The following is a 127,449-nucleotide window of genomic DNA, read 5'->3' as shown; positions in this document are numbered from 1 at the left end:
GAAACTTTTGAATATTGGAGAATTTAAACCAAACGGCAGGCTTACTTTAGATGTGGATTACCTTTTCGATGAAATCGCAATAATTTATGAAAAGTATAGCATGATCCAAAGTTCTAAACCGCTTCCAGAATGCAGAAGTGACACACAATCCAAAAAAGTTGCAAGCTTATGAGCGAAGATAGTTCCAGAGATCTGTAGAACCCGTCTGAAGATCTATGATTACATAGACGCATATAAGTATTTGTAAGCAAAGCCAAAAATCTTCACTATAACAGGAAACAAACAACCACACGCAGTACATCCGTTAATATTATCTAGCAAGTTAAAAGTAGCACATTTCCAAACTACCATTTGTAGAGTTAAGAGGTTCTACAGGTCCTATTTCTGATTATTGGGCTGTCTTGTCAATCTACTTCCGTAGCTAACTCTCGACACAGTAGTAACGCACACATCCAACTTGTATGAAAGAACTTGTAATGAAAGTATATTTACAGTATATACAAGTCACAGTCCAGTAAAATTCCACAATCAGGTTAAAAGTTCCACAGTAGATAGATAAATTTCCACAGCAAGTATAACGGCAGTGTAACACAGTGAATGTAAAAACGTGATGTCTGTATGTAAATGTATGGTGTGTGTGTGTGTGGTTACAATATATTTGTGTCTCCAACCCAACAACAGTACTTAAATTTAGCTACAAGACACAAAAACAAGAAAATACGATTAGCCTCATATGCAACTCAATTAGAACCTAAATTACTTAATATTCCTAAACTGCAAACTTCCCTAAATATCTTAGCAATTCTAAATTAGCATAATTAAATCCCTACAATTTGCAAATCAATGCCGCAAAGTAACCGCAGCACCTAACAGAGAAATTCATGTGACCGGGCCTCATTGCGCTGTCTTCCACACTAATAAATAGGACATTTACAATAAGAAAAAACAAGGGCATGAATACAAATCAGCTGATATAAGAGAGTATTGCACCATCATTGCCAAGACTTCAAACTTTCTCTCGGTCAGTGACGCTTAATATAAATAAACAAATGAATAAACGAGAGCAGATCTAAACATGATTATCGGGACCAGAATAACTAAAACTAATAGGTTAATTCACGAAAGTTAAATTTCTGCCTGTAACACCATTAATGGTTTTGATCACCGTTTGAGAATTAGACATATGGCGGAGGTTAAGACAGTGAGACATGGGGCAGTGGGTCTAGAATAGGAGAGGCGAAGGGGAAAAGGGCATTCGACTTCCCTATCCATCTCCTGCCTATTCTCAGCCGACTGCCCTATCTCCTAAGCCGTCCTATCCTCGACCTCTCCTATCGTCACCCCAAAGCGCGATCATTCTAATCCGCTGCTCTTCCCCCTTGGCTCTCCTATCCACGACCGCCCGCCTTATCCCAATCCTGATCCACATTCCTCCAATCCATCCTACACCCACTGCCCAATCTCCCTAAGACCTCCTATATATACCCTCCAGCCTTTCTACCCATTCCTTTGACTCCGACTTCGCTACAAACCTACCTGCGTCTCACCCACGGCCCGATCGTCAAAGTCAACTATTTGTTCGCAATCAAGCAAACTTTCAGGCTTTTTACGACGCAAATATGCCAATCAGATTATCAAAACGGACGTCTAGGAAGCATGTCAATAATGTTGAATGCATTTGTGAGATATATTTCAATGTGGCGGTATTGTATGAAACTCAAACGGTGAACAAACACCATAATTAGTAGCTTGAAAATGTGCTACTTTTACTTTGCTAAATAAAAACAGCCGTGTCTAGCAGGCTCGGTTGCTTAGTTCCCGTTGTTGGGAAGCTTTTCTGCTCTCGATGTAAATATCTACGCGTGCGTACGTAGTTGTTAAACTTTAGTTGGGTTTTCAAGAACTCCGTAACCTTCCTCGCCTACAGGTTTAAAACTTTTTAGGTTTGTGTGCCACTTGCCTCTAGTTGTCTTTCGTTCTGAGAGCTGATTAGTACTTCGATTATGCTACACTTTTTTTAATTAGTGCGATTTTATCGAAAAGGTAATCCACACTCAAAGCAAGCCTGTCATTTAGTTTAAATTCTCTAATATTCAAAAAGTCCTGGATAATTTCCGTATGTTGAATTTTTATCAAAATCAAACTTTATTATTCCTGAATTCAAAACAATCTGACGTCGTCAGTTTTGCGTGTTATAACGCAATCAACATTTGTGAAAAATTGGTGTACATTATATCCAAAGATCGTGTGTTAGGAACGGTATTTCAACTTCTTTCAAATATTAGAACTTATAAGACTTAGTACTGTCGTCGTCCGTCCATCCTACCCCTCGTCCCAATGTTTTCTCCCCCTCAACCTCCCTATCCTCGACTTGCCGCTCCTTCTCCCGCTCAGCCTCGACCGGCTGCCCTATACTCTCAGCCTTCCTATCTTCAACCCACTGCCCTACCCCCCTAGCTGCTGGGCCAGGGACCTATTAAAAATGGCCAGAGTTGTTGATAAAGTTGGTTTAGTTAAATTTGTTGGTATTAGCAATGGATTATGCTGTTTTCTTGATACAAGGTGGTAACTTTCACCTAATTATCATTAAAGTGAAAGTGTCTATTATCGCAGAAAGAATACTATGTTATTCCCCGGCATGAAAACGTTAGAGGGCCACAGAATTTTTGTGCAACGAAAATGGGCCACGAAAGAAAAAAGGTTGAGAACCACTGCGCTGGCCTCTCGCTCCTTGACCATCGCCCTATACACAATATTTATCAACTCACAAATGTTTGTTTCTTACAACTTCAACAACAATAAATATTTCGAAACACGTTCGTACTTGGTAAACTATCGTTTTTACCTATAATAGCCCCAGCCATATTACAGTGACTGACCAGATTCAAAAATTTTATCGCATGCTTAAAAAACGGCGATTCATAGTCACAACTCACAACAACCACCAAAAACATTCGACCAGGCCAGCGGCATACAGCATCGATTCAAGAGACAAGCATAGCTCACTGCTATCAGAGAGACAAAAAAGCCCGTGTCAAGACGCTGGGAAGAGTCGAGCTAGAACAGACTTGGGGTGGTGCTGTCCACATAATCTTGACTTCGCTGAAAATCGAATCATAGTACGCTGCTTCATATTGATATAAACATACAAGAGAGCTATGCTCAAATATATTTTATCATCAATTCGCCGAAAATCATAAGCGGTAACTTACCAGTAGCCGCAATCGGAAGCCGAACAACTCGCCTACAATTGTTTTCCTAAATTTGGCAAATCAGAGTAAATTCAAGTCAATTATATCTACAATGTGTACCTATGACAATATGAAATGTAACATTTCTGCTAATTAATCACATATGTGTCCCATACAGCTCACAGAAATATTTGAAATAAATACAAGTAATAGCCTTCTAGAGAAAAATTTCATCTTTAACATCTGGAAATTTCAAAGCAATTAGTCCAGTAATCAAAGATAAAAGCGACTTTTTCATAACGATAATTTTTTTTGTAAAAGAACAACAACAACATTACAAAACGATCCATTGGTCCACTACGTGTCCAATAAAAAACTTGTATATAAAATATAAATACTCTTTCAGTAAAACAAGTATCAAGATTGCAATTCAATGAAAATAGCTAACCTGTTGCCGTAATTCTATTAGATGCATGAACTTTTGATCTGTAAATGCTATAGATTATAATGTTCACGTGATAGCAATATTGATTTCGCATACTAAGAAGCCCAAAATACTTATTTGTATTTGTTCATACTCACGTGATGTTACTAGTGACTCGTTAGCGAAGGTTTAAAAATAGCTCGGTGCTGTACCGAACGTTGCATCACCCGGAATATTTCTATACGGGTTCATTCAAGCTTGACGCAATTCAATCACATGATTACGCCTCGTCCAATAGCAGAAGGCCACATCTCGCAGAGTTGGCCACGTCGACATAATCAGGCAAACATTGTCAGCTGACAGCAAAGGGTTTGTTATGGAAGGTTGCTAAAAATCCGCACATAATGCGCGAAAGTGAGGTGGTATTGAGACGTCCAGACTAGCAAAAACCTACTATCTGTATAAATCGACACCAGAAGAATAAGTAGGACGTAATAAAACTTTAAATTTCGAATATCGGGACAACTTCATCCATCTCACAAAATGGCACCTGTTATTGTTACAACCCAGCCACGTACAATCGTTATTACACCTAATATGTTTGTCGGAGACGAAAATAGGAAAATTATAGACAATGGCGAACTGCCGAAATATGCGGTTGGCCTTTTTGAATCGAATGGACCGGGACCTAGAAAACGAAAGAGACTCACACATCTTACCCCAGAAGAAAAAGTCATGAGAAGGTATGGTTTTAATTAATATAATATGGGCTTTTAATTAATCTTGGCAACACTACTGAAATCTCAAAATTGTTATTTGTAATTAGACACACCTAGGCTAATTCCAGAATTCATAGACGATTGGCACAGAACTTGGGCCGGCCTATTGCTTTGTTGGTCAGCAATTAATATTTTTTTCTAGCTTTGTTTGTCTGTTTGTGGCATGTTCAAAATTATTTTCACCAGTCTTGTCAGTTGAACTTAATTGTCATTGTAATTTTACAGAAAATTGAAAAACAGAGTTGCTGCTCAAACAGCTAGAGACAGAAAGAAGGCCAGATTAGAAACTCTGGAAGAAACTGTTGCCAAAATACATGAACAGGTAATATTATAGAATTTAATGACTGAATTTGACTGAAAAAAATTTTCTAGCAAGTTAATAGGATGATTTGGTTTGCACCGAATTTGAAATTATTGATATTGCATAATCCCCATTTTCACAAAGTTAGTCATTTGTGATGAAACATTTGTCGCAGGTCTAGAATATATTAACAAGTTGAAACTTCATAATCTTGTGTGAAATCTTCCCATTAGACCACATTAAGCAAAAAGATAAATTTTGTTTAAACTCTTTTCAGACCAAAAAATTATTAGATGTCAATTCTCAATTGCTGGAAAGAACCGAAGCCCTTGAAAGAGAAAACGAAGTTCTTCGAGAAAGGCTTGGACTTGACGTCGGCAATTCGTTCACTCAAGAGAAAAGACGAGAACTGAATTCAATCAAACAAGAATTCAATGAAATTGTGTCTGCTCAAAATATTTCCAGTCAAAATACACTACAAGATTGTTCAGGTTGGTTGAAATTATAGTGTTATGCATACTTAAAAATAAAATAAACTGGAGGAGTAATTATGGCTGCATTGGGCTGCATGTTGAGATTTATACTACAGTATATTAAGTGATTGTTTGTCATCATCTTTAAAACCAGTTATATTTTTCTACAAAAAATCGCAATTTTTACATTGAAATCTATTTATTTACAGATGATGAAAGCTATTGCATTCTGACACCTTATGAGGGCAATGATAACTCTGTTGGTAATCGAAGTCTCATCGATGTTTCTCCATGTGAAGCGAGCAAGTGCAGATCCCCCGAACCCGCAGCGTCCGGGGAACGCATCAAGGAAGGACCTTTTCCTCAGCAGCAGGAAGCTGTCAACCCAGCGAAGCTGATCCGCTTGCAAGCCAAACAGGAGAATGCATCGACGAGATATCCGTTACCAACTCCGGTATCACAGAATCCTCTCAAGGTGATTCAGATCTCGCCAATTTGCTTAAAGAACTTGAAGCCATCCAACCTGAACAATGTAGCGTTTTCAACAACTCTGCAGAGGGTGAGTTGATTATTTATTTTCTCTAAAAAATATCAAATCTCTATTTGTCTACAACTTGAACCAATTTGTTGTGTGTTATGCCCTATTTTTAATGCTGTTGTTTCAATTTCAGAAGGAAATGCCATTGGATCTACGGAAGCAATAGTATCAAATCTTCTTAATGCAAACAACAAAATCACAGTTCCTTTAAATGTATTTCGTGACCACGGTTACTCAAAATCAAATTGCAATATTGTTTGGTCTCAAGGTGTAACCTCAGATGTTGCCGTTCCCGTCGCTGAATCTTCAATCATCAACGTTCAAGAACAGTCATCTATCGATTCAAATAAGTCAATCGCCCTTGTTGAGGAGCCACAAAACTGCATGCAGCAGCAGTCAGAATTAAAAGTTCCTTGTGAACTTCTGAACTCTATAATAGAGTCCCCATGCACCAATAATGCCAAAGAAGGAAATGAACCACAAACAATGGATTTAAGTAATATTGATTCAGTTTTTGATAACTGGTTTACAAACTTATCAGAGTCCGCTGAAAATTCTGAATCGGAGTCCGTAGACAGTGGAGTGTCTTCATGTGAATCGCCTATGTCTGCATCGTTTTTAGACACGCCATCTCCACTCTCAGTCTCCGGTGTTGACCCATTCGATGCAGCTATGGATTGTAATTTCTGGGATGATCAGTTAGCGACTGATCTTTTCCCTCAGTTGGTTTTGTAGATCAAATTTTCTTACCTTGTTGGCTTGACTTGGGTGCAATATTTATTGGGGAGACTATAATTCACTTGAAACCTTAAACTTTCTGCTGTAGTTTATCATCATTGTATATATTGCGTGCATTTTTTGGGCTTCTTAATAAAGAGATCTATTGTTAAGTTTGTTTCGAGTTGTATGTAGAGTGAGTCACTGAGGGGGCGGACACTTGCTACATTTTTTTGGGGGGAGGGGGAGTGTATCGTTATGTAACAACATTTCGATGTCATTATCTTAAGTAGAACGCCCCCAGGTGTCCGCCCCTTTGCGTCTGATTATTCGGTCACCATTGGGCCGGACCGGGGTCGCACGTGGCACATTTGCTAGTATAGGAATAAAGTGTGTTGGAAGCTTGTGAGCAATCGACATTTTCAAGGGTTGCAGGATTTTACTTTGAGAATGTAATCAATGTTTATTTCTGTGTTGTGAAATATCGTACGAGTAAGAGGCCAAACTTTGGATACCTTAACGATTAACATATATGTTAATATATAGAGCTTGGTCAATGATAGTTGAATGTTAACAATACAAAAATAATATGCCGGCAACCTTGGACCACCCTGGACTGAATGCTGCTCCTCGCATTGCACTCAGTTGGTGGTCGCCAACCCTTAGCTAGTCGTGGGCCAAGAGTTTAATCTACTACTCTTTAGCGGGTCGCAATTATTTTCACCTAAAAACTCATCTGTTTTATGTTGATAGAACGCTGCAACTTGTCATGTCGTATTAATTCTACATTAACATAATAATAAGTGATGGACAAAAATGAATATCTCAATCAAATATTTTTATCCAATACCGAATAGTTCTAATCTACAATCGAGTCGAGATTCGAGTCTACAAGCGAAACTCCATTTGCAAATCACTATAACACCATTTTGAGACTGGTTTTGCTATAATCGCTGGATGTTTTTGTCGACGATCGATACCATAACGTCGGTAAACTGTCTTTCTGTTAACTCTTTTACTTTCTAGTATTAATTCTTTTGTCACGGCAGACATCGGAGTTTTTTTTTCATTTCTTGAGAAACCGTGCGTTCAGTGAGACAAACGCAGCGGGTGAATTCGCTACCCAAATTAGTCTATTCGAATGCCTGTCTTTAGTGTTGGCTTTGATCTTCCTTTTGTCCTTATCGCTATTAGTAAATCAATCTTCCTATTTATTGGCAATACATACTTCGCCGTGACATATAAAGACTTAACTATGATCGATTTAATAGAATTGATTTTTGCTTCCTGTGGGTATGAACTATGTCCATCTTACCCCGACTTTTTTAGTTATTAATGACCTATTCTGTCTCACTATATATATATATATTCAATCCATGACGAGGGCGAGAATTTAAGAAGTCTCTCTATTTTAATTGTGTTCATGGTAAATTGCGGTTGCGTCGACTTACGGCAAGATGATAGCATTACTTCTTTAAAATGCCACAACAATCTGCTAACATATTGCCCGATTATATTTAGTTTTGATACATATTTTCAGAGATCTTGTAAATTTGTTATCACCGTTAGAAAAATCCTACTATCTGCTATAATTTTCCAAAAATTACAACTTGATTTAGTACTTTTTTAAAATATATTTGAAGTATATTAATAAATCAAAAATACATATTCACCGCCATGCTTTATTATTAATTTAATGGTGATCACTTCAATCTGCGATTGTGTTGACGAAATAAAAGCAATACTAATCAGAAAATATTATGATAATCCGTGGACACAAAAATGTGTGTAAAGTGCCCGATTATATTTTGTGATGATTCGTATTTTTGTGGATTCAACAAATCTGAACTGTTCGTACAACACTTACGGCGCTCCAGTACTGTACGCACCAATGTGAAGGCCTAAGGGAAAATGCCCTGGTACATATACTACAGTATCACCCAAAATTTTGCGATTCGCAATGTCTGAAGAAGCGTTTTTAATCGGCCGCGTACAATCATAAAACAAAATTTATGATGTTCTCCGTTTTATTTTTAGTATTTTGTATTGCCGCTTTTCAATTTAGAAAATTTGGGTTGCCACCAATGACACCTCCTAGAAAAAAAATTATTTCTCGTTGTTCGAACTCGCGAGAAACACCACGCGTGTGCTCGTGTTTTCGACGGAAATTCGCAAGTTGTGAAATCCAATTGTTTTGACCTGTCGCGTCACCTGTTACCAAATTTTCGAATAGTGAATTGCTATTCTAATAGTTGAATATTTGAATAATGCCATACTCAGTGACTAGTAATAGATTAAGATTAATAGTAATAGTATAATTAATAGATTAATAGAGAATACTAGATTAATGTTAAGTGAATAAACTTGCTTTTTATGTTTTATGTGAATTATAACGTAAATTGTAATTTGGCTGATAGTTAACTTTCGCAAAACGTTTGCGGCCCGCAGTGACTTTCTGGCTCGTTGCGGACTCATTCAAACGCTTCGCCGACTCATTTGAGACCTCGGACTCGGGTTGTGAAACACTGCCCTGTCTACACCAGGAGTGGGCAAGACTTTTGAACCAGGGGCCAAAACTTTTGCTCATCTAGACTGGCGGGCCATGTAAGTGTGACGTAAAAAGTTACATTTTATGAACAATATTTACAGTGTTATAAAAGCAACAGTGGAAAACAATAAGCCTCGTGCAAAAACTGAAAATAAATTTACCCGCAATCTCAACAAATTCCTTGAGATATTTTTAAGTAAAACATCAATATTTAGTTTCAGTTTGGTTGTGGCAGCATCAGGCGAGCCAGATTGAATTACCCAACGAGCCGTACTTTGTCCATGTTCGGTCTACACTCTACAACAGGGGTCGGCAACCTACGGCCCGCGGGCCGGATCCGACCCGCGAAACAATATAATCCGGCCCGCGACGCTTCGCTGAATTATAGTAAGAAAACAGCTGTTTTGACGATTATATTCTTTACGTAACAGAATTTATTGTGAGACACGTGTAGACTAAATTATATTATAATCTAACAAGTATATAATTCACGATTACTCGTTTAATGAGCCTATAGTTTTATTATAATTAGACAAATGGCAACAAAACGCAGAAAAGTTCAAGTAAATGGTTCAATGGAGCAGAAAATATTCAAATGGTCAGTCTTTGCGCTCTGCTTAAAATTTAACTTCTGACCTGTGTGAAAAAATGTGATTCATCGGCCATCCGTTCGTTTTTTAACTTTCTAAAATTATGTGCGGCCCGACGATGACTTGCAACCGTTAAATTTGGCCCGCGAGCGATAAAAGGTTGCCGACCCCTGCTCTACAATTCCATAGTCTGCACATGTTTACAAAGCTCCAAGCTGTACGTTTTAATGGGACGCGGTTGCTATTATTCCACCATATTTGCTATTATTTATTGGTATTCATTGGATTACTCACTGTCCACTATCACTAAAATATATCGATAAAATTGGACATTCAATTGTTATTTATAGGCAAGTGGAATATTGTATGACATTAATTATTATGCTTCTTGTCATAAAGATTGAAAATATTTTTATATAACTTAAATATGCTGAGCGATGTACCCTATGTTTGCTCCCATGTTTGCTCTATAAATCTCTGGTAGGCGAGGATTAATATATATTAGCCATCTCTCAAATGACATACGAATGTTGACAATATATCAGTAGACTGAAAGTACATAAGTATTTTTAAAATTTTATCATGCTTGTTCGAGCTTGATGATTGTGTGTACCATGTTCATTTTGTTATTGGTATATTGCAGCGAAATTGGTTTTGTACAGGAGAAATAATCAAATGAAAACCAAACATGAATGGAAGATCCTTATGAAAAAGTGAAACACGGCCAAGACTAGAACGTTGCTGTTATAAATGAATGAAAACGTACTATATATATAACTTGTTGTTGATGATCGCTCTAATATTCCAAAATAAGATTAATTTTGCCAATTCGTTTGCACAGTAATATATCTGAGTCATAACCACAATAAACTTAATATTATTTTATCATATTTGTGCGATGTTTACGCTCGACCACATCGTGTACATAATCACAATCCATTAAATATAGATTTACAAATAGTTCTTTTCTTCATAGCGTAACCAGGTAGCGGAAAATCTTTCGTCAGTCGCAGTCACATGATATGTAAACTGTTCAGGAAGAGATAGTAACCTCACTAACCTGGTAGTACAAGTATACAGTTCAAACAGTTTTTTGATAAGGCTATCTATATTTCACATTTATTTTCAGAGACTCGTCTCATTAGGTATATTACAGCTTGATAAACATGAAGAAAAAGGTGGCTACAGATAAGGTCAAAGTTTGTGTTCGAGTACGACCGATGATATCCTTTTTAAAAACAAATGTTTTTGTTGTATTTTTCAACTTAATTATTTCATATACAGTTAGCTTTGATAGTTCCTAGTTTAATAACGTTAATTTTTGTGTGCTATTATACGATATAGGATCCAGCTAATCAATAGCATGCCCGACAAGCGACCCAATATTTTGTGACGAGGAGTGAGAATGATTATTAGTCAAATGCGTCGTAAAGTTTTTGATTTTGTCCTCAATTGGTATTCACCCATTGTCCATGAGAGCACCATGCTGAGATTTGACGTCATGGTCGATGATTCCCATGTAATTAAGTGATTTCTACCGAGCAAGAAAAAGAAAGCAAGACTTCCCATGAAAGAATAGTAAGCCTACTTTTGGGGGATGGTTTCATTATTATTGCTACTCGCTATATTTACCTCGTAGGGTCGAAAGATATTACAGAAAAGCTTTGAGTATGCTTTGCGACAGTTTGCAGTTACCTTCAATACGAGAAGAAAACGAAAACATGAGAGGTCGTTCAGTTACACCTCGTCGCCAAGACATGATGCCGTCTCCATCCCGTGAAATATTTCGACAGACTCGTCCATTAACCAAAACACCGAAATCGTTGAAAACTACAAAAATTGCTTCGAAGGGTGAGGATTATTCCAATGTCTATTTTGTGCTTGTATAGCGCTCAAAAAGTCTTCATAAAAATATTTATAAAATTTTGTTGTTGGTTTGTTTCATTTTACTTCTGAAGCGAAATTTGATATTTTTCATAATCTGAGGTTTGCTGAAATTGAAGTGCAAACGCATCATCATCGTCGACTTCCAGTTTATTTCTTTGCTTCAAAATTGATGGTTTTGATTATGATCTACGGATATGCATAAATGGTAAACGTAAAATCTCTCGCCGTAGTAAAATTTTTTCAGGTTGAGAACCACTGACATAAATATTGAAAAATTTCCCGAACTCTTAGATATTTCTTTATTTTGGGAGATTCTTTCCTAATAGCGCTGTTTTGACAAGTTACCAAGGTTTTGTGTGGTATTGACTTGATTTATTGCCTGTGGACGTTTAAAACTATTGTGTTGGTGCTAGTGCGAGTCTCAATAACCGTCTCTGTCTACTGAATACTGACCTCTTTGTACCTAGGATAAATATGTATATGAAGCCCCTTGCGCACCAGTGGTTACTTGCAATTCTTCGGGCCTTGCTTTGAGTAAATAAACTAGTATAAAAATTCTTTTTTAGATTGGCGCATTATATTGCATTGTGTTATCATATCCATATTCGTTCATCCGTATTCATGCAGATTGCGCGTTGTCCTTTAGTAAAGTGGTTAATTTATGCTGGCAGATAATTATCACAGAACTATTCTTGGTTACTGTAGAATTGTTATTATTGACAGAAAAGTGAAAAAGGGCCAAGTTCTCTAATCAATGTCAAAAACCTATATTTTCCATTTTTCCAAATGGAGGCGACGTTGCGTAACCAGAGTTTATTCACGCACGTCACGTCGCTTAGCTGCGGGGGAAGCCACATTTGCGAGACGTTCACGGGTTTATACGTGTTTATGGTGCACACCTGCGTACGCTTAGCAGGCGAGTCGGGTGTACGTGTCGTTTTGTGAAATAAGGTTATTAATATCACCAATTTATAGAAAAACGAAGACTGAAGAAGATGGGAGATAACGTTAAAGTTGCGGTTCGTGTAAGACCATTCATATCCTTTAACAAAATAATGCGAAATGATGAATTTGTCTGTCAGTGCTGCAGTGTGACTCCACACTTTGCCTGTTTTTAGTGTTGGCTTTGATCTTTCTTTTGTGCTTCCTAGTGCTCTAGTATCATTCTCAGACTGATGAAAGTACAAACTGACCTTGTTATTTGCGATGCGTTACTGTTTTATCGCCTTTCTGTAGTTCTGGTATACAGATAGCCTATAGACTACCGGTACAATATCTGATTCTGAATGAAGTCCATTCTAGCCTATTTATCGATGACTTATGGACTTTCAGTTCTAAGCTTATTGATTTCCTTGCTATACTTGACCTAAGGCTGTACGGGATGCTTTCAAGGTAGTACTGCTGTACTGTGGTACCGGTATAGCTACTGTTAGTACAGAAATAATGGATCGAAGTTGTTTGTAAACAATTAGTCTATTTTGTTAAAGTGTGACTGAAAAATTGTGGGTTGTCTACTGGTCTATGTGAGATAAAAGAGCGATCTGCTGATCCAACAAATCCATCACAAACATAACTTAGAAAATTGAGCAGTTTTTGGTCTATTGTTACACTAAAATTATATTTGATGTATAACGACTTTATCTCTATTCTAATCATTTTTTAGGAAAATATTTAGTCATTACACTCAACTTGAGTTTGCACTCATATATATTCTCTACTACTCTTCAGTGTACCAGCTTTTCTCAAAAATTTTGTATGTGAAATTTATACTACTTTTTCTAAAGTAGTATAAATAATCATGTATGTATTCACTACCACTGTCTGTAGCATTATAGTCATTCACAGAAAAGTGACATCTCTTGGCTGGTGCTTGTGATGTTGATATTTGAAATTGATACATTTAGGGCCTTTGTGGAGCTTAATTTTTACAAAAGGAAATTATTCATAAAATATTAAAAATTTATATTTCTGAAAATCATTTGAAAATTTTATTGGAATCTATTTGGTTTTATTTCTTCAAACGTTTGGTATTCAGTTGATTTGTCTTGTGAAGTCATTTCATTTTTTATCAATTTTGACCTTAACTTTGTCACACAATGATCGAGAGAAGCAAAGAAAAGCAAAACTCATCATTGAGATGGAAGGAAGTACAACTATAATCAAAGATCCTGCCAACATGGAGGCAGAAGGAAGAAAATATACTTTTGATTATTCGTATTGGTCACACGATGGCTACAAAGAGAGAGATGATGGATATTTGGAACCGGTCGATGGAAGATATGCAGATCAGGTGATTTGGTTTGAATGTTAGATCAGTGGTTTAAACATAACCTTTTTCATGTAACTATAAATTGTCTTTGTTTACCAACAATGTTTCTGACTTCATAAGGTTTAAGCTTTTCCTTGGCCAATCTGGCATCTGGAAAAGAGGACTTTGTTGTGCCATATTATGACCAACTTTTTTAATGGTTATCCTCAGAATAAATTTATTTAGACTTAGAGTATCCGGGTCTCGTGTAGTTTCGTACCTAACATACTTCTAGTAGGCGCAGCATAACAATCTTTTGACATGCCAATCCTAACCCTCACCTGACTACGCCATCCAAAAATTACGTCACTACGACGTCACAATCACGTCATAGAGGTTGCCAAATACTCGTACAATCGCCCAAAATGGCATCGGCGCCGACGATAAAGAACTGACTAACGTCAGCGCTCTCTCTCCTATTGGGATCGTTGCGACTAGAAAACGAGAGAAATGGCTGTTCGATTTCGGGTTCTCGTCTGCGCGTCTTGGATGACAGTATTTTTCTATCACAATATGTATTTTGGCAATTAAACGAGTGCTGTATGCTAAATATTGAATTAAAATAAAGATAAGATTTCAAGTCATACAAGACCAAAATTATGAACCCTAAAACGTCTTTATTGTATCTAAGTGATACAATCTCTGATTGTTCAGCTCTTTTATTATCTATTCATTTAGTCAACTTTATATTTACTTATCTAATATCCAAGCAGCACTCACGCCCCGTGCAAATACTATCCCAATGACATCTTCCCCTTAAACAAATTTACAAAGTCAAAAATATCAAGAAGAGTAAACTTCACATCACTGTGGGATCATGATCATAAAATTGTCAAATAACACAGAGCAAATATATTTAATATTCCATTTGGAATTCAACCACATTTCTAATAAAAGTTTATATACAATATAGTTCTTACATTTTATTAGTGGCGGAAATTATTACCATCACCATATAAATTAAATATAGTAGAATAATAGCCTGTTTAAGTTGTTAATGTAAAGTATCATGTTCCAACTAAGTATATTTTTACCCATACAGTGGATACCAAAAATGTATGTAATTGAATGTTAAATTTCACAGAAAATATGAATTGTTATTACAGAAAACCATATTCTGTACGAAATACAATTTGACATATGTCACAGTTTGTGGACCCAATATAAATTTATATATACCAAAGATTTTTGCCTCATAAAAATTAAGAATATATAATTATTCAAATACTAACATCCCTATGTCTAACTAAATTTATTGGAACTGTTATTAATGATATTTGAAATGAATATTCGATTGCCATCTGACACTTTTTCTCTTTCTTCATGTATTAATACTCATTAACTCTTTTTTATAGGCACATGTCTTCAAGGATTTGGGAAGGGGTGTATTATCGAATGCATGGCAAGGGTTCAATTGTTCCTTGTTTGCTTACGGACAAACTGGATCAGGAAAATCATATTCGATGGTTGGGTATGGGGAAAATAAAGGTGCTTATAACGATTTGATCTCAAAGACTATTATTAAATACTATTTTTTGTGTGCCCCAAAGATGGCCCAAATATAAAATTTGCAAACTTGAATTTATTTTGATAACTACACTCGAATCTGTAATATTTCATATTCTATGTATTCCATTTTAATTTCAACATGTTTGTTAAAAGTATTTGATGGAGAAGTACCTTCACAGAGCAGTATAATGAAAGTTTCAATTCACCTCAAAATATTTCATAAATTTAGAAAAGTTAATTGTTCGACCCGAAATATCAGTATTTTTATTTACAGGAATCGTTCCTGTGACATGTGAAGAATTATTCAAAGGAATAGAAGAAAAGAAATTAACGGATGATCAAGAAAAAGAAGCTGAATATCAGGTATTTTAGGTACTTCCTATTGCTGCTATAGACAAGGCTTCGGACAAGGAAGTTATTTTGACATATGATCTTCTAGGTTTGGGGGGACTTATATATTTGAACGTACTCCATGTTTTTTGGTATGTTTCGTTTTTTACTACGGTAAATTTTCGTAGCACTGAAATTATGAGGTCACTCGCTTAACTTTTTTGATACTTTGATACATAAGCTATTTGTCATTACTCTGCAACTAATCCTTGCAATTTTGAATGATGCAACTGTGCGATGGTTTTGGTTAATGATATTGCCGATACACTATACACATTCAGTGGTATCCATTCTGCTATTTGTCATGCAAAAACTTGCACTAGTGTCTTGAGAAATTGCAATTCAGTATATTATATCTATGCATTATATTACCATGTATTTTTTAATAATGATTCAAATGATATTACCCAGTCAATTTAAATTTACGATCAATCATTTGTATTTGGTATGATCAAATGATGAATAGGATTTCCAATTCTAAATTCCAAGTGGACATTTCTTTTAAATTTGGTAGTTAGTCAATATATTTGTATACAAATTATATAGTCAGAAAACTTTGGCTTTGTTAGTGATCCTTACTCAAGTGATCTTTTAGTCAGTATGAAAAGACAGGTGTATGTGAGACAAGACAATGCTGTCTTTTGTCATTGCGGCCTTATATTATCTGCTTTACATTATTTGTATTTAACCACAAAACAATACAATATGGTTTGGGTTTCCATAGCAACATAGCAAATATTGTGAACCACTACGTCAGGATCATATGGCTTGAAGCAATTTATATAAATTATAAATACAACGCATTGTCTTTTGTTTACTGAAACTGGAGATTTTCTCTTTAGAGGTTGTGAAACTAACACAATTTTGCTTTGTTCTCTTCTGCTGGGATATGCCTGATGATTATATTCTAATGATTCAAATTTAACTACATTTAAAAATAAAATACTTCTACTCTGCTAGCAATTTGGGAGATTCTTGTGTGAATATTGCTTGATATTATCACTATGACTTTCAATTTTAGCCACAAATCTTTGGCTGTCGATGAATGCAATTCTTGTTCAAAAGGTGACCCATCATACATTTTTGAATCAATTTATGCATATGGTCATAAGGAAAAATTAGGCATCACTATATACAAAACAATAGCTATATACAAATGATAGCTAACAGTCAAAATCTATTGTACCCGTTATTCATTATTAAAAATCATATAATCATTTAAGCGATTAGGTCCACTCTAATAAGCTACATTCGTCCACATTTTGATTTTAGGTCTCAGTATCAATGTTGGAAATCTACAATGAAACGGTCAAGGATCTTCTTAATCCGTCATCTTTTAAAAAAGGTGGTCTCAAAGTACGTGAACATCCACAAAAAGGATTTTATGGTAAGAAAAAAGAATTCTTTTTTGTTTTAATTGAAAAGACTGTCTCAATTTTTAATTATGTATAGTTAAGTAGGAAGTGTCGGTGTACATTTGTCACCTGCTCCATTTATTATTCATAATTAATATACAGTGACTATGATTCAGTAATGGGAACTTTTATTTGAGTTTTAATTGCATAGCAGAATGGTGTTTGTTATCAGCGTATATTGCTTTTTATAGAAATGTGTTTAGTTGATTTAGTGCAAGGCTTTTTATAGGTAGCAGTGGAGTGACACATAAGCATATTTGTATAGAAACTTGCATGTTGTGGTTATTCACAACAATTTTTTTATATAAATTGCTTGGAGAACAATATAATTATATGGAAAGAGTTTAGACCGTGAATCAAACCAATGATGCTTCCTAAGTATTAATAAAAATATAGCTTTCTAAATCCAATTACGGAGTGGAATTATTATGCTTGAATGTAACAAAAAAGAAACCAATTCTTATACCGGGGATGTTCAAAATCAATAGAATATTCGAACGGAATCGAAAATAACTTTTAGTAGAAAAGATTGAGTATTTTGAGATTAAAAAACACGGAACCAATCAACTTAATAATCATTTTGATTTATCGCATTTACAAATACAAACCTATGGAATATATACCGGTAGATTTCCTTCTACATATTCTATGCTACATTAATTACGTGAACCACTTTATAATATTTTTAATATTTCATAAGAAAAAATATTATTGTAGAATGTATTCGGAATAATAGATTATTCAACTTTGGCCTTATCTAATTTTTCAGATCATATAGGACTTTTTATAAAAATTTTCACGCTTTGTTTGCGAACAAGGCTCTGAAAACCCGTAAGTAACATTTCATACATTCAAAAACATCTGTAAATTTTTTTTTGATAGTTGAACAATTGAGAATCAGTCCTGTGCGTAACTACAGTGACATTGAAGCCAGAATTTCAGAAGGCAATTTCAATAGAACTGTTGCCGCCACCAACATGAATGCAACCAGCTCCAGGGCTCATACTATCGTCGCAATTAATTTTGCGCAAAAAGCAAAAAATGACGCTGGAAAAAGTATGACGAAAACATCAATTATCAATCTCGTTGATTTGGCAGGAAGGTTTGTAATTATTTATGTGAATATTGTATAAGCTTTATAAATATGTGAATTTTTTCTGGTGAACATAAACCATTTTGAATATATTATATTTGATGTTTCATATCAGAAAATATTATTTCGGTTATGACCATTTAAAAATGATGTGATTGGCTTTATTTTATAAAATATAATATTCTTGTTTGAAGACATTTTTTAAGGATGTCATTTCAGACTGAACCATGTTTGAGGATGAAATCGGTGCTTAATCAAAAATTTATGCCATTTTATTTTGAAATAAAAATATTTTTTCAACTTCCCACTGGCTGTGTGCATAGAAAAATATTTTTTCACTGCAAGAATTTAAAAACTGTTAATTTTGCACAGCTTTATAATTTGAGTGTATAATCCTTAGATTCATTGAAACTTGCTAGAAGTTACAGGATATAAAATTTTCTCTGTGAAAATATATCTAAGGGAATTGAAAATAAATGGCTTGGTGTTTGTAAATAATTCTAAAATACCATGGTTTATGGTTGTGAGTAACCAATATGTTTACCAAGCAAATCCTTTGTATTAGTTAGGTGACCTATCAAGAAAGGTGTGGTTAGTTTGAATATGTCATCATAGTTTACTAATGGTATTAAAGACAAATAAATTGACGTCAAGTATGTCGTTGTGGTTATGGTTACAAAAATATTAAAAACTATTTTAGGGCTTATATGTGATAGCGTAACAAAGAGTATTTCTACCATATAAAAATTATGTTTCCAAATTGCATACTTGATCAGCTATTGATAATACTTACCTTCTTCAATATGTTTTCAAAAATGAATCGATATTTTCTTACAAATTTTTTTTAAATTTATATTGGAATTTTTTATTGTTCAGGCCTATGTTATGTTAGGTGTTCATCACTTTATGCAAAGTGGAGTTTTGGTCAATTTCTGAACTACACTATATGCTAGTAATATTGTCTGAATTGACTGTTTTTTAGAAAATTTGGCTTGTGGTTTCTGCTTAGACCAGTGGTTTTCGGGTCTTGAAGTGGAGCAGAACCCCACTCCCCTTCTGCAATAGTTTAGGTGGTTTTATTGTCTGATTTGTATAAACTATAATTATATATTACAGTATTTGATTGTTTTTAAATAATAAACATATAATAATATAGACCTTCATATTTGAGTGGGAACTTGAAGACTGTAGGGGCCGAAACCCCAAGGTTCTGCAGAACCCTGGTCGTAAACCACTGGCTTAGACTATTAAAAATTTTGGGAAGATTTATACTTATGTGTGATAAGATTGCAGGTGCTCATGATCCTTAATTCTATAAAGCAGGGCTACTCAACTGGCAGACCGCGGTCCGAATCTGGACCTTCCAACCATTAAATTTGGACTGCATGTTCTTGTTTATTTTGGCAGCATAAGCATCGTTTTATAGTTTTAGGTGATTTTGATACAATTTAAATAAACAGCTATACAGTTTGTCATACTGGTACCAATGTGCGACATTTGTGTCTATATTTGTGAGCCTTTCATTGTTTTTGTATTGAATTTAATATTGCATTTGAAGTTTCGAATATTTAATGAAAAAAAAATTCTGTAATGTGCGGACCCCCGGTAACTTTGAAGTTTTCCAAACGGATCTTCGGTGAAAATAGTTGAGTAGCCCTTTAGGATAGGTGTCCTAAATATAACTTGAGCTGCCGTACGGGATCTTTCGTAGCTCTTTATAGCCCTGCCATAAAGTCCATGCATCTTCCCATACCCAACTTGGACTAGTATCCGATTAAGTGACCATCTGTTTATGATTTTCCTCTTCCTGAGTGTAATATGAAAACCTTGTTCTAGTTCTATATGAACATACCGCTTTACAAAAATTTTGATTTAAAGATATATCCATTTTCAAGTTATAAAGTAGTCAACAATTCAATTTAAGCCTGTTTTGTTTTACAGTGAAAGAGCAGACAGCACAGGAGCCACAGGTGATCGTCTTAAGGAAGGTTCAATGATAAATAAAAGTTTACTTTGTCTTGGAAATTGCATCAAAGCTCTTGCTGATAAACAACTTGGGAAAACAACTGCTGTTCCATACCGAGACTCCACTTTAACTCGGCTTCTGAAAAATGCTTTGGGAGGAAATAGCAAAACTATTATGGTGAGCTGAATGGGTTGCTGATTATGTCCCAGTTTATCAGATGTTTTTGTTGGAAACTTATAGCTTGCTATTGCATCTACAACTTTTTGTGTATCGTTTCATTCTTGCATGTATGACAATTTGAGTCCATATCCAGTCAAACGGAAGATCCTATGCGTGGAATGAATTGTGCGAGTCTGAAACATTTATAGTATTGTACTTCCTAATAATTGAATCCTACATTCTTTCTTCGATATTTCGTTTATAGATTTGATAAATATATTCTACAATTTTAAATGAAACAATCTGCTTTATATAAACTAAAGTTAATTACAATACATTCCTGCTTTTCTTATCTTGACCTTTTTTATTTTCCCAGATTGCTGCACTCAGTCCAGCTGACATAAACTATGACGAGACTTTGTCAACATTAAGATTTGCCGATCGAGCCAAATCTATCAAGACCAAGGCTATTGTTAATGAAAGTCCAACTGATAAATTGATTCGGGAAATGAAAGAAGAAATTAAACGTTTGCAAGGTTTGTTTATGTTACTGATTTTTTAGTTTATGATAAGATAAACATATTTGTGACCGGGGAGAGGAACGGGTGCCGACCAGCGGTCGTGTGAACCATCCTATGTTGTAAGGAGTCCAGCAATCCTCTCGCACATATTTAACCATACATGGGTTTCGAACCTGTGAGTCTACGCAGGGTAATCAGAGATGCAGTGCCTTGCGTATTCCTTCCGCTCAGCACGATACGCCACACCGTCGAGCAAAGCAAAAGCATGAACAGAAAAAGCATTAAAGGAAGGCATGAGCATGTGAATGAATACTTGAATTACCCGATAAAGGATAATTAAACTCATTTAAGAGTGCAGAATAAATTTGAGTAAATAATGATGTGTTAAATATAGTTTATCAAATTATGTTGAAGCCTATATTACACATTGTTACAATGCACTTCAAGTCAATGTGATTGAATTATATCTAAAGAGTATTTGTTGTCGGTAAACTTATTTTATAACTAAGTACATTAAAGATTTTGGTTTGTATTTAATGCTAAGAATTTTCAATATTTCACAAAAAGAACTTAAACACCACATAATGCCGATAAAAAAGCCAACATCAAGAATATTTTATGTAATTGCTCAAGTAATAGGTTGAATATACTAGTTAACTAGCCTCAGGCATATTACTGATATGATTACTCAGTAAACAAAGGTATTTTTATACTGAAGCAATTTGTTTTGTGAATTTAATTTCCACATGATGATATGCTGTACTTCATTCATTATTTTGCCCAAAAAAACAATATTTTAAGGTACTAATGGCAGACAATGGAGCAGAGTTGCTGTGTCTAATATTGCTCCAAAGTGATTTCAAATATTTTTTATATAACATGCTGTTCACTCTTAACAAGGCTTTGTGCAAGCAGATATTTGTATGTTGGGAGTTATCTATTCAAGAAGTTTCTGAATCTGTCTTTTTGATATTACCTACCCTATTTATAACACTCTGGGTGAGGGAATGGACATGTGATTTTTTACTTGCGATGTTAGCATGAAGTCGAAATTTACCCCATCAGAATCAGAATTTCAAACATGTTGAGTTTTGTCAATGTGTATCAATATGGAGGTAACTGATTTTGTTCGCCTACTTTACATCAAGTTGTGTAAAGGGACTGATACCAATGGGCGGGGGGGGGTATATTCACTTGGCTAACACAAACCATACCCAAACTCGTAATAGAACTAAAATAAGGAAAATCGGAATAAAATTATGGCCTAACCCTAACCTGTTACACACACTACGGGAGTACCAAATTTTCTTACCTCAGGGAAAACCATATTACTGAAGTGAAACCATATAAATTTCCATATATTGTTACATTAGTTAACCGCGATTTCACTCACTATTATGACTTGTTCCGCATTGAGAAATTATTCAAACTATAATGTTTTTTTTTCAGATCAGTTGAAAGGTGGTGGAACAGGTGGGGTTGTTATCCAAGGTATACCTCAAGATGAAGTTGAGGAAATGAGAAGACAAATGGAAGAAGAGGTAAAATACAATTGAAATTTTTTATCATTCTAAATTCTACATTTATGGCCATGTTTGAAACTATTACCGGTAGTTAAAGGTTTTTTTCTTAAATAAAATTATTGACAATTTTCTGTAATTATTGATGTGTAGTTGAAAAAGAATCAACAAGAAATGGAAGACATGAAATTGACCTGGCAACAAAGGTTAAAAGAACAAGAAGAAGGAAGTTTGAAGATGTTGCTGGAAGAAAGGAATAAGCAGGTGACATGTTTGATTATTGAAAGCGAGCGATTGTTTATGCCTCTATCAGGCTTTTTTCTGCTTGTAAATATAATAAACTATGGCGATGACAAATGTGGAACTTATGAGCAACATAGATGGGTTTTGAGCAATGCATAACTCTTTGTTCATCTTGGCTTCTTTGCCTCTCTCTTATTCTTAATTCGCATTGCTGTATCCATGTGATTTTCATATACCATATATGAGGAAATTCAATAAGATGAAGTATTCATTGGCAAATCACAGCCTCTCATCCGATTACCAATACATGTTGAGTATAGAACTGAATTCTTCCAACATTGTCTTAATGGTATAGGAAACTGTAACCAACCAGTCCAGGAGATGTCCAGCAATTCTCTCTCACATGATAATCTCTCATTGGATACTAATTTGCAAACACACACAGCAGTGTGGCTTCATTGGAGCTACGTTATGTGGACTTATTGGATTCAGACCTCCTTTGAGATTTGATTCTGTTACCTGCCTGTTTTCCAATCCTACACAATTTACCAATGGTGAATTCGCCGAAATTCAAGATTTGGGAAATTTGCGATTTGTGACCAATTTCTATAACTTTATTTGGAATGGGATGTTTTCATCTATAGGCCTACTCCTAATCCTCCTAGACCAGTGGTTCTTAAACTGGGGGTCACAAAATGGAATCGGAAATTTCCATGCACCGGCTCCTAAAAACGATCTCGATTATATTTAGTTTTGATATATATTGCGCTCATGCGAATTCGTTATCTTTGTTAAAAAAAATCAGGTGTAACATCCCAGAAAGTATATTCAATTTAGTACAATGAAAATACATGTAAAGTTTATTAGTAAATCAAAAATATATATTTATCTCCCCGGAATTCCGCGATACAGCTCCTGGGTCAGTCGTTGAGATTACGCCACTCGTTAAGAGCGGACTTTTCAATGGATATGTAATGGTTTTTGTGATGGTTGAATAAAATATTAGATCCATGACCGATAGATATATATTTAAAATGCTTGCTTTATTTATTTAATTGTGAATAATTAACTTGCGATTGCTTCGATAAAATAAAAGCACCCCTATCCCAAAATACCACGACAATCCGCGGGCATAAAAAATGTGTTGTAAACTGCCAGATTGCATTTTGTTTTGATTCATATTCTTGCAAAGTAGACCAATATGAGCTTTCGCTGCCACTCGATTAATTTTCAGATAACATTGTTAGAGAATTCCCAAGTTTGTGATAAAATCCTACGGAGAAAAATTCATTTCAAGTCGGTAGTTTTAGGAACATTACAGGTGTGCCGCAGGCACAAAGAATTTATGAGGTTTGCAACGTCTAAGAAAGTGTTTTTAATCTGTCGCGGCTGACGAAAACAATCGGATATTTAAACAAAATGCAATCGCAAACGTCATGCTAATTTATTTTTCAGTGGTCAAGGTTGGGGAATCGCCCACATGCATAATAACTTTTAGAAAAAGGACTTCTTTTCTTTTTGCTAAAAATGTACACAAATTCATTTACACTTCTTCATTTTGTAAACTGTATTTTTGAACCTGGTGGTTGTCCAAGGGTATTGGTAGTGAATTTTGGAGACGTTAGGCCAACCAAGAAATCTGTTATTATTGTGTGTTTTTAACACACAGTAGATAGTTTCTGCATTGCTCAATACGAGTCAATAGTGATGAAGTAAACATTCGATTGAAATCTTACGTGTCTTAAGTGAACGTTCAAGCAGAAAATACATATGTACGTACGCATACGTTTGTTGCGTGCTTAGTTTCCCCTGAAACTTAGTTTAACTTTACCAGGTATTGCAAACTGAAAATGTATGATGACCACTATTTGAGTATGGCTTTATGCATTCGACAGTGAATGACGAAGTCGTACTCCGATGCGTTTTAGGCCTAAACAATCAGAGCAATGACCGTATGAGACCAACACTCTTACAGCGCCATCTTAATATAAAGCAATCAGCCCATTACAAAAGCAGATTTTCAAAGAAAAAAAGGGGGCGAGGCGCGAAATTTGTAAAATTTTTCAAAGGGGGGCGCGACTCAAAAAGTTTAAGAACCACTGTCCTAGATGGAAACATTATATTTCTTTCACCAACATATTCAATTTACGAGGTATATCTTGTAAAATTCATCCTAGCGTAACGTAAACACGTAAATGTTTTCATATTTAATAGGAAGCAAGAAAAACTACTCCTCATTTCTGGAATTTGAATGAAGATCCGATGCTGACAGGAATGATTGTACATTTTGTACCAGCCGGAAAACACATTCTTGGAAATTCTGACCCTGCTGATATTATATTGAAAGGACTGAGGTATTTGCAGTCTCAAATCTTCTTTGTTTATTAGCTTGAATATATAATTTACATTTTTACAATTATTGATTCCATTATTCTTATGAGTATGGTATTTGCAATTTCATCAGAAATTAATCTTAAGGCATCTTTAGGCAGTTTTTCACAAAATTGATTTTTTTTATTATTAGAAAATTCTATTCTTTCAATGCTATAATTAGCTATAATTATTGAGCATCAATCTTTTATTGCTTTGTTTAGGACAAATAGCATTAGCACGAACCATGCCTCAAGGGCTTGGAATTGTACTCAACTCGAGTACAAACCTGAACGAGGGCTTGATAAATGGATAATTTTTATTTATCTTTGCTTTGTAGTATGTTTTTACAATATTTTCTAATTTAATTATTTACTTTAAGTGTGCAGAGAGAACATGCAAACATCGTGAACAAATCGAATAGTGTAATAAAGATACAACCCAAAGGTACTGTGCTGGTGAATGGGAAAACTATTACAGAAGAAACAGAACTGAGACACAATGATAGGTTTGTTCATTTTAAACTGCTCTGAACGTGCTTGAAGATTGTGCATGGAGATTAGTTATTAGTGTGAATGCAAATGATTTCAAATTTTTATTCCCATTTCTTATAACTTACTGTATTATTAGGAAAATTCATTGGATGATAGGTTTAGCTATGTTATTCTTGTTTTTGTTTTTATTTTTCACTTTTTTACAAATTTCATATTTTCCAGTTATATCTCATATCTAAAGAAAATAGGGTTTAACAAAAATAAATTTTGAAGTAAAACTTAACTTTTTGCAGAACCATTATTGTTACATTATGTATTGCCCCCTATCCTTGTGCAACTAGAAATTAGACATCAAAGATTATAATACAACTATCATGAAAGAAAGAGGTTTGCTAGGGTTTTCAATATTTTTCAGCCTATCCATATGAGTAAACAAGCACAGATAACCTTTGGCCAGATGCAATCAGGGCTTTAAAATAAAATATACAAATCGCTTTAACAGAGTTATGTTTGGTTCGACACACTTGTACGTCTTCCATCATCCACAAGATGCTGCAAAACAAGAGAAAGAAGGAACGAATATCGAGAAAGTATCGTTTGATTCTGCTCAACAAGAAATTGCTGAAAATAAAGGATTTGATATGGGAACGAAAGGAAAGTCTACAGGTATCTATAGTGGAGTTATTATAGCATTCTTGTGTTATATCAGCATAAATGTATAACCAGTAAATGCCCATAACTGTAGCCAATGTTACTCCAAGAACTCTACACCCCACTACAGAGAGCCAATGACACATATCCACAGCTGGTTGGTCATCTGTAATTGATGACATCATAGGTCATGCTTAGTCATCTGAGAAAATACTGGCCAGAATAATAATGAAGATACAGTGAACATCTTGAATTTACAAATTCGTTCATGATTTTTGCACAACATCACAGCATGTGTTGTTGAAGAGAGGATAGCATTTTTATATTTATCCCGTCGAAGAAGAAGCTTCCTTCTCTCTGCATTTGTGTTAGTGTCTGTTTCTAGTACAGTGGGACAATCAGTTGAGAATCAGCTCTATTTCATTCTACTTATTTTGTTTTATTCAGAGGATCTTCTGCTACAAGAAGATTTACTTCGGATCATGCCTATGGTTAATGAAGCAAATGCAATGTCTGAGGAATTGGATAAAAAAATGAAATTTGAATTGGCGTTGCTCAGTCCACAGGCTCGTGGATTGAAAGACGGAAAAACAGAGGTATATATATGGATATTCCTATAAATTCTATTCCACGTAATTCGTTTGCTATCAGATTTTTTCAGAATTCAACTCGACTCGAAAAACAAGGTCACATGCATTTGCTAAGTAATAAAGAGCATTTACAGACAACTACTGGATTTCCAGGAGCTACTGAATTGATATGAGATTCCAAATTAGTGAAATCCACATATCTGAGGTTATTGAGAAACTGTTTGAATGTGGCCGTATATTAGTATATACAGCTCTTATCAGTTGATGAGATTATCTTTTGAATATATAAATGATGACTATATTTCATTTAGGTTTTGATCAAAGCAAAGAATTTGGAAAACGGGAATGAATTTCTATGGGATCAAAATAAATTCATCAACAGAAAGTATATCATGCAGGAAATGTATCAGAATTATTCTGAGGGAGACGACGACTGGGATTATGAAAAGGTTTGTATTTATTTCGGGATAATTATGTGTGAGAGGATTGCTGGTCTCCTTGCTGCCATAGTTCACATAACTGATGGTCGGTTACAGCTGCCTCCATCATCAAGTCTCTGCATCTGAAACAAAACAAGAGAGCTATGCTCAAATATTTATCTTTAACCACTGAAAATTTCAAAGCAATTGGTCCAGTATTCGAAGAGAAAAGCGATTTTTTAAAAACGTGTCAAAGAACAACAACAACAAGAACAACATAATATTGAAACGATCGTTATGTCCACTACGTGTCCAATAATGGCTAACTAGTCCCATACCTGACATGGCCTGGCAACCAGTCAACAAGCCGTGGTACACCTCCTCATTGGCCTCTTCCCCCACAATAAATAGGAAAATCCTATTCTTATGATGCCTTTTATAACTCCTGCCATACTGTTTGTACTTTCTCATTTCTAATTAGGCTATTCGGATCTAGTAATAGTTCGGTTCAGTGGTTCCCAGCCTTTTTTTTTATCTACTTTGGAACTCTTTATTCCGTTCTTATGAGGCATAAAACTATTTCATTTTTCAATCTCTAATGGATCCAAAATAGTGTTATGCACAAATAGCATTACAGCTTTTGTACAGTTTAAGTTTGTCTAATTAAATAGAGTCATCTATTCCAACAATTATTATCCTAGGAAAAAGATCCATTCTGGGAACCTGTTGATTCAAGTGTAATGATTGGAACTGCTTTCTTGTATCTGCAGAGTGTTGCTTATTGCGTAAGTGTAATTAATGTTCTCAATTTTATAAAGTAACGTTATAAATATATTGTAAATTTACAGTCAATTTTTATTGGTATGTTACAGTCAGGAATATTTATTGTAAATATTTAATTCAATATTATGTCAGTAGTTCCATGGCTTAAGTTAAGTGATTTGATAATGAATTAGGAAGATTGATATCTCTTTCAGATTTATCTTCTATTGACAAAGCTGTCTTGTTAGACTCTGATCACTCTGTCTTCTATGTTTTATATTGCTTTGAGTTTTATTCATTCACTAATTTCATTTGTTTGACAATGCAGGTTGAATTTGATGAAATGATTCCAGTAACAGATATGGCAGCTCAAGAGAAATGTAAATTAAAGGTAACTGTAATAAATTTCCTAATTTCATATTATGAAGATTTCAAATGTAATGAAAAAATATAATAACTTCTCAGTTTTCTATTCTATTGATATTTAATCAAAATTCTAGAATAACAAACTCTTTGTATTTTGACATCCATAGTAATGACTATTACAAGTTTGCAAACTTTCATTGCAAACATGTTTACTGATTCTATGCAATCTTAACAAAAAACAGGCTAACTAATCCCATACCCGACATAGACTGGTAATCGAATGATAGGCGAGAGCCCCTGTGTTTCGCCATATGATTAAGCCGCCTTACCGGTCTTCTCCCCTGGGATAAATATGTAAATCTTAACTTGAGATCTTTAAAGCGTGACTCAAATGTAGGAACGTCCACCGCCGCAATATCCTCTCCTACTAAGAGGTTTGCACTCCATGGCATTACTGACTACCATCATTTCCACCTCTCTTTTTCTTTAATGATTCGCAAGTTATGCATCTTTATTTTGACAATATGTTACTTATTGAACACAGGTGAAAGCAATTCCATGTGATCAGAAAGGCATTCCATTAAATGATGACACATTTGTTGAAGATCCGAAAGAATTATTGAACACAGCATTTCGATTTAAAATATCGATTGATCAATGTCTTGGATTACCAAGAAAATATGCAAAAGTTGGTCTTCTGATTTTTTTGATTTTATCAACCTATTTATTTGTGATATATGTGTATAGATAAGTAAATATACAGAATTTTTAAATTCATCAAGATAAAGGTCAAGTCTTTTTTACACTCAAGCTTCTTGCCTGCTCACTTTTCCATCTTTCGAAATAACGAAGACCTCAATTTTTTTATAAAAGGACTATTTTGCAATAGAGGTTCTACTTTCAAAAATATAATTTGGATTTTGTGAATTCTTTGTGAAAAAGTGATGATGTAACACTATCTTCAAATTTCCTGAACCAATATTTGTTTAAGAATAACATAATCTAATTCCACAAAATAGCAAGTATATTAGTAAGCTGTCGTTAGATCATGGTCTAACTTCTTCATACAAAACAAGATATAACTTACCAGTAATCAAACAGTTCAGACTTGCATTTCAGTACGTAATACAGTACGTAATTAGATGCGTTTATTTGAAATTCTATATGCCATTATGTTGATGATTGAGCATTTTTACTAATTAAACACTCTGATAATGAGCTCCGTAATTGTTTTGATTCAGGTTTGGTGCAGATATAAATTTTACTTTTCTGATGAATGGAATACGAGTGAGATGGCTGATAGCGACACTCTCAATCCGAATATTAGTTATGAGGAGATGTTTACAGCTGATCCTGTCACTCAAGTGGTGAGATACATTAACATTGAGTACCGGTATGAGTATTTCGTACCTCTCCTTAAAATACTAATTGTACATTCGTTAATATATTCATTTATCTCGGTTTAACAATATATGAATGAATTGTCTATTGCGACTGATGTTGATCTAGATCAGTTGTCTGCAAACTTCTTGTACTACTGGGGCAAATATACATATTTCTGGTAGAGTGCGGGCCGCAGTCGCTACATTAAGCTTCAAATAATGACGCTCTTGCGATTTCTATCTTTGTGTGGATTACAACTAACCGTAGGCCCGTTCGGATAATTACTACAAAACTAACGCATTACAACATCCATTGTGAAGTTATGACATATATGAGCAAAATGAGTTTCAATTTTTTTAATTGAAAAGTTCTAATTTTTGAGATATGTTGATGTTGAGACAACAAATAAATATTCATGTTTTTTTCAGTTCATCGATGATTTGCAAGAAACTCCTCTTCTTATTCAAGTTTGGGGTAGACAGAAACCTGGCGTGAGTTACTTTTTTATACAACGCTCATTTGTCTCTTTCATTCTGTACAAGCAGCCAGTCATATCTCATGATATGTATGGAGGTATTGTTATTTGGAAGAAGCAGAATTTTTTTACATCCTGGTTCAGTGGGGCTTGAATCCGAGATTTTTAAACTGTGATGCCAAAACAGTTAAATCTAACGCTTTACAGTTGATAGGGCCAAAGCGCCTCGCCCCACACATTTATTTTATATTTCTAAAATCCTAACCCTATTCCCACCCAGAAATATCTTCTGCTAGGTTACTTGGTTTGTACCGATCTCTTATCTAGTCCCAGCTGGGTAACTTTTTACAATAAATTGTTTATTTCAAGATATATTACTTTGCACATTAACTACTCATAAGCTGTGTCTCTGGTCCTTAATCAGCAGATAATTCTTCACAAAGACTTTTAGTGATACATTAAGTAAATTGTTAAGTAAGAAAAAATATAAAACTCGTATAAGTAACGTTTAACCAATGATGCGGAGTTTGGTTTATCTTTAATATTAATTTGGCCCTCTTCAATTTTAACCGAGATACTGCCATAGAGATAATAACACTTGAATTTGAATTTTTCAGGTCCTTGAACCATCCCTAGCAAAAGCAACAACGAAAGAATTATTTAAAATCGATCCTGAGAAACTAAGATATTTGTCGCAAGACAAACAACAAACTAAAACGAAAGCGGCTACTGCAGCTCAGAAAAAAGCAGACAAAAAAGATAAAAAAGCTGATAAAAATGCAGCAAAGTCTAAAGTAACAAGTAATGATAAGGATAAAGATGAGCAGATTGAACAATTGAAGGCTGAAATTGAGAGATTAAAGATTGCTATGAGTAATGTAAGTGATTTATATCATCCTAGAAAATCAGATAACCCTATATCATTGGTTCTCAAATTGGGGTTTGTGTTTACTTAGGGGTGCGCGAAGCAATTTCAGGGGGGGGGGGGCAATTTCGTGGGGTCGCTTAGCAACTTTGACTGTAACACAGAAGCACTGCTAAGATGGTTTTGATTTTCTGCAAGAAGTAAAACATGAATTTCTCGCTACTCGCTATCAAAGCAAAATTCCAAAATACAATGGTAATGACTCAATGAGACATAATAAGAGAGTTGCACCGTCCCAAACTAAACCCAAAATATATGAACTGCTGGAAGCTAAGCAAAAGCATTCATTCAGCTCTACAATGACATGCAATGAATGGATATTTGATATAAAGCGCTGCTATTTGATTTCAATTCTTTGGTGGATTCATCAGAAATATGGTAAGGGGACAGTTGTGCAAAATGCTTGAGAATTATACAATTTGCCCAAAGCATGGTCTCGATTTGTTGATTAAAAGTGAAAAAGTATAGAGTGCAAGTGACCCTCGGTACTTGCTTCTTACATATCAGTATCTACTTATCTAGATCATCATTTAGAGTGAAAGTATGAATATTTATAAAATGATGATGGGTTAAATAAATTCTTTCTTCAGAATTCCTCATCAAACAATATTCGAGTTGGAGACCTTGGATTCGCTGATGATTCTTCAGATCGAAAACTGGTAAGTTGAAATTTTAAAAATCTGTAGCATGTATAAATGATTTAAACTTTTTTGTCTAGTTTGACTCTCTAGTACAGTGGTTCTCAACCTTTTCCAGTTCGCGAACCGGTAAAATTTCAAATCAAATTTTGCTGACCGGCGGACCTTCAAAATTAACCAAAAATGTCATGAACACAAAACATAATAAAAAAAATGCAACTACGACACACAAAAGTAGGCGGTGCAAAAAGAGACAATCCAATTTAATGAGGAATTTGCTGCTGGCTTTCTGATATTATACGTGCTAAACGGGTTCTAATGAAGTTTCTGCAATGCGAAGTGGAGCTTTGACTTTCACATGATTCTTCTGTTTGGTCTTTATGAGAGTTAACATTGAAAAGCTTAACTTTGTAGTATCAAAGTCCTCCGTTATGACGTTAGCCACCGTTATGAGGTCATGGACTTAACGAACATCCAGCCGTTCAGGGCTCAAAATGGGCATAGGACCTCTTACCAAGTTTGGTTGTTAGACGAATACCGGTTCTACGAATCAATAAGAGGTAAAAAATCACAAAATTAATGGACATGCCACAATACTTTGTATTTTGCAATTTCCTTTTAATATATTAATATTGGAATAAATTTGGTGGACCGGCATCAAGGTTGTCGCAGACCGGCGTTTGAGAACCACTGCTCTAGTAAAGTATTTATATCTCCCCATCTATAGAGAAATTTTCTAAATAGATGGAGAGACATAAAGACATAATTCCCCAGTAATTTCCTAAACCATCCAATTATGACAGTCCACTCACCTTATTCCCTACACCTTTATATTTTGGACATATATCATCATATTATGCAATTCTTTGTAGTTACGATTTTGCTATTTTCAGAGAATGCTGGGATCACTCGTCAGTGAAGCCAGAAACAAAAACAAGCCTGTAGTCCTGGTAAGAAGACCTTGCATTACATATAGCGATAGAATACAAAAAAATATTATTTTGATATTTTCAGCAAATTTGGCATGATCATAATTTTTAGCAACAGAAGAGCAAAAAAAATTGAAACATGTGTTATATGGAATGATATTCTGCCCTTTTGTTGCTATGAATCCTCGAAGTCTTCTTATTCAAGCATCGTTGTAACCCAGATCACATAAGTTACGCCAAGGCTCAACAATCCATATTTTGAATAACCTAAATTATTTCAGCATTGTGTGTCCCAATTGACAACTTCTATTTGGGGGAATATTTTTTTAACTAATATTCAGGGTTACACAACCCTCTCCTTCCTCAATGTATTTACGCTAGTGGATCTGTATGCTTATAATGCAAGAATGCTGTAGAAAGAAAAAAAAATATGATTATAGTAAGCAATTGAAAAGTCTCACATTAACACAAATGTATTTCTGTGATGTTTCGTCTGACCAAATAGGACTTTCTCAGGACAAGCAGTTAGACATCTTCTATTTTCAGGATTGTTTCCCTTCCTCTCAATTTTATTTTTCCTAAATTACAATTTGCCAGTAATTTCTAATCTCAGCTTGCCTAACACTTTGTGAATGTTTTCATACAGACTGACAGAGTTGACAGTGTACTGAGAACAGGACAAGATTTAAGTCCAAATCGAATTCGTGAAGCGGAAGTAAATGCGGCGATGGGTTCTGGAAATGAAAGCGGAAAATCAAAAGTTTGCACGATATCATAGATTCAAGTATTGTGTTTTAACAATCAACGATTGAATTGACTTACTACAATTTACAAGAAAATATAATTTGTATTGGATAGCTTATAACCTCGCCTTTGGTCGGTGATCATCACTAGGCGTGATTTATATCATAATTACAGTTTAAATAACTTGTTTCTTAATAGCCCAGATGATTTTATTATTCTCAGGATTAATTTGTCTATGCAGCTCATTTACAGTCAGGGTCTGGGAAATTTCACCTATGAAAATTCGAAAGCAAATTCAAAACAGATGACACTGTATATACAACTAAATGTCAAATAAAAAAGCATCTTGGCAGTTAGGTTAGATATCGTATGGGTCAAATTATCCTAGTACAGTAATATAAATAAATAGTTTCAAGGCTTTCTGCATAAAGTGCATGGAAATTTCTAATTTTTGTTACGTATTCTGAGATTGCCATTTTTGTAAGAAGATGAGCTCATTCTTATAAATTAAAAAATATTAAAATATTCATATAAGCCGGAAGGTTGTCATATTCATGTACGTATGTACGTGCAGACTAGTTGCCTTCGAAATGTTTTATTTTTATTTCAAACAATTTACTGTGAATATTATATCAGTTATTCGTACTATAGTTTGTTTATTTTATATCTCTGCACTTGTTCCGTGATTCGATTGCATTTCCTAATTAGTCTTGAATTTCTATTTTAATAGTTGGTTGTGTATGAATACTTGAATTCTGTGCAAATATGTGAATCATTGTTTGATAGAATTTGATGATTCCCAGTGTATTGTCTTCAATTGGAAGACTTATCTAATAGAACACATCATCGCGGGAAAACCGAATTAGCTGTATCATATATTTTGGGAATGAACTCTTTTCTTCTGTCATGTTAGAATAGTGGTCACCTTCTGGTATGGGTTTCAAGCTGTACCTGTTTTAGTTCTGATTACAGATAAGTGCTTTATTGTCCATTTTCAGGTTTGACCATTAGAACCAAATCATTACAAAATTTGACTTTCTCAAAACTTCAAAATTAGACATCGGTTAATTCGTTATGGGTCTACAATGTATAGGAAGATTACATGCATGATAAAAAATTCAGTTTTTCAAAATCTGAGGTCCAAAGAAGAAGAAGAATGTCTGATTTGTCCAGCAGATAAATGCGTTGACACTTGTGTCTATATACGCTACGCTCATATTTTTATCTATTACTTCATCATTATCTGTTTAAGAGATCAAGATACTAATTTGAAACTTGAATCAAATATTACACAACCCTAACTTACTTACTTGAGCAGTTGCTATCCCCACACCACTGGCAAAATACGGATTCCACATAGATTTTTCATTCTTTATATGAAATATATGCCTAATTTTTTGATTCTTATTCTTGCACTTAGCTCTTATACATTTATACAAATGTAATGCTTAATATATTTTTTATTCTTGTATATTATATTGTTAGCAATAAATTTTGTACAATATTTCAATGAAACAGAATTGCAACTCAAATCACGAGCACAAGTTAGTTAACACTCACTGTTAGAACAAAGACAAACCACTGACCAAACCAGAAGCTAAGCTTGGAGAAATTGAATGAAATCAAAAAGTTGAAATCTTAATAGAGTTTGTTCCAACTAGACTGCTTCAAATTGTGTTATGTCTAAAGTAAGGATTTGAATAGAATACACTGTAAACATGTTCAATATCTCTGGTCTAACATTTGACATAGATGTTGGCGACTGTTTCAATTATGGTAATTAGCAATATTTCAAAACACTGCAGAAAAAAAAAAATTTTACTGTACACTTGTAGTAACATAGGCTATTTACATGCAAATGTGAGAAAAAAAAAATATTTGCACTGTTACATACATTCATTCCTAAATTATTCATAACAATTACAATGTATATTGCAGCACCCCACTACACTAATATTTTGAACAATATTATACAATCAAGAAACAAAAAATATCAGTGGGACATCAACATTAGAATAATTCATTTCAAACAGTGTTAAATCCAAATATCACAATTTTAAAAATTTTCACCCTCTGAAATTATGAAATTGTAAAAATATTCGATATTTTCAAAGTGCCATGTGGTTAATTTTTTTTATATAAATCATCGAAATGGAACTGGGCATAGAGGTCAGCATTGTTTTATCATACTGTACTAAGTAAAAAGGTTTAACATAAATAAATAAAAAATGGATGTCCGTGAAACCGTGTGCAGCTTGTGATATGCAGGATATTTCATTGCTTAATTTCAATTTGTCAAAACTACAATTTTGATTGAAAGTTGATGAATATTTGGTGGCTAACTGATAGGAAGGCTTATAGTTTGCTATAATGACATAATTCATATATATAATTGTGCAAAGTTTAATTTTACTTTGTGCAAAAGATAATTGTTCTGGTGACTTGAAGAATATGAATAGTTTAAAATACAGCAGCATAGATGAATATTATAAATTGATCACTACAAACTTCTTGATTGAAAATTGTTCAATTTTAATATAGTTGATTTTGGAGTTACACATACAATTTCAGAAATTTATGCCTAAGATTTGCTTCAGGATTCATGATTGCTTGTATGAAAGACAGGTCTTCAAACGTTACGACACATATCAGAAATGATTTTTGTGCAAGTACATAAAATATAGCATCATTAGTAAAGCAGCAACAATGAAAATAACAACATAAACACTATGACAGTGTAGCTGAAAGACAGTCGATTGTTTTTCACTAAATATTATTACTTAAAGTAACTTTTGAAGAACATATTTTTGTGCATAAAATATATAACTTTGTTGAAAGCATGATATAATATTGAAGACACATTATTAATTATATACTATGAATGGAACAAAACACCTCACAATGAAAATATTGATGCTAAAAAAATTTGTATCATCAGACACATCAAAAATTGTTTGTAATGTTAGAAAAAAACATCAGTAAAAAATAACAGGAATGGGGATTCTGTTGGCGAATGTCATTTTTTGCATTCTTTTCATCATATATTCAGGGAAAATGATTCATAATTTCAAAATAACTTGAGTAAAACATTATCCGGCATTCTTTATTTTAGTATCACTTTAAAATAGTTTCATTTTGAAAATTATCATTTCAATTTGAATTTCTGGATGTTGTAAAAATGGAGAACCCATCAAATCATTGTTTGTCTCCATTTTCCTGCTGAATATACACAACCGATATATCTTATTCTAAATCATAATTTTAGAATGTTTTCAAAATGGTCAATTAATTGGTTTTGGCCATCTCTGCATATAGTGATAGTATTTACATCTTACTAAAGGGGTACTCATAAAATGGTTGACTATTTTTTGCTCTATTATTTAAGTATGGCTAACATAATATCATTGGCCGCAGTATTACAACACAAAAAAATATAACAACTAAAAAAAGTACTTGGTAACTTTTGATTGTCAATAATTGTATTACACAGCCCGGATAAGCAATGAAGATTAAAAGAAATTTAAACCTGCTTATAGCTAACAAAAAAAAATAAGAAAACTGTGCAAAATACCGTAAAATTAACTGCAATTTTTAATACACTGCAACGAGTAATAATTATTTGATCTCTTATGTATGAAAAAACAAGTACATGATGCGAACAAACCAATTTCTAGACATTTTACAAAAACTAAGAAAATAATGGTATTATACAGCCCTACTGCTAAATTACAGCATTACGTTGCAAAACCTCCATACAAGTACAAATTTGCAATTATATATAGATTTGTTATCGTAATCTATATTAAAAAATATTTTTACATACCATACTTTTTAAAACCGAACTAATAAAAAATACCGTTAAAAAATTCATTTATTGATTATTTGAAGCACATAATACCAATTTAATAACATCAAGGCTAGCTTGAAAAATTTGCGACAATAATTAATTAATAATTATGATTAATGAACAAATTTTGGACTAGTGCAAAAAGAAAGTAATACACGCAAGAATGCTACAACAGTATCAGTTATATTTACTACACTACAACTTCTACAACACTGACTTTGTTTGGCACTCCAAAGTATAGTAACTTTATTCCGCAAGTACATTTTTTTTATCCTTTTTTTTTAATAATGAGTGGGAGCATGTTTAGTCAAGTGACCCAAAATATTCAAAAATTTACAGTACGTTTCCAATTTAACTATAAAAATCGGCAACATTATATGTTTAGAAAAAACTAAACCAAAAGTTCTTTGTGAAGAAGTTTAACCATTCCAAAGCCAAAGGAACTATATAATAATGGAGTATACAACAATGGCAGCTATCAATTCAATACCACATACAACTATAGACCAATTCTCTTACAATAGAAAACTTTACTGCAACAGTTGCATAATAAAGTACTATATTCATAAAACTGAAAAAAAAATCGAACCGATCACAGCATTCTCGATTCCTTTTTCATGGAAGCTTTCAACCAATCATGTTCATCCGTATCTGATGAATTTGAATCAGACTCCATGTGAAATCTCGATCTTCTTTTTCTGTCTTTACTTCGCTTTTTCTTCGAATTTTTAATACTGTAGTAAGATGATACGTAGTTGCCATTCGTTTCTGGCCGCTTCACTAAAAAACACAATAATATTTTTATTTTATAAGGATAGAGATACCAGTTTAACAAAAGGATGTTGAGTATCAGCTCTTTGAGTCAAAATTTTCAAGAGCAGAAAATCAGCAATCGAAGTCACTGGGCTGATTTGTTACCAAATGGAAACATTTTTCAGTTCCTACTCATGGTACCCTATACTGTAGTATGTGTACCAGGTTAGGGTTAGCGCATAATTCTATTCCGATTTTCCCTATTTTAATTCTTGTTCATTCTTTTAACAGTACCTTCATGACTATTGGTCAAATAACCTATCCCCAAGATCAATAGTATAACTGGGCTGAAATTGCGGGACATTATCATTGCCGGTAATTCACAATCAATTTTTCCTGCCGCATAATTTTATCCCATAGTCAATGGACTACAATGTAACATAAATCTTTGAGCTATAGGATTGAATATGCAAATAAATAATTTGAGAACAATAAAGTCGGAGAATGCTACAACATTATTCAGGAAGAAGTTGAAATCAGCGGTTTGCAGATAGTAACACGAGGAAAAAATCATATCCATTAATAATAGAATGAAATCCAATCATTCCAATGAGAAATCGTTGATAAAAAAATTAAAAGGAAAAGATATTTTCAATAAAAGAAGTATAAAACCTAACGTACATGAAAATTCTTTATTTTCTGCTTTATCAATATCACTCTCTGAATCTGATACAAGATGAGAATATTTTCTTCGCAATTTCCGAGGAAGACAACAACTCTGGTACATAGCGAACACAAGACCCCACGACGCGACAATAATTCCACTTCCGATCAGCACAGGTGAAAGGTCGCCTCCAAAATAATCATACAAAAATCCAGAAAGAATACTTCCGAAGCTGAAGGATATCCCCTGGAAATACGAATAAGGATATAATTGGAAAATACCAAAATTTTATATTCTTCGTGACATATATCATACATGTGATTGTTTTAATAAAGTTCCAATATTCAGTAGTTAACTTTTCTCCACATAATAGGCATACAAAACGAATAGAATAAAACTGGCATTTAAAAGGTAAAGAGAGTCCAACAGAGACCAAAACTATAGCGTGTATCTTGCCCTCAAGGCGAGTTTTGAGAAAATGATTTCTTTAGCTTGATTTGACTCCAGCCAATTGATTGAAGCAAAACTTGCATTGACTTGGAAGGTCTTGAATTGGTCCCAACTCAGTTAAGTACATAAAACTAATTCATAATCTTGCCTGATAAACGCTGACATAAGAAGTATGTAATGATCTTTGTTGAGATGCACGAGCAAACACATGAACGCTACTAATTTTCTTGGAATCTTCATATGCAGATGACATTGTTGTACTGGTGTGATGTGTTACGATTGTCCAAAGGAATGATTGACCTGGAAAAAGGAAAACATGCCCTAAGTTTGAATTAGGTCTCTGTTATTGTAATAACTTATAATTGCCACAGTAATTCCAAATTAGCTATGTTACAATTTTTCAGTCATCATAGACCAGGCGCGAAGTCTTGTTTCCAAAGCTGTATCAGTTTTAGTTTTTATTTCAGGCTTATGTCCATATTTAGGGTTGACTATACAGTTCTGCAAATTAAAAAAAACATAAAAAAAATTTGCAAGAAAGTGCAAAAACCTACTAAAACCGTCAAAAGCCATAAAAAAACTCACACTAATATGTGTTTGGCTATACAGGTTTGATTTTACAGAATTGCATTAAAACCTTAAGAATGTGACACAAGTTTATTTATTTCTACTGCGGCAATACCATCGACATTATCATGAATGATCCTAATTTTTACTTTCACATTGTAGTTGGTCGAATTGTATTTGAAATACTCTTATTGATGAGTCTATTTTCCAGTGAAATTATTATTATATTTTATTCCACAAAAATTAGATATAGATAGGGCTTTGATGACAAACTGAATGAATTTCCATCAAAAAAACAATATTTCGTTCACCACTAACCAACTGAAAGAACATTTTCTCATTACATTCATATTTTCGAACTTTATATAAACCACAATATTCAAACTTTTTCATGTGAGAATACTTATAAAGACAACAAAACAAAGTATAAACTACCAGAAAATAGACTAGTTTTATAAATATAAACCAGACATCACGGAATCAGCAAAACGAAAATATTCTATATTCCACTACTAAAATAACACACCATTTTCTAAAAAACGAATAAGAGATGAAAAGTACACTAATTGGAATAAATTATTCAAAAGAATTCGAGAAATTAGATTATATATCCATGGCACATCTACGTCATAAAGCTGTTTAGAAGTAATGTAAGGATATTCAGATAAAACACATGTATTACTTGCATTAGAGCATCACAAAATACTAATACTATTTCAACATTAAAAATTCATGTCCTACAGTTTATTGTATCCTTTATTTATATTATATTCATGATAAGATGATTTGAATACAAAATCTTGTAAGACGAGTTTAGAATATCAATAAATTGGTTACATCAGGGTTTTGTCAATACACCATGCTTGGAACGCAGCGGACGCAACGCAAGCTTAAAACTTCCGCTGCTATAATTAAAAAGGCATCTATAACATTGTCAGATATCGATTCTTATTAAACAGATGTGCTAAATTGGACAGTTTACTTCCACATCTATCACTTAAAAACCAAATGTTCATTTTATAATAAGATATTTGAATATTCATTCACCTGTGATATTTAGCAGCTGCAATGGTACGATCAGCCAAGGTGAAGGCAGGAATGCATATAATATTAATTGTAATGCAATAGATAATAAAGATATGAACGCAACTGTGCACGGTTTCAATACTTTGATCAACTTCCGCCCACATAAACTGGATATCATTGCACATATGGCATTCACTGAAACAAAAAGAAAAATTAATAAAACAGTAAAACTAATGATGATGAATTGTTACTCCATTCCTTCTAATTATGACTCTGGAACATTGAAGAATAATCAAAATCAAATAAATAAATTAGCCTGCATTGATAGGCTGGACATTTTATACCCCAAACGGATCCGGAAACACTCCGGTCTTCACCTCTCCAGTTATAAGTGACTTATTGTCTATGGCTTTGCTCAGAGCGAAGGTATTCAATAGACCATTTTATCAAACCGATCTGATTCATATAGGATGTGAAGTCGGTGTTGGAATTTTTTATTGATATAAGAGCCAAAGCTGGAGTCTTTTATACTTCCAAAATTCATGACTCAATAGTCAGAGCAGATATTTTAAGTCATTATTAAAATCAGGAGTCAGCATTTTTCATCCTACTCACGGTATATAATTAATTGGAGTCAAAAATCTAAAAAGCACTCAGTTGGTTGAATATCCTCGACATAAATTAAAGAAGTCATGGGCAAAGTTTTTAAGTTTTGATCGAAATACCAGGATTCAAAGTATAAATAAGGATCCCTGTAAACCAAGGCTTCACTGCTAACTCTGCTGTAAACAACACTGTTTAGAATTTAGACTACAAGATCTTCCTCTACCTGATACATAGCTTCCATAGACAAGCTCAGATGCTCCTTCCATATCTTGAATCTTCCAAAGAATAAAATTCTGTATCGGAGCTTGTGTTATGCCAACGACAAATATTGTGATCAATAGAAGAAATAGTCTGCAAAATATTAGTAAAAAATTACAAAATAAGAAAAGAAATTCAAGTACAAAATAGTTCAACGGGAGTTTTTTATTAATATTTCAAAATGATATCCTGAGTAGCGATATCTAAATATATCCTAAGTTGTTCTTCGTAAATAATGAATAAATGACATAGTTCATTTAAAAAAGGTGATATGATAAAAATTGCCTCTAAAATTATTTCCAATAGCATTCTTTTGAATATAAGCTAGTTTCATTGGACTTCTCTAATTGGGAGTAGAGTCAAGTTAAAAGCAAATATTCTGGACAATATTAAATTAAAGTTCACTATATACATTCTCAAAGTGATCCATACTAAGCCCCATGGATCCGGTGGAGAAACCTAGGAGCTCAGCGATTTATTATTAAATTACTGATTAAGCTAGTTTTGTAATTGTCCAAATATGAAATAAATACATCTGTGTCACTAATGAATAAAGTAATTTCAATTTACTCAGGAATATTAATCGATAAGAAGCAATGTGTTTTTTTTTGTTCACTCTTATAAATTTATCGTGGGGCCACGTATGTACTGGTCGACCTCTTAATACGGACTTCATAACGCCAAAAGTTTGACATTAGATATTTTATATGTTTCAAAAAATAGATAATAATCAAAAATTCCAGCGAAATTTTAATCCAAAATTTTAAATTTCAGCGTACCCCAAACATAGCTAAAATTAAATTTTTGCCATAGAACAAATATCATAAAAATTCAATATAAAAACATAACAGGAAATACATCATGATGTAAAATGAATTATTTTGTTTACAACATATGTCATCTGTTTACTTAAGAAATGACAAATAGTCTTGTGTATTTACTTTACATCAAATGAGATATCAATTAAGAGGTGAAGAAACCTGAAAGTTACCTATAAATGAATTGTGAAAAACGGACTCGCTCTTTCAAGTATAAATGTGGAAAGTCGTAATTCATTTTTATAAATCATTTCTACCCCAAATCTTTAGATTCAAAAGATGATACGAATTACATCGCAGAGCGAATAATTGCCACAACCTCCATTTCTTTTTTAATATAAAAAAACTTGTTTTGAAAATTAGAAATTACCATTACCAACTCTGGGACCTTATTGGAGTAAATTAATAAGTCATATTCTGTTCATTCCAAACATAGTATCCCCATATTACTGAAAACTAGTTTCTAGTGCAAAGCCTCGTTCAAAAAGAATCTCACTAAAATACATCTCAAACCTGCAACTTGAACATGCGGTTGACGTGCAAGGGGTACATTTTCTTCCAGAACCTTCCGATATTGTTGACCGTGTAGAACTGGAAGCTCCATCGTAGGATGGATAAAAAGGTGCCAGCATGAATGAAATTCCGAGAAGTAGTGCAAATAGGTAGAAGTGAATGTGAAACCTGAAAATTTGATAAAAAAAATTGAAATTTTAGTGCAATGGTTAAAATGAAACCTGAAAAGTAAATAAATGAATGAAAATTAAATTATACTTTAGTGTCCGAATGGTGAGTGTGTTGGTCTCAGTAATAGCAAAGAAGATCGGCCATTGTTAGTTTGAGCATTGTTCATTTCAGGAGCAGCCACATATTCGAAACCAAGCGATGAAAATAATTTGCATTAGAAACTAGCTCTTTATATAACAATGGTTCCCAAACTTCCAAACTTATGACACATCAGATTTACTTGCATTTAGTAACATTGAGAACAGTACAGGAAAGAAAAGAAATCCTTTTTAATAACCAATGTGTTACAAGAGCTTGTTATTGACCAAATGAGCAATCCTAATATGCCTGAATGTCTAATATGGCCAGGCATACCCTCTCAGCATTAATATTAATAACAGATTTGACCGCTTTATTACAAGTTCTAAATGCGAACAGATGTATTTTTTGCAAAGTATTTTTCAAAAATGGATTGATATTTTGACTGAGCAATGGGAATTATCTCACAATGCACTTGCTGTAAAAAACATGAGCATATGTTCCAGTTTCTTCATTAGGATTGTCTGTCACTGCACACGTGGAGTCTATTACGTCAAAACTTAACGATCAATATTTGAATAGAACGCTTCCGAATCTTATCACAATTATTACCAACAGTAAGATCATGCATAAACTTGTGTGATCTATAGATGCAAACTCCCTAAACTAAGATCAAAAGCTTGTACCAGGATACTGTATGTATTGTATTGTTTGCAAAAAGGGCGGGGGACGAAAAAAAACTGGTCACAGACAATGGGAATGATATCGATAAATTTAGTCTTTGTTTAATTAACATTGACTAAACTTTATTTTGTGGTCAGATTGCTGATATATCGAAATATCGGCATCCGGATGCAAACTTATGAAATTGAAGTCTAAAACAATGGAAGTTGAAACCAGGAATGATGAAAAAATTCTGCAAACTATTTTGTTCCAAGATTATTAAATATATCAATCCTAAGCTTTCGTGCCTCATAATGAAGCACAAATCGGTACATAACTGAAGGTGGTTTGGAATTAATAAAAAAAAAGTTATAAGGTCTTCACGTTTTTTTTTTATATAATCCAGACAAAAAATTGTTCGTTTTCTATGATGTAACGCTATCAAGAATTATTTACTAAGATTTTATTGCTGAAACTTCTTGGAATAAATTCACAAACTATTACAAAATTCAAGAATAGGGTTCTCCCAACAACATAACTATTTAACACTCAACCCATTCCAGACCTAGGATGTCTAAAACAGACTTCCGGTGTCCACTTCTACTATCACAATTTTATTGGTAATAGTTCAAAATTTCCTTTAATACTCGATTTCACCTGTTTATAGTCCCGTTGATGAAACAAGGTGAAAAATAGACGATAATTGACGCGATAATTCCACACAATGCCGCACCAACCAGAGCAGACATTCGATGTTTTCCATATTGATTTAAACTGTCCAATTCATCCAACAGATTGTACAATGAATTATCGCTGACGAGTTCCACCGGTGCAGACAGTATTTCTCCTGTTTTACATTAAAACGATAAGAGATTAGTGGTCAAGTTTATTGCATGGGGTAGAATTCGCAATTTCTTGATGGAAAATCATGAATCCTATTTATTTATTGTTATATTTGGAACAATATAAACGAGAATATCGGTCAGAGACCGAAGACTTATCGATCTTACTCCATAGTGACACCTTGTGTCCCATCACTAATTAATTAATAACTCGCTAATTATACGACATAATTCGCCCAAAATCAATAGACTTCTGATCCGAGATATGATGAATGCAGATGCAAAATCTGGAGCAGATTCAATCTCGCTTTCGTGAGATATCACGTGCATTTAACAGACAGACAGACAAATACCTATCAACATACTCACCGATTAAAATCGATAAGTAATAATACAAACCTGCTGCAACAATGATCAGGACACAGAGAAACAAATTGGAATTTGTTGAGATAAAAGGAGTTATTTCTTGTGCAAAATTCTTCATTGAATGTGTCAGATTCTTTAATACTTCATCTTTTTTCTGTCAAATTCAACAATAAGTAAAGATTTGATATGACAATTGAAGAACTTGTTGTAAACAACCGTGATATACAAAGTATTTTTCCAGAACAAAAGTGTTGCTGGTTGACCATGAGTTGAAATATCTTCAGAAATTGGAGGTTGTCATATTATCACGAATAGAAGATTATTGCAAAAATACATTTATAAATGAATAATCAGATAAAATTCAGTAAATTTTAGATTTTTGCCGATAGAAATACCTGAATTCATGATATTCCAGGTTCACAAAATTGAGCAAGTGAAACAACAGAAATAAACTAACGAATTAACCATATTTTAAAAATAAAACAATTATTAAAGTAACAGCATTATTTTCTATAAAAGACATATCCCACCTCTGAAAGGGATGTCAAATTGATATTTTTTATTGCATCGAATATTCCAGTTGACGACGAAGTATTATTATTATCAACTTCTCTCTTTGCTCTGCCATTAAATCTATTCCATCTTCTTTCTCTCCTAAAACCGCTCGTTCCAAAGTTACTATTCTCACTTTTGGAAAGTTGTTCGATAATTCTATTCACCAAGGATTCTTGTTTCCATGTTTTCCAATTTTTTGTTTTTTCTGAGCTTTCTACATACTCAGCAATAATGTCATCATCTTCACTAGTAATACCTTGTTCATGTAATAGAGTAGCCATACTTTTCGCCATTTTGTAAACTGATGGTGTAGTGATCGTGTCCGTTGAAGTTGTTGTCGTTGAAGTTTTCAGAATAGTGGTTGTTGGAGTCGTTGAAGATGGAGCAGTGGTGGTTGTGGTTGTTGTTGTTGTAGGCGGCTCTTGTTCCAATGTACCAGTAGATGTAGTAAAAATGGTCGTAGGCTCTGTGGTAAATTTGTTCGATTTGGTTGTTTTTTCCACAGTTGATGATGTACTTGATATTGTTGTTCGAGGTTTGGTTGACGTGATGATAATACCTTCATGCAATGTAGTCAATCTTCTTTCTGTTGCATTGCCTGAAATATGGCAGTATTGTTATCAGTGTTCACTATTAGCGCACTTTTTTGCGAAAATTGCGAAGCACTTTCGCAACTTTTTTTAGGGACTGCGAAATAGCACTTTTTTCCGATTTTGAAGAGAAATAGCACTTTTTTCCGATTTTGAATGGAATAAAAATTCAAAGTTGACAAATAAGTAACATACTAGTACTTTTGTAACTCAATTCTGCATATCATAACGATATTTACCGGAATTCTAACCTATGAGATGCAGACATAGGAGATAAAGCTTTTGCATTAACGGCAAAATTCTTGTTTATAATATGATTATTATACAAGCACACCGATTCCGCTTCTCCCGCAAAAAGCAAAAAACGCTCCCGGGGCGTTTCTTTGAACCAGAGTGGTCATGTGACTATCGATGAATTCAAAATGACTATAAAAGTGTTAGTAACGTGTTATAGTCACTTTGGATGAATTGTGACCAAACTGCACGATTTTCAAATCAGACGAAACTTTTAGCAGCATGTCACAGATTTGCAAAATCAACAAATTCACAAAATACCATTTCATTTTATTGTATTTTATTGTAATCACAATGTTGAAAGGACGTGGCATTTTCCGGAATTTTGCGATATTTACACAACTATTTCTCATTGATATGCGAGGACGGATGGGCAAAATTCAATATTTTTTTGAATGGAATATTTTTAATGAGTACCGAATAAACGTGGTGGAAACATTAAAAAATCGGCAACAAAGCCTTTTTACTGGTTAATTCCGTTGTAATCGCTAATTGTTCTTGTCACCGATCGTTTTGGCGGCGATATCCAGGTTTTGGGTAATCTATATTCCAGCCCTCTCTTTTTTACAAATATGAATTCTTGTGGGTCGGCGGACATCGAAGTTTTATATTTCGGGTTTACCCGTTCGTTCACATCGGCAACAGCTGTTGAAGACATTGAGGACTCAAATTAACATTTGCGTTGGCTTTAATATTACCTATCAGGATTTGTAAATTTACCGTCCCAATTTTATGCGAATGGTAATATTATTGTCCATACCGTGATGCAGATATTTATTAAGAGGATAGTTAACTTTCTCATGTATTTCTATGATGATAAACTTCGCAAATCTGAAATTGTGCCAATCCTGAATGTTGATTTGAAATAGTGATTGAATAATTCGGCTATAAAGGCATTTCTGCGTGGTCATAAGACGAGATGACGTTAATGAACAGCACTTCTTCTACAGGATATTTTATGTATGCGACTTAATGCTAAAAAGATTGGACTCGTGCTTTTTTTTCGAGTGCTCGAGTGCCTAATAGAGGTCAGGCGCTAATTGTAACTACTTCCCTCAAGTTTCAACGTGTTTTCAACAAAACAATACCCGGGCGATAATTATAGCTGAAATGTTACCGAGCAATTCACAATTTTATTTATGGAATTTGCAAATTCACCAGTTTCTTGACGATTTTGATATTGTCACGCCCTAATTATTAGTGCAAAAAATACTCCCCTTCTTCCGCGGCGGTTTGACGGGTTCTTTGTTTCATTCTTCAGAAAGTTCTGACACGGGGATATAGAATACTGAATCCGGAGGGTTGAATCCCTGTCCACTTACTGGTGATTTTCCGTTTTGAAATGCGTGAAACATTCTCTATTTTAAATTAAATGACGTTTCGCGGGCGGAGTTCTCCCCGAAAATGATGTGTTCCAGACGTTAGTTAGACGATAGATAAAACATTAGATTAATAATTTTCGCGACGCCCCGTTTTCGAAAATACAAATTTATATCGCAAAAAAAATGCGTTATGATACATTTGGAATAAAACATTATTTACGGTTAATTCAGAACACATTTTACTCTCCATGACACCCGGTATCCGAAAATACAGTTGTATCTCGAAAAATGTGTTTCGTTACATTTAAAATAAAACATTTTTGCCATTAATTTAGATCCTATTTTACTTTTCACGACACCCGTTTCCGAAAATACAAGGTTATATCCCGAAAATGTGTTTTGTTACATTTAAAATAAAACATTTTTGCGATTAATTTAGATCATATTTTACTTTTCAGGACACCCGTTTTCGAAAATACCAGGGTATATCGCAAAATGTGTTTTGTTACATTTAAAATAAAACATTTTTGCGATTACTTTAGATCAAAATTTTACCTTTCACGGCAACCCGTTTCCGAAAATACAAAGTTATATCACAAAAAAATGCGTTTTGTTACATTTATTTTGCATTCCCAAATTAAGGTCGTCGATGAATCTGTTCCTGTCGTTCAATCTCGACACACGTTTGGACGAGTGTGGGGTGGTTTTTTGGTCGACGATAAATTAAAAAGTTGCCACACGTTATTTGTATAACGATAATAACTGAAAATTAAGATTTTATAATAGAAGTGAATTTGTCTCAAGATGGTATTTTACGATTCCTGCCCACAGAAAATAAACACGCTGACAGTCTTGGTTATAATTGATATTCGTTTAATTTATTTTACACTATTAATAAACGCGCCACACCAATTGCAACCATATAAATTGCAGTCGCATCGGTATGGACTGTATGTTTTTGGCGCTCTCACATTAATAATAATTTTCAACAAAACAATACCCCGGCGGTCATGAAAGCTGAATTCGTTACCGAATAATTCACAATTTTATTTACGGAATTTGCAATTTCAAGATCTCACTCGACGATTTTGATGATGTCATGCCCTAATTATTACTGCTTAAATGCCTCAAAATACAACAAATGTAATCATTTTCGACGATAACAGGCGCAACAATTCGTAAACGAGCCGTTATAACAAAATTCGCGATTGATTTTACCTCTCTCTTGTTTACAATTTTAACATCCCGCCGGCCATGTATGGTCGAATAAAATGTTCACATATTCGAAACATGACTTGGCCAAGGATGGAAGGGATCACTAAATAGCTAATAGAAAGTACATACGCGAGGGTATGATATTAATATCTTATATTTGTGAGCATATCACAGGACGGAAATATTTTGCACCCGGATGTTTGTTGGCAGAACAACGATACACTAAAGTTAATTGGTCGAATACAGGGAAGTATTTATTTATCATCTCACTTGCGAACATTTAGGTTTTGGCGGAATTGTACGATCATGTTGTCTTTCTTAAGTAATAACTTTTTCAATAAATGTTCATTTTACTTTTGCGTCTTTATTATATGTCGGGATTTCATTTATTTTAAATTCGAAATTGTCCGAAATACTCCAACAGGTGTATAGGTACAATAATAATAGTACTTACCAAAGTACTTACCAGGGAAGTTTAATACACACCATGTGTAAAGGGCGTCGTAACTCCCGTTTATTAATTATAATTTTTTTTACATTCTGCTTAAAAAACAACGGTAGTCATCTCACGTATCTCTCGCGACCAAATCTTTTTTGTTTTGTATGGCATCGTCTTGGCGACGAATTTATTGCCGACTGAATTTTAATTGTGTTTTAGGATAAGTTATTTTTTGTTTGTTGGTTTCTAAACTTTACAAACTTTATCAAATGGATTGGTATTTCGAGACACTCTCAAAATTATTTGGGATCCATTATCATATCATTCGTTTATTTTTTATATTCATGTTTTTCTCAAGAATCACCCTCGTTATATTTAGTGTACCTTCGCAAAAGAAAACTCTTTGATGTCATCGTTCCTATTAGTGTAATTGAAATATATGGAAACCTCGCAAGTGGCATTGTGATGCGAATATTTGATACTAGGTCAGCAGCATTACAAAGAGTGCTATTTATGAATGCTGAAAGTACATGACATTACTAAACATTTTGCCAATATATGATGTTTTCTGCCCGATTTAAACTAACTCGCACGCAAACCAAGGCATGTCGACATTCAAAAATTACTTGTCTTTCGGTAAGCTCTGAAATAGTATAATATAAATGTAAACGAGAAATTAGGTCACGCTAGCTCACGAAACGGGAGGATTTTCAAAGTGATCTTGTGTAATATTTCGGAGAAAAAATGTTGAAAAGAAAGTAGGTCAACCTATCTCCTAAAACAGGGGAGTATCCTGCATAATATTCCGGAGGGAACGTAGGTTAACCTATCTTTTAAAACAGCAGGTGGCGACTTTCAAAGTGGTTCAAAATCACAAATTAATAATTATCAGATTAGGTTTAGGGATGAATCGAAAAGTTGAATTTCCATCGCACCTAACCCTAATTAGTTGATTGCTATTTATATTTGGGGGGGGGGAGATTATTTTGCACGGGATTTGTACAAACGATCCACCCTGTAACTAATATGGTTTCCAGCCTGCCTCGTGTCTGTTAGTTGGAAGGAGTAACAAATGTGAAAGTCTTCGCTGTTTACACGAGTAAGCAACTGACACCGTGATACATTGCATGAAAGTTTTGTCGGCGGCAGGTGTTAGCAGATGTCATTTCGTTGCCGATGAATTCGCTTGTTTTAATTAAACATGAATTCGCTTAAAGGGAACTCGTTAACGGAAAGGCTTCTCTTTAATTCATAATATTAACCGGAGGAGCGCTTTTTCGAGTATCTATGCCGTTTTAAATGGGTTATATGAAAGGCTAGGGCACCTAACTTGTTAAAATCGGCAAAAGCACTTTCGCACTTTTTTTTTGGACTGCGAAGCACTTTCGCACTCATAATTTGCTTAGAGTTAACACTGATTGTTATTAATGTATTCAAATAAATACGACATCAATTAGTGGTATAGAGAGGGAGTCATTCAAGATATTGGGAAGAGCTGACACTTGAGTATTGATCGAAATAATATATTACCAAATAATAGTTGAAAAATATGAGCTCTTTCATATGTATAAAATTATCACTACAGCAATTTTCCATTCATGTGATTTTTTCAAAAAAGGTCGATCACAAGCCTTCCATTAGAAGTAAAATACATAATCATAGGAAAGTTGCAAGCCTCACTGTCAAGTTCAGAGCTATAGGTTCGATTCCATTTGTTTTTGCAATACTTTGAATGCTTTCGAAGACGTTGTTTTAAAAACTGATAGATGGTCATTGCAATTAATAAAGCGAAGAATTGCAATAAGAAGAGTACCAAGAACATATATTGTTTGTGTATTTACTGAATTGAACTAGAAAACTAATTTATCCAAATTATTTTAACAATCATAATTTCCATATTTAATTGAGGATATACAGGTAAGCATTAAAATATGTAATGAATGTTAATAATGAGCAAATCACAAAAGCATTGGCCTAATAATAACAATAACTATAGAGTCTCAAGTCAGGAAGTTTCATCTGACAAGAGTGTGAGGGTGTAATATGAATAATACAGGTTATGACATTTATGTTTTTGACAAAACGATAATGATGATTCACCAGAAAAATAGAACGAAAAAACATACGCGATAACGTTATAGATTTTTAATCTCATCTACAATTTGAAATTAATAAATTTATGGTATTTCTTGCTGGTATACAGAACTCGGAAATTAATCCTTTTTTGTTGAAGTAAAGAAAAGAGACGACAATAGCAAATATTGTGTATTTTGAAATATTCATTGAATCTGATCCTATTCATAAAACGGGCCCAAAACTAATCAAAACAAGATGCTTCATTTTATTATGGCCAAATTTTGCGAAAATAATTCTAGGAATACAGCGGTTTTTTGGGAAACAATTTTGTCATGCAATTTACATTATTAACTACCGTAATCGATTGAAAATGATCATTCTTGTTAAATAAGCAAATAAGCGTGGTCTGGTCTGCTGAGGATAATCAAGACAAGCTGGCTTTAGAATTAAATAAAATATTAACAAAACCACATCATTTCCTGTCTATGGTTCAAATACAGGAAATGACACGCTTCATAAATAAATACAAAGCAGACTGAACAGCAGGGATTAATGGTTAAAAAATTTGATTACCACAAAATTCAAATTTCTTGCCATAATATTTATTACAGAAATAATTTTGATTAAGGAATAATTTTTATCTTGAAGGCAGACCAAGCCAAATTGATAAAATATATACAAATATAATACTACTACTTACTAGGAGAATATTCCTCGTTATAAAAAGGCAAGAAAATTGGATATATATTAAAAATGTCGTTACAATATCACATATGTATGATAGAGCTTGTCTATCATGAATTTCAAATGAAAGAAACAATATGAAATACATGTTCATATTATTTTTATCAAATAAGCAATCCATTTTAGGCATAACGAATTGATTTGTTATTTCCAATAGCAAAAACAATCTGAATACACTAAATCTGTTATCTGGATACACTAAATTTGAAATATTTATTAACTTACTCATTAGCAAAATAGGAGTCGTAATATTATGTCGAACTTCTACAGAATGCCATTTGGTTGAAAACGGTGGAGATTCATTGAGACATATTTGCAATGGAAGGTCGTTATTGACAGTTGGAAGAAGAGTGAGAGATAGGTTACTTCCAATTACAATGAATATACTGTAGCACAGGATAGTCCTTGTTTTATTCACCCTGAAAATTGTTATTTATTTTTATAATATTTGTGTGTTCAACAAGATAAATGACTTCTTAATGTAATTACAATTACTGCATGGATAATGATAAGATTCATAATTATGGTAATTGTGTTAATAACACCAAATTCTTATTGCTGAAACATCAATTTAAATTCGGCAAACACAAAAGAAAAATTTGTATAGTGATATTGGAAGATTGGTTATTAATAGGATTTCAGGTTATAGGCTAGTCATTTTCGTAATTAAAACTATTTTCGTCACATTCTTAGAAGAAAATATTTTGCCATAAAAAATCATCACTTTGAATATTGAAAACTAAGATAGGTATATGGAAACCCTTTGTATTGTAACCTATAGGTAGTTGCCATTGATTAAACTATACTTCGCCACAAAAAAATATTTATGAGCTGATGCACAGTCTCTATAGGAACAAAGTCATGATTCATCTCCATCTGTTTATACTTCCTCTAATTGTATTAAACTTACAATTCTTTCCTATAGTAAAAAAAGGTGTCATTCAAATGAAAACAGTCCTAAATTGAGAGAGAGAGAGAGATACTTAACAAACCTGTGTGCAAGAGCCATCCATATCGGTGAAACACAAAACCATAGCAATGATTTCATTCCAAGTACAAGACCAGTCTGTGAAGCTGTTAATCCCATTTGTCGAAAATAAAGAGTGATAAATGGAAGAAGACAAGCTTTCCCTCCATAGTAGAAAAGATAGAACGAACTTGCAATAAATACTGAACGTTTTACATCCCATTGTACTTTCCTACTAAACCTATCCATGGTATTTGGTCTCATAAAATCTAAATAAAAAAAACAGATCAACAGTGGGGCATAGCTGATGGAATTGTTTTCGTTCGACCAAATTCTCATTTGTCACCCACACAAGCAAATATAAGAATTACAATCCAAAACATTGAATTTAAAAATAATATACACAATAGTAGTTACTGGTTCAATAATTTGCAAAAAGCTGAATTTTTAATGAAAACTGTTTTATGTGAACTATTTGATGTATAAGATGCCACATTCTGCAACAAGGAACTAAATAATCAAGGCCTTTAATGTTAAAGATACGAATCATAATATACAGAGAAACAACGCAGATCTTTGATTACTGTATATGAAAGTGTGGGAGTTATTTCGTGGGCAGCTTTAGTTCTAAAGGTGGCACATACTCGGTTCAATATGGCTTTTGAATATACAAAACTGCAACATAAAAAACAACAGAATAGTAAATTGATAAATGTTGAAACTAATTTTGAAGTAAAAAGAAGTAGGAATATGAATCCTCATGTTGCATTGTTCTGAAACTTCGTTCAAATTAATAGTAGCTCCGTAGCAAACATATACTAAACTTCATAAAGATATCTTCAAAGTGAAAGATTTCTCAGAAATTATCAATTCAGGTGAAAATAGCGTAAACTTCATCTTCAAATATGAAAATGTAAACAAATTCCTAAAATCATTTATAGCAAATATCTTTGGCTTTTAACACTAGAAAATCAAGCAAAAATTGAGAGATTATAAATTACTAATTATACTGCTCACAAATATTTATCATTCATTATTAAAGTTGTTATTATATTATTTTGGTGTAACAATAAGTTTTTATTATAAGATACAAGCATTGAACGTTAGCAATGGTAGTTCATAAAATATAGTTGAGTGCCCCGGCACTAATTTGAATATCAACAAATTCCAGTCAAAACATGAGTCCATATTCTAAAAATAGGAATTTCATCTCATAGGAGAAGAAAGTTAATAAGGCTACTTTATCATATGCTGAATCACAGCGTCCCGGCCTGATACCAGTCTATATCAAGTATGAGAACAATTAACCAATTATTTTGTACAGATTTATGAACTTAAGAAGCCGGAGTGAGTTGTATTCTAATGTCTAGTTCCCAGAAAATTACACATAAAAGGTAGCCCAAGTACAAAACTCTGATCAAACAAAACATATGACTGATACATAGATTTTTTACATCGAGTATTTATAGATTAGATGCATCTCTCAAACTCTAATCAGTTTATCGTAAGAAGTCGGTGTAATTATATGGTAATTTTAAAAAATCATAAATTATTTAGGAATTTGTCCCTTTCAGAAAAATTTGCTATTATAGAATTTTTCATCGTTACGTTACAAATTTGATTTAGATTAATAAAGGATTTTTTTTTGCAGAATCATGATTGCATATTACGAATATATTTTTACCGAATACATAAAAAAACATTCAATTTCAGGAAAAGCATCCAGCATATTTAATTTCAAACTTATTGCCATTCTTGAATTTTCGACATAATAAATATATCAATTAGCCTTAGAAAGATGTCAGTATCTGATGTGAAAGAGCAGATGTTTTGAAAGCACATTGAAACAATTTTCGGTATTTCCTATGAACATTCTGACAGATGTTTCTGTACAAACTGCAAGACATCCTTCATTTCTTGATCACTTGAAGAATGACCGAGATGTTTATAAGTATTGAATTGGACGGGTGGATCAGATTGCCCTGCAGCTTTTCTAGCTTTATGCAACACTTCATGAGTTATACTTCCAAATTTTATATTGACTATCGGATCTGCCTCTCCATGTCCCTGAAATATAGGGCAGGTTTGATTAACCAAGGAAAATTCATCTTGCGATTTCGAAAATTTTTCTCGAAGAGGAAGCCACGAACTGAGTAAAATTAAACCCCCTAGTGGTTCTTTGTGAGTTAATCCAGTATATAAAGCCAATGCTCCTCCCATTGAAAAACCTCCCAAAATTACACGATTGCTTGGTATTGAATATGCTTTTTGTTCTTTTTTAATCAACTCTCGAATACGTTCGGCCGATTTAGTGATACCAGCTTCATCTTCTTCTCCAGACATATCAAGAGATTTGATATCGAACCAGGACGGCATTCTCATCCCCATATTCAAACTAACAGGCATCTTCTCCGCATGTGGGAACACATACTTTACATTTTTTTGCCGAATTGTTTCGAAAAGGCTGCACCAGCCATCTCCTGTATCTCCTAATCCATGAAGAAAAATAACTAATCCAGTGGGCTTTCCAGTAGCGTTAACGACACACTCACCAGATGAAGAAGCCATTTGTGATAGGCTCGTACAACTTTGTCGTCCAGTAACAATGTTAAGCACGGTGAATTGTGCTATCAATGATCTCACGTTTAAAAATTTGCACATAAGCACATTAGATGATAACTCTTAATTTTACAATTTTTTTCTTAGTCTAAACAGGAATGAAAGCATGAATGTTATATAGGGTGGTGTAGCCAGTCTGCGGACGATTTCATTCAAACCCGCTATAAAACAAAAACCAATATTTCTCACCCGTTAATTTTTTCACCGTAGGTGATTAGGCACCGTAGGCATTTATTCTGCACGCTAAACTTCGAATTAACTTTCTATGACCAGGGGTTAAAGCTATACAAGCCACCAAAGTATGACACTCGGAAGACGTATTTGCGACCGAACGACCGAGGTGCGACCACGAATTTCAAGCCTTAAACATCGTTTCTGCTGCGGGTAGACTAGAGCATACGAAGCCATGCGTGAAAAAATTGGGCTTCTAATTGCATTTCTGACCGTCATATATTTTAAGAACACGGTTATTTCGAACAAAACTTGTCAAATTATAAACAAAGCACGGCATCACAGCAATCAAAGAGACAAAAACATGGTGGTCGCAAATTGGTCAACAAAGATATTATCGACGTATTGGAAATGCGCACCCCTCTATTCCCCCTCCTTCAAATGTAGAAACGCGAAACTTTAAAGATGGTTAAAAGAAACACAACTCAACCCACCTGCCAAGTTTCATCTTTTTATCTCTTATATTTGTATGGATTTTCAAGCTCTTAGTGTAATTTCGCAGAGCTACGAGAGATAAGTGGACGATAACGCGTGAGAAATATCGTCGCGGTTCGTTAATTTTTACGGCATTAATTTAATCGATGAAGTCGATGTCTGCAAATAGGTCGTGGCCGCAAAGTGGCTAAACCACCCTAGTCCATTATCTCATTTTCAGTCAAAAATGCATGTGTTTACCATAACATGTCTGAAGTGCAAACAGAAATTATTACATTACAGAAGAAATATAGGGTCTAGCTGCGTCTAGCTTTGTCAAATAAAATTGTTTTGAAAAATTAAACTGCACACCAGAAATAGAAAAACGAAGTAGGCTATGGTACCGTATATAAACCGTGCCATATCCACATACAGACATAAACTATATATATCTGTATATACAGATATAGCAGCTTATCGACAGCGTACAGGCGTAGGCCTATAAGGTAACTAGCCTAACTGTATAGGCTTAAACTTAACGACCCACAGCAGACGTAGCCTGCTGACGTTACTGCCTTAAGAGTACCGGTACCGTACCATACCGCTACCGGTACCGTCAGACCGTATAATCCAGGACGGTACATAGATACGGTAGATCTGGCGATCTACAGTGTATTATATTTTTTCTTTTTTTCCTATGTACCTACCTACAGTGTGCGGCTGCGTAAGTCTACTGAAGTTGTTGTAATTTGAAGAAGCTCCAGCATCGCCGAAAAGCAAACCCGACCATATGGCAAAACGATTCAGGCCTCGATATTTTGTTTTGGCAGAAATTTAAATTTGATATTATAATATAAAACTTTAATTATGTGTTGGACTACAAAACTTTATCAATTTATTTCAACACTTAGAATTATTATTACAATAACTAATAAAATATATAGAAATTCACTAATTTACGATTAGACTAATTGCAAACGTCTAAGAAAAACGGCAACTGTGGAAAAATTGGAAAATATTAGCTTTACTGTCATCTAGTGATCAATTACCAAAATACGAGATGCCACCAGTTGTCGCCATCGAACAATAAAATGCCATTCGGAGTATTTTCGCTACAGCTAATTTACAGCAGGAAGGTCAGTCATCTGCGATTTGGGCCCGTGGTTTTCGTCTAACTCTCTTAAATTCGCGTTCGTTTGAATTATTTATTTAATCAGGAAAAATGGTTGCTCCGTGGAGGCAAGCTGGGATGACGTGAGTATAAATTTTTGAGCGTCTCTTTTTCTCTATCTGAACAAAGCACACGGCTATGTAATGATAACAAACAAAGCCTGTTGCTGGTTTTTGACAAGGATTTGCGGATGCTTGTGCGTTTACTCTCGATCCCAAGATGTAGCGCACGCGCAACCATTCATTTTAACTACTCTGGCATAAAGTGAGACAATACAGAAAACTAAAGCACTTGAACCTCACAGGGCGAGCAAAACATGAAAAATAGGCACCTGGAATTTGCTCTGCTGCTGCATATTACTGTATTCAAGTGACAGCGAAGATATCTAAGTAGTTTCCACTGAAATTATAAGGTTTTATTTGTACAAGTCTGCCCAATGTGGGGTTCTGAGTTCTCATTTAAAAGTGAAGAGAATGATACAATAAGCTGCTGGAGATCACTGATGTGATGCTATTACAGTATTAACACAGTAATAAGATTAACGTTATCACAGAGATGACAAAGGCAAACCGTTTTCCTTAACTTTGGTGAACCTGAAAATTTGTAGTTGTAAACATGATAACATTTACAACTATGGTATAGTCTAAAATCGAGTCCTTCTTAATAAAAAAATTGATAAAAGAAAATAAATAAAACTGATTACAGATTCAGAAGAGTAAACAAAACCTTAGGTAAGGTTTAAAACGTACAAATTTTAGATCGGAAGGTGTTATTAAAAGTCTTCATTAAAATCAACTACTCATTATTTATGATTAACACTTGCTAGACATTTGGTTATTTGGTCATCTTATGAATATGTTATCTCAGGGTGGTCCAAAGCCAGGCCCGTTGGCTATTCTTGGCACTATCATGGACCGCAAACAATGCAAAGATAATTTTGAAATAACTTTGCCCCCGAAGCCGACATCCGTGGACCCCACCCTGTGTTATCTTCTAAGCCTACGTTTTTTGTTCTCAGCAAGAACAAGAACTTCTATATATAAAATAAAAATATATGGGCATCAACATTTATTGTGTTGTATTTGAATGAGTTCAACCATTACCAGCGATCCTGGAATCTAAATCTGATATGCTTATTTCGTCTAGATACATCCGATATTCATCAATATGCGCACGTGTTGTTCGGCAAGCATTGAAGCCAGAACTTCAAGAAGCAGCCCAACAACGATCATCAAAATCTGTCATCACTAAATATTGGCAAGATGGTAAACCAGTTGGTGAATTTAAAAGTAGGTTGACTTTGTTACTTTTACAATCTAGGTATTTTGTACTGGTTTGGCAGTAGAATTGCCATGTAAATCAAATTGTTTTTATTTTGTCCTATTTCTCCTGTTCATGTGGTTAAGTTAAGACAAGTTTATTTTTTCCTACCAGAAAATATCCAGCGTATACATTATTCGAAAAATTATATAACCTCGCAGTTTTTTTGGGGAGAGGAACCAGTGATGAACCAAGACTGGTCATTTAGCAGCGACATCTCAGGTTATTGTCCATGAATACCATATGATTCTGTGGTATTAGGTTAAGAGTGGAGAATTTCAATAAAAATAGGCTATATATAATGTATAGTCCACCAGAAAGCTAACAGAAATCCTCCTGTATTTTGTGCCTCTGTATTCTGCAATACCAAGCCTTGCCTATGATGATCAGCCTACATTGTTTGATACTTCTGTTTAGTTTTTAAACTGAGGTTGCAATGATTTTTATTTACTGTAAAGATCTGAGGTGATAAAAATGGGCATGAATGGATCATTTTGTGCAATTGGTATTATTGCGAAAAAAAGCTTATTTTACTACTAATTTACCTCAAATTTTAATACTCAATCATCACTACTGGGCTCCAAATCTTCCAACTAGTAGAGTTCACAGGTGCATTACATTCGGTCGAATTTGTGATGGCCATACTAGTCACTTCATCTTTGTATCCCTATATTTGTACAAAGCTCTCTTGTTATGAAGAATTCTACATTTTAATACAACCAATTAAGTTATATTATGTCCCAGAATAAGTATAAGTTTATTTCAACTCCATAATAGCTAAATGATTCTTGAAAATGACCTAACTTTGTTTTTTTTCTACTTTTCAGAATGATGATCTTGATCCGGATCCTCAATTTATAGTTTTTTTTTGAAATTGTATGGTGTTCCAATAAAATATTCCCAATATATTTGTGATCGTTGTTGCTATGTTTGTGATTTTCATTCGCCAGAGTCGACAGGTTAAATTTCATCTCAGTACAGAGTGGGTTAACAAACGAGATAAATACATACCGTATTTCCCGGCGAATAAGGCTACCCGCAAAAAGACGAGGCATGTTTTTAAGTCTGATAAAATGGGTTTTTGCATATAACCTGCGAATAAGTCGGGGTAGTAAGATCGCAACAACATCGGAATCTCAAATTACCATGCAAAGGCTTTTGAGCATTGGTTAAAATAGCCTATAATAACCTTTTCTCGCAGCGTGATATTCAATCCCTAACAACTACAGGAATTCAAACTGTCTTTAAATTTTAATCTAGGGTCCATCCTAAAAGTACATTACCTAATACATAAAAAGGGACAACAAAAAAACGAGATTATCGGTCAGGGACCAAAGACTTATGATCGAAAGTTAGGGGATCCCCCAAAACAGCGCTTTTACTCCATAGTGACACCTTGTGTCCCATCACTAGTTAATTAATACCTCGCTAATTATACGACATAATTCATCCAAAATCAATAGGCTTCTGGTACGGCATATGATGAGTGCACATGCAAAATCTGGAGCAGATTCAATCTCGCTTTCGTGAGATGTCAGACAAACAGACAAACAAATACCTATCAACATACTTACCGATTAAAATCGATAAGTAATGAAAATTATCATACTCGCCGAATAAGACGACCCCCCCCCCCCAAATCAGGCCAAAAATTTGGGTCTAGAAAAGCGACTTATTCGCCGGGAAATACGGTATATATAAATTGATGGGATTGGGCCAATCAGAACTTGTTGATTTGTATTGACAATTAAGAATTGATGGCTATGGCAACCAATAATATGCAGTGTTATCTGGAAATTGGGCGTAAATTTGTTACTCGCGTACAATAAGAATGGAATGAATCAAGAATAAATGATTTACCTTCGCCACACCCTTTCTCCTATTCTTGGTTTCTCCTTCTTTTGGCTCTCTGTGGACCACTCACGCCAAAGCTCGATTAATAAGAATGGAATGAATGAATCAAAGATGAATAAATATACCTCCCTACTAGAGCTCGACCGATATCACTTTTTGGCACCGATACCGATAACGATATATCGGCCAACTAGTGACCGATAACCGATATCGACATACCGATATCTACAACCTGAACCCGCAGTAAATACAAATAGAAAGAAACATTCAGTTTCAGTCAAAAAATAAAGCAGTCCTACACAGTGCTTGCATCATTAATAAAAGTTTCACAGCAAATAATAAGAACACACATTAATGCACAAAAGAAAAAAGGCAGTGGCTTGCACGTAATTTACGGAATTATTTCGAGTTCGGAAGGGAAGTTACAAATTACGTAAAGTCGTAATTATTGGTCGAGCGCTTTCGCATTTGAAACGTGCTCCTTCCAAGCAGTCAATTCCGTCGATTGTAAAAAATTAAAAGTTTAACACGTAGAAGAAGTTAAAGAGTTCCGGTATTCGCAGCCGTTTTGAGCCGGCATGACGCGTTGCCACCCCGTTTGAGCGTTTGGTTTCACGGTCAAAACGATATTATTATAAGCGTTATCACTGTAATACAATTAACACCGACAGACTTTTTTGTGTCCACGATTTGGTATCTTTTTTATTCGGCGCTGATAATGATAAATAGGAATGTGTGATAGTTGATTGTAATTCCGGAAGGCGTATTTTTTTTCTCTCCGTGAAACAGACATGAAACGAATTTTACCGCCGCTATAAGCGCTCAAAAGGAGAGAAGGCTAGGCTACTTTCTTTTCCCGACTCAATCACTTTAATTAATACAAATCACAGCGCATTAAAAAACAAAATAAAATTTATTAGCATTAATTTACAACGAGTTACAGGTAAGAATTTATCGCCGGCTAAATAATTAATATTTAATCTAAATTTATCGCAAATAATGTTATAACATTTAGGCCGCGAAATGATTTGATATAAAATGAAGCTTGGTAATCGGAATATCGTCAATAATTCAGCATCAATAATTATTATAAATTGCTAACTAGGTAGCAAAGTCGGATAATGTAAAAAACGGAGCAATAACAAGTCTTCGTCGCGAGGCAAGCGCAGGTATAATTAAACGAGAGAATAAGCTTGTCGTTGATTAATAACTTAAAAACCCGAAATTTTTATTCAATACGAAAGTCGATTTTAAAAAAGGCAACTATCGTTTCATAAATATACGTATACCAGTGTCGGTAATGATAAAATTGATCGCATAAAATTGAGACGGTTAATTTGCGAAGGTGATAAAGAAAATCAAAGCCAACACAATAGAACAAGATAAAAATCAGAATAAATTTAATTTGAATTCACTCCTTGGTATTTGTCTTTAACATCTGTCGCCGGCGTGTAGTACTGTCGGTAATATGAAAACCAAACTTCGATGTCCCATTCGGAAAAGAAGTGGATTCAAATGGTTTTTATGATAGGTTTAAACGTGTGAAAAAATATCGCAATTACAGGGTCATTACGTAATCAATTTTTCCGTAATTACGGAATTGATTTTTGTCGATTACGTGCAAGCCTAGTGGGGACGCAAGATATTCGAAGGCGAGGATTTTGCGCCGCACGAAGAGATAAAAGAGAGAGAGAAATATAGAAGAGAACTCTCTGTTCATTGAAAGGCAAAATGAGAGAAGCCAAAAAAAGAAAACGCTCGGCCGCAGATATTTCCCGGGGAAAAATACTCATTTTTTAGAACGTGGAAAAGCGACTAACGCTGATATATATCGGCCGGTTGGGCCGATATGATATATCGGCAAACACGCAATATCGGCCCGATATATCGGTTGGCCGATATATCGGTCGAGCTCTACTCCCTACACACACCCTTTTTCTCTTTTTGGTTATTCTTCCTTTGGATTCGATTCCTTGCACCTTCTTGGTTACAAAAGCAAAATATTACCTGCCATTGCTTTTCAATTTGCTGTCGCGGTAACGGCAGCTCGTCATTGGTAACGGCAGCTTGTTATTGGTCTCTGGCAGCTAAAAAGTCAGTCGCCATCATTGAGGTTATATACACCTCGATGGTCGCCATAGGTTTGGCCGTAGCGGCCATGGTATGGAAATACTGCCATGGTTTTGCGGCAGCTGCAGACGCCACAGAATACTTGGAACTGCACTTGCCCGTGCGCGCTCATGGTCATCTTCCTTGCTCCGTGAGTGACTCACTTACACTGACTAGCTCCCTGAACCGCCTCAATTGCTTCGACCTTCTGACTAGTAACTATCCTTCCTACGATCTTTCGCTTTTATATTGCGGGATTCGACTTGGCTTCGTGTATAACCACGCTTCCTTTACCACACCGACGACTATCACTAAGATCAAAAACGTGCTTAATCAACAGATAAATTAACGCTACGAATTGATTAGGCTACTTAGTACGAACAATACTGCAAAAACACGCCCCGTTGTTTCTAGCACGTGCAGCACGTGTATTCGTACCTGCATGTAAGGCTGGACGATTCTTAAATATTATGTTTGCGATGGCCATTAAAATCGTTTGGTTTTGTGCCAAAAATACGATTGCCCTTTTTCGATTGTTCATTATCACTCCCCATCGAACCCTAACTTACTTTTACAAAACTGACAATGATGCTACTTTTTCCTATGAAGACGTCTCTTCTTTTGGTCAGGTGCGCGGTGTTAAAATAAAATAGGAGAATAGGATTTTAATATTTATTTGAGGGGTGCGGAAAGCCTATGAGTCGGCTTAATTTCTCGTCCAGTTACATGCCCGGGTATAGGCTTAGTAAGCCAGTTATTTGTTCCGATGGCATGGATTGTTCTTGTTGGCGCACATATTTAATAGAATGAGATAGAGCAGAGCTTAATTTTATTTGTCGATTAGAAATCATGAAAATAGTACAGAAATAAATGTAAAAGTTTGTTGATACAATCTGTGGAAACGATACGACCGAGATATTGCCAATTACCTACCACTCAGTTTAAAACAGTCACAAAACCAGCGCTTGGGGTGTTGCTTTGCGTAAGATCGACAGAACCGATGCACCAGTCGAATTGTATAAGCAATTTTAATCAATGTTTTCTTCGTCGTCACATGTCGGCTGCGCCGACTTGGCGTAAACAATGACGTTACGCAATTACTTCGTTACTCAGCGACGTTACGCAATTACGTCGCCAAGTAGCAGCCTGACGTTCCTTACGAAAAACACATATTGCTTTCCCTCGCAAGTGTTCAACATCATTTAACGAAGGTCATACGTTTACTGCGGCATACAAGCGAATTTACGCATTGCGTTTAGCCTCAAAATTTGTCTGACTAAAAATACACAAAATATATATATATATATATACAGTGTTGTTAACGTTCGATTGCATAAAAATGTGAAAAGCAGGAAAGGCAAAAATTACAGATTTCTAAAGGAGATGATGTTTGAACTGCTATTGTGATGCCTGTTCACACTAAGCCGAATGTTTAAATTCATGCGTTTTACATTGTTCAGAAGCTGGTGAAATTCTGGATTTTTCACGAAAAAGATTTGCTTGTTCCAACAGTTGCCATAAAAATTATGAAATTTAAATGGTCTTATGGCTCACACATTGTGCGGATTTATGAATTTCATCAAAACTTACAGTTGTATGCTGCTCATGTACACAATTTAATGACCAGTCGCCGCAAGTGGTGTTACAGCTCTTCCTAACTTTTCGACAGGATATTTCGATTCTTTTGCGCCGGAAAATGTAAAGTATTTACCAAGTGATCTACTGACGCCACCTTTTCTTCCACGTTCTCGTTTTAGGCAGGCCATTTCGTTATATATATAATCAGATAACAAACGTACATATCATGGCCTTTATTTTTTAGCATTCATTACCTAGGCTATGTCCGATCAAGATTCGTTCGAATATATAGTTTTTAAAACCGCGGCACATCCCCTGAAAGGTAATTTTGTATCCTTTTCAAAATTATACAACTTATGGCAAATTTAGATGAAGAAATCCATAAATAAAATGCCAAATCTTACTCGAATACAAAAAAATCAGTAGATGTGACTAAAAATGAGTTTACACATATCATCAAACTTTCTGGTGTAAATAGATGACTAAATAAGCTTTCACGTGAGATATTTCAGACCACCCAATAAGTAATAGTTTAGAAGTTACATTGATTTAAAACAGCGTTTCCCAACCTTTTTGGTCGCGGACTATTTTCTCACCGGCAAAAACCTTTGCGGACTCAAGGTGCGTTTATTGCAACCGTACTCTGTGTAAAGCAGCAATAAAACCAAACACAACAAAATTTTAACGAATTTCAGAATCGGAAATTCGCCGCAATTACGCGTTCGTTAAAAGAGCCGACTTTTTTAGTGTATAATGGCTTTTTCTGTCGCACAATATTCAGTCCATGACAACGATGAGAATTTAGAATGTCTTTCTATTTTAATCTAATTGTGTTCATGATAACTCGCGGCTGCGTCGACTTACGACAAGATGAAAGCATTGCTTCATTAAAATGCCACGGCAATCTGCGTACATAATAATGTAAGAATATATTGTCCTTGGTACATATTTTTCGCGATCTTGCGAATTTGTTATCGCCGTTATAAAAATTCGACTATCTGCTAAGGACAACTTGACTTAGTACTTATTAAAAATATTTTTAAAGTATATTAGTAAATCAAAAATACATATTCTTCACCTTGCTTTATTATTAATTTAATTGTGATCATTTAATCTGCGGTTGTGTTGACTGTTGACGAAATAAAAGAAATACGGTACTCCTGAAGTAAGCGCACCAAGATGTCGAATAACCTGAACCCTAACCTGAGTTCACGTTGTGCGCCATCTTGGTGCGCATACTTCAGGAGGTCCAGAAATACTACTCAGAAAATATCATTACTATACGTGGACACAAAAATGCGTGGTAAAGTGCCCGATTATATTTTGTTTTGATTACTTATGTATTTTTGTGAATTCGACAAATCTGAGCTGTTCGTATAGAACACTTAAGCCGTTTCAGTACTGTACGTACCAACGTGGAGGCAGTAAAGCAAAGAAACCTAAGGGAAAATGACCTGGTACGTATACTACGGTAGCACCCCAAATTTCGCGAATTTGTCTAAAAAAAAAGTGTTTTTAATCATCATTCAACCATCATAAAACAAAACTTATGGTGTTCTCCGTTTTATTTTTAGTATTTTGTATTGCCGCTTTTCAATTTAGAAAATCTGGGTTGCCTCCATTGACACAAACCAGAAAAAAAAATTATTCGAACTCGCGAGAAACACCACACTTATGTATCTATCGACGCGTGTGCCGACTAGTGTTTCAATATCCGCAAGTGAGTTGTGAATTCCAATTAAGCGACGCGCAAGTGACCTGTTACCAAATTTTCGAATATTAAATTGCTATTCTAATAGTTGAATATCCGAATATAGGCCCAACCCTACTTAGTAACCAGTAATTATTGACTCGATTAATTTTATGTGAATAAACTTGCTTTTTGTGTTTTATGTAAATTCTAACGTAAATCGTAACTTGGCTGATAGTTGTGTATCGCAAAAACGTTTGCGGCCCGCAGTGAATTTCTGGCTCGTTGCAGACTCATTCAAACTCTCCGCGGACTCATTTGAGACCGCGGACTCGGGTTGGGAAACACTGATTTAAAATAACGAATATCACGAATTTTGAAATTGTCGAACTCGTTGTGGACGATCGACACCGTGGAAGTTCAGGGTGAGAGAGTAGCATCGTTCTGGTTCTGGGAACTTAAATATGATAGTTAAACTCTTATCTGTGAACCATGATTTTTGAACACGAACTACCGCTGAAAGCACTACTGGGAAAGACACAGGCGCACATCCATTTACATAAGTTTTTATCATACAAACGGCTAATTAAGCACCGAAATTCGACTAGGGCTCGAATGACTTCATTGACTTGAATATCATCAATGGTGGTTAACTTATACATCTTTATCTGTATTTGTCGTGCATTGGAATATTGCCAGATTAAGTCGTACGGATGTTTTGCCGACCCTTTGCCCCCAAAAAATTCTCTTTATACTTTACTATTGCATAATTTTGAATGCTTATTTTGCGGGTGTTTTGAGAGTTGATGCTCACAAACTTTAGTAGTCGTGCATTGGAATAGAGCCAAATCAGGTCGTACGGATGGTTCCCCGACAATTTGTTAGGTTATTCTTATTGTTAACTTTTTACTGGTTGGTCATTGTTATGGAAATAAACAAAGAAATGGATGCTCGGGGAAACATCTATTGGCGTTCGAGTGTTTTTTTTGAGAAAATTTACGTCATTTTGCTATGTCCTTTTACGATATTATTGCGAAAATGCGCGAGCGCCAAGTATCGGAGAACAGTCGAGCTTTATCGAAATCTTAGATATACCGGCAGCGGTGGTTAAACACGAGGTATGACGAAGTAGGAAGGAAAACTATGTCACCTAATAAAATAAATCAAACTATAATATATGCAATAAATTTTGACTCTTAAATCATAACAGCCGAGAAAACTTTCGATAAAAGACTAAAATGCCTTTTCAGCGTCCCAGAATTTTTGTCATGTCAACCCCGGCATTAGGGCCCGAAAAATGTGTTTAAATTTCCGGATCGGATTTTCGGAAAGGATTTCGTTTTGGAAATACATTTTTTCGAATGTCAACAGCGTAAGCTGAATCCGAATACCTCTATAAATACTACTGCAGAGAGTTACGGAAGCACTAACTAGGACAAGGCTGCTCGGCCCGTGGGCCGCATGCAACCAGCCGGACTGTTTTTTGTGACCCGTTTCATAAAGTTTTGTTTAACTTTTTAAGACTTTATAAATTTTTACTATGTTATAAGTATTTTCCGTGATTTTGGTATGATTATTCCTGCCATCTATCTACATCCAAATGTCGGTTCTTACTATCACGTATGTGTCAAGTCTTGCGCCCTGGAGGACATAGACGTTAGTTCTGTTCGGCGAACTCGAAAGATATTGTGCGATCATTGGGGACGAACTGAGCTGAGCGCAATTATGGGAATGAATTTGAAGCCTAAATTTGCAAATTAATCTCATTCTGATTGCTTTCTTTCGTGTCGGCTTTGTTCGTCTTTATCGCCAACGTAAAATAAGAAGTCAACAATATTTTTGATCCCGGCTCCGGGGCTCGTTGTCCTTTTGTGTTTGTATTTTTGTTTATGTTATGTTTGCGTTAAATAAGATTTCGGAAATGTCGTTACTGCGCAACCGTCAATAATTCTGATAAAATAGACTTAATGGCATTGCTACATATTCAAATTAGAACATGTAGTCGTCCCGAAATCCTTTTAATGTTTCTTTATTAAATACTTGTATATCTGGACTTTTCAAATTTACCGAAACGACCCACTAAAACTTGATATTCCCGCGACATTGGCGGTTATTATGCTCATTTAAACATTGAGACAGTAGCATATCCACTGAAAATGAATGAATAAAAACACTATGATGCAAATATTACATTCAATTTTGACGTCTGTGTTTGTTAGTGAAAACTGTGTGTAGATCCTCGTGGGGTCGACAGAAACCCGTAAGTGTGTTGTGTAACGATCGATTGGACGCCACGCGAGTGTCATGTCCAAGCCCCGTGTTACCAGATATTCGAATAGTAAACTGCTCTTCTAATACTCGACTTTATATTCGAATATTTTGCCAGCACTACTCATTACCCATTAAGTAATTAACTTGATTGATTTTATGTTAATAAACTTGCCTTCTGTGTATTATGTAAATTATACCGAAATCAGGACTTAGCTCGTATTAAAGTTTCGTACAAACGTTTGCAGTCCGCAACGAAATCCGATTTGGCTATGGATTTAAATTTGGCAAAAAAAAAAAAAAAGAATTTCGTCATGTTAAAGTGGCCCGCGAGACGAAAAAGGTTGGGCAGGCCGGGACTAGGAGCTCACCGTTGTTTGAAATTTTCACAGCCTTCTCCAAGAACAAGGGGCCAAACATAATGCTTCAGGCCACATAACCGGTCTAAATGTATTCTCGACAAGATTACAGGTTGCAAAGAGGCTGAATATTCCCAACCATGGAAAACCGGTTTCTTAGGTCAAAAAATCCCCTTTCGAACCCTACACATAGACAAAAACCAAATAATTCAAAACCCAAGACACAGATTCCCCCTCAGCCTTAGTCTCCTCGCTCACACAATACCAAAAAATATCACTCCATGCTCAAAAAGGCGGTATTCGAGGTGATTTTTTATTTATTTGAACGTTTGGAATCGCGACCTCGTCCTAGAATTTAAAAACAAAAGAATAAGCTTGAAAAAGCAGTCGCACAGTAGTAATCGAAGTAACAAAATAGATGTTGGTCATAATAAGAACCAAGAATTTTCCTATTTATAAGCAGATACAAAAATCAGGGATTAATTACATTCCATCATTCACCCTAAAGTTTCAAAACAAGAAATCAAAATTGGTACATCAATCATACCATCTATGTATAAGAAGTCAAAAGCATGATTCGTGCCTAAACCAATCAAACTCTGATACAAAGAAGTGATTATTTTTATTGGGGGTCGATCTGTAAAATACAGAGGACCCAACTAGTATGAATGTAACACAAAATATGTAGGATATATTAAGAGGGGAATTCTTAAGCAGAAATTTATTTCTGAAAATTACTCATTTTCAAATCAGTGAATCTAAAGAATCTGCATGTAATTATCGGAATTTTCTATTTGAACAAACTCGAATGACTCTGAAACTATGTAATTTATCAAAGGATTTAACTTCGACTATTCGGACACTAAATAATCAACTCGACACAAAAACTTTGATGTCGCACCATCTCATAGTACCGTATTACACATACCAAAGCCAGAGATTGGAGGACACCATTCAGCCCCATCTTCATTCTACATAAAAAATCGAGATAACATTCCCCTTCATTTGCCTGTCATCACAGAGTCTCGTGTTGCTTCCCAGCTACTCTTATCTTTCAATCATTATAATACACAACCAAACAACAGACCTTCTTTTGACTTTTCTCAGAACCGCGGACTTCGTCTTTTCGGTGAAGCTGATCGTGTCTTGTCAGTGAACTTTGCATAGGTGTTATAACATGGCAGTTTAGATTGAGGTTGATTAATTATCTGAGCGATTGTCGGTTGGTCTCTGTGCAGTGGACGTCGTATGCTGATTTTGAGTGGCAGAACAACTGGCATAACGGAGGGGGCTTGACTGAATTTTTGCACCATAACTTCACTTGTGGGTTCGTAAGAACGTGCCGAGTATGCACATAATTTAACAGGAGTACATTTTCGCCTTCGGCGTCTTGTTACTGTTGTCGGCTCTGTAAGCACCGGAGGTGACACCATGGCAGGTGCTTGAACATCGTCATCCATATTGGGGGCATTTCCAGTAACAAAGTCACCCACACGGTTTTCTCGGTTAGGAACCTGCCCCGCTTGAGTTTTTGCATTTGTCATTTGCACAAATCGCAAATTGTTCAATTTTGACGAATTGTAGACATCCCTTTTTCCTTTTTTAAATGCATTACTCAAACATTCCTCAATTTTATCATCCTGCGGTCGTTTTCTAGATCCAGATTTCTTATTATTTTTAGTTCGAAAAGCTTGTTTATTCCATTTCATTCCCATAAATGTATCTTCTGAAGATACTGAATTGGTAGAATTAGAATCCGAATCGTAACTCCCGCACTCGCTTATTGATGGAATATATTCATAGTCGCTGAGTGGTGACGGATCCCGCTTATTCACTGAACTCTCAACTGAGGGAGATTTATCTTTCGATCGTCGCAACCTGTTCAATCGCTTGTCTGTTTCCCGGAGTCCGTACTTGCTTGAAAATATCTTATGAGGACTATTGCTGGTCTTAGATGTTTTGAACGCACCAGTTTTACGCCTTTGGAAAAAAAGAAAATCAATAATGAAAATATATTATCCAAAATGTGATGGAATGTCATGAATTACATGGAACAAAGAAAACACAGAACAATAAAAGGAACAAAAATATATTGGCAAATTGATTTATTTATTTTGCATTAAGCACATTTATATAGACTGTAATTCAAGATATTTTTTTGATTTAATAAGTTCAGGTTAATGAAAAAAAACGGCGCTCCAGAAGTGTGTGTACCAATATGGAGGTAACTAATTTTGTTCGCCTCCTCTACATCAAGTTGTGTAAAGGGACTGAAACCTATGTATATCCACTTGGCTAACACAGACAGTCGCCGACTCGTAATAGAACTAAAATAGGGAAAATCGGAATAAAATTATGGCCTAACCCTAACCTACTACGGGAGTACCAAAAAAAAAGTGCATGGATATTTGACAAATATAATAAAAAAAGATTGCGCAACAGAAGCAATAAACTGATGCCCCGACAAAAATTACTTGTTACTAACCTCTCGCATGTTTCACATTCACAGAGGCAATTTCTTTCACCGAAATAAGAATCCCCATAATAACAAGTTATTTCTTCACCACATTCTATATCTCTTAATGCTTTTATACAAGCAGTATCACGGCCGGTTGGAACAAAGCAGCAGTTTGGTCGACAATCTGCAACAAATAGAAATTGGAAGTTAAATTAGCTTTTTTAGCTATGTTTCTCCACTATGACGGTGTCACAATAATCAAGTCTCGATTTAAAATTATTCTCCCAGACCCTGCTTAGTATTGAATGAAACAGCATGACTTTAGACATCGCCATGGGTTATCCTGCATGGATAACAAAGATGAAGCTCAGACGCGTAGACTTCACCTATTTGCGACATATATGGATTTTAGAGCTTTTCATTTTGCACACAAGATGTTTTCTTTCCCTCAATCCCAATAAGTTGTTGAATAACCAGTGATATGTAAGAAGATGTTTTTTTGGAAAGATCAAAGATAGTTTGGCATCACACTCTTAACTGTGAACTCACAAATGATATCATATATCACTGGTACAGCAAGACTTGAGTTGTATTTAATTTTTTGTTTTTAATTTATTTAGATTTGAAACATTTTCCACCTACCATGATTTATAAACGATGCAGGTCCCAGCCAGAGTTGTGCACAATTTTTTCTTGTCGAATACATGACACTGAAATCGTTTTCACCAGGTGTTAATAGATGTGCCTCTTCCTCCCTTGTCAACTCCGCAATACAACCGATTAACATCAAAATTTTATCATTTTTTGACCTGAATAGGATTTTGAATAGGATATAAAAGCGAGGATAGAATTAGATATGTAAATAAACTAAAATCTCTAGTACGAAATATAAAATTTAGATAACACTTTTACCACGAATTTTGCTATTTACTTCATATTTGTAATAGTGATAGGCGAGATGAATAGGATAAATTAACAAAAGTGTCACATAAAAATATATATAATGAATAAAATTTAAGATTAAAAACTGAATAAATACAATCAAGAATCACACGAAATGGCAGAAAGTGAAAGCAAAACAATGCCTCACTGCTACATTAATGATTAACAACCGTTTTAGATACGTCAGCACCGGAGAAACCAATGATTTTCACTTTCTATGTTAAAAGAGCAAACATAACCACTCGAAAAAAAATATATCCTTTGTTACTTATCTTCGCAAGTGTTTGATTAGGTTCCCATAAAAGGTAGACAAAGAAATTCAATAACCATGAATAATACAGGTGTCGAAGAAAAAATGAAATATAAATTCAAGGTAGTACGAACGCTGTGCAGGTTTTTAAAATTACATTTAATTAATAATAGCAAACTTTGACAATAACTCACCACTCTTGTGTTGCCACAATTTTAGCTCCAACTCCCTCAAAGGAATACCTTGTGCATCGTTCTATTGCATAACCACAGTCAGGATCAAACATTGCCAAATATCGTACCAGATGAGCTTTGAAAGCCTAACAAAGATAAGAGATTTATAAGAACTACACATTAACCGATATTATGAATCATGGTGACCCAAGCAAATTTAAAAATATCAGGAAATCAAGAAAATTTTTAATTTATAAAATTGTGATGTTGTCGGGATGGTACCAAAGTCGAAATGTATAATAAATTTTAACAGCGTTCCGTTCCGACATTTAACATGTATGAGTGTGTGTGGGTGTAATAGGAGACACACTGAATTTATCAAAGTTTACAAATTTAGGCGTTGATTAATAAATTGCAATTATATAACTAAATCTATTCACCATTTTCTGTTGTATTGTTTTATTGAGGAAGTGCAATCTAATCCAATCCCTGCTTTGTAATAAATATAAAGCTTCTTCATAGTCCACCGTTTTTTTAAAGCGTTCGACTATTTGATGAAGTTCTATGGATCGACCTTTCATAGGCCTGAACCTGAAAAGAATTTACATTCACATAATCCAGTTATGGAGACATTTACAAACTTGCAAAAGCTTGCTGAACGAATTCATCATACGGCTCAATACACAATACTCAACCGTATTTCTTCCTCAAAGTCGCATCATATAGTTGGCAAATTTATTGTAAAACATTTTCTTCCTATAATATATTCAAACACAAGCTGAGGGTTTCAGACAGAGTAGAATGTTGAATTTGGTAGAAAAAAAACATTCAAAAATATTACAACAGGGTTCATTTGAAGCGAGTCTCTAATCATGATTTGAAGAAATATTCACCAACTCAATTCAACAAAAAGACACAGGAGTTTAAAAATCAAAAATCTATATTTTTCTCATCTTGATCAAACAGATTACTCAATCTTTGTGTATTGTGTTAAAGCGCTTGAAATTGACACAATATTCTTTAAATTGCAAGCATACTTCACATGTATAACCATCTCTTTAACTTTTTAAGGCTGTAAGGAAATTTCAATTCCACCTAAACCAATTGTCTTTGCTTTACCTTATGTTCATTTTATGTGTTGTAAATCCAAGATATGAATCCAATACTAGTGAAGATGCCAAATCGTCAAATTCACAAAGTTCTTTTGAAGTCATACTTATATTGTTTCGTGGCCCTGATCGCAGTTTTGCAGTACATACTGCCCACGATGACGCCACCATCGTCAATGTTAAATAAACAAATAATTTATGGAACTCTGATAATGAAAAACATAGCAAATATTTTATAATGACGGTATCAATAACTTTAACAAATTTGATAAGAAATGAAATCATGCCGTTTATTAGCATATTACCTATGAAAATAATGGCAATTGGTTAACCGGTCCAAAGAATAAAACATGATCGCCGAATGCTGAGAGGGTTCTCTGCCTCAAATTTTATAGAGAATGAATGCATGAAGATATACGAGTACCTAATTGCTGATCAATTAACCTTTTCACCAGCCATTTTCTTATATCAGAATTCTCTAAAAGATAAATCACATTTTGCATTTTCTAGAACATGCATTTTAACTTGAGGCATTGACTTAAAAAATTTGGTTCAAACAACAGTCAGAGCAGGAAACGTAGACTGAAAACTGTAAATTTTTGTGGGAGGAACAACCTAAATCACTTACGGTAATTATCTATGGCACGAGGGCAAGTAAAAACGCAGTTTTGAAAATTGCAGCCAGGGATGACCAATACCTAATAATTCACTATTTCGAATACATTCAAAATTATTTTTTTTTCGAATATGAAATATTGAACATATTATAAAATTAAATGATAGCACTTCGTAGTGTATGAAGGAATTTGCATACAATATACAATGGAATAACTAATGCCTCCCAAGAAGATACCGAACAATCAAAGTTCCAATTATATTTTGTCATCTCAACATGTCACAAAGCGCAGAAAATCGTTATTATTCAAAATTACCTGAAAAAGTATGAATACTCTGATATTCAAATTGTTTTAGACAACCCTGATTGCAGCATGTGTACCAGTAACGAACTGATCAAGGAGATAAAATAGTGGAATTGCATTATAAGTGTTAGATGGGCGATCATCTTATTATAAGTACATCCTAAAAGAATTTGATGCTATAAACACCAGTTTACCAACTTTGCACTTTGGATTGAATTTTTTAAACATTTGATTTAAACTGTATTAGGATATTTGTCCGTCCCCATTTGTCCTACACTACGGTTTCATTAGATACAGTAGCAGTCATATCATTTAGTCATATCCAGCATATCATTTTGATATTTCAGTTATTTGACTTACAAATTTTTTTAGAAAGATTGGGTATCCCAGCAATGCTGAAATGAGAATATCGGTCTGAGACCGAAGACTTAACGATCGAAAATGCGGTTTCGATTCATGATTCGATAGTGACACCGTGTGCCCCATCACTAATTAATTAATAACTCGCTAATTATACGACATAATTCATCCAAAATCGATAGGCTTCTGGACCGAGATATGATGAATGCACATGCAAAATTTGGAGCAGATTCGACCACGCCTTCGTGAGATATCACGTGCATCTAACAGACAAACAAATGCCTATCAACATACTTACCGATCTAAAGATCGATAAGTAATAACCGTTACTGTAGCTAGCAAGTGTAGTTTTAGGTATTTCGTGGCGTCTGAAGCAGTCGCAAAACCATGGCCAAATTCATTGCGACCTTTTAGCTGCCACAAACCAACGGCAAGCTGCCGTCCAGACTGGATTCCATGGCAGATGCACGCCCGAGGGCGCTAGCGCTCCACAAAAATGCACGCGAGCGAATTCAATTTTGCACGCCGAAAATTTGCAATTGCTCGCCAATGTAAATCGGTTTAAATAGTTTTTAAATCAATAATCTAGTAATATAAAGATGCCAAAAAATTATAACTTCACAATTGTCGACTAATACTTGCTTGCAAGATTTGGCCTGATCGAAAAATGCGAAGCAAAAATCACCATATCGTGTTGAATGATAGGAATCCCGTGAGAAAAATCGCCTCCTCACCGACGCTGGCCAGTTATGGCTCTGATTCAGCGTATTTTTAATACAATAATTTTACACGGATGTACTGAACAGTACCGGTATCTAAAGTCGCACAAACACTCTCAAAATTAGTGACAAAATATAGAAATGATGTTTTGGGGGTCAAAGGTCAAACGTCCATTTTTGCTATGATCCAACTTATTTTTACGCGGATGTATTGAGAGGTATCTTCAGATCTTAGTTCGAAATCAGTTTAGCGGGCGCAGTTGTTTTGCACGCCGTGAGCTATAATTGCACGCCAGAAATTCTTATTTGCACGCGGGAATTTCTGATTGCACGCCCGATTTCTCGTTCGAAAAGGCCATGAAATCCAGACTGGGCTGCCGTTACTACGGCAGCAAATTGAAAACTAATTGTGGGTAAAATTTTGCTGCCATAACCACTACAGGTTGGCGGTACAGGGCTGGGGTCTGGTATAGTTTAGTACCACATCCACTTCTAGTTGGCCTGGCTCAACAATTTTTGCATATGTCAATCCTAACCCCCACCTGACTACGTCACCGAAAAATTATGTCATTCCGACGTCACAGTAGCGTTATAAGGCCCACCGAAGTATGTGGATGGTCGTCCAAAACGCGCAGAGGATAACCCGAAATCGAGCAAGCTATTTCTCTCGTTTTCTCGTCGCAACGATCACGATAGGAGAGAGATCGCCGGCTTTAGCAAGTTCTTATCGGCGGCGCAGATGCCATTTCGGGCGATCGTAATTATACTTTGGCAATCCCTATGACGTGATGGTGACGTCGTAGTGACGTAATTTTTGGATGGCATACCGGTAGTCAGGTGAGGGTTAGGAATAACATATGCAAAAATCGTTATGCTACACCCACTGGAAGTACTTGTGGTACTATACTAGACCCCAGGGCTGCCCCTGATGGCAACAAATATTGGGTAAGTTGTAGCATTTTTTTAATAGATACGGTACAGTTTTATTGGATTTTGGGTTAGGTTTCAGGTTTAAGTAGATATAATTTGGCATGATAAACTAAAATCTGATATATAACCCATGTAACTTTGTGAATATACCAGTAATAGCGCCATAAATCATGGCCAGAGACTCGGTACGTTGGTGGCAGGAGCTGCGATGAAGTGGTAAGAACTGCGACTCGTAGCTAGAGTACGTAGCTCCGCCCTTTACGCGAAATGGCTCCGCTTGTTTATTTGGATGACGTCACACGATCGATTCATTCGAAGGTGACGCTTATCGCTGCGTCGAAGGTGAAAGAAGCAAAGAGAAAGTAAGTACGGTATAGTTTTGCAGCATCCCTCCCAAAAAGGCTTATTTCAAAGTCACAAAATGAATACAATCACGAAATAAACATATAATTTCCTGATAACAGGAACGCCACCAACCCCGCTACACGACCACATAATAAAAGTCTATTGTTTGAAACGTTTCTGCTGTCAGTGAGGGATATCAAACACTCAATCAAACATTTCAGTAAAATCTATCCTAAACACACACGTACATCTTGAGCAGAAAATAAAGCTATCGAGCACAATAACTTAATAAAACACCTGATAAGATAACGCTAAACGCAGTTACAACTCAACGAACCAGGAATTCAATTTTTGCTTTGTGGCAACAGGAACTAACGCTCGCTTTTATGACTCAGCACACCCGATCACGTGTCATGTTCATCCGCGCTAGTAAGTAGAACTCTAGACCTTGTCTATTTTTCTAACATATATTATTACAGTTTGTTCATTTTGCTGAAAATAATAAAATGCTGTACAAAATATTTAATTTATAAAAACCAAAAAACCTTCAACAACACTTTTTCTGCTATAAAGTGATTTTAAAGAGGCGTGCCCGTAGGTCACGTGCTTCCGCGTAGCCAAGCGTATCCAAAATGTTACCTCCAGGGGAAGTTTTAAAATATTCTGTTCTTTCGTCGCTGTGTTGTGAGCATCTCTGCTGTTGTGAGGATCGGTTATATCCGCATTTTTGTCGACGCTAATGTTGCGGGATGTGCTTCAATGCTAATGATGAGATTTAAACTGAACATCATGATCAGCATGATCCGACGCTTTGTCGTCGTATACTGGGCAGATCATGCACGCACTGTTTTGACTGCACCACTTGTACGAATTATCTGACTTAATCGCTCTTTGTTATTTGCTATCGAAAAAATAAGCATTCACATGCCATGCTCGCGGAACTTTAGTTAAACTTACCCGACTAAAACTGAAAAAGGGGTGAGAGTGCATGGATCGCTATGTGATCATGTCGCAATTATTAAAAATCCCATTTATTCAAGGCCCTAGCATGATGGTTTTGGTTCCCCGCGACTTATCCTGGTAGACTGAAACTTTTTTTTGTAATTTGTACACGATTGATTTTTACTGGTGGGGAAAAATATTTCACTCGACCAAAATGGCATCGCTCGTTTAGCGAGGCTGAGATGTACCAACGCAGCGAAATCAATGTCAGAGTTCACAAAATGGAATCAGAAATTTCCATGCAACGTCTCCTGAAACGGTCTCCGCGTTCGTTAAAATTTTTTTTTATAGTATATATATATATACTATAATAAATTATTCTGTCTCGTAATATTCAATCTGTGACAACTACAACAATTAAAAATATCGCGCTATTTTACTTCATTTGTGTTCAAGGTAACTCGCGGTTGCGGCGACTCATTATAGGCCGCGAGCCGAGGCCCTGAAAAACGCCTAGAAAGTGAGTTTCGTAGCGCACATCAGGTAACTACCTGAAAATGATTTTAAAATGTTCCTTAAAAATTTAGTAACAAATATTGCCTTGTTCCCACTTCCAAAAGTTGCACGTTTTACGGAAAAGACGCTTTTACTACAAGAAATATGTGCTACGATCTGTCCTATATTCTCTACATTTTCGGCACTGAACAATGACTTCTGCATGACGTAACAATTGAATTAAACCAGCTGTTAGCGAGCGGATGAATATTAGTTATTTCTGCTCGACCTTGCGCTGAGTTGGGCAGGCTTTCCATAGCCCTGTTTAGTTATTATTAGTTAAGTTATGCTAAGACGTTGTTGAAAAATGTATAAGTAAATTATTAAACACTTGTAGATCCTTACCACGGATATGGGCCGTGAGACGAAACCATGAAAACGCCCAGAAAATGAGTTTCGTAGCGCACATCTGGTAACTAAATAAATTCTTCAGTTTTGTGTGAAAACGAACATAATGAACGCATTACAGCTTGTTCCACAATCCTGGTGCGAAATTGAATATAAGAGGTTCCCGGAAATTCAATAACCATAAGTTTACAACGCATACATAAGAACTATACAATTCGAGAGCCCTACAGCACACTAACACAAATGTATTCCTGTAATGTTTTGCCTGACCAAAATCGGACTTCCTCAGTCAATCATAATTTATTAGGTAGATTACGAAAAATATGGCATACATGTAACCAACAACAAAAAATACTTTAATTGTGTGACAGGAGTCGGGAGTGACCTCGAAAGCAGCGACACCAACAACGCTGATTCACATTTGAGAATAAATTTTATGTAATAACCACAAGCAGTTTACAACAAGAACAGCATAAAAAGCTACATCCATTTTATAGAAGCTATCAAGTATCAAACGTATTTATTTTTAAGCAATGTTGTAACAAATTAACATCGTGAGCACGAAAACACAAATAAATCAGTTATTTCTCACTTAGAAATTTACCGCAAAACTCAAGAAAATTAAATGAATGTACAATATGTACATAACATAGTGAACAGAAATATTACAATTTACAATTAATCTTTTTTTAGTTTATGTGGTTATGTATTTGAACAAAGGCAATAATATTTCTAGAAACAGGACTACGACACTAACAAATGTCCGAAAAAAAAAACAAATGTATGATACTTATTAAATCAACTGTAATATCTAATTCACTTTCTTCTGAATTGTTTTCGAGATCCACTGTCTCAAAAATCAACTTTTCCTCTATAGGTGTACTGTGATTTCTGCAGTCAATACAAAAACAAAAATCTGTGCAATTTAAGTTGATTTTGGCACACTTTCATAAATTATTTTGACTATTTTTCTTTGCAGTTTGCCAACTCAAGAACTGATTTGAGGGCCACATGCTTCTTCAGTGAATCATTGTTGGGTGGAGAGTATAATCCTTATGTTTGACAGTGTTAAATAGACGTGCCCTGGTATCATTTACATTCTTCATATCCTTTTCAAATTCCTCAGCTTTATTTATTAATACCTCGTTAACCTCGAAAGATCTTCATAGTCGAGGGAAAAAAATGAATTGAAAATCGTTAGGTCGGATTGGTGGAACATTGCCGTTTTCTTTTGTAGTACAGTATCTAAAATAAGGAAGAAAATAATATTCGGAGCGGCATGATTTTAAAAATACCCCTAAATACTAACTAATACCTTGAATACATAATGCATTTTATCTGATGTACTAAATGAGCGTATATATGCTCATTGCATGTTCTACAGTCCAGCAGTGTTTGCATACCATTACTAGACTATATCTACACTAAATTTTGATATATCACAGTCTGAAATGTCCTATGACAGTATGAGTATGGACTATAGACTATATTTTGAAACATCAACTGTTTGTCTACAACTTCATTTCTCACCTCTCAATCATTTCCAATGCTACCTTTCTTTCCACTCCGGCATAACTTATCATTGCTTCCCAGGTTCTTGTCGACTCTATGAATTTAGATTTAGACCAACCGACGTTAGTAAAATTGATTAATTTCTTCTCTTTCACACAACCGTGCATTACAGAAACAGCCATTCATTTCTATTTCCAAATATGCTGTGGCCTATATAGTAGTATAAGTCTGCTGAATAGTCAAAAAGAGTCATTAAATTAATCATAAACATTTCATGCAAGCCAGAAAATATCGTTGTTTGTGACATACCGGTATTATTCTAGGTCTAGCCTTCCTTGGAGTTACCGTACCTATTTAACAACGTCTTATGAGCTAGTGCTCAACTAAAATTGCTATTTATGGCAAGGATATACAAGTGTTTAATATCTTACCTATACTTTTCAACACCTCCTTAGAATAACTGAACTAATATTACCGGTAACTGAAAAAAACTATGGAAAGGCTACTCAACGCAAAAGCGAGCAGTTGAGTACATCTGATATTCATCCGACCACTGGGGATCCACCTACAGCTGACTAACTTGACTGTTACGTCGTGCAGAAGTCTGCGTTCATTGGCCCATGATACCGGAAAAGCAGAGAAAATAGGACAGATGGTAACACATATTTATTGTAGTAAAAGCGTCTTTTCTGTAAAACGTGCAACTTTTGGAAGTGGGAACAAGGCAATATTTGTTACTAAATTTCTAAGGAACATTTTAAAATCATTTTCAGGTAGTTACCTGATGTGCGCTACGAAACTGAAAGATAAATGGCCTCGGCTCGCGGCCTATTACCGATCTAAAATAACACGCCAATCCGCAGACATAATAATGTGACATCAACTGCCCGATTATATTTAGTTTTGAAATATATATATTGTGCTTATGCGAATTCGTTATCGTTGTTAGAAAGATCTGGTATGAAATCCCGGAAAGTATATTTAATTTAGTATAATGAAAATATATAAAGTATATTAGTAAATCAAAAATACATATATATTCATTGCCCCGAAATCCCCGCAGTACGGCTTCTGAGTCAGTCGTCGAGTCTAGATTACGCCACTCGTAAAAAGAGCCGACTTTTATGTACGGTAATGGTTTTTCTGTTGAATAAAATATTCAATCCATGATCTATATTCATATTTAAAATGGTTACTCTATTTATGTAATTGTGATAAACTGAATCTGCGATTGCGTCGATAAAATAAAAGCACCACTTACCCAAAATACAACAGCAATCCGCGGACATAAAAATGTGTAGCAAAGTGCCCGATTACATTTGGTTCCGTATTCTTGCGCATTAGACCAATATGAGCTGTCCCCGCAACTCCCACTCTGCTCCATCGCAATGCTGCCACTCGATTAATTTTAAGATATCACCGTTCTAGAAATTCCTAAGTGTGCGATAAAATCCAACAGAGTAAAACTTATTTCAAGTCGGTAGTCTTAGAACACTACAGGCACGAGGAATTTATGAGATTTGCAATGTCTAAGAAAAAGAGTTTTTAAACTGTCATGGTCCACCCCAAAACAAAACTCACGGTGTTTACCGTTTCCTGATTCAGGGGGAATAAACACCGAAATAAATATTTGAACCGCCTAAATAACATGTCACGCTGACGAAAACAATCGGAGATTTAAACAAAATTCAATTGCAAACGTTATTAGCGACTTTATTTTCCAGCGGTCAAAGGCCGGGGAAAAGTTCACATGCCTAATACCTATCAAAAAATGAACTGCTTTTCTTTATGCTAAAAATGTACACAAACTCATTTGCACTCCTTCACAATTTTTAAACTGTATTTTTGAACCTGGTGGTTGTTCAAAGGTATTGGTAGTGAATTTTGGAGACGTCAGGCCAACCAAGAAATCTGTAATTGTTGTGTATTTTAAACAAAAATAATATAATCTCTTTCCACGAAATATCAAGTATATTTATGAGCGAATTATTCGCTATTTGATTAAGCCATATCTTGTTTTATCTGAAGAAGTTAGACTATGATCTAACGAAAGCTCATAAATATACTTGATATTTCGTGGAAAGAGATAATGTTATTTTTATTTATCTTCATAATACTATCTCAGTCACGCATCCTTGTGGCAACAGCCACATACGGATCCGGAATAGAAAGTAAACAAGGAGAAAGGACCTGTAGTTCAATACACAATACCCTAGTACACCCCATTTTTTAAACACACAGTAAATAATTTTTGCATTGTTCAATAGTGATGAAGTAAACAATTGATTGAAGTTTTACGTGTCTTGTTTAAAATATTATTTAGGCAGAAAATACATTAAAGCGCAAAAACCATACACTTATTGCTTGTTTAGTTTTACCTAAAACTTAGTTTGGCTGTACCAGGTATTGCAGACTGAGCGGGAAAAGGAGAATGTATTTGAGTATGGCTTTATACGTATACGACTGTGAATGGCGAAGTTGTACTCCGATGCGTTTTATGCCTAAACAATCTGAGCAATGACGCTATGAGACCAACACTTACAGCGCCATGGTAATATAAATTAACCTGCCCATTACAAAAGCATTTTTTCAAAGCAAAAAGGGGGGCGCGATGTCTGTAAAATGTTTCGAAGGGGGCGCGGCTCAAAAACTTTAAGAACCACTGGTGTAGGGTAATAGATACTCCTATAGATATACCATCAAAAGACTCTCGCTTAAACTGCTACTAGGTAGCTTGGAAGTTTTAGGGGTTTTTCGATTACGCCAATACTGCTATCAATTTTAAATACCCCAAAACCAATACATGACTTAGAATCTTAGATAAACTAATTGCATTATGTCCATCGCTAGCTCGATGCATATGGTTACAAAGCAAACTGTGTCGTCTCAATGTGTTCAGTATCTCCTTTGCAAACGACGAGCGATTTAATGTAAATTTAATAGCTCACCCTACTTGTCGACCGGGCAGAAAGATTTTTCAGCTGCACGTTTTTTCCTAATGGCCCATTTTCAAATTTATTTGAATGTATTGGGTTGGGATGAAAGGGTGGATTATAGGGCCTGTTAACCCCCTCGTCACAGGCATATTTATACCGATTGAAGAGAGAGAGAGATTTATTATTTGACAAATATTATTTGGAACAGAATCATTCGATGAATCAAGCCATCTCTACAGCAGCGGTATATAAGCCAAAAATATTATATAGTTATATAGTGGGACCGGTATGTTAGTCGTTGAGTGGGACCAACGACTAACATACCGTGGGACTTACCGGCATTTATTTGTATTACTTTATTAGTTGTGCTGTTATAGTATTTAGTAGAATAAGTAGATCATATAACTCAGAAATTTGGCGAGTCCAGTTTAAAATAGTTTATTGCTCGGTTTGCCCCTTAAAAGAAATTTCCTTTCAAATTTTCGTATTGCGCTATTTAGAAACTGTATTGCGATGTAGAATATGGAGGATATTGATTGCCGGACTTTAATTTTGTACCGGACAACTTCAGTTTTTCTTCTTTGTGGCAACTGACTCCGATGACCCCTAAAGGTCATATCGTATCTCTTCAGTCATGTACCGAAAGCATCTGTTTATTTGATAGTTTTATATACTATAGGGCAACAAAGATTCGACCCTATCTGCGTGTCCACACACCCGTGTTATTGAACACACGTTAACAGAGTGTAACTCCGATCTTGACTCCTTCAGAGGTCAAAAAGCACACAATGTATTGAATGCCAAATGTTATATTGTAAAGTTGCACAATCGAATTGATCCAAATAACGAATTACACTTGAAACCCCTAAAGCAAGTATATGTGATGAAACCAAATTTCTAACTAACAAATAACGGCAAAGACAAGCTACACTGAGTGAGAGAAATATATCATAAAGGAAATGAATTGGGACAACGACCTTGTTTCAGGCAAATAACATGCACTACTAACAATAAGTGGTGAAAATATTAAAATACACAGTAACTATCCTTATGTACTTGCTACAATACCGGTGTGTGAAATATTTCAATTATTTTAGGTGAGTGAACACGTACCACATCTTCTTGGCAAAACCTTCCATCTTATATACATTCTGTACGTTTTAAACCTTATCTAAGGCTTTGTTCGCTCTCCTGATTTCATAATCAGTTTTTATTTATTTTTAGCATTCATTTTATTGTTTTGCTGATTATGGAGTCGAAATAAACTTATACTTATTATACTTATATATGTATGTTGTTTCTTGGTTTGGCAAAATGAAATAAACTCTCTCTCTTTCCAATATGGCACGAAGGAAAAGCAGATTTAGCAACCAATTTCTTACATTACTATGATACGTTGGCTTGATTAGATTTTATCCGGCGGTATTATCTTCTACTCGAACCAAAGGTCGCCAACAAGACTTGAAGTCGTATAACAACAAATTGATCTATAATAAGTCCTTGGTGGTATTTGATATCCTTGTTATTAGCACCTTCGATCTAGTAATGCTCAATTGAAAACAAGTACTACTCCGGAATGCACCCGGTTGGCACTTCGATCATTTCTTGAAGTCGCCAGATGTGGGCAACATTTGTCCCGCATTCCGAAGCGATAAAGTTATCTTCTGCCCAATCTTGGCGGAGTAATACAGTATGCGATAGCACATACTCCAAAGATAGAGTCACGGCTTTAATTAAGGAAACAAGCGCATACAAGGTGACAGCTGCGAATGCCCTCGACAAAATGCCGTCACAAGTCGAACATCGTCTCTGCGACATGTCAAATACGCGACAGACGAGTGATTGCCAACTCCCAAATTGGGATAAAAGAGCGATGGAATCTTCCCCCGCTTTAGAATATAAGATGAAATAGCGCAAGAAACTCATACCTGTGAATAAGTTTACAAATTTCACCTCAGCTACATACTGCCAGACAAAGTGTATGGAAGCGAGTTATTACGATCGGGATATTCAGGAAAGATAATATTAATGACCAGTTTTTAAGTTTGATCTTTGAATAGTGGAACGCGCAACGAATAAGTAAACCAGATGTAGATGAGGCAATGGGACTATTTTGGGATCAAGTAAAGGGGGTGCTGGATCGATAAAATGCCGCTCTAGCTTCTGTATCCAGTAATTGGGATAGTGGGGCTTAGTGTAAAAATTTATTATTCCGCAGATCGAATATAATGTGTACGCTTATGAAAACAGTACGAACTTATTCAGCTAGTGACTACATGGAACTGGTCAGGAATCATAAATGAGAAATTCGTGGAATTGCGCTATATTCAGGGCAGGATGTCCTCGGCATCTTCATAATGTCCATTTTTATTAGTAGGTTGTTTATAAATAAATAACGATGGCTGAAAGACAAAGAACAGAACGTCGAATTCATATAACACCATACAGACCAACCCCGTGGGAACCGTTTCAAGACTGGACGTTTCCCGCTACAACTATTTGGGACCAAGTGAGTCTTACTTTTTAGTATTTAATTTTCTATGCAGTACGTGTTGAAGATAACGACTTTACAATAAATTTTTGTATTGAGACAGGTTCATTTTTATACTCTAAGTCTAATAGATCACAAAAAATAAATTTCTTGAAATATTTTTCAAATTATTTTTGAATGTCAGACAATTACATAAAATTGTCTCTGTATAATCCCGGATAATATTCAATAAAATCTATATTATATATTCTGGACTTTTTCACATTAGTCACAAATCACTTTTCTATTTCGGATATAATGGGTTGAAAAACTCATCCTTATCTTTTGCCCAGAGAACGGATTGCAACTGTTAATTAATTATTAGTAAATAATCAAATTTTATATTATCCTTAGTACTTATTTTGTGCTATGTTTGCTGCTTATATCTGTATATTGTTGCATGTGTTGCTATTCTCGTTCTTTTCATATTTTATGCATGTTGAATGTAACTACTACGTTTGAGATTTCGAAGAGGAGTTTTTTATTAACATCATTATTTCACTATTTTAAATCATGACACGTTTCTGTAAAATGCCAACCGATACAGACGTCAGTACTTCAGTCAGAAGTATGCCAGACGAATTCTTCGCAGGTTGGATTCATAGGCCACAGCACTGTTGAAAAGATGTGGTGGTAGCCGAAAAGTCTAATGTGATTATATCCAGTAACTTAGGATGTTACGATTGGAGAATAGTTTTGAAATAAATTTATGATTTATATACGGTATAAATATGCAGTCTTTTCTTAAAAGGCCATTTAAATGGCGATTTGGACCATAACTTGAGATACGTTATTCTGTATTTTGCTTATATGCAAATTTAAAATGATACGGATAAATGGCATAGGACACCATTGGTACGAGGAATTCGTAGTAGAGCCTTTTTATTAATTTTATTATTCAACTCACTTTGACTCTTCACTGCTCTCGGTACATGTATCACCAATTGCAAATATAATTTTATCTTCTGCTGCCGCTATGTGATCACTGAACACTCACAGATTATATTTATTGGGCAAGGCACAAGTCAGCAAAGATCTTCAATCTAAATTATTAAATCTCATAAGCTTGATTATCACACATTAAGCATTATGATGATACACTCCAATGTCATGCTCGATTCATGTTTTCTGCGCTGACTTCACAAGTCAACTACGGTACGTCATCAGTTTTCTTTCACGGTTACCATCCAGTCACGCACGCCTTTACCAGTTTTTCGTCGACTTCACTTAGTTCGCTTGAATATAACCAGACATGCACTTTGAATACAGGATTTTGGCGGAATGCCAATGACTAACAGTGTGCGAAGTGAGCATCGTCAGAGATTGGTCCGAGGTGGGGGTGATCCATGGGCTTCTTCGGCGACTGCTTCCGTTCCGTATGTTGTCAGATCTCCGGCTGCCGTCCAACCTACTGCTCCGCAACTTGTCAACCGACAGAATAGTGGTGGAGTTTCTCAAGTAAGGCGATTCTAGGATATAGGTTTTTACGCATCTGCTGCGAAGAGTCGATTACTAAATATGATCAATGATAATTGTGCGAATAGATGGGCGAATTTTTGTCTAATATAATATTTTGGATCTTTCATACAAAGCACCACTAATGCAAAAATGTGAGATTTGAGAAAACACCCATTCACGTTTTTTAAAACAACAAATTAGTAAATATCCAGTTGGGGTTAGGGTCGGAAATGATTTGAATTGACAGCGCAATCTGTATCCCTATCCCTAACTGAATATTTATTAATTCTCTTATTTGGAGCGCTGGCGAGGGTGTATTTTTTATGGCGGGTGCTTTGTAAAAAATGTCTTTATATTTTTATAATGTCATGTTATTTGGTAAGTGTTTACTAAATATTTATGCTAGATTGCATGAGATCTGTCTTGATTTTAGAATGGTATACAGGGTTTCCGCATTGTTGCATAAACGTGTTGTCTAATGGATTGTTTGGCTTGAGTTTGAATTATGAAAGATTTTGGGTTCTATTGAAGTATGGCTACCAAGATGGCGGACACCGAAACGTAGTATGTGTACCAGGTTAAGGTTAGGCCATAATTTAATTCCAATTTTCCTTATTTTAGTTCTATTACGAGTTCGGGGACTAGATAAGTTGTACCTGAAATTATTGCCTAACCCTAACCTGGTACACATACTACGTTCCGGTGTCCGCCATCTTGATACGCATACCTCAGAAGTACCAGATTTTGTAATGTTTAACCGGAAGCCCGCAACGCGGCATAATCATAGGATGAACCAAGAACTTCCCCCTGCTGGCAGTCGAGGTCGGTTATTTGATAATCAAGTGAGCCGTTTTGCGAAACGCCGAGGAATCCAGCAATCTTCCACATAACTAACCATCTCCCAAGAGGGCCCAGTTTGTGAATCCGCGTATGGTAGTCTGCGATGCGATATATATAAAGCGGATTCCTTACTCTTAACACAATGCCAAGCCAAGTTGTATATCAAACATATTCTATGAGTTTTCATATTAAATATTATACTCAACAATAATGAAGACACAAGAGGCATATCAAGAAAGACAATTCCGCAAAAAGATAACAAACATATGGCAGCCCTAAGTGTTATGTTGCAAGATATTCATACTTGTTTCGTAAATCTTGGTTACAATTAAAATAGTTGCGCGTTACGTCATATATATTCTTTGCCATAATTACATTGTTGTTTGCCAGGTATCCACTGTGGATGGAAAATATCAAATTCTACTGGATGTTAAGCATTTTCTTCCAGAGGAAATAACTGTGAAAACAGTTGGAGACACAGTCGAAATTAAAGGATCACATGACGAAAAACAAGATGATCACGGGGTGATTTCTAGAGATTTCACCCGGAAATATACATTACCCAAAGGCATGTATTCTAAATCCGAACGTAGACGATGCACTCACGCACATATTTTTTGCGTCATACTTATTCTAACCGATTTTTTATTTATTACTGCGTGGATCTATGGATCATTTTGCGAAATTGTTGTTATTCAATGTTGTTATTTGGATAAAAATCGCCCTCACTATCCAATCAATCGCTTTCATATTTTTAGTGCTTAAATATGTAAGTGTTCCCTTCCCAGCAGACAATTTATAGTATATTTTTCATAGGAGGCTTTCTGTCTCGCCCCACATTCACCTTGTTTTTAGAAACTTCAATCTCAGCTATCTAGTCATACCTTATGCAATCAGGCCTTGCTCAATTTTGAGTTTCTTTATATTTTGTCGCAGATGTGGATCCAATGGCCGTATCATCATTTTTGTCGTCTGATGGATTCTTAACCGTGGAGGCTCCATTGAATAAACCAGCTATTGACGAAGGACCCAAACCATTACCAGTGCAGCACGAGTCTGCGAAGAGCTAAATTTATGTGATATTTACTAGCTCTATAGCTAATGCTGCACTTTTATACCATTCGCGAAAAATATAGCAATCAAGGCCCAATCGTTTATATAAAGACGTAATACGATCTGGAAGTGATTGTTTATTTTAAATAGATGTATCTATATGTTCTTACACAACAATAAAGTTTCCACTTGTTTTACCGATACTGATGGTCGTTCTTATTGTTTCATCAGGAGGTCTTTCATGGGCGAGGTGATTTGGAGTTTTCTGCTGAAATTGGAGTGGTATTTTCAAATTCCGCCGGTCATATAAAAAAGTTTGTTAGAAAAGTAAAGAGATAAACTTCCAGAGTCAACTTTTACCCGCAGACTCGCTCCCAACGATCCTTGGATTGCATAACACGTATGCCAACACAAACACCGACTTGTAAAACTAAATATCGGGTCGGCATTTAATCGCAACTCCCTCGATCATTGGGGCGACTCCAGTGGTGGAACCCAAGTGGTTAGCGCGAACCTGTTAGTGGAACATGTCAGCGAACCTGTTCTCGTTTTAGATTTTAAACAAATGGGTTACGTGCAGTGCGGCTGACAACTAGCGTTATATTTGGCGACTCCAAATTATTTATAAGGTTTATGTAAAGCCCGTCATGGTAATACAGCTTACGCAGTGACATATATATATATTCTGCAATGAGAAAACTCATTGTAAATGAGTTCAAAACAAAAGACAACTTGTTCCTAAGATTCTGAATCCCACCAATGGCGACTGCAACATCAACTTAACGATTGAGAGTTGGTCATGAGAGATCAATCACAAAAATATGGATGAGTGAGGAGCAAAAAATGTTACTAAGTCACATGAGCTTATAAAAGTTATTCTATATTTATTTTCCAGTCAAAACAGACAATTTTTCGAAAAAATTTTAAAACACAAAAAAGCGTTCCCCTATCACTGAAAATGATAATAATTGGGAAAATTAAAACAAGAAATTATTAAAATTACGAATAATAATAGACATATTGATATTACAGTCGCAAAGGACAAAGAAAATTTTTTTTACATCGTTCACTTCGAATAAAAACATGGGAGGCAATCCGCGGATAAAAATGTTTGAAACGAAAAGTCATATTAAATAAAAAAAATACCTTTAAAAAAATTACTTGGCCGGTTATGTTCAGTAAATGATCTAAAAATCAGACATAATGTGAGTCTATTTTATCGCCAGATAGGTAATAAAACTGTGGTGATTTGAACATAGTTACAGAGAGTTCCCTCCACTATTACACAAAAAATGTATTTTATGAGTAAGGTTCAATATAAATTTGAAAAGTAGTTATAATCGTTGTGCTATTGCAGCACCTACTTATTGAAATGTTTCTAATGAAAAAAAAAACGTTTTTTTTATTCAGCTGTATCATTAGTCATATCATATCATAATTTTCATTGAGAATTTCAGTTTTGAGAACAAAATTTTTTCAGAAAAACATAATCAGGCAGTTGAAGGGACGAGTACAAAAATAAAACTCAGCATTAGCTCGCAAAAAATACAATGATCATTCAAAAATTTTTTGCTGAAAAATAAATAGATTCTTAGAATCAACATTTTATATTTTTGCAAGAAATTTTGTTGCTGATAAGACACAAAATATTGTAATCTGTAGAAAAAATACCAATATCAAAATATTAGAGCCTTAGTAAAACTAAATGAGAACTTCTTTCAGGCAGTTCGGGCAAATATTAAAACTTCATCTGGTTCAGTAGTTTAAAAGGTTCCCAAGTTTATTTTTGCCAGTTTTTCAAGTTGAACTCTAATAGTGATGATACAGTGTTTGGCAAATAACTATATAGAAGTTTTGTAGTTGAACCATATTGGCAATTGGTTTGGGCCTGAAGGAATAAACAGTTGCCAAAAGCTAGTATGGACATTATCATAAAGAGAAAAAAATCTTCGATAAAACAGATATTGAGAGAGTTCAATCAACCAAATATACCAAAACTGGTAATTTTTGCTGCGGAGTTTAATACTTAAAAACTAGGAGATGTCTGGTGTAGTTCAAAGGTACATATCAATTTTGAGCAAAGAGTTCAACATTTCAAACTAATTATTTTTTCACTGTTCAGAATTGTGGTAAAATAAACAGATAACAAAATAGACTTAAATAGTAACTGTTGATAGAAATATACTATTAATTTTCTGATAAATATTGACAACCAATTATTGTTTTGTCTTATGAAGAATCGATTTTGTCGACAGTAAAAATATGAAAGGATAAATGTTTATTTGCTTTCTGAGAGATCAACTTTGAATATTGTCAGATCAAAAAATAGCAGAAGATTTCAAAATCTATAGATGTTCAAACAAATATCAATATATTGTGTCATTTACATTCATTGGGAATGCTAATCTACGTCATTGTTTTTTCCTTTCTATAACTATCTCGCCCCTACTTTGTAATAAAAACCATGGACAGGTTGGTTGCCTATGGTTGAGGTGCAAAATCTGCTCTTTGGTGGTTGAAACCGCCAAAAGAAAATAGATAATAAGTAAATTAAGAAAGATGAACATTGCAAATATAACTGCTTAAAAAGTTAGTGCAGAGAAGGAAAAATGATCATATTTCATAAATTAGTAAAACAAAGTTTGCAAGTCATAGACCTATTTGAAATATATTCTTCATGATACATTATACAAATATCCATGTGTGAGCTTTGCAAAAGTTGTATATAATATAGAACATTTTTTTTGGAAATTTAACCTTCTTTATATGATAATACCTGGTAAACAATTTTTGGCATAAATCAAAATTTTGCTGGGTAATGGAGGCAGAGAATTTAAGGTGGAAATGAACTGCAAAGAGGAGTTATAAAATAATAATAATCTGTTTGGAGATTGACATACCTTTGTTATTGATGACTGAAAGCACAAGAAATAAGCTGAGATCAATGAAAATTATATCTCGGTATGATAGCTCAAACCATCCACAATGAATTCCAACAACTGAAGCCTTCACCCCAGAAGTGTTAGAAAATATCAAACATCTAGCGCGGCATAGTTGCTATTTTCTAATCAATCAAGACATTTTACACTATCGACAAGTCACAAAAAGTTCACCTTATTTTTCAAACAAATCACAAAAATGGAACTACAATGTTGGCAGAAATCGGCGTGGTACTATCTCAGAGTGGCCCAACGACAATTTCATCCACCCTCTGAGTGTCCTTGTTTTTGTTTCGGGCGACAAGCGGCCGGAAGTGGTGAGATCCATAAAAGAACCTCATGTCATAACGTTCATTAGTTGTCACAATGACAGTAAGAGTGAGTATCAAGTCGCCCACTCTGCCGTACCTTGCCCAGGATTTGGGTCGAGTCTCTGCCGTTTTTGTGATGTTTCACCGTTTTCAAGCATCATTCCTCCACCATCATCTGCAACTCCATATGAACCCATGATTTCCATTGGTGACCTATTTTGATGAATTTACAAAAAATAAGTTATTATTAAAATAAGTTATAAAATATTACTGCGGTGAGGAAAATTAATCACATTTATGACAGATTTTCAAAAAATGTAGAGAATTCAGAATGTCCCATGAAAATTAACAAAGAGTGTCATTAAAATTAACTAAAGTACAAATTTCAACTAAATGACGAACCCAGGAAAAGGTACTGAGGTAGGGGTACAATGAAGGAAGTCCATGCATCGGAAATAAATAACTGGTTAATTATTCCAATATGGGGCATGCACTGGTAACCAGACGAGAGGTAGTGGTTATATATTAATGCCATCTTATTGACTTTCCTCTCCACGAGGATAAATAAGAAAAGTCTTTCCCAAACTGCAAGACGGCAGGCACAACGGTTACAGACAGTATTATAGTCATAAAAGAGGAGGGCATATAAGGACAAAGAATACTATACTGTCATGAATAATCTCAGATAAAAAGATTGGGACGAACCTGTTAGGTGGAGGTCTTCTCATTCCAACCTCTGGATTCCCTTTGTCAGGAGGAGAGGCTGGTTCTCTTTTTATATTAAAAGAATGAACATTTCCTGACCCATGATGCATTCCACTCATGTTTGGATCCTCGATTCTAGGCAAAGAAAATTAAAATGAAATATGAAAAAAATGAGAAAAAAACAAAACTACAAACTGTATGACAACCTTTCATTCTAAGTCCAATATCGATTAGGGGGTGTAACATTTTAATGCGAAGAGTGGATGTGGATTTTCACTCCAAAGAAGCCGTTGTAAAGCCTATGTAATGAGATACTTTTGGAAATATTGCTAGCTTTCTGGTTCATGATTACCTATCTGATTTATTACACCCTGAGTAAGGTGGTGGGAAATCTGAGTTTGAAATGAATTTCTTTAATTTGCATTGTCTAGAACAGGGGTTCTCAAACTTTTGGTGTTGCGGAGCCCTTGAAAAGGTTAACTATTATTCACGGAGCCCCAAAATAAATGTTAAAATTGTTACTTTCGGATTAATATTCCTGAGCAAGTTAAAAGTACTTTACTCAATTTAAATGCTGAAACTTTTTTGAAAGGGTTAATACAAGTCATAAAAAAATCTAAATTTCAAACATAAATTATATATACTAAAGCTGTAAATTTGACACTTGACAAACATGGTCGAATCTTTTCCCTTTTGACATGTTTGGAAGACTTAAAAGGCCGCTAATAATGTGCGCGATTGCATTTTGTTACAATCGCCGATTTTTCCTCAGCATGGCGTGTTTTTGAACCTTTAAACATCTTCACGTCGGTGTTTATTCTCCCTGATTCAAATTTCCCTCTGCATATACATGCATTGTTACACAATGACGACGTTAATGGCTTTTGTGTTCTCGTGGGGAATTATGAGTTCAATGTGAAAAACATGTTACCATATTATAGTCATCGGCGACGAAATGCTAAAAATAATAATTAATAAAGAGATAAATCTGCAACTCAAATTTCTCGATTAAAAAGCGGCATTCTGAAATATTAAAACTAAAACTTAAAATGGAAGATCACACGTTTGGTTTCAGCAGACTCACCTAGGATTGAAAACGCTTTTATAGACATTGCAAATCACAGAATTTGGTGTTATGTTAGGTTTTCATTGTAGTAACTGCGAAATCGAAACACAAGTCAATTGTGCGCGCGATGTAGGCCTACCTTTTTTTCCCTTTTTGAAACTACCGACGGAGCCGCACGCAATCAATTGTGCGCGCGATCCGCGATGTACCTTTTTTCATTCTGAAACTACCGACGGAGCCGAATGCAATAAAATAAATTTCAATTGTTCGTATTTTGCCCAGACATTGTGTTTTTTTAAAGGGCGATATCTTGCTTAAAAATAATCTCAAGTGCGAAAGAACAAATCAAGTTTGACAAATCCCAATATCGCAAAAATACGACTCCAATTTATTGATAGTTGGCAGTTTATCACATATTTTATGTTATTTCAGAATAATATTCTTCCATTTTAGTAATCCTAATAGTAATCTCGAATCAAACGTGAGTAACGATGAGCACAATTACATTATAACGACGAGACACGTTAAATGCTCGCATTGGTCATGAATTGAATATTTCACACAACAGAAATCTCGTTATAAGTTTTTTTTAATCGCGAAGAATGTTGCGCGGTAATTTCCGATTCCAATTTTGAACCACCTCCCTCTTAAGAATCCTGGCTGCGCTCCTGCTTATAAATAATGTCATTTTTTAATTCAGCCTCTTTGCCATATTTCGAGGCCATATTGTTGTCAGATTTTATCAAAGCTGTTATTGCTTCTTTGAACAGTTACAAAATTAGTCAGTATTTTGAAAAGTAATCGAATAGCTCGCGGAGCCCCTGGGTTCCTCTCGCGGAGCCCTGGGGCTCCGTACGGAGCACTTTGAGAACCTATGGTCTAGAAGTCTAAAACTGAAGCCATCACAGATTTTCGATTCCATTTTTTCTTATATATTGGTTTTAATGGGTTGATAATTAGGCGACCAATAAATGTGTGTACCAATATGGTGGGTAACTAATTTTGTTCGCTTATTTTACATCAAGTCGTGTAAAGGGACTGAAACCTATGGACAGCGCACAGGGGGTATATTAACTTGGCTAATACAGACAGTCCCCGAACTCTTAATAAAACTAAAATAAGAAAAATCTGAATAAAATTATGGCCTAACCCTAACCTGGTACACATACTACGGAAGTACAGATTTTTAATTCCATTCTTTCGTATACATTAGTTGTAATGAGGTGACAATTATACTAATAACACAACACTATGTACAGAGATGGATTGCAGTAGTTAGATTCTGTAAAAAAAATATGTTTATAAATTTCTACCTTGATGGATGTTGTAGTTGAGAACTTGTAACTGCAATTGCTGAGTGATGATGTGGCCAATGTTGTTGCATGTTGGCAAGTAAATTTGGTGTGCTAAATCCTGCGAACCCTTCACCGCCATGTATCATATATTCTAAAAAATTGAAAGACAATTGTCAATTATTATTTCCAGCATATTTTCATCTATTAAAAGATGATAGTTAGAAGATAAATGATTTTTGAAATCAGCATTACAGAACGTCCATGAATTTCTAAAACATAACAAAAAATGTTTTAAAACTAAAATTTATGAAAATGAATTGGTATCTTTTCCCATTTTCAATTCAGCTTTTGGTTTTGTATGCTCAAAATAAATTAATCAAAGATTTTTTTTTCAATAACAGGATACGATAGATACATATTGTAACATATGTAGGAACAATTCCAACTTCCAGAACATTTCCTTGTTTTTAAACCGAAACTGATCGTGTTACCACGCTTTACATTAACAATGCCAACAGACCAAGACATCATAAACCCTGCCAAAAACTTGCCGTTTTAAACCTTGAAACAACAAACAGATTGCAAAAAAATAGTTGTAATTCTACACCACGATTCCTTCAAAAGCCAGTTCTATTGTAAACTTTGGGGATATATGCTTGTTTGTGATATTCTTTTACAACCTACGCCATCCTGACCAACACTATAATTAGTTTTATGTTAGGAACCATTAATTTTAAGTTTTGTTGCCAACAGGATAAAATACAAAGGTTCTACATATGTATTATCCGTGACGTTAGGCCAAGCTCATACAATAAACTTACCATTAGGATTATAGGTGTGCTGATACATATTACCAGGTTGAACGCTGGGTGTTGCTAGACTAACAATGGGTGTGGACAATTGCTGGTTATCTATTCCTTCCTGTAAACAGAACAAAACTAACTTTTTGCTGGAATATTTTGCAATAGCATTACACAGAATGAGGTTGAATTCAAAGCAGGTACAAATAAGATTACTCCTACATATGATGCCTGTAAACAGGTTAAAAATTCCTCTGAATATATTTTAGATTATAAACTTCATAACATGAAGTACTGCTGTAATATTCCTTTGGAACTTTTTGGAACTGTGAATATTAAATAACTTTCTTGACCATATAACCCATTCTGATCAGAGCAATTAAATTGGTCAAAAGTCCAAAGATTCCCCTACCATCCCACTTCTTGATGCTGGTATACTGAGATGTAATGGTCCTGTTTTTCTAGTTGGTGATGGTTGTCGTGGTGATTGTTGCTGCTTCGGTATTGACCCTATTTGTTTTTGAGGCATGGGGGATGTACGGTCCATATGTACTATAGAAGGAGAGGTTCGTTGTATACTGCTGTAGCCGTTGTTGGGTCCTGCTGAAATAGAGCAAAAGTTTAAAGTATTTTGCACAACATAATACAACAGTTCAACATAGAATTTGAACTTAATTTGACCACGGGCTCAAGGCTATTCGAAAATAGATACTCATTTTCATCAAACATAGGCAAACAAATGAGATCACAGCATTCTATTGTTTTTGAATGGAATATCAAAGAATGTATGTATAAAGGCTTTCAATTTCTTCTTCTTGACCTCCAAGCAAGATTCCAGTATGGAATAAACAGTCTCATACCCAAAGAGCTCAAAGAATACTGATAGATATGGATGGATAAAAAGATGAACTTATTGAAAATCAATTCACAACAGCACAACAAAAACACCATAACACTGAGCATAAAAGAACACATACATATACAGACCAGATTGATATTTTAAAATAGAACATAGACAAGCCTGTCGCAATATCATAAAAAAAAAAAATTAAAAAAAATATCATAACAAAATACCAATTCCATGCAACAAGACATAAAAAGCATGCAAAGTCAGACAAAAACACACACAGCAAATTGCCTTCAAAACTCTCATAACTATACCTTGAAAAACTTATGAGAGCGCTGAATGTCTCCAGGTTAAGCATTTTGGAATGTAAGGTACTTCAATAATAAAAGCAATGTGTAATTAAAATTTTCAAAGATTCCCTTGTGGAATGAAATGCATCACCATATAACATACAATATGGATAATAATGACTGATTCTAATTCTCATAATTTGTTGGGAACAGTTGATAATCACACAGCCTAATTAAAATGATATTTCATTAATATTACATCTCATATTCAATATGGAGGTGGGCAGTAAGTTACAAAATATTGTAATATGTAAAGAAAGCAAATTTGATCACAACTAGCCAACAAAAGGCTATGATTGGAAAATAACACCAACATAAAAAGCATACAGCAATGTTTTGATGAATAAATTTTCATAGCGCAAGAGGAAGTGAACTATTTATTGTAAAAATATGCTTTTAGCTGAACTGTCACACATTATTATTACATAATATGCTGGTGCATATTTCATACCAAACTGAGGCATTTCATTATTATAGGAGTTGTATGTAATGAAAATAAAGCATACTTCACAAAACCCAAATTAAAAACTATGAGAATAGATGGATAGATACCATGCAAGAGACCACAAAATATAGTAAAACATCAAACTCAATATCCAATTCTTTTAATTTGATTGCAAAAGGTTGGGTACTCCTGAAGTATGCGTACCAAGATGGCGGACAACACCAGTGTGTAGAATGTGTACCAGGTTAGGGTTAGGCCATCATTTTATTCCAATTTTTCTTATTTTAATTCTATTACGAGTTCGGGGACTAGCCAAACCCTAACCTGGTACACATACTACGTTCCGGTGTCTGCCATTTTAGTATGCATACTTCAGGAGCGCCAAAGGTTGTGATACCTTGTAATTAGGGCTGGGCATTTTCGAATACCTCGTGATTTCAGAATCGAATCGAATAATTTTTCTAATAGAATCTCGAATACTTGAAAATATATAATTGTAAGCGACTTTATTATAGTAATTAGTCCTCTCAACAAATGAATTACTGAAGACATAGAATAAATCACTCAGATAGATTACTAAGCGTTCACACAGAATAACTCACTACAGGAAATAGTCATATGTTAGAATTTCGTTGAAATAATATGACTCCAATGAAAAAAAACTTGGGGAATTCACCTCGACCATTAGCGGAAAGATAAAAACAAGATGGTGGCGATTCGAAGTTTAGCTCAGAACCGATTCGAATAATTTTCTATTCGATTCGAAATGCCCACCCCTACTTGTAATATATATAAGACATACTAAACAGTCACAAACACAAGAAAAATTTACGAACCAAAATCACACAATAAACGAAAATAAATAAGCATGTTGACAAGACCTGTGTCACACAATTATCTTACCCGGTGAGGAAGCATCAGACATAACACTCATGTCAGACCCATACATTCCACCTGATTATAGATAGAGTTAGGAAGAGTTTGAAATAGTAAGTGAAAATATACATGAGTGAGTCATAGTCAGTGTTATCAATAGGATGGGAAGATATTAAGAAGAAAAGGCATGCTTCGGTGTTCCGATCAGTGGTTTCCAACCGCTCGCTCTATATCAGTGGTTTCCAACCGTGGTTTTGCGACACCCTATGATTCCGCAAGTTTCATTCCAAATTTGAGATTCATTTTATTTAATAATGATATTAATTTGCTTCGTATATAGTTAATTTTGCTAACTTGTTCCATCATTTCTGGGGCGTTCAAGTGATCTGTCGTTTACTATTAACGAGTATTTCCCATCCATCAATATTTATGTCTCTAACGTATCTCAATAACAATAACATTTAATTAATTGATAAAAGTTGTTAAAATACTTACCAGATGGAGATCGGCTCGGACTTGCAAGCGGGCTCCGCGGCAGTGGGCTTGTACTGTGACGTCCATGATGAGGGTGTGGTGGGTGCAACAAGTTCGGGTCTGGGTGCTGAATCAAGTGGTGCATATGTCCATAGTTACCTCCTAGTCCAACCTGACTGGACACTGGGACAGTGACAGGCATGGGAATGAAATCTCCTCCCTGAAAAATAAAAAAAAAATAAAAAAAATAAGAAAAAGGTGTAAGGACAGGAAATGCCTAGTCGGAATATTAAAGATCATGGTATCATTAAATAGATGAGATCATCTCAATACATCTTTCTTCTAGTATCAAATAAGATACAAACATGGTCTTAAGAAACATAACATACTCCTAAGATGCTATCATTCGATACTATCAATGAACATCAAAATGTACATGCTATTACAACATAAGCTGTTGTAGCCTTCACCACACCAGATGGAATTATCAATTATGCTTCCTGCTGGAAAGGGAGTTCATATTCGGGTCAAGTTTGACGTCAGTGTCTGTCAACTAAGCAGACAACAGCCAAGTTGTGCAGAATAACAAAGTTGGAAAATCCAATAAAATGGAATTAATCAGAGGAATAGAATAATTAAATGGAATCTGGATTAAAAGAATTACATTATCTATCTATAGCATTATAAACAAGAATGGTAAAATTTAGCATTTTGCACGGTTATACCCTAAAATATACAGTTTGAAGAATTGCGAATTGAATGTGCGGGAAGACATAATTTCTAACATAGCGCTTCTAATTTTATACCGAAAATGTCAATGTATGGGAAAATTTTGATTACCGCTCCATGTATGTGGTGTGATGGTATTGTTTGTTGTGGACGCACACTCTTCATCATGTCATCAAATTCCTGGTTGATTGTTTCGTAACGTTTCAGTGTATTTGGAGTCAACATATAACCTGTTGATTCTGGATCTGGACTATCACAATTCTTGTTTTCTTTCTTGTTCAGCATCTGAAAGGTAGAACATTGTAAGATTTATTACCTTATATAACGTAATTAGGTTATGCAACTTGCCACATAGGAATAATATATATTTCTTTACCCATAACACATATGTAGAATCAGTATACAAGAAGACAATATGTAGCAGAATGAATAGTTTGTAAACAAATTAGATTGTATCATGCAATGACGTATAGTTTCAACAACGATTCATATGGTTCTATGTACCATTCCAATACTGTACATATTGTGACTAATAACATGGATTTTGAAGGGTGGTATTTTTGTCCGCCAGAAATATTTGCCAATTGGCAGTCTTCGGTTGTGACCAAAATCAGAATAAATTTATGTGCAACCACTTATGAAACTTGAAACCCAGAGAAAAATATTTTCATTGAAGCTGAGCAATCATACTTGAAAAGACGCCAAGTACTGTATTGCAAGCCAAAATTTTTATAGAACACTAATTCCTCAAGAAATTGCTAATATCATGTTAAACCATCAATGTATACTTTGCTTCACGAAAAACATTTTCCACATGTGTGGTTAATTAAAAAAAAAAAAAATCTTCCCACAGTTATTTTTGTGTGAGAAAAGTCCTGTAGCAGATACACAAAGCTAGATAAGAACAACTGCATTTGCATTTTAGTTTATAATCATAACCAGAGGGAGAATGAAGCCTAATACATTTTGGCTGCATTGAACATGTAGTATGATATGTTAGTTTGCGTCAGCAGCATGTTATGTTGTCATAGAAATCCGTGTACATGATTCTTAATAACAAGCACATATACATGGTTATACACTCCAGTGATTGTATGGCAGTTTCAGCGAGCATACTGCACTCAATGAATGAAGATCAAAATCCAACGCTGAATTATAATTCAGAAATAATTTTTTTTTTTATAAATGTTTGCCATAGTGGTCGACTAAGCTATTTTATGGTTTGACATTCATAGGCTAGGCCTTTATGATACATTCAATTTGAAAATTGTTTGATTTTTTTACAAGAAATTTGCCCAGACCAAGGTCACTCGCACTCACTCATAAATTAATGATACAATTTATTTTAGAATAAAGTTGATTTGAATTATTGAATAACAAAAATTGCAAATAATCTGAAATCATGAATTCACAACTTTCATAATATAGCTAGGCAATTTATAGGTTTATAGGTGATTTCCCATTATTATGTCCAGCATGAACTGAAGTAACAGTCATTTATTAATAGAATACGGAATCCGATAAAAATGTGAAATAGAAAAAATAGAGTTTGAAAAGCTATAAATAAATAGTAAATACAAGAAAACAACAATACCACAAATAGATAGCAAGTAAAATAGTAGCAATTCATTTATAAAGTGCAAGTTTTTGAAACATGTTTCAATCTAACAGTGGAAGAGGTGTAAATAATAGTTTTTCAGGTAGCTGTTTCACTTGCAAATTTCAACAAACACATTTTTTTAGAACTACTAAGCTTCATAAATAAATATTATTTATAAAATTTGCAAACATATATTATTTCAGATCAAAATTTATAAATGTTTGTTGAAATTTAGAATGGTAAATTTAAGCTGGTGTAATCATACAGCATATGTCCATGGTTTATTGATATCACTCAATATGCTCTGCAGTCTGCACTGTCCCATTTTTTTCACATTATCTACCGCCAGGAGAAAAGTATTTTAAATCTTAACGCTTGGGGGAAGCACATACATAGAGAATAGTTTCACTAGGATTACATGTAGTATTAACGATATATTCGGGATTTAAAAAATTGCAACAGGTGTAGGCAAATTTAATTACCCTATTTACATGCGGGACATGTTCCATACTGCGTTGAAGTGTTGTACAAAATTTGCGGTTTCCTAATTTAATTCTGAAACGGGTTTAATCGATTGTTTTTAAAATTGGGTTTGCAATGCAAGCTCATGATACCATGCAAAATTCTTTTACATAACACATATTATTTTAGAGTATTAAGTTTTAACTCCCAAATGGCAAACAAAAAATGTCAGTTGGCATGAAGTACTGAACTGAATAGCAAGCGAGTTGGTAATTCTATTCTACTCGTGAGTCGTGATCAATGCTTTCAAATCGTGGCATATAATTTTACGTCATGGAGATTAGCGACGGAACAAAATAATTGTACGTGAAGACACCGCGTCTCGGCTCTACTAACGAGCAACGTTGGCTTTGTCAATCGCTCAAGAAGGACTGGGTCACAAAAACCAATAACTATTGAGGCGTACATCGAGATATCGTGCAACAAAAACAACTACTTTTGCTTGAAAAATTGCCTGAAGCGAACGGGGCTTAACCGTGTGTGACCGCTGAGGCAAAGCGAACGACAAACGTCGTATTTGGGCCTACGCGGAACGATACATGTAAAAAAAAAATGGAGCGATCGTAAGTAGTACAGCATTTTGAACAACACGTCTTTGAAAAACGCGGCACATCAACGAACGAAAGAAAATTCCAAACATACGCGACTACACGATTATCAATACCATCAATCACGAAGATATTAACACTTTGGAAGCATATCCTAAGTTTCAATCACGTAACACGCAATCCAAAATTAGCAAATTCCACAAAACGTAGGCCATAAATCAAAACGCCAATGACGACCGTGTGTGTGTGTGATTGTCCCAACAATTGACATCGTAGCAGTGCTGACACTTAATACAGCACTTGAAACGATTTACGCCTAAACAGGCAACAAGTTATTTATGGCAGTCGGTGAACAGGTATTTTTAAAATCATATCCCGCTTGAGGCCAAATATACCTTACAACGTCATCAATGGTAAAGCAGACAAGACAATTACACTTCAGTGGCGGTCGTGTTTTATAACGAAATGTTATAATTACACGAAAATTAGAGTAAAATCCAGAAGTGTAGCGTGTAAGCTGCGGGAGAAATAACAAGCGGTAACATAAAATTCGGTTACAAATTCGTCGAAAACCAATTGTAATATGACGTCACAACGGCGTATTGTTTTCGCCGTCTTAGAAGAAAATTTTTGGCAATCGCCACTTTATTAAATGTAGGAATTTATTTTCGTTCGACAGGGGATTTCAATAACTTTGAGACAAATTTAGCGATGTACGATTATGCCAATAAATTTACTATGAGCATGACTTTCAAATTCAATACAATTTAAATTCAATGAATTTCATCGAAACAAAAAATCCCGTGAAAATGTCAAAATGACGAAAATCACTATAGTATGTGCGACATGTTTAAAACAAATTTACATATTTACATACCTCTAACAAGTGAAACAAGAGCAAGGACTGTAAAGATTTGGATGCCTAATTTTTATTTGAAATTTGAAACGTTCAAGCAACTACAACTGCGTAATATGTTGGGAGGGTATATGTTATATTCTGCCGATCGGGATAGTAAAGCTAGGTACTATATTTTCTTGGAATCTAAAGTTTCTGCGCAAATTCACGTCAAAATGTTTCTCGTTAAGTTTCCAATATATACATACATTGTGGGCTATGATATAACCCCGTTAAAAAGCGGTACCTTTGCGATGATGCATTTCCATCATTTACAATAGACAAAATAAACTAATTAAACTGAATATTTTAAATCCCCCCTTTATTACCTACCTCTATAATATCAGCGTTGGTTCGGCTTTCGTGTGGTTCATTATATTCAGTGTATTTAAGAAGTACTTTGTCCATATCAGTGCTGGCATATTGAAATAACTTATTCGAGCTGTTGAAAATAATAAGGGCAATCTCACAATCACAAAGCACAGATAACTCGTATGCTTTCTTCATCAACCCAAATTTTCTTTTCGTGAATGTCACCTGAAAAAACAACAAATGCGGCAATGTCAGTAAGATACCAGTAATAATTACAATCCATAATAACAATGAAAGTTTATTAGTTTTTTATACCGGGTGACATGTAAACAGCGGAATTCTAAATGAGACCAAAATGATAGTGGAAGCAGATGACCACTCTTGTCCTTGAACCCGACGTGGTCGCGTAGACTAATTCGTGTAAAATTTAATTCTACGCAAAGTGCGCGTAATATAATACGTATCATTTTGGGATTAATAATAATGTTGCAACGTAAACTTTGTTATAACAAACTCATTAGATCAATAATGGTAAAGCAATAGATCGCGTATTCTATTAATAGTCCATGCTTGAATCTCAATGTCCTGGGATCGATGCAGATGTAAGCTGCAACGAAAAAGAATAACAGTATACAAAAATACGAATTAGATGCAAAGACACACAAAATTTTCAACAAATATTCGCCCTCGTTAAATCACTAAGTATATCATAAATTATTTTAAAATCTGATGGTTAAAACTCTTGTCAGTGATCTTCGTTTTTAAAAATATACATGCCGCACATTCGCGGGTTAAATCCACCCATACAATGGGTGTTACATTACATACCTGACGATTCCTTTCGTCTCCGATACGGGAGATCTGTATCTTTTTTCTTCCCATTGTGTTACAATTTGACGATCAAAATACACTTGGTAAGAAAATTGTCTTGTTTTAAATTCGATCCGATAGCTCTGATTTGACGACGAGAAGACGAAACTTTCACTTTTTGGCATCAGACGAAAATTATAAATCAGCGATCTTCCTTGTGAAAGTCTATTTTTAGTAATCTATCTACTGTCCTAAAACAATCATGTAATTAGATGTTAAAACGTATTAGGCGATCAATTAAAAAAGTTAATCAGGCTTCCGTTTGTAAATGGAGTCGGGTGCAATAAAACAACGAGGAAAATAATTTACTAGCTAATTTATCGTGTCCAACAAACTCTCCTTGTGCTTTTTGCACAAAATAGCCGTTTCGACGAAACAATCACCGATAAATTAATTTTCGTTATATTATTGTATCACAACAAATACGGGGGCATATTAGAATCACGGAACTGGAAAAGAGGTATTTTGCGAGGTACCCAATGTGAGGAGTAGAGTATTTACTGGCTCCGTCGATCTTGGTCACAAGTTCACAACGAGACAGTCACTCAGTCAAGCTCTTTCAAAAATATAACAATTATGCGTCGGAACATTAACTTTTACAATTATATTTAAAATCCTATTAAGTTTACATTTCCGGATAAAAAAGAAATAATTTGTTTTTCTAATAGAAATCGTCCATAATTGCTACGAAAATCATCATAAGAGATAATAAAGGAAAGGGCCGTTCTCCTGACTTGTTAGAATTAAGGTTTGGCCTGTAGCAATAACAAATAACCTGACAAGGCTAACCAAGAAATCAATGACCCATCATACTTCTTCCTAAATGTTAACGATCCCGGAGAATCTAATCTGCCACATTGCCGCCACAAAACATACAATGTGGTTGATAACACGTCACGTACAAATGAAAATAGATTTTAACTCTCTTGCTGTAAACGATAGAAAACAATCGTATTTTGTAGCACGTGAAACAAGCGACAAAAATAGATTAAGGCAAGCTTAATATAAGCGCATTTGACGTATCCCAAAATAGAATCGAGTGACGCAAGATACTCACGATAAACTGATGCGGCAGTTGCATTCAAGATAGTTGGGAAAACGTGTCAGTTACGCAACATGCAAGACACTGGTCTATCAGCGCTGCCTCGGTGGAAATGGCATCTGGCTAAAATCCCACGAATTTCATAGCCCTGGCTACGTCACAAGCGGTTCAATACACGGTGGTCGAGACATACAATGCAAACATTCCAGGAAAATTAGACGCGGTACAGACCGCCATAAGCACGATTTAGACATAATATATATCTTTAAGGTAAGGGTTCAAACATATTTGGAATGATTTTATTTTAGTACATCTTAAGATTTACTGAAATAGAATTGTTTAGGTTCACCACCTATCACGCATGTCCTAATTGTTAAATTTATTAATTGTGAGGCACGAGGTATAGGAATCATGAAGATTTTCAAGTAATTTTAAATCTGCCAATATATTCCAGACCACGAGGGAATTAACAAATTTCTTTCTTGTATGTATACAAATGCTTTAGTACAATTCGAGCTATCCAATAAACATACAACTGAAATTCAAACGAGCGAAATGGCGTTTATTTGTTTATTAAATGTCAATACTGAAATACCGAGCAAAGTTAGAAAATATCAATCATTTGGCTGCACATTAGATAACTCGAAACTAATGACGGCGCAACTATACGCATATAGACATTTCTTCACATAATCTAATATATTATATGATACGGTATCGTGAAGAGATTACACTTCTATGGTAAAGTCAAAGCAAATTCATAAGATAGTGATTTCTCTCTCTCTCAATTTGAGTTGATTGCTTGTCAATAAAAAAAACTGTTAAAATCACCCATGGTAGTCGTTTAATCGACGTAACGACATGCGGTAAAACGCATCAGTGAACAATGGACTGCTTCGCCAGGATATTCAGCATTATTCGGCCAAAAGGGCGGAACTATCAACACGAACCAAACGATTCTATAAATAGGATTTTTCTGCTTGAATATCACTAAATGACGTCAGAGGATGAATTGAATTCCCCTTTCGAAAGCGATAAGAAGTAGGTTTCGTAGCGGTTTTGAAAATCAAGGCAACACACATGAATCTTTCACATAAACATTTAACCTCCACCATCTAAAATTACTCATAGCATCGTATAGTAAATACGCCAGACAACAATAGAAGCGGGACTAAAAATATTCCATATTCTATTTTTGGATCGCGATTTTATATCTGAACTTTTATGATCGACTAATCAGTTTTACATTAACGCTAAAGAACAATGAAATCGCAATATCAGCAATCAGCGCTGAGTAACATAAAATTTATTAAACTGGTAAACGATCGCGAAACCTTGATAACCAGTATTTAACAGAAGAATTCGAATTCTCATCGGTGCGATAAATGTCTACATAAAAAAATTACAATGAGAGAGAGAGCTCTCGTTGCGATATTACTCGTTAAATTGCTTCAGCGATGTAATCAATGAAAAGCTCTTTTCCAGAGATAGGATTTGAGAAATATTTATTTGTAGATGAAAACTATAATTACTAATTACTATGTGTATTCATAGTTGTAGACGGCCGGTTTTACGAACAAAATTATTTTCTGGGGATAATCATATTCCCAATTATGCATGCATTCATTGATTTATTTGGTAAGGGAGGGTGAGTTGACTAGCAAGGTACTACTAAGCTATTATGTTGGATACCCTCCTTATATGGTTAATGACCAACTCCATGTCGGAATGCGTGATGAACGCATTCATTAACGTAAAAATGTCGTGCGGTGCATATTACCATCCAATTTACATAATCGTTTTACTGTACATGTGCGTAAGACGACGGACTGCCGCAAATGATATACGCACAAGACGCACAGACTATTTCTGCGCCAAGCTATTCTTGAAATAGGCGCAACTATTATTATTTCACTAAAATAGAGTGCGGCAAAAATAGCCAAACACGACTACATCATCGTTTAGCTGTATTAGAATCGCCCCGTTCAATATCCTTGGGTTGCATGATTTACAGTCGCAAACAATAAAATAATATGTTATAATAAACAGGTCATAATAAAAATATGGGAAATAGGGAGCCATAATAGTGTTAAAAGCAAAAAAGAAAATTACTCGACTGTAAATAGGCAGATAAATAATCCCGAATGTCCTATTGTAGACCTGGAAACTATAATTACCTGAACAACGGAATTTATTTAAAATCGCCTCGGGCTGACAAATATTGCCTGTTCATCCTTGTGGTGAAGTAACAACTATGGTAACTCGCTGTAAAGTATCGACATGACGGGGACGATCGTCGAATACACATTAAGTATTTTTTAGTTATAACTTATTTATGACATTCACAACCAAACACTGTATAAAAAATCATGCTTTGCAACAACAATATTATTTTACCTATAAAAGATTCGTTGATAAAATTTCATTTCGAATAAAGAAAACTGATCCTATATTTCCAAAAATGATTAATCGTAGAAATGAAAAAAAAAAAAACGACAAATTTTCCAATCTCAAACAGGAAAAATACCTAAAATTGAAACGTGATAGTCACCTGCTGTATCATACAAAGACAGCGTAAAAAAAAAAAAATTGGCATGGAAGTGTATGGATCAATTTTGTATCGAATTCCCTATCTAGCACTAAGTGTGTGTTACTGCAATATTTGATAAATAGGGCATGCTTACCTCTGTCAATTAACAATGACGCAGAGCGTGATGAAGCACTTATAAGCGTGCAATATGAAATAGTTTTCAAATGTCAAAATATACGTCTGAGAGCACCCATCCAAAATTGAATAAATATCATTGCATGGTGATTTCACTTGATGAATTTTTTCCAAAAGATATATTATGGATGTTACACAGATAACTCAAGATGTGAGGGCCTATTTAGAGGCCATTCAAAACCTAAAAGAAACTCATCAATATTCTAAATGAATTCTAAATAAAAATAAACTGACAAACACAAGAGTTCCCTTAGCCTAAATTAACAAAACTTGACCTTCTTGATAATACCTATACATACATTATAGATGCATTTGCTTTACAGAAAATTCTCATTCAATAATAATAAAATATAATTTACTACCGATAAATCTTTTCAAATTTGCATCAAATGGAAGATACCGCATTGAAATGATCATTCCATGTCTCAGTAAAAGCTAACGAATAAAATGCAGCAAACTCTCACTCGTATCTATTTATATTTACAGTAGATGATAAAACATATGCGACTCTCACACAATGACTAATAATGAACATTCAAAGCTTACTGTTTGATGCATTCGTTTACGCTTGTGGCAGGCATGAAAAGTCAAATTTGGTCAGTGAAATTACATAATGCAAGAACTAAGCGAAATTTGAAAATTTCATTCAGCAGGAATGTAGCAAACCATAACAATTTGCATTTTATCAAAATCTACTTAGATCAATATCACAGTAAATGTAGAAAATATGCAATTATTCTCAATAAACGGCCATTTAAGTATGAAGGAGTCAACTTGAGACTAGCCTGTTTAAATTTTGAATTAAAATGTCTTTATCAAAATAGTTTAATATTCCAATTATCTAAACACAATAGTGAGGCAATAAATTTTTTTGTAAAATCATGAATTCTCTGAAAAATTGCAAATTTTCAACATTCATTTATTAAAAATTAATTTTTCACTCCAAATATCATATTAGTTTGAAAACTATATACCGATTATATCTATTATTGAGTAATAGGTTCAAGTTTAATGTATATCAGCAGTAATAGAATATGGTATGTATTATGTAATGAAAAAAAATTGTGACAATCACACCATTGACTAGTTGATTGGTTTAATACAGTTGAACATCAATGTTGAACGCGACATATTTTTTTGTTTTAGTCCAATATCAATACTGAAAATAACAACTAAATAAAACCAACTATTCGCTACATCGAAAATATCTGATTATTCAATACATTTAATTTTCCAGTCATATAAAGGTTAAGTCAGTCAATTGATAAAATATATCCTAATTCGGCCACCTTGGTCTCTTGCTAGATTCGAAAAAGGAAAATTATCACCAAACACAAAAATATGACATGATGACTAGATTAGGGTTAGAAGTATCAAGATGCATTGAAAAGAGAAAGTTTAAATCATATGTATATGGAAGTTACCATTATAAAATGCATTTGATTAGGCAGAGGTATTGTACACCTGAATAATGTACACCTGGATACCCATACCAGTAGCATAGTCAAACTAGGCTATAGTACAGTAGTAAGAACATACAGACATAGATTAATTTGAAATTTAATATGCAATACCACACAATTAAAACCAATAATTTCGGAATTTGCCAGTAAATTGAAAAGGCACCGTATATTGTACGGTATCGTTGAGAAATAAGCATTCAATTTTTTTACTTGGGGAAGTAGCCTAACAATAACTTCTCTCATAACTCACGTCAGTCTGCCAGTGTACTAACAGACTAAACGTTACGTAAATCTTTCAACAATACTCACGGGCGATTTACAAAAGGCTAGGTCTCTTTTCCGGTGACAGGATACCAGCTTAACGCGAACAGCAAACAAGTTTGCCCATCTACTATTTTTCTATGCACAACGAAATTCGGCAAATTCCTGAACAGCAAAACAACACAGCGAAAAAAAAACAATTCTACTACACTTTCAATTATTACGGATTTGCCTAACTCCAGCCGTCCTATTAAAAAAAGATAAACAAAAAATTCACACGCTTACAGCCCTCACGTGTCATTCTACTATTTTTATTTGAACGTCTAAATTTAGAACACGGACTCCATCGAAGTAATTTCCAGACCAGACGAGGCCTAAAAAACGGCGAAATGAAAGTCACAGCGGAAGAATATCTCGACGTTCCATGACGTCAAACCATTGATGCAAAAACAACACAGGATCAGCCATGCGTGATAGATTTTTATGACGTTAGAGTTTCAGCGAAGCGCTCGATGTTTTTCGTGGCGTATCTCGCTTTTAGGAAATACAATTGTGTGGTGCGATTCGACAAAGAATCCATCTTTTCTTACAATGAATTAATGACGGTTTGTATGATAATCGAATGTTATGGAAAGTGATTGCATAAAAATATGTTATTTTAGCACAAAAATGGCGAGACAACGTGCGATAGATATATGCGTAACTTGGCTTTAAATGTTTAAGCAGAATGTTAATGCCCAAATTCATAATATGGTAATCAGCTAACAAAGTTCCCGGCAATTTCCTCCTTAGTATCAATGTTGTTGCTGCACTGAATCAATATCTGTCGCTAAATATGTTTTATCGCACACACCCTTTCGTGTTGCCGAAAAATATCTTATGCTAGACTTGTGCGCTTTCCTACAATACCGGTGCTATGTATGTGTAATATATTTGATGAGCTGCCACTCGGTTGAGTAATAACCCGCGGTTTCCAATTAATTGGGATCTTAATTTATTGAAAAATAAAAAATTTTATGCTGGAAATAATAAAAATTTGTAAATATTTGGTTGTTTTCACAAAAGTAAAGGAGTATAGGATTTGAACGTGCTTGACAATGATACTTTATACCAACTGCTGAACAGCCAGATACTAGAATATACATAAATCTTATATATTCATTTGAAGATATGCTGGACGAAGACAAGTCCAATAATCATGTTACCTGGTTGATCGACGAATTCGACATTAAGTAACATGTCTCCATTCGATATGTTGAGTAGAGATCTACCAACATCAGATTCAACAGTTACCGCCTTCAGTAGTGATAAAATTGACCGATTCATGCATCGTTAAATGTACTATATTTTATACCGTACAGATGCTTCACTGGAAAACCAATAGACTACGTGCATGCCCTGGACAATTGGTTATAATAGTGTACGCTACATTGATTAAAGTACAGCCTCATAACAAAGAGTGCCTTTACTAGCCAGTTGTGTTTTTCCGCGTCCAATTTATTAGAACGACCGTCGTTATGCCGTCAGGAATTAGGATTCGACGGCACCTTGTGTTAGAATATATGTGACACTTTTGGTTTAGGGTTGATTCAGTCAAACGTTTGCAATTTATATAGGCAATCTATTTTGTTCAATTCTAATGTTATCGCTCGCCAGATTTTCTAATCGCAAATGCGTGGCTTTTTACATTTAATTAAGGAGCAATAGTAAACACCCAAATAGGTAAAGCGAAGTTACATGCATATTATCAATACTGTGATTATTCCATTTGGATTTCTGTCCATGTTTAAAATAATATTCATCAACTGAAAACTAAGACAAACTTTGCTTCTTACGCATTCGCCAAGTGAAATTGCAAGTAACCTTGACGACGACTTTTTCTTTCTTATCGTCTCGTATACAACATTAATCATTCAGAAGGTCGGAAGATAAAAATTGCATGGAGTAATCCTCGCTACCGTTACGGTGTTCTTAATATATCTCACGTTTACTAAATACTATTATAGATGATCTACAGGTTCAAACCGAAAACTAAAAATACTCGACTCAAAAGTACGCCGCTTCCTAAAATATCTTACCTTCTGGTTGAACAAGCTATTCATTCGCTCGTGTACGAGTTAATAACATAGAGAGAGAACGCACTCTTGCTCGCGTTTTTCTCCTTTGCGATTGACCAATGTAAGCATCTCGTGTTCTCCCCTTTGACGTCATTCGAGCCTACGTTCCCATGGCGATAAATTATTGCATTAATGCTCTGGGTATTCGTATAAGTCGGAGGAGAGACCTGACAGCTGCACTTATCACATCGCACACTATTCTTTTTCGCTTTTACCGCAGCGTGTTCCAACCGAGCATGGCACAAGGTTAAATATGCTTAATCTAATTAGATGTTTTATGAACCACGCCAGATAGGTTTATTGACCTCGCGACATAGCTTACAATCGAGATAGTTTGTTTATCCACCTTCCACCCCTATAAACTAATTCGGGTTCTAGTTCATTATTTTGGGAAACAAAATTAAACCGAAACATTTGTAGCTAATTCTGGATAATTTATACAAGTAGTTTAAGCCAGGCATGCCATTAATGTTCGGTCTTAAATATTTTCAAACAAGAAGTCAAGATAACTGAATTACAATTTGCTTTCGTAGATTTTGAAGCAAATTTTAAACTGAATTCTATTCATCACACCTCACCCAAGTTTGATTAAGTATGTGAAAGCTCCTTGCCCTCAAAATTTAATTTTGGACTGCTTACGATTGAAAACTTCGATAGAGTGGGTGAAGGTATCAAAAACACATTTTGCTATTTTGGTGAAATTACAACTTATTAGAATACATGATAGCTGCTATTATTCTTCTCTTAATTTTTTATGAGTGCTCGGACACGGTGTGAACAACATGTTCAATTGTAACGTGGAACCACCTTCGAGTCAGATGAAAATTTTGAAAAAGCTAAAAAGTGCAAAAGAAGTAAACTAATAAATCTGAAATAGAAATCAGTTAGCTATAAAACACAGGGGTCGTATACAGACTTGAGTTTCCGAAATACCTTCAAAATCAGGTCCAGTCAGAAATGTATCGATAATCTGTAAGTATATGCGGGTGAAGCAGGGTGGCCTTGCGTGACCAAGATCGGCAAAATGCAAATTATACTTCATTGGACACAATAGTGACTAACACGCTGTTTCAAAAAGCGAAAGTGAAGAATAAGATCTCGTCATTTGTGTAGAAGTCGGTCGCAATTCGAGGGAAATGAATCAGATTTGCGGTAAATTTATATTTTCATTGCAAAGTAGAAAATTTGCGTTTTGTTGTATCAAAACAAAGATTAGCGACAGTGATTTGTCGTTACTTGCTATTATTAAGTGTATATTATTAGTATATTATCACGTCGAGGTGTCGCACCTGACTAACATGAACTGTTAATGCGAACTCGTCGCACATGCTAACAAGTGCGCGAGGTATGAATATGAGCGGATGATGCATACGGTGTGACGTGATTAACACGATTAGTTGTTCGATCGGCTAACATGCCATTGAATCGCTGTACGGAACGAAGAAGCATTGTCTATTAAGTCATTTCTCATGATACACTCGTGATTTATATGGGTTGTAGAGATATTGCCTTTATATTGCCAATCTTTATTTTTACAATGAGCATTCATTTCTAATTACAATTTTCCAACGTTTCATTTATTGACCATTTTAAAATTATCCGATGGCGAGTAGTTATCTTCGTATTCTTTCCACGGATTCCATATATTATATAAATTTTGTTGATTTTCGGGAGGACATATTACTGTACATATGGGCATTATGGTGTAGTTTTACCAATATCGTTTATTTATTTAGTATTATTGTATTGTATATTTATGGACATGTTATAAACTATACAAACTGTGCAATAGTCAGAGTATAACACTTGCTAACGACCTCATGAAACAGTTTCATGCATATTTAGGGAGGAATAATGAGTTCCAAATTGACAAAGGGAGAAAATCATCGAAACAGATTGGGAATGAATAATCGTATTGTTGTGAGATACTTGATTTTTATGATCAAACTTAGAAACACTATTGGGCTGACTTGGCATGAAAGAACAGTGGTTGAAATTGCGGAAAGCGCGTAAATGTTCTTATTTTCTGAGCTGCAATGTGACCATTTGACACCAATGCAGAAATGAGATTTGCATAATTATGTGGATTCATCTTGCCGCGACAACACGCGCCTGAGTTATTTTATACCACTCACGACACCTGTACCGTATTTAGCAATATTAACGTGTTAGCGACGCAGCTAAAATCGCATAAATAGTTTATGTCGAGATGTGCATGCCTGGTACACATGACGTAGGAACATATTTTGGTTCGATTTATTTTTGTCGTTGACGAATTTAATTTAATTTTTGCAGAGTTTGCAAATCTTTCTGAATCATGAAAATAATGAGAAACGGGTATTTCGTCAGTTAAAGCAAATGTAGATCATATTACTTCAAAGATAAATCTGAGTGTTTGAAACATTTATTTTTGTGCGGTTCTCATCTATTCACTTGACAAGTTTCATTTTGGTAATGAAAGTAGAAGTCTGATGAAGTTGTTTGGAATTTATTCTATAAATGTTTGAGTCTTGCATCACTAGTGCTACTGACGTATTTTATTATTTTACAAGAAATAACCATTATATATACGCGTTCGTATTTTTTGTATCTGTTCAGTCAACGGGTTCTCTTTTGTATCGAACTCACTAACAACAGGTATACTCATTTTAGAAAATGTAACTTACTGTGTGTATGTTGCACATTACAAGATTTAGGCCTACGCTATAATACATAACTTGAGAAGTGCCAAATATATCACCAGTCACCGGCTATGGTACAGGGTCTCATTTGCGGTCACCGAACGCCCTAAAACAAAAATCAAAAACGGGTTTGCTGATTAAGTGAAGTGCTGAATTTGCAAATTCCGTAAACACAATCGAGCATTACTCAGTAAGGCCTGGAAATGCATTTATTTGCCAATTTATTTAATCGCTATTTTAAATCAGGATTCAAGCAATCGCAGATTTGCGAGGTTTATCTATCTAATACTAAAATAACACGGATACCATTGAAAAGCATGAAAAACTCAATTATCGTTTTAATGAATATCTGCATCTTGATAACCGTTCAACTTTAAACAGGCACGGATAATTTACACGCGATGATAAGTAAAATCGAAGCCAATGCAGAGGATAAAACTCAGAATAAAATTAATTTGGCTTTGAATTTAGTACTCAACAACTGTCACTGATGTGAACGCACGGGTATATATACTAGAAATATAAAACTTCGATATCCGGCGACCCCTTATACTTGTAAAAAACGAGGAAGGGTGGGAATATAGATTACCAACTTTAGGATATCGCCGCCGAAACGATCGCGGTGTCAAAGACAATCAGCGATTATGATGAAATTAACCATTAACCAGTAAAATAACGCTTTATTGCCGACTTCGCAATGTTTCTATTAATTTCCAAAATGAGTATCGACCTCCGACGTTCTGGATCCTTGTTGTGTATAAAAATATTCATTATTCGACCATTCGGTATTCGTTAAGAATATTCAAATTATTCGATTCGAAAAATATTCGATTTTTTCCACCCCTAGACTAACTGCCATTTAATTTTTCTCTGATTTCAAATAAGTTTGTCAAAGCGGGTCGTAATCGTGGATGATGCAAGGTGCAGTAGCTGGTTGAGATGATCGGCAGATATTTCTGGCAGATATTTCTATTTTCGATTACTAAAGCAAAATTAAAACACTCAAATGTCAAAATAATCATTGAGTTATTTGATTTATACATAATATTCGGAAATGCAACGAAAACTGAAAAATACACGAAAGCGAGTCAGTGATTACAGCCGTGTCTAAATTCCTTCCAATACAAGTAAAAAAGTGTCCGAGTGGCTGCAAAAACGCTTACTGTTGCGTCACTATTGCATTTTGTAGACCAGTCAACGCTACGCAAATAAACACGGGGGAATCCATTTGACTAACTAATAGACTCCAGCATTTTAAGTTAAAGTCAATGATTAGTTTTCAATAAAAAAAATTTTTTGAAAGTGATTAATTTTTAAAGTATTAACTAGAGCCGCAGGAAGGGTTGTTGAGAGCCGCATGCGCATAGAATAAAAAAGAGCCCGCCTTCCAGTCTATTACAATTATTATATAAAAAAAAAGCAGAGCTAAAATATATGGACACGAAAACCAAATCGAAAACTATTACCCACAATTTCCCCAAAACCCTATCCCGAATGAAGCTGTAACTATGGGACATGGTAGTTATATAAATGTACATAGGCCGAGGGTAAGAGCGATTTTATTTTCACGATCAGCGCCAACACTAACGTACATTTAAACAAAATTGAAAAACGACTTCTGACTGGATTAATAATTGTTTTGCGAAGGTCAGTTTACAAGACCGCTAAAGGACATTGACACTCATAATTTATTTGTTTACACTGTCAAATTAGGATTATAGCAACAGTCATAAATTAGTTATATAAAACAAAATTTTGAGGGGAAGTAAATAAGTCGAAAAATTATTTTAGTATCATAATTTAAGTATCTGATGAATCTCAAAATGTAACGCCCATGATACAAACCCTGCAACTCTGATGTAATAGGCATACGAATAAAAAGCACCCAATGCCGTCTGAAATAAAATTCAGCTAGCTATGTAAATAGGCTGTTTAACGCTACATTGGTAATGATGACCGTATAAAAGCACCCGTGAAACATATAACAGCTGTATTTTTCTGAACTTTCATTTGAGATGTTAAATTTTGGTCACCCGTTATCAATTCGCATTTCAAACAGAGTAAATAATACCCAAACAGAATTCAGAGATCACATGTTTTATATTTAAATCTGCAGGGCACGCTACATAACATTGGCTGTGTCAAATGTACCACATAAGACATCACTCAAGTAAAGAATGAGCCCAACATTTTGAAGTCTTTACTACAAGTAGAGTGGAATTGGGTACGAGATTAGGTTGAAGAAATACGGTCGCGCTGAGAAATCGCTTCGTCAGACAATAACGCGCGCCACCTAGTGAATATTATCACGAACATCGATATGAAAAATATCTTCTGTAAACTTCGCGTATCGTGTGTATCTACTATGTACGACATCGAACTGTGCACTGTTCTAAATGTTTGCATACTGTGAAAGATGTTTGATTGTAGTGGGTTTGAATAAATCCTTTCAAGGAATTTTATAAGACCTGAACGAATCAAAACAATTCTGCCGCAATGCGTAACATTGTTTGCTCATACACTCATGATGTATATATATATATATATGTATATTTGCTTTCAACGTGCTTTTTTAAAGATTTTTCATACGTTTGTGGCATGCAAGACTCTACACTCGTGACCGTGATAACTTGCAGTTTCATGATGGACAGCATCACTTTGATTTTATTTTTTCACTTTCTAAACTCGATTATATTTGACTGTTTGTTAAATTTATTCACAATATTCACGTTAGGGAGGGGGGTTAGGGCACTGTGTCCAACAGTATCAATGAAGAAATAAAGATTCTTTTTCATTCGTATATTATTAAATTTTATAACGTGATGCATGGTTTCCATTGACCCTATATAAAACTGATTTCGCAATAATCCTGAAGCCTGATGGCGCATAGAGTTCTGGACATTTGAACATGCTCGCCAACGCATCATATTTAGTCGCATCCCAAGGGAGATGATTATGTGTGAAAATATTTACAGTCGTTCAGCTGCCATCGAGTGGTAGTTGACGAAGCCACTTGTTATGGATTCAGCTGGTATTTTTATGCAAGAAGAGAACTATATGCGTTTTATCGTCTTTACTTATACTGGAATATAAATATAAAAAACCGCATCTTTCTTCTCTTCAAAGCTAAAGACCTTACATTGGTATAATTTATTCATAAATCTTGACACAACACCAAAGAAAAAAATGAAAGATCCTGCGAAAAACACATGATTGCGAAGAAAAACTATTTATAAAGCCTAAAACGTTAAAATTGGATAAAATAGATAAATGATCACACATGTCAAAAAGGCACGTTATCATTGGCAAGTTATAAGCATGGCAAACATATTCAATGACAGAAAAGTAAGAAATGGCAAATGATTCCTGAATTAACTTTGGCAGATGCGAACGGGTATTATTGCTGATATGGACATTCAAGCAAGTAAAATTGATTGTTCTCAATAATAATAATAATACACTATGAGGTTTTCGATATAAATGAAATAATTCAACATCTTGTGGAAAGGCAATATATAATATATTATGCTTCGCAAAATTCTTTTTTGTGTGCTTGCATTCTCACGGCTTCCTGCGTCCTCTTAATATGGGCGGAAATATCTGCGCTTCTGAGACCGGGTACCTGGGAATGAATAATGTTACTTGAAAATGAGGAAATACAATTTTGCAAGGTTTCGATCGGCTGATTTGGTGTGAATCGTAATATCTGGAAATAATACAGTCGCATCCTTTCAGTATTGGTATTTTAGTATTAAACATCGGTTAATTTGGTTTTAGCTCGAAAGACTCTTCTCATCAGCATGCATTACTATCAACTGAAATTTCACCTATTTTCCATTCTTAGCTTTATATAGCATAGCACCTTCGTCATTATAAGCAGGCAATTTGTATAAATTGATTGCAACACCAACCTGCTGATAAGTTTTCTTTGTATTGGTATTTATTCCGTGTTTTGTTCTAAGATGAAGACGGAGTTGACTTTTATGTCTGAATCTGACTTGACATTCCTCACACGCATACGGTTTCTCTCCTGTGTGGATTCGTAGATGAGATTTCAATGTCTGGAGATGTCGAAACCTGGAATAAATAAAGAAAATAGATGAAGTTTCAGACCAAATTTAGCTATTCCAAAACAGTGGTTCTCAAACTTTTTAGGCCGCGCCCCCTTTTTAGAATTTGTCACCTCTCGCGCTCTTGCTCAAAAATAACTATAACAACAAGCTACAAATAACAGATAGTAAGGCTCTATGCTATGGAGAATAACGATACAAGCACAGTAGCGCTCTGCAATCTCTAAACAATAAAGATATGTAAATATACGAAATAAGGCGGGAAAGATCAAATCTAACAAATATTTTTATCTTTAATTAGCTTCACGTCCCCTTAAAAAGCGTCTACGCCTCCCTTGCGTGGCGCGCCCCGTCGTTTGAGAACCACATTTTTGGAACATGATTTAATGCCGAATGATCATATTTTCGTAATATATATTTCAAAAGTCGTTATGCTTTGCTGTAAATGTTTTTAATAGTTTTGCTAGCCCTAGTTTGCTAGTAAGTGCGGAATAGACGGGTTACCTTGTGCCACAGACTTTGCACGGATACGGCTTCTCTCCTGTATGTATTAGAATATGAGCCCTGAGATGAGCAACCTGAACAAATCTGGCACCGCAAGATTGACATTTGTATGGTTTTTCTCCACTGTGTATTCGCATGTGTGTTTTCAGATTCGCGGGACGATTGAACTCAGCTGCGCAAACAAGACATTTGTATGGACGATCTGGAGATCCTGCACTGCTTGCTGTAAAAAAATTAAAATTTATTGTTATTACATATTTGTGACATTTTCCATTTCTACATATTTTATGCTAAATCTTGCCGATTAGTAGCAAAAATCGGTATTTTGAAAAATCATATAACTAAAAAAAACAATGGCGGCAAAACGTCGTTTTTATTTTAATTTATTATGATGATCGAAAAGCACGTGTCTCAATTTTAAACTATACTAAACATTGGCATGAAATTTTTCAACGCGTGTTTGTCTCACTAACTTTGGAAACTAATATATATTTATGTATTGGCAGGTATGCAAAACGTTATTTACTTGTTGATCTGCGCTGTTTCTGTTGTCTTGCAACAATCTCGCTCTTTATAGTATTGACTACAAACCGTCGAGAATTTTCTGTGAAGAAGGGTGGCTGGTGATCTGGTGTTAGACTGCGAAGAAAATAATATGAAAGTTAGTCACAAATGCTTTGATCACGTTTTTTATTAGGATAGAACTTAACAACACTTACCGTTTTGGAGCGTGTGGCGCAGAAAACTCGCCGTGACTGTCCCCAGACGCAGAGGAAAAAGTTCGTTTCATAGCGTAATGTGGAGTGGTATCGGTGCTTTGTTGCAACAGGCTGGTCAATAGCAGTGGGCTGTAAGCGGGTCCACTCGGCTTCCCTGGAGATTCCCTCATGTGAGTGAATTCTGGAACGTTTTGTGGGACGAAACGCTCAGTTACATATCGATGTGCACTTCTGAGAAACAAAAACAAAAAACATTGAATGCATCCATATTTTGAAACACAAAGTAATGTATATATATATTATATATCTAGAATTTCTCATACCCTGCCAAGTTCAAAAACGCCTGCTGTCTTTGTTTCTGTTCTTGCAAGACATCCTGATGGCTTTTTGCGGCATGGGTATGAATGCCCGAAAAAGACGAACGGAGAAGAGGATTTTCCATCACAGAATTTTGCAAACGATGTCCAAGGAAATGTTGCCAAGGGCTCTGGAAATATGTATAGAATTTATGAGAAAATGTGGTAATAAAATGATAAAGTAATTTACAGGTAAAAAGTAACTTACAATGCCAAATGGTGGCCGCTCTGGTCTTGGTGCCGGTAGAGGTTTTGTTGTAGAAGGTCGTGTTGGCGATGTTAAAGTTGTCATAGCCATTGCAGCCGCCATTGTTTCAGGACTGAAGGCGTAAGGGGAGTTTGAGATAACATGCTGGTACAGGTCCCTCTGATGTCGTCGAATGAGGTCGGCTGTGAGGTTGCCGGAATGAGATTCCAAGCGAGAAGTCGCATTTCTGAAATCATGCGTGGCAGAATCTGTACTCAGTCGGGTGGATCGAGTTGGTTCTTTTTTGGTGAATACATCATCACTTTCGTCTGTGATGTCATGTCTAGGTGATCGTGGACTCAATGCTCTTGTCTGTTTACCATCACTTCGTGGACTTAATTGCATGCCGTAATTAGAGTGCTCGTTTTGTTCCGATCGATTCTGGGTAATTAGTTTGAATTTCTTCCAGTTCATTGACTTGGGATTGACAGTTTTAGGCTCAATGTGATCCTGATAAAAACATATGATATCTTATTAAATGCGTTTTTTAGGAGACAGACGTTTGATGACACGATAAATGTGATTGATCATAAGTATATAAATATTTAGTGCGTACTATTAAAGCTTAACTATGAAGTAGAGCAGGGTCGATTAATAAGTAGACTCGATTTGCCAAGTTTTTTTTTATATCTGCGATTGTAATATACTTGTCGAATTCCTCACATTAATTCAGCATACGCCAATATCATCCTAAGTCAGAACAACCGCTTTTTTATCCGTAAATGGTTCTTATTACGCCCGATTTTCAATAAACATCATCAACACGAGTTGAACCCATGAGTGACTCGAGTTTTTTGAATGCCGTACAAAAAGATCATATTTAGTCAGAATGAGGAATATTAGAAATTTCCTGAATTGCCGACAGTAAAAGGATCCTTTTAGACAAAATTAATTGCCGAGCAACAATAGGCCATGCGAAAGCTCGTCGAATACCACCACCCTCACTTGGTCTTTATTAACAACATCTAGTAGTTAGTTAAATCGGACTACACTAGGAAATCCTTGTATACTTACTTTGTGCGATACTCGTTGATAAATTGTGCTATCTTCCGGATCGGGTGTCGTATTATTTCTACTGTAAGTTGTAGAACTATGTGCTGAATCCACTGTCTCTAAATCACTTTTGGATTCCGATTTATCATCAGCCGAATTGGAAGTTCTCCGATTTCGTTTTGACAAAGCTATTGGTTTGAATAAAAACATATTGGAGGGTTACATAATGAATATTTTGGTGATAGCACTGAAAGAAAAAATAAGATTTCAATCGCACATTACTGGGAACAATAATTCATATTACATATTCGTGCAGTGGTGATTTACCTATTTCAAGTCTGACATTTTGCACTTTCAGTGCATAATGATTTACAACATTTATCTCACATCTAACATACGGAACTTTACACACAATAACTAGATACTGCTGAGACCATTAATAATTTTAGACGTAATATCTTGTGTTGTACCTGTCAGATCAATGGGTGATTCTACAAAATCGGCTTTTCTTATCTGTTGTTCGTTTTCTTGGTTCGTGGAGGTTTTGAACTTTTCCTCTGCTTTCATTTGCCTGAAAAAAAACATAAGTTTGGCTCTCGTAACAAGCTGGTCGTAGACGGGACAATAAATATTAATTTAAAAAGAAGTTGGGTTAATAATTTTGCTACATTCAAGACGACAGTATGAAACAAAAAATAAATGAAATAAAATAAATAAAAACATGATAAGAACAACTCTTACTCTGAATCAATAAATTTATAGCAGACGTCAACAACGAGTTGCATGTTGAGAAATATTGCTGCTTCTAATACATCATGTACAGTATCTCTGTGCAGAGAAATTCTTGAACTATACATGCCGTCCAATATTTGCTCGAGACCAATTGGTGAAACCGACTTCCCAAGATCTATAAAACTGTGGGTTGAAACCCCAATGCTCGCATCCTGATAAAATGAATTGAAAAGAATATATTAATTTTTTTTTTATAAATAAATTTTGGTTTGTGTTTCACAACGTATTTGTACCACAGAGATAAAGTGCGAACATATCAGTTTGTTGTGTTATTCATACACTTATGCATTTCCATTTTGGGGACAAGATTTATCAAAGTTTGAGATTGTTTTCCCCTTCACAATTTTTTCATTGCCATGCTACTCCACATATTACTTCCATATCACTTTACTGGCCATTCTTTCTGTTCATTCAATTGAATGATGTTCAATTTAATTAATTGCAATAAATTCAGCTGTAAAAATTTCATTCTGACAAGAAAATATATACATGCGGCATATGTTATACCCCACAATTATACAAAAATATTGAGTAGAAAGCTATTTTAAAACACGAGGTAGATAAGGCGGATTTATAGTTGTAAGTGATTCATCAAGTTTGAAAGCATAAATCATATAAAACCTATTATTGAAAATTACGAAATTACCGAGAAAAACAACGAGATTACGTAACAATTGACCTCAGGGTCAAGATTAATTTATCGGCGATTACGTTCAATCTAGGCTCATTCTCACGACGACATGAATTAACCACGTGTCGGTGTCATTTGCTTAATTTCAAGCATAAACACATAAAATATTGCATTCGTTCTGCCCTTAAGGCAAACTACAAGAGTCTTCTTTTGTGACTAAGGTATAGTTAGATTGCTTTGTATGGTTCTCATTTATGAATCGATGTTCAACCGTTAATTTTATTGGTATCGTAGCCAACAACCAGACATGGCCCGATCAAAGAACATATAATCACAATATAAGCATGATTGGCCAAGTAAATAAAAATCATCGAAATGTAATTTAAGTCTACTTTATATAAATGCACACGGGTCAAGAAAATTATACTTAAAACTGCTGATGAGGGTCAAATGGGTTCGTATAAGTTTAAGGTCGATCCTTTTTTTTACAACAAATGCATTTCTAATTATGGCCCAGTAATGATATAAGACGCCGAATGGTTTAAATATAATACGAAACAGTCAGCTAAGAATTGATGAAAAATATGTAAAAAAAAAAAACTCCCGTCTTGTTCACGAATTGCGGTTTTAAGTCTAATTAATCATATAAATTTTAACTCTATTATTCATTAACTATTTAAATAATATATTGTTACTGTCAGTTATTTTTGACGACATTCGGATACTTAACGGCGCTCAAATTTCAAATTTAATAGTTTGTATTTTCGAATTTTATGTTTTTAAAATTTCTGGAAAATTAAAACTATCCAGGTTTAATACCATAAAATTTATAATTTAAAAAAATTCTAGAATCGGTTAGATTCTAGAAATTCTAGAAAAAGTAAAAATATGAAAAATAAAAGTAATAATATTTTCACACTTCAAATTTACCTTTCTGTGTGGAGATGCATTTCTCTTTTCCAGAACATTATAGAAATAGGGACTGCACGCCGCCAAAACCACTTTATGTCCGTGTAATAACTGAAAGATAAACGATACAGATATCTTGAGGACAGTCGGTTTTTTTTTTTAGCCTAAAAAATCTCAGAAATATCAAAACTTCTATTTGTTAAAGCAAAAGTATGGACTGCATTTTATCGGGATTCAAAGTTGTGGGTTAAATTTTTGGCGGCACATCGCTTGAACTTTTACAGCACGATGTTATTATTTTAATAAAACCTGCATTCCTTCCCAAAAAGACTCAAAATATATTCTGTATGTACAGATATTTGAAGCTCTACTAGACGAATCTTCCAAAGTTTCATTTTTTTTTATCAATAAATGCGATCTTATTTTTTTCGTTCCAAAACCTTTTCTAAAAATTTAAAAAGTTATATATCGTCACAGTGGGAAATACTCACGGAATCGTGAGCCTTGATAGTGACGTCACAAAACAGGTCACGACGATGCATTGTGTGAAGATTATGAGCAAAATAATGAGAGAATCCATCCAGTCTAACAGTCGTGCTCTGCTGCGGTGAATTCGCAGGCGAAAAATACTCGCTTGATGAGCGGCGATCTGAAATAATATAGACACAACATAATTTTTAAATGTTTTATGCCACGCAAATTTAAACGATTTCACAGATGTTTAATAAAATAGGTTACCCCGCGTTAAATATGATAATTCATGATATATGATACCAAACAAATCGGCAAATATTTTGAAATGTTTTATGGTAGATAAAAAAATGAATAGAATAGTGTTGAAAACAATTGAATATTTTTTCGAAATTGTGTAAAGTAAGTTACTTCGATATGAATATGAAAATTCTCGATCAATAATGCCACATACCTGCAATATTTTCTGAAAATTCGGATTTCATTGCGAAATTCTCGCTTTCGAATCTTTTCCTTTTCGGATCATTCTTTACTTCAATTTGTTCTTTCTCCTTCATTTCTTCATTTTCTTCGCAAATAATGAGATTGCCGTCATCATCCTGATTCGTTGATCCTTCATCGGATATTTCGACATCGATGGAGTCTGAATGCGCTCCGGAGCAATTCCTCTCTCTGCAAACACTGTCTTCCTCGTGTGTTGAGTGTTCGTCATCTTTCATAGAACAACTACCAGAGTCTTCGCTCCAATCTGGAGGAGGATGTTCATTGGATGGAGATGCCACTACTTCGTTATTATTTTCGTCGACTTGAATTTCAGAATCTTTTGGTGGAGACATCGCATTTGCGCAAATTGTTTCTGGGTGAGATATGGCACTCGGAAACGGTGCGAAAGCGTCCAGAATTCGTCCATGTTGCCCATGCTCTTGAATAGCGGTAACCGACATTGCACTTTTACCGCTTTTAAAATTAGCTTTTATAACAGCTTATTTGTTATAAATCTACAAAAAATAAATTTGATTTATTTCTTTCTGGATTGATAATGTATGGTCAAGAATCGATCTAATTATATAAAAATATATGATTGTTCATTTATCATCTAACTAAATACTGATGTCAAATACTCACTAAATTTAATAAAATCCACATCATACATTATTTACTAATTTGTCTTTCCTACCATGAGCTTAGGCTACGGGATGACATTTCTCGAACAGGCGTAGTTACGAGGTTAAATGTTTTTACGCGTACATGTAGATTTGTTGAATTGTTGCAGAATTGATGTGCGGAAGCATTAACTTTATTTTGAAAATCAAAAACATGCTATACGTGTCTAACCTGCCAGTCATAGGATATATCTTGTAACGATGGTCTCAATTTTCGCACAATAATTTACATTTTGCGATCTTTTACTTGGAAATTTGCAAACAATAATGCAACTTGCTACCCTTTCAAAGTCTTCAAATTTTTATTATTTTTCCTTGTCAAATCGAAACTAGAAATTCTTATTCTAAACGCACCTTATCAGATCTTTTCCAAATGATTTCGGCGAAAAGCAATGACAAGAAATATAAAGCCGCGCATTTTTACCTTCCCTAAACCTTTCCGGATATGTAGCAAGCCATATTGCAATAGGATCATTTTTGTCGCCATGTTCTCTCGTTTTTCTAAACCTCTAATTAGGAGAGATAATATTTTATGCTACAAAATTGAAAACATGCGTAATTTTAACCTGCATTTTACAGTCAATCGATCCTCTTGTTCATAAATCATAATTTCGATCTTCCTTTCCCAACAAGAAAAATATCATAATCTATCAAACATGGCAAATACATGATGCATATTATCTGACCTGATCATTTTTCGCGATGTAATGAAAACTCAAAAACTTATAACAAACAACATATTGCATCTTTTGATACTTTTTATATGAAATTACAGGTGCCCCATATATACCATACTTATTCAAGCATAAATGCACATATCATTTATAGACATGCCGCAATTGCATTGCTCTTTTGCCTGACCTTTTTCTCCCCGCATTAAGAAAAACTTTATACCTTACGGTCGTATCATTCTAATTTAGAAATTTGACACGTATCTAAATACAGCTTTTAAATCAAATCATCCAGTATCACAACCTCAAGGGCGATCGCGACGAGGCTTACGTCCCTCAAGAATTTAATTGGAGCATATTAATAAAAATTAACAATTTTACAATGCACCGTTTTCCTGATTTACTGAAGCGAAAATTACGTTAAATTGCATTTGAAGTAAAACTGGTTTATTTTGTATTCGATGCTTCCTTTCGGGCGACTCCGATGGCCTGGCGGTCAATGTGTTATACCTAATTTTGTTGGCGTCGCAAATTACACATCTCAAATAACATTCTCCCATCTCATCCATAGTGTGATGAATTTCGTATGTAATGTCGGCAGTGGCTCGTTATACATGCCGTGTTTATAGCGAAATGCGTGAATAGACGGCGACAATCTGAATTTACCAGACTGCGCTTGGTGACGATACTGAAAGTTTCCACAAAAGTTATCTTTAATTAATCATTCAGATTGAACATTATGCCATAAACGCACTCCATTCTCTGTGATACTATTACAACAGGTCAACCTAGTAAATTAAATGAAAAATAGCCTCGATTTAATCTTGAAATATATGTGTCCTAATGCGGCACAAAAAGGAAGCGAGTCTAATTGGCATGAATATATTATATTTCACGAAGTCACAAATTTGAAAC

At 34.8% G+C, this 127,449-nt stretch overlaps 9 protein-coding genes and 1 long non-coding RNA gene across 14 annotated transcripts; 4 read left to right on the top strand and 6 right to left on the bottom strand.

Annotated features, from left to right (window-relative positions):
* Positions 1-3,938: 3,938 nt before the first annotated feature.
* Positions 3,939-6,596, top strand: LOC120342950 (uncharacterized). Its single transcript, XM_039412009.2, has 6 exons — positions 3,939-4,358; positions 4,620-4,716; positions 4,973-5,186; positions 5,378-5,498; positions 5,540-5,727; positions 5,840-6,596. The coding sequence occupies exons 1-6, from the start codon at positions 4,159-4,161 to the stop codon at positions 6,439-6,441; spliced, it is 1,422 nt and encodes a 473-aa protein (XP_039267943.2). The 5' UTR covers positions 3,939-4,158; the 3' UTR covers positions 6,442-6,596.
* A 4,166-nt stretch (positions 6,597-10,762) lies between these two features.
* On the top strand, positions 10,763-34,771 carry LOC120342496 (kinesin-like protein KIF28). The gene is made up of 25 exons (XM_078110862.1): positions 10,763-11,412; positions 12,424-12,486; positions 13,545-13,738; positions 15,112-15,244; positions 15,540-15,628; positions 16,928-17,042; positions 17,953-18,172; positions 20,105-20,306; positions 20,665-20,824; positions 22,259-22,350; positions 22,483-22,593; positions 24,787-24,926; positions 25,325-25,450; positions 25,939-26,102; positions 26,535-26,683; positions 26,989-27,126; positions 27,798-27,881; positions 28,187-28,249; positions 28,769-28,912; positions 29,466-29,591; positions 30,036-30,098; positions 30,700-30,960; positions 31,598-31,666; positions 32,539-32,595; positions 33,221-34,771. The coding sequence occupies exons 1-25, from the start codon at positions 11,232-11,234 to the stop codon at positions 33,350-33,352; spliced, it is 3,276 nt and encodes a 1,091-aa protein (XP_077966988.1). The 5' UTR covers positions 10,763-11,231; the 3' UTR covers positions 33,353-34,771.
* LOC120343508 (major facilitator superfamily domain-containing protein 6-like protein B) lies at positions 34,761-53,481 on the bottom strand. The gene is made up of 11 exons (XM_039412711.2): positions 53,168-53,481; positions 52,401-52,594; positions 45,471-46,093; positions 44,974-45,094; positions 44,390-44,579; positions 42,821-42,988; positions 41,455-41,582; positions 40,647-40,820; positions 39,181-39,332; positions 38,600-38,828; positions 34,761-37,945 (listed from the first exon to the last, which is right to left on the bottom strand). The coding sequence occupies exons 1-11, from the start codon at positions 53,479-53,481 to the stop codon at positions 37,758-37,760; spliced, it is 2,481 nt and encodes an 826-aa protein (XP_039268645.2). The 3' UTR covers positions 34,761-37,757.
* A 1,268-nt stretch (positions 53,482-54,749) lies between these two features.
* Positions 54,750-55,883, bottom strand: LOC120343509 (acyl-protein thioesterase 1-like). Its single transcript, XM_039412712.2, has one exon. It carries the CDS (start codon positions 55,801-55,803, stop codon positions 55,006-55,008), a length of 798 nt encoding a protein of 265 aa, XP_039268646.2. The 5' UTR covers positions 55,804-55,883; the 3' UTR covers positions 54,750-55,005.
* A 1,615-nt stretch (positions 55,884-57,498) lies between these two features.
* On the top strand, positions 57,499-59,805 carry LOC120343510 (ATP synthase subunit epsilon-like protein, mitochondrial). Of its 2 annotated transcripts, none has more exons than XM_078110952.1 (3): positions 57,499-57,660; positions 58,724-58,866; positions 59,725-59,805. In XM_078110952.1, exons 1-3 carry the CDS (start codon positions 57,629-57,631, stop codon positions 59,727-59,729), a joined length of 180 nt encoding a protein of 59 aa, XP_077967078.1. In that variant the 5' UTR covers positions 57,499-57,628; the 3' UTR covers positions 59,730-59,805. The 2 variants fall into 2 exon arrangements, with proteins under 2 accessions (XP_077967078.1, XP_039268647.2); XM_039412713.2 differs by having other exon boundaries at positions 59,012-59,805.
* A 9,238-nt stretch (positions 59,806-69,043) lies between these two features.
* On the bottom strand, positions 69,044-73,908 carry LOC120342400 (histone-lysine N-methyltransferase KMT5B-like). Its single transcript, XM_039411214.2, has 6 exons — positions 73,698-73,908; positions 73,019-73,169; positions 72,600-72,724; positions 71,856-72,022; positions 71,241-71,397; positions 69,044-70,735 (listed from the first exon to the last, which is right to left on the bottom strand). Exons 1-6 carry the CDS (start codon positions 73,856-73,858, stop codon positions 69,859-69,861), a joined length of 1,638 nt encoding a protein of 545 aa, XP_039267148.2. The 5' UTR covers positions 73,859-73,908; the 3' UTR covers positions 69,044-69,858.
* A 5,182-nt stretch (positions 73,909-79,090) lies between these two features.
* On the bottom strand, positions 79,091-81,147 carry LOC144420987 (uncharacterized). The gene is made up of 2 exons (XR_013474851.1): positions 80,337-81,147; positions 79,091-80,051 (listed from the first exon to the last, which is right to left on the bottom strand). It is a non-coding gene; the product is annotated as an uncharacterized LOC144420987 (long non-coding RNA).
* A 4,038-nt stretch (positions 81,148-85,185) lies between these two features.
* LOC120343282 (heat shock protein beta-1-like) lies at positions 85,186-89,338 on the top strand. Its single transcript, XM_039412418.2, has 4 exons — positions 85,186-85,763; positions 87,054-87,242; positions 88,473-88,650; positions 89,019-89,338. The coding sequence occupies exons 1-4, from the start codon at positions 85,653-85,655 to the stop codon at positions 89,150-89,152; spliced, it is 612 nt and encodes a 203-aa protein (XP_039268352.2). The 5' UTR covers positions 85,186-85,652; the 3' UTR covers positions 89,153-89,338.
* A 658-nt stretch (positions 89,339-89,996) lies between these two features.
* On the bottom strand, positions 89,997-104,910 carry LOC120343447 (myocyte-specific enhancer factor 2C-like). 4 transcript variants are annotated; one of them, XM_039412619.2, is made up of 10 exons: positions 104,678-104,910; positions 103,871-104,074; positions 100,084-100,257; positions 99,265-99,463; positions 98,797-98,847; positions 96,664-96,854; positions 96,273-96,372; positions 95,470-95,602; positions 93,091-93,225; positions 89,997-92,598 (listed from the first exon to the last, which is right to left on the bottom strand). In XM_039412619.2, exons 1-10 carry the CDS (start codon positions 104,729-104,731, stop codon positions 92,460-92,462), a joined length of 1,380 nt encoding a protein of 459 aa, XP_039268553.1. In that variant the 5' UTR covers positions 104,732-104,910; the 3' UTR covers positions 89,997-92,459. The 4 variants fall into 4 exon arrangements, with proteins under 4 accessions (XP_039268553.1, XP_039268554.1, XP_039268555.1 ...); XM_039412620.2 differs by having other exon boundaries at positions 96,664-96,851; XM_039412621.2 differs by lacking the exon at positions 98,797-98,847.
* Positions 104,911-118,143: 13,233 nt separating this feature from the next.
* LOC120342953 (uncharacterized) lies at positions 118,144-125,698 on the bottom strand. Its single transcript, XM_039412013.2, has 13 exons — positions 125,155-125,698; positions 124,721-124,878; positions 124,251-124,340; positions 122,639-122,841; positions 122,368-122,468; positions 121,919-122,085; positions 120,866-121,354; positions 120,625-120,788; positions 120,302-120,532; positions 120,109-120,221; positions 119,583-119,805; positions 118,920-119,085; positions 118,144-118,630 (listed from the first exon to the last, which is right to left on the bottom strand). Exons 1-13 carry the CDS (start codon positions 125,642-125,644, stop codon positions 118,532-118,534), a joined length of 2,694 nt encoding a protein of 897 aa, XP_039267947.2. The 5' UTR covers positions 125,645-125,698; the 3' UTR covers positions 118,144-118,531.
* Between the last annotated feature and the right edge of the window lie 1,751 nt (positions 125,699-127,449).

Source organism: Styela clava, chromosome 3 (assembly GCF_964204865.1).
Source record: "Styela clava chromosome 3, kaStyClav1.hap1.2, whole genome shotgun sequence".
Taxonomy (NCBI): domain Eukaryota; kingdom Metazoa; phylum Chordata; class Ascidiacea; order Stolidobranchia; family Styelidae; genus Styela; species Styela clava.
This window is presented reverse-complemented; position numbering and strand designations above follow the sequence as displayed.

What these genes read in the sequence shown, in the direction of transcription:
- LOC120342950 (XM_039412009.2), top strand. Translation starts at nt 4,159, where the DNA reads ATGGCACCTGTTATTGTTACAACCCAGCCACGTACAATCGTTATTACA. An exon ending in GAAGAAAAAGTCATGAGAAG is followed by an intron (nt 4,359 to 4,619) that starts GTATGGTTTTAA and finishes GTAATTTTACAG; the next exon opens with AAAATTGAAAAACAGAGTTG. An exon ending in TTGCCAAAATACATGAACAG is followed by an intron (nt 4,717 to 4,972) that starts GTAATATTATAG and finishes AACTCTTTTCAG; the next exon opens with ACCAAAAAATTATTAGATGT.
- LOC120342496 (XM_078110862.1), top strand. Translation starts at nt 11,232, where the DNA reads ATGCTTTGCGACAGTTTGCAGTTACCTTCAATACGAGAAGAAAACGAA. An exon ending in GAAATAGCAAAACTATTATG is followed by an intron (nt 20,307 to 20,664) that starts GTGAGCTGAATG and finishes TTATTTTCCCAG; the next exon opens with ATTGCTGCACTCAGTCCAGC. An exon ending in GAAGACAAATGGAAGAAGAG is followed by an intron (nt 22,351 to 22,482) that starts GTAAAATACAAT and finishes ATTGATGTGTAG; the next exon opens with TTGAAAAAGAATCAACAAGA.
- LOC120343508 (XM_039412711.2), bottom strand. Translation starts at nt 53,481, where the DNA reads ATGAGAATTTGGTCGAACGAAAACAATTCCATCAGCTATGCCCCACTG. An exon ending in GACTCCTATTTTGCTAATGA is followed by an intron (nt 46,094 to 52,400) that starts GTAAGTTAATAA and finishes GCCATATTTCAG; the next exon opens with GCAATGCAACAGAAAGAAGA. An exon ending in AGAAAATAAAGAATTTTCAT is followed by an intron (nt 37,946 to 38,599) that starts GTACGTTAGGTT and finishes TGTGTTTTTTAG; the next exon opens with TGAAGCGGCCAGAAACGAAT.
- LOC120343509 (XM_039412712.2), bottom strand. Translation starts at nt 55,803, where the DNA reads ATGTGCAAATTTTTAAACGTGAGATCATTGATAGCACAATTCACCGTG.
- LOC120343510 (XM_039412713.2), top strand. Translation starts at nt 57,629, where the DNA reads ATGGTTGCTCCGTGGAGGCAAGCTGGGATGAC. An exon ending in TGGAGGCAAGCTGGGATGAC is followed by an intron (nt 57,661 to 58,723) that starts GTGAGTATAAAT and finishes TATTTCGTCTAG; the next exon opens with ATACATCCGATATTCATCAA. An exon ending in ACCAGTTGGTGAATTTAAAA is followed by an intron (nt 58,867 to 59,011) that starts GTAGGTTGACTT and finishes TTTTCCTACCAG; the next exon opens with AAAATATCCAGCGTATACAT.
- LOC120342400 (XM_039411214.2), bottom strand. Translation starts at nt 73,858, where the DNA reads ATGGTGGCGTCATCGTGGGCAGTATGTACTGCAAAACTGCGATCAGGG. An exon ending in ACACATAAAATGAACATAAG is followed by an intron (nt 73,170 to 73,697) that starts GTAAAGCAAAGA and finishes AATTCTTTTCAG; the next exon opens with GTTCAGGCCTATGAAAGGTC. An exon ending in GAATGTGAAACATGCGAGAG is followed by an intron (nt 70,736 to 71,240) that starts GTTAGTAACAAG and finishes TTTTTTCCAAAG; the next exon opens with GCGTAAAACTGGTGCGTTCA.
- LOC120343282 (XM_039412418.2), top strand. Translation starts at nt 85,653, where the DNA reads ATGGCTGAAAGACAAAGAACAGAACGTCGAATTCATATAACACCATAC. An exon ending in CTACAACTATTTGGGACCAA is followed by an intron (nt 85,764 to 87,053) that starts GTGAGTCTTACT and finishes CTTTGAATACAG; the next exon opens with GATTTTGGCGGAATGCCAAT. An exon ending in ATAGTGGTGGAGTTTCTCAA is followed by an intron (nt 87,243 to 88,472) that starts GTAAGGCGATTC and finishes GTTGTTTGCCAG; the next exon opens with GTATCCACTGTGGATGGAAA.
- LOC120343447 (XM_039412619.2), bottom strand. Translation starts at nt 104,731, where the DNA reads ATGGGAAGAAAAAAGATACAGATCTCCCGTATCGGAGACGAAAGGAAT. An exon ending in CCAACGCTGATATTATAGAG is followed by an intron (nt 100,258 to 103,870) that starts GTAGGTAATAAA and finishes TCTACCTTTCAG; the next exon opens with ATGCTGAACAAGAAAGAAAA. An exon ending in GCACACCTATAATCCTAATG is followed by an intron (nt 95,603 to 96,272) that starts GTAAGTTTATTG and finishes TCAATTTTTTAG; the next exon opens with AATATATGATACATGGCGGT.
- LOC120342953 (XM_039412013.2), bottom strand. Translation starts at nt 125,644, where the DNA reads ATGTCGGTTACCGCTATTCAAGAGCATGGGCAACATGGACGAATTCTG. An exon ending in ATCAACGAGTATCGCACAAA is followed by an intron (nt 121,355 to 121,918) that starts GTAAGTATACAA and finishes TGTTTTTATCAG; the next exon opens with GATCACATTGAGCCTAAAAC. An exon ending in GAAACAGCGCAGATCAACAA is followed by an intron (nt 119,806 to 120,108) that starts GTAAATAACGTT and finishes ATTTTTTTACAG; the next exon opens with CAAGCAGTGCAGGATCTCCA.